The 144,179-nt window shown below is 44.7% G+C and overlaps 1 protein-coding gene across 4 annotated transcripts; it reads right to left on the reverse strand.

Moving 5' to 3' along the window:
* Positions 1–10,101: 10,101 nt before the first annotated feature.
* CCDC57 (coiled-coil domain containing 57) lies at positions 10,102–95,839 on the reverse strand. Of its 4 annotated transcripts, XM_077458877.1 has the most exons (20): positions 95,499–95,817; positions 89,450–89,873; positions 87,140–87,248; positions 78,532–78,633; positions 76,784–76,941; positions 74,577–74,651; positions 66,158–66,358; positions 60,655–60,813; positions 57,358–57,520; positions 54,814–54,948; positions 43,773–43,956; positions 41,471–41,653; positions 41,235–41,335; positions 39,028–39,228; positions 36,378–36,434; positions 34,859–35,069; positions 31,393–31,505; positions 28,355–28,459; positions 23,808–24,000; positions 10,102–10,375 (listed from the first exon to the last, which is right to left on the reverse strand). In XM_077458877.1, exons 2-20 carry the CDS (start codon positions 89,860–89,862, stop codon positions 10,200–10,202), a joined length of 3,039 nt encoding a protein of 1,012 aa, XP_077315003.1. In that variant the 5' UTR covers positions 89,863–89,873; positions 95,499–95,817; the 3' UTR covers positions 10,102–10,199. The 4 variants fall into 4 exon arrangements, with proteins under 4 accessions (XP_077315003.1, XP_077315007.1, XP_077315004.1 ...); XM_077458881.1 differs by lacking the exon at positions 54,814–54,948 and having other exon boundaries at positions 95,499–95,839; XM_077458878.1 differs by lacking the exon at positions 28,355–28,459 and having other exon boundaries at positions 95,499–95,837.
* Between the last annotated feature and the right edge of the window lie 48,340 nt (positions 95,840–144,179).

Here is a 144,179-nt window from a genome sequence, read left to right on the forward strand (position 1 = left end):
TTGCCTCAACAATCAGCACCATGGCTTCTTCTAAGTAGTTGTCTAAAAAACTGAAACTGAAAATAGTTGACGCTCACAAAGCTGGAGAAGGCTATAAGAAGATAGCAAAGCGTTTTCAGATGTCAATATCCTCTGTTCGGAATGTAATTAAGAAATGGCAGTCATCAGGAACAGTGGAAGTTAAAGCAAGATCTGGAAGACCAAGAAAAATATCAGACAGAACAGCTCGCAGGATTGTGAGAAAAGCAATTCAAAACCCACGTTTGACTGCACGATCCCTCCAGAAAGATCTGGCAGACACTGGAGTTGTGGTACACTATTCCACTATAAAGAGATACTTGTACAAATATGGTCTTCATGGAGTCATCAGAAGAAAACCTCTTCTATGTCCTCACCAGAAAAAATCTGCGTTTGAACTTTGCAAATGAACATATAGACAAGCCTGAGGCATTTTGGAAACAAGTTCTGTGGACCGATGAGGTTAAAATAGAACTTTTTGGCTGGAATGAGAAAAGGTATGTTTGGAGAAGAAAGGGCACAGAATTCAATGGAAAGAACCTCTGTCCAACTGTTAAGCATGGGGGTGGATCAATCATGCTTTGGGGTTGTATTGCAGCCAGTGGCACAGGGAACATTTCACGAGTAGAAGGGAAAATGGATTCAATAAAATTTCAGCAAATTTTGGATGGTAACTTGATGCCATCTGTGAAAAAGCTGAAGTTAAAGAGAGGATGGCTTCTACAAATGGATAATGATCCTAAACACACCTCAAAATCCACTGGGGATTACATCAAGAGGCGTAAACTGAAGGTTTTGCCATGGCCTTCACAATCTCCTGACCTCAACATTATTGAAAATCTATGGATAGACCTTAAAAGAGCAGTGCGTGACAGACAGCCCAGAAATCTCAAAGAACTGGAACACTTTTGTAAGGAAGAATGGGCAAAGATACCTCAAACAAGAATTGAAAGACTCTTGGCTGGCTACAAAAAGCGTTTACAAGCTGTGATACTTGCCAAAGGGGGCAGTACAAGATATTAACTCTGCAGGGTGCCCAAACTTTTGCAGATGCCATTTTTTTGTTTTCTGTAATTTGGAAGTTTAAATGATGGAAATAAAATCTAACTTTTTTTTGGCATATTATAAGAATGTCTAATCTGTAATTTGATGCCATTTGGAGATTTTTCCATCTTTCCTTGGCTTCGTTATGCACATTAATATACATTTTTACTTGGGGTGCCCAAACTTTCGATCCCCACTGTAAGTAAGTAGTGCTAGTAGTGTAAGGATAACCCCTTACACTACTAGGCATGCCTCAGTGTGTAGCAACCAACTCCCAAGAGCATGACATAAAGAGAGGGGTGGGACTTCAATGGACCCTCAATGGACTCCAAAAAGATGATTTTTTGGCGAGCACAAAAAAAAACAATTTTCTTTCTCAGGGACACGGGTGGTCTGAAACCTTTGGAACGTCCATAAATAGTGCAACAGAAGGATGGGCAACACAGCAAACAATGGCTAAAAGGCCCAAGAAAAAAAAAGAAGAAAAACCATGGACTGTCTGCAGCTTAAAGAGTCACCTGCAGGACCTCATGCTCGAAGCTGACATCAGAAGATGCTGAGATCTCCACCTGAAGAATGTGCGAATAGATGACAGCATTGTAAAAGTTGCTTGATGCTAAAAAGCCCAAGAAGCACACAGAGATCTAGTGGCGTGTGCCTTGACAGGAAAGGGTGGAACCCAATGCTTGACCATAAGCTTGGATGAGCCACTTACAGATGGTGGAACAGGAAGCGGTGGTGCATCCTTACAGGGTCCATATGCGATGACAAAAAGGAATCAGTCTTCCTGAAAGAAGTAGTGGTGGAGAAATAGACTTGCATAGCCGAGCTTCAGCCAATGGAGATGATTTCTCCTTTTGTTGAACTAGAGCTGGAAAGAGGGACAGCAGGAAAATATCCTGGTTGGAGTGAAAAGCAGAAACGACTTTAGACATGAAGGAAGTCCTCAGCCTTAACATCACCTTGTCTTATGCAGAACCTGAAAAGGTTCCTTGCAGGATAAAGTCAGCAGTTCAGACAGGCAGGGGCGGACTGACCATTGGGCTACTCGGGCACTGCCCGAGGGCCCCATGCCACTAGGGGGCCCCATCAGGGTTGCCAGCCTCAGTAAAACCAGGGACAGTATGTAAAAAAAATTGTGTTTTTTTTACATCTGTCTTTGAAATGTCCCTTACCGACATCCTTTTGGTCTAAAAATCCCGAGATTATAGCTGCCCCACCTCTCCAGTACCTTCTCAGCCAATAGAAACATGTCTGTGTGTACTGTGTGATTGTATACTGTGTATGTGTGTTTGTGTATACTGTGTGGCCCCATAATCTCTGATTGCCTGGGGGCCCCATAATCTCCTATTGCCCGGGGGCAGTCCGCCCCTGCAGACAGGTAATACCACCCTGTGGATGAGAATAGAGAGAGGAGTATCTCTACTGAATTCAAATAACAGATTCTGAAGTGCAAAGAGAACCAAGATTTAGATCCCACGGTCATAGCATGAAAAATACGACTTGAATTCATAATTTTTACTGTAGTATATGCTAAAAGAATATAAGGGTTAAATCCTCACAGCACCGAGGCCCTCTTATTCAGCAGCCATTTAATGCAGTCAATCCAAGGCGCCATAACCCCGTCTAAGCAGTGAAACAGGGGAGCTTCCTTTGAATTGGGTTATAGTCAATGGGAACATAGAGCCTCCTGGCAGGATTCCCAGAACTCCATTGAACAGAAGAGCTGCTCTGATAATGTCTACATTCTGAGAGAAGAAAATAAATTTTTCCAGCCTTTAGCACCTAAACAAAGCTGTGATTTCCTTCACAAGTTTAACGACCCCCCCCCCCATGTTCCATATTACCCTTGGGGGGGTTGGAGAGGAATCTGGACTTGGTACTTTCTTCTGTACTGTAATGAATGTTCTTATAAAGTAGCTGAATGCATAATGATCTGTATGTACAATAAGTTGAGCAGACCCAAAATGTTGAAATCATTTAGGCCTGCATTGGGTGGGAAAAAGGGGAAGGAGATAGGAAAAGGAAATGAAACAGATAGGAAGAATAGCGAAAGGGGGGGGGGGGGAGGTAAAAATGACAAAGAGAGGGAAGGCATAAAAAGTTGGAGAGCGAGTAAAAGGAGAGGAAGCATTTGGAGCTGAGAAAGTGGGGAAATTGAGACAGCGAGAGGGAGAAACAGGAAGAGAAGGAGATAGGAAAAGTAAGTGGAAGGAAGAATAAGGAAAAGGAAATAGAGAGAAGGAAAAGAGAGGGGGGAAGAATGAGAATGTAGGGAATACGACAGGTAGAAGAATCTCCAAATGGAGTCTATTAAACTAATGGAGAGGATACATCATACTCTTATGGACTCCATACAAATTTTTGACTGCAAATGGTACTCTTGGTCAGCCTATTAGGTATCCACCATGGTCAAGACTCCTCCCTATCTAGCTCTGCCAACTATGTTAGAACCGCTCATGAGAATTGAGATTCCAGTCAGTATTCCCACCCTCTAAACCAGCCTTTCTCAACCTTTTCAACACAGAGGAACCCTTGAAATAGTTCTCCAGTCTTGGGGAACCCCTGCTAAGAATTTGAAATCTACAACTCATGATACATTAGCGTGATGGTCAGTGGGAAGAATGGTCCTTACACTTGTGGTCATTGGGAAGACTTACCTCCTTACAGATAGCTAAAAAGATCAATGGTGTCAGTGGGAACTTATCTGAGAGGCAGAAATGGCCCAATGCTGAAGGAACCCCTAGCAACCTCTGGAGGAACCCTAGGGTTCCACGGAATCCTGGTTGAGAATCACTGCTCTAAACAAATCTGATAGCATAGTTTTCGGTAAGATGCCAAACCATCCTATATGCAGATGTAATATTGTCTTGCTCGTTCCACACTTTGTTATTCTTGGTCTTTTTTCTGTTAATGTTATAAATTTCTTATTTAAATACTATGTAGAGAGATGCTTACCAAAAAAACCCGTATCTTGCCTGTTTTGTGGATTTTATATATAGTAATCTTTACGCTCATTACATTTTTGTAATTGCTCAAATATCACAATAAAAACGTTGTAAACAAAAGAAAGGGAGAAGAAAAAAAAAAGGACTAGTAAAAAATTTTGGAAAAAGACAAGGGTAAAATGGAAAGAAGACTAGAAAAAGTTACATTAGTTAGTAAGGTTGAATAACCCTTCAGACTGGACCATTTTGCTGGTAAATGACCAGAGGTCTTTTTACAATTTGGCACTGCGCTGCTTTAACTGGTAATTGCGCGGTCATGCAATGTTGTACCCAAACAAAATTTGCGTCCTTTTCTTCCCACAAATAGAGCTTTCTTTTGATGGTATTTGATTGCCTCTGCGATTTTTATTTTTTGCGATATAAATGTAAAAAGACAGCAAATTTTGAAAAAAAATGATATTTTCTACTTTTTGTTATTAGAAAAATCCAATAAACTCAATTTTAGTCATACATTTAGGCCAAAATGTATTCAGCCACATGTCTTTGGTAAAAAAAAGTCAATAACTGTATATTTATTGGTTTGCGCAAAAGTTGTCACATCTACAAACTAAGGTACGTTTTCTGGAATTTACGCAGCTTTTAGTTTACGACTGCCTATCTCATTTCTTGAGGTGCTAAAATGGCAGGGCAGTACAAAACCCCCCCAAATGACCCCATTTTGGAAAGTAGACACCCTAAGGAAATTGATAAGTGGCATGTTGAGCCCATTGAATATTTTATTTTTTTGCCTCAAGCGATTGAATAATGACAAAAAATAATTTTTTTTTTTTTTTTTTTTTTTACACAAAGTTGTCACTAAATGATATATTGCTCACACATGCTATGGGCATATGTGAAATGACACCCCAAATTAAATTCTGCTGCTTCTGCTGAGTACGGGGATACCACATATGTGGGACTTTTTGGGAGCCTAGCCACGTACGGGGCCCCGAAAACCAAGAACCGCCTTCAGGTTTTCTAAGGGCGTAAATATTTGACTTCACTCCTCACTACCTATTACAGTTTTGAAGGCCATAAAATGCCAAGATGGCACAAAACCCCCACAAATGACCCCATTTTAGAAAGTAGACACCCCAAGCTAGTTGCTGAGAGGCATGTTAAGTCCATGGAATATTTTATATTTTGCCACAAGTTGCGGGAAAATTACAAACTTTTTTTTTTTTTCACAAAGTTGTCACTAAATGATATATTGCTCACGCATGCCATGGGCATATGTGAAATGACACCCCAAAATAAATTCTGCTGCTTCTCCTGAGTACGGGGATACCACATATGTGGGACTTTTTGGGAGCCTAGCCGCGTACGGGGCCCCGAAAACCAAGCACCGCCTTCAGGCTTTCTAAGGGCGTTACAGTTTTGAAGGCCATAAAATGCCAAGATGGCACAAACCCCCCCCAAATGACCCCATTTTGGAAAGTAGACACCCCTAAATTTAGTGGTACACTAGTGAGACTAGGTAATAAATGGCGGGTGCCCTGAAACTATAAAAAAAATAACTAACCAACCAGCGTCACCTGTAACAGTTATATGGTGATCACTGGTGAAAGGGTTAACTAGGGGGCAATCAGGGGGCTTTATGCGGTAGTATATGGGGGTCCCTGGCGCTATAAAAAGCTGCGGCGAACCTAAATACCTACCTGCCTAACTAGCGTCACCTGTGACACTAATACAGTGATCAGAAAAACGATCGCTTATTAGGCTGGGTTCACACTGGAGCGATGTGGGAACGCCACGAATGCGCGGCGGGTTCCCGCATCACATGCCTCCCGGCGGCAGTTCACACTGCCCTATGCGAACTGCTGGGAGTGTCAGTGAAATGTTAATGACACCCCCAAATCAGTTCGCATATCGCAGTGCGATCTGCAAACTTGGATCGCATGGTGTGAACACCCATGCGATCCGATTCTGCTGCGGACCAAAAAAAGGGTCCCGTGCGAGTTTGCGGCGGGTGCGGCGGGTGCGACACGAATTCAGCCATACTATCTGTATGGCTGAACTCGAATCGCACAGAGATCGGATGTGATTTGCACTGCAGTGCGGTGAGAATCACATCCGTTCTCATAAACCGCTGCAATGTGAACCCAGCCTTAGTGACACTGGCGACGGGGGGTGATCACGGGGTTAAACCTTTATTGGGGGGGTTAGGGGGGTACCTTAGAACTAAAGGGGGCTAACCCTAACTGCCCTAACAGTTATTACAGTCACAAATGACACCCGCCGGGTGATCAGGGGGTTAAACCTTTATTAGGTAATAAATGGCGGGTGCCCTGAAACTATAAAAAAATAACTAACCAACCAGCGTCACCTGTAACAGTTATATGGTGATCACTGGTGAAAGGGTTAACTAGGGGGAAATCAGGGGGCTTTATGCGGTAGTATATGGGGGTCCCTGGCGCTATAAAAAGCTGCGGCGAACCTAAATACCTACCTGCCTAACTAGCGTCACCTGTGACACTAATACAGCGATCAGAAAAACGATCGCTTATTAGGCTGGGTTCACACTGGAGCGATGCGGGAACGCCATGAATCCGCGGCGGGTTCCCGCATCGCATGCCTCCCGGCGGCAGTTCACACTGCCCTATGCGAACTGCTGGGAGTGTCAGTGAAATGTTAATGACACCCCCAGATCAGTTCGCATATCGCAGTGCGATCTGCAAACTCGGATCGCATGGTGTGAACACCCATGCGATCCGATTCTGCTGCGGGCCAAAAAAAGGGTCCCGTGCGAATTTGCGGCGGGTGCGACACGAATTCAGCCATACTATCTGTATGGCTGAACTCGAATCGCACAGAGATCGGATGTGATTTGCACTGCAGTGCGGTGCGAATCACATTCGTTCTCATAAACCGCTGCAATGTGAACCCAGCCTTAGTGACACTGGCGAGGGGGGGTGATCACGGGGTTAAACCTTTATTGGGGGGGTTAGGGGGGCACATTAGAACTAAAGGGGGCTAACCCTAACTGCCCTAACAGTTATTACAGTCACAAATGACACCAATGCAAAAAAAAAAAAAAAAAAAAAAAAAGCAATTGGTGTCACTGTGACTGGGGGGGGCAGGGGTAATTGGGGGGTGATCGGGGGGGCAGGGGTAATTGGGGGGTGATCGGGGGGTAAAGGGGGGGTGTGAGTGTGCCTGGCATGTTCTACTGTGTAGTGTAGTGCTTGTGCAACTCACCGATGCTCTCTCCTCGGTGCCGGAACGAAAAATACCGACACGGAGGAGAGAATACATCACTTCCTCTCCTGTGTTTACATTACAGGAGAGGAAGTGATGTCACGGGACATTTTCATTCGTCGGGAGCGATCACGAAGGGGTGGCCATGAATGAATGGCCGTCCCCTCGTCCGGGATCGCTCCCGAACGAATACCGACTGCCGCAGGCACCGGGCGGGGGCCCGATCGGGCCCCCGACCCGCGGGCAGGCAAGGACGTACATGTAAGCCCTTATGCCTGCCCGTGCCATTCTGTCGACGTACATCGTCGTGCGGCGTCGGCAAGTGGATAAAGACACCAGTCCATCCAGTTCAACCTGAGTGAGGGTCTACAATTGTCCCTATCCCTGTACATTGCACACTCACATCCATCCCTACCCTCAAGGAGCCCACAATCCAAGGTTCCCATTCATATACTAGGGCCAATTTGGGACAGAAGCCAATTAACCTACCTGCATGTCTTTGGAGTGTGGGAGGAAACCGGAGTACCCGGAGGAAACCCACGCAGGCAAACATGCAAACTCCAGGCAGGTAGTATCATGGTTGGGATGCGAACCAGCAACCCTTCTTAGGCCGCGTACACACGGGCGGATTGTCTGCCCAACTAAGTTCGTCAGACAATCCGACAGACAGTCTGTTCAAAATTTGCATGAACGGACTTGACCACACACGATGAGCAGACAGTCTGCTGAAAGCGTGCGCGATGACGTGTACAGCACGTACGACGGGACTAGAAAAACGACGTCCTATACACTGCAATGCAACCTTCGGCCGTGTAAATCCTTTCTGAGCATGCGCCATACTTAGTCCGTCCAACTTGCCTACACACGAGCGGACTGTCCGCTGAAACCAAGTTTGGACGGACAAAACCAAGTTTGAACGGACAAAATTTCGGAAATTCCGTAAGACTTTGTTCGTCAGACAGTCCGCTGAAAAAGTCCGCTGAAGCCCACACACGAGCGGATTGTCCGCTGAAACACGGTTCAGCGGACTAAGTTGGACAGACAATCCGCCCGTGTGTACGCGGCCTTACTGCTAGGTGAGAGTGCTAACCACTATACCACTGTGCCGCCTCAAAGTGAAAGAAAAAGAGACATGCCCCGTACACACGATCGGACATTCTGACGGATGTTGGCTCAAACTTGTCTTGCATACACACGGTCACACAAAGTTGGTCAGAAATTGCGATCGTCAAGAACGCGGTATGTACAACACGCACGACGAGCTGAGAAAAATTAAGTTCAAGAGCCAGTGCGGCTCTTCTGCTTGATTCTGAGCGTGCTGCCACTTTGTGCGTCAGAATTGTGTATGCACGATCGGAATTTCCGACAACGGATATTGTTGTCGGAAAATTTGAGATCCAGATCTCAAATTTTGTGTGACAGAAATTCCTATGGAAAATGTCAGATGGAGCCTAAACACAGTTGGAATTTCCGGCAAAAAGCTCCCATGGAACATTTTCCATCTGAGAATCCGACCGTGTGTACGGGGCAAAAGAAAGAATATGGAGGGAAAGAGAAATAAAGGTGAACAAATGTCAAATGTAAATACTATAGTTTAAAGCGGAGGTCCACCCTAAAGTGGACCTTCCGCTCATCGGAACCCTCCCCCCCTCCGGCGCCACAATTGGCACCTTTCAGGGGGGAGGGGGGTGCAGATACCTGTACAGTACAGGTATCTGCACCCACTTCCGGGATAGCTCTCTGCGGAAAGGGGCGTAGATTATGCCCCTTTCCGCAAGTGCCCGCCCCTTTCCGCAAGTGCCCCGCTGCCTGCTGGGAAACACACAGATCCCAGAGGCAGCGGGGACCGTCCTTATTGCGCAGCGCGACTCGCGCATGCGCAGTAGGGAACCGGGAAATGAAGCCGAAAGGCTCCACTTCCTGATTCCCATACCCAAGATGGCGGCGGCAGCACCCGAGAGACGATCTAGAGATCGGCTTCGGGTGCTGACATCGCGGGCGCGCTGGACAGGTAAGTGTCACTATTTTAAATGTCAGCAGCTGCAGTATTTGTAGCTGCTGGCTTTAAAAAAAAAAAAAAAAAACGCGGAGTCCCGGCGGACTCCCGCTTTAAAGCTTCCATTGGTGACTTGCTCTGAAAGGACAAGTTCACCTTTAAAAAAATAAATAAATGCATATTTTTTGCTGGTAAATAAAATGTGCATTTATAATTTTTTTTCTTAGGTGCCTGCAGAGCATTGCACTCTTGGTGAGCAGATCATGGGTACAATGCCAAGCTCCTGCAGACTGTCAGTCTGTCTACCTGTACCTCCTGTATAGGCAGGCAGTTACAGAAGTCCAAGAAGATCAACAGACTACAAGAACTATGAGATCGCTCACCAGCACCCTCGCACTTTATTGAGAACTACAAGCCGTCTGCCATGGTGGAAGAGGGCACTTGTAGTTCATTTATTCACAGAAGTCTGATGCGCTGTTTTTTAAGTGTCCCATTGTCACAATGGGGGATCACGTCAGGGTGCGGGCAGGTACTTTAGTAACATGGTCCATGTCATACCCTGAATATGAGTGTAATAAGTTACTAAAGGCAAACTTATCCTTTAAATATGAAGGTTCTAGGACTCGCCATCTAAAGTGTCATCAACATGGAAAGAGCATACAGCCAATGTAGTGGGAAAAGTCTGTCCCCATCCTACATACTGTGCTTGTTAGGCTGTGAAATTAGAAATAGTATGGCAACCCCAGAGCCTGCATTTGTAATAACAAATCAGCAAAGACAGCTTCCACATTTCTAACCCTTTAAGGGAACTAATATATGACTGTAAAAAGTGTATTTCAATCCATACAGAAGCTGATAATGGTTTTAACAAAATAAAATTTAATGACACATAACAGCCATAAAAAACTATCCATTGGATAGACACAGAGTAAGTGCCGTTCTCTGGGAGGATCGGCTCAGTCTCTTATATTGTAGTTGCGGATTTTGGAGGTGCTGTGTGTCCCTCTGCCCCTTGTATGCTTTGCCGTCACTGGTCGTCCCATCTTGTCTGGACTTTTCCTAATTGCAGACGGTGGTGTCACAGTAGTAGGGCCTTTTTTGTGATTACCCGTCTGAGTCTTACCAGGGAGTGCTGTGAGTTAAAAACAAAAAAAATTAGCACACAGCATTACCAAACAGATAAAAGGACTTCTGCTCTAATTAGTATAAAAGCAGCTTCATTAATTTTTTATAGATTTTTTTTAGGCCTTCATAAGTTAAAAAAACAGGTTTCATTGCAATACTCTCCTTATCCCTGGGGCTGTCCTCAGCTCACTGTTCTGCAATCCAGGGACGGTCACCCAGCATCATTTAAAGGAGTTGTAAAGGCACAAGGTTTATCTTCATGCATTCTATGCCTGAAGATAATAAAAACCCTCGTGTGTAGCAGCTTCCCCAGCACCCTCTAATTATTTACCTGAGCCCCATCTCTCTCCAGCGATGTTCATGAATGTTTAAGCCGTCCGGGACACTCCTCCCGATTGGCTGAGACACAGCACGGTGCCATTGGCTCATGCGGCTGTCAATTAAAGTCAGCCAGACAATCGGGGGAGAGAGGGGGTGGGGTGGGGCTCTGTGTTGTAATGAGAGAGAGAAGAAGAAGAGGAGGAGGGAGGAGAGAGAGGAGGAGGAGGAGGAGGAGGGAGGGATGGGAGAAAGAGAGGGGGGAGAGAGAGAGAGAGAGAGAGAGAGAGAGAGAGAGGGGGGGAGAGAGAAGAGGGGGGAGGAGAGAGAGAATAACAGGGGGGAAAGAGGGAGGGAGACTTTTTTCATGTACAGGTAATGCTGGATATTTTGTGATAGGTTCTCTTTACCCCTTGAAGACTAATGCCCTGGTACACACGGTCGGAAATTCCATCAGAAAAGGTCCGATCGGATTATATTGTTGGAAAATCCGATCGTGTGTGGGCTCTATCTGACTTTTTCCATTGGAAATTCCGACGGAAAAAATTTGAGAGCAGGATCTAAAATTTTCCGACAAAAAAATCAGATCGGACTTCTTTTGTAAAGAATTCCGACGGACAAAGTGCTACGGATTTTGTGGTTGGAATGTCCGACCGTGTGTACAAGTCATTAGCCTTTTACAGACACTTGTTGCTTACAAGTTAAAATCAGTATTTTTTGCTAGAAAATTACTTGGAACCCCCAAACATTATATATGTATATATATATTTTTTTTAGCAGAGACCCTAGAGAATAAAATGGTGGTTGTTGCAATATTTTATGTTATACTGTATTTGCGCAGCAGTTTTGCAAACGCAATTGTTTTGGGAAAAAATACACTTTCATGAATTAGCCCAATTTTCTTCTATAATGTGAAAGATTGTTACGCCGAGTAAATAGATACCTAACATGTCATGCTTTAAAATTGTGCACACTTGTGGAATGGTGACACACGTGTCAGGTATTTTTTTGGAGGGATCTGAGATCTATAAGACCCCAAATCCCTCCTTTGCACTTAAAAGCATTAAAAACACCAAGTTTGGCTGCTTTGAATACTGTCATTTTTTTTTATTTTTTAAATCTGGTGCCTTTAAGGCTCCAGTAAACCAGAAGTGATGTGATTACATCGCTTCTGAGTTACTAGATCCGAGACCCGATCAAAGCCAATTCTGGCTTTGTTCGGGTCTCCGGCCAGCTGGCGGACATGCCCGCTGGGCGCTCGGGCCTCCAAGTGGGACGAGAGAGCCCAGGCCAGCAGCGGAAGGCGGAGGGGGGGGGGTTTACGTACCCTCCTGCTGCTTGTAATATCAGCCGAGTGGCTGATTAGCTGCATCGGTTGTTATTACAAGAAAGTCAGCTCTAAAAAACGGTACCGGGGTCACCCCGGTACAACCACAAAAAAGAAAAAGGCTGCATATATGCATTACGTTGGCATGGAGGGGTTAATGATACGCACTACCTATCTCACCACCATGAAAAAGTCAGTTGGTACACAGCAGCTGCTGAGTAATGAGTGCAAGTAGATGGATGATTTACCAGCACTCAGCAATGTGTAGCATTTCACCCAGACAGATAACTCGTAATAGCCCAATAGGCTGATGTGAACACTGTTGACATTGTGTCTGATGGGGAAGTGCACAGATAACCCAGTGACAGCTCCATGCTAAGTTAGGCAATAACATAGCAAATAGATGGCCCTCTCAGGCGTCTGCAATGCTATTTCACTCTTTCAACATACAGGTGTGCAGGGCCAAAGCTGAAATATCAGAGCAGCAAGTACAGTGCGTATAGAAAAGAATCACCCCCTTTTAAAATAATCACATTTTGTTGCTTTGCGGCCTGAAATGAAGACACAGTTTTCGTTTTTATTTTTTTTATCCAGCTGTATTTATTCTTTATAACATCCATGTGAAAAATATAAACACCAAAATGTCAGAAAAAATAAAAATAAAATTCAATGTAGGGTTGCAGGGGATGCCGTGTATACCTATTTGCATAAAGGCCGTGGTGGCACAGAGAATGCAGGCATGCCAGGGGTGCCGTTTTTGAAATCACTGAGTTTGAAAAAGGATCACCCCCTTGTGTCAGTATTTTGTTGAACCACCTTTTGCTTTAATTCCAGCCTTTAGTCTGTTGGAATAAGTCTCTACTAATTTTGCACATCTAGACTTTGCAAGATTTGCACGCTCTTCTTTGCAGAACTGCTAAAGTTCAGTTAAATTTGATGGTGACTGTTTTTGGACTGCATTCTTCAAGTGATTCCACAGATTTTCAATGAGGTTTAAGTCTGGGATCTGACTTGGCCAAGCAAGGACATTCACCTTTAATGCCGCGTACACACGGTCGGAGAATCCGTCGGAATGCGTCTTATCGGACCGTGTCGTCAGATAATCCGACTGTGTGTGGTATGCATCGGACTGATTCCGTCCGAATATCCGTCGGACCCAATTTTCCAATATGTTGGAAATATTTCCCGACCAACTGGGCCGGTCGGACGTAATCCGATCATGTGTAGAGAATTTTGATCGGACAAAGTGCCACGCATGCTCAGATCAAATTCCTACACCAAAGCTATTGGCTACTAGCCTGAATCTAGTCCCATCGTAACGAAATTACGTCATCACGTTCTGAAAGATCAGATTTTTCGACAACTTAGTCCGACCGTGTGTATGCAACAGTTTCGGACACAATCCGTCAGACTAAATCTGATGGACAAAATCGGACGGATTTGGTTGGCAGAATCTCCGACCGTGTGTACAGGGGCTTACTCCTTCAATCACTCTGTGTTCATTTTTTCTGTGTGCTTTGGGTCATGTTGGAAGGTGAATCTTCTTCCCATTGACAACGTTCTGGCAGAGGGCAGCAGATTTTCCTCAAGAATTTGTTGGTATTTTGCCTAAGGCCGCATACACACGGGCAGATTGTCTGCCCAACTTAGTCCGCTGAACCGTGTTTCAGCGGACAATCCGCTCGTGTGTGGGCTTCAGCGGACTTTTTCAGCGGACAGTCTGACAGACTTTGTCTTTCGGAATTTCCGTAATTTTGTCCGTCCAAACTTGGTTTTGTCCGTCTAAACTTGGTTTCAGCGGACAGTCCGCTCGTGTGTAGGCAAGTTGGACGGACTAAGTATGGCGCATGCTCAGAAAGGATTTACACGGCCGAAGGTTGCATTGCAGTGTATTGGACGTCGTTTTTCTAGTTCCGTCATACGTGCTGTACACGTCATCGCGCAAGTTTTCAGCGGACTGTCTGTTCATCGTGTGTGGTCAAGTCCGTTCATTCAAAAGTTGAACGGACTGTCTGTCGGATTGTCTGACGAACTTAGTTGGGCAGACAATCCGCCCGTGTGTACGCGGCCTAATCCATTTTTCCTTCTATCCCGACACTTGCTCCAGTCCCTGCTGCAGAGAAATACCCCCATAAGCCCTTGTACACACGGTCGGACATTCCGACGGAAAATGTCTGATCGGACTGTGTTGTCGGATAATCCGACCGTGTGTGGGCTCCATCTGAGTTTTTCCGTCGGAATGTCCGACCAACAAAGTTTGAGAGCTGGATATAAAATTTTCCAACAACATGATCCGATCGGACTTTGTCCGATTGTTTGTAGAGAATTCTGATCGCACAAAGTGCTACGCATGCTCAGATCAAATTACGAGACCAAAGCTATTGGCTACTAGCCGCAACGTAGTCCTGTCGCAAGAAACGAACGTCATCACGTTATGAACAATTGGATTTTCTGACAACTTTGTCCGACCGTGTGTATGCAACACCAGTTTTGGAAAAAATCAGACGGATTTTGTTGTCGGAATGTCCGACCGTGTGTACAAGGGCTTACAGGATATTACCACCTCCATGCTTTACTGTAGGAATGGTGTTATTTGGATGGTGAGCTGTATTGGATTTGTGCCAGACATATCATTTAGTGTTAGTAATTCAATTTTAGTCTCATCTGACCAGAACACCTTTTTTCCATGAGGCCTCAGAATCTTCAATGTGCTTTTTGGCAAAGCTCAGCTGTGACTGCATGTGGCCTTTCTTTTCTTTTTTCGTGTCTTTTTTTTGCAACCCTCACATACAAGCCACATTTGTGGAGAATGTGTTATATTGTTGTCACATGCACACAATGACCACTCTGTCATAAATTCCTGCAACTGCTTCAGAGTTGCTGTAGGCCTCTTGGTAGCCTCTCTGACCAGTTTCCTCCTGGCTTTTTCATACAGTTTGGAGCGACGTCCTGATCCAGGGAGGGGTGTGTAAAAGTGGGTTGCGCCCCTCCAGATCTAAGTTGCTCCCCCCAAAGCCCCCTGTCCACGACCTCCCTTCTACCTCTCCACAAAGTACCAGGGTTGCTAACAGCCATTAAATTCAAGGACAGTTTAAAAAATCCGTGATTTTTACATCTGTGTCTATGAATGCCTGTTATGGACATGCAGTCTGCATGTCTATAACGGATATTCACAGACAGATGTAAAAATCATGGATTTTACAAACTGTCTGTGAATTTCGGTTAGGTTCACAGTACTGCGGGTGGTTGCGGGAATCGCAGCTGTTTCTGCACCCTCAACCAATCGCAGCCAAAACACACTGCTCTTTACAGACGTGCGGGGCTGCCAGTCATTCTTAAAGGCACCCTAATGCATCTAAAAATACAGCATGTTTTCAGGTGTGGGAACTGCACCATGCAATTTCCCGGCTGCTGCGGTTCAATAATGGTGCAGGAACCTTTTTCCTGCATTTAATGCAGGCACAGCAGGCCATTCAAATGAAAGGGCTGCTGTGCCCAATTAAATGGGGCTCAAGATAATTCCTCTTCTTCTTCTCTGAGCCAAAGCTAATTTAAAATGGTCTGGAAAACAGTTCTGTGATCAGACTAATCAAAATTTGACATTCTTTTTGGGCGCTGTGTCCTCCAAACTAATAAGGAAAGGGACCTTTGTAGCTTGTCATCGGCGCTCAGTTCAAAGGTCGGAATCTCCGACGGTATGGGGGTGAATTAATGCATATGGTAATGGGCAGCTTGCACATCTGGAAAGGTACTATCAATGCTGAAAGATATATCTGCAAATTAGAGCAGCATAAGCTTCTACCCAGATATCTTTTTTTTCAGGGAAGGTCTTGCATATTTCAGCAGAACAATGCTAAACTGCAAAATACTGCATCTATGGCAACAGCATGGATTCATAGAGTCTGGGTGCTTAACTGGCCTGCCTGCAGTCAAGACCTTTCACTATTTGAAAATATTTGGTGCATCTTGAAAAGAAAAAATACAACAAAGATGACCCAGGACTGTTGAGAAGTTTGAATCCTATATCAGGCAAGGATGCAGGCTGAACAGTTCTTTTCTAAAGAATCATTTGGTTGGTCATCATGGTGCAAATTTTTGTCTGTATTTGGATTTCCATTAAGTCTATTTTCTAAAACTACTGTTAATTGTTAACCCTTGAATATACTGTAAAAGTAAAGGCGGAAATTATTCTTTACTTTATTGCTTATTGACTCTACTAAAGTATATCTACCCTGGGTAAACACTACTGAGCCGTATGGCCTTTTTTATGCACCTCTGTATTACAAATGAGGAGACTTTCTGTTTAAAGCAGAACTTTACCCGTAACAACTTGATAAAAACGTATGCTCTTTCCACAATAATAATTATGCTACCAAAATGAGTGTGTGCTGTAAATTGCCTCCAGCATTGTTCCTGTTTTTTTTTTCTTGCTGGAGGCGGCTATTTTGCTAAAGCCCAGAACTCCCAAGCAGCAGTAAATCTTTAGGCTGTCAGTACACCGGCCTCTAGCGTTCATATGCAGAGCAAGGTGAGACACAGAGGTTGATTTACTAAAGGCAAATAGACTGTGCACTTTGCAAAGTGCAGTTGCATCCGCAAGGGAATTTGCTCCAGAGCTTAGTGAATTACCGTATATACTCGAGTATAAGCCGAGATTTTCAGCCTCTTTTTTGAGGCTGAAAGTGCCCCCCTCGGCTTATACTCGAGTCATCGCTGTCTGCCCGCTCGATCAGCGTGTCGAGCAGACAGACAGCGGCCATTCTATAGTTCAAAAGCCGCGCCTCCGGCTCCGCCTGTGATAGGCGGAACACTGAATTTCCCAGCAGCCTGTGTTCCGCCTATCACGGACATCGTATCATCCTCGTACTACGGACGAGGATGATACGATGTACGTGATAGGCGGAACACAGGCTGCTGGGAAATTCAGTGTTCCGCCTATCACAGGCGAAGGCGGCGGCGCAGCTTTTGAATTTTACAATGGCCGCCGAGGCGCCGACGAACGAAGAGGGCACGGGACGGAGGCAAGGCAAGGCACGGCACGGGACGGGACGGGACGGGACGGAACGGAGGCAAGGCACGGCGGCGAGGCACGGAGGCAAGGAGGCTCGGCACGGGACGGAGGCTCGGGACAAAGGCTCGGGACACAGGTAGGCTGGACACACACACACACACACACACACACACACACACACACACGGATGGATACACACACACACAGGGATGGATGGATGGATGGAGACACACACACACAGGGATGGATGGATGGATGGATGGAGACACACACACACAGGGATGGATGGATGGATGGACACACACACACACAGGGATGGATGGATGGATGGAGACACACACACACAGGGATGGATGGATGGATGGATGGAGACACACACACACAGGGATGGATGGATGGATGGACACACACACACACAGGGATGGATGGACGGACACACAGGGATGGACGGACACACAGGGATGGACGGACACACAGGGATGGACGGACACACACACAGGGATGGACAGGCATGTCTTACCCTCGGCTTATACACGAGTCAATAAGTTTGCCAGTTTTTTTGGGGGTAAATTGGGGGCCTCGGCTTATATTCGGGTCGGCCTATACTCGAGTATATACGGTAAGTAAAGCTGCACTTTGCAAAGAGTACCCAACCACGGGCAAGGAAAATGTTAAAAAACAGCATTTTTCCTTGCACATGATTGAATGATGGAAGTTTACTAAGCTCTGGAGCAATCACACCTGCAGAGAGCAACTACACTTTGCAAACTGCACAGTCTATATGCTTTTAGTAAATCAAACCCAGTGTGTTACTGGATTTTAAAGTGGTTGTAAACCCTTACAACCAACTTTGACCTACAGGTAAGCCTAGATTAAGGCTTACCTGTAGGTCCAAGAAATATCTCCTAAACCTACACGGTTTAGGAGATATTTGCCGAAAGACAGGCACCGCTGTCTACGGCGCATGCGCCATAGACAGCGGCGCGCAGGGGCACTGAGCGCACCACGGTCAACGGCGCTATGCCGCGAGTGGCGGCTCCCGTGTGCATGACAGCGGTGGAGCAGCGGGACACACTGAGAAGATGGATGCGCTGGACTACAGGGGACAGCGGTGACTTTGCTGGCTCCTGTGTCAGGTAAGTGACACATAATGGGCTACTATGCGATGCATAGTAGTCCATTATGCTTTACCTTTGCAGGGAATGAAAGAGGAAGTAAACTCATCAGGGTTTACTTCCTCTTTAAAACGTATTGGGCTCTTAGTTTTAATATTTGACATAACTATACCTGTTAAAAGGGACCAGCCTAAAGTGATCTAGCAGGACTTCACTTCCTGACTAAAGTTCTACTTTAAATACTCCTTTTTTTTTTTGTACAACTCAACCAATAGACTCAATTCAATTTATGTAATATACTTTACTACATATCTACTGTTTTCTACTTCATTGTCTGTATTTTGTATTAAAACATTAAAGCGGTAGTAAACCGCTGTTTTTTTGTTTTTTTTAAGTCTGCAAGGTAAAGCCATAATGTGCTGGTATGCATCACATACTAGCACATTATGTGAAACTTACTTTAGAATGAAGCCCTTCCAGTGGCGAGCTTTCACCTCTGACAAGGTTACTGTATTCACCCGTCTTCCTTCCGGGTTCCAGAACTCTGGCTATGTCACCGTTTACGGCACAGAACTCTGAAGGAACGGCCCGGATTGCCGTTCCTTTAGAGCGCCGGTGCCGTTAACGTGGCTGGCAGCATGTACAGTAAATATCTCCTAGATGGCGCACGGTAAGGAGGTATTTACAGTACCTATAGGTAAGCCTTATTATAGGCTTATCTATAGGCACAAATTATGCATAGGAGTTTGCGCCCACATTAATAAAAACTTAAATTACACCTTTGCTTTGCAGGGTGTATTTATTTTTATTTTTTTTGCCTTTACTTCCTCTTTAATTCTAACTTAAAACATAAGTTACTATTGATTAGTCCATTAACGTTAATATACCAAACAGTTCAATCTAATGAACAATCAGTCCTCCAAACTTTTATTTGAACAATAAATCCCATGCTGCCTGTATATGTTTTGCATCATGCGTCTCCAGCGACAATAATTAGGACATAGATTTTGGCAGAAAGCCAAATGGGGAGGAAGGGATTGCAGCTCGCACAGCTCTTGTACACAGATAACGCAAGTTATTTGTGCAATACAGTCCACATAAACCTTAAAATAAACATGGCTCGTGAACTGTAGGTAATGACCTGCAGTAACACCTCTGGTCTGATCATCTGGACATGCTCGGCAGCAAATAGAAGCAATTATAAAGCGCGTAATAAACCAAAAAAAAAAAAAAAGCCTGAAAAGAGGAGTATGTCTGGACAAACAATTTGAAGCTGATTGGTTGTCCAGACATACTCCTCTTTTCAGGCAATTTTACACTTTTTTTTTTATCACTAGAGAAATGACAAAACAGAATCAGAATGAAAACATTTTTGATTTCACGTTTTAAAAAGTGGTTGCAGGTAGATAGTTAAAGAGGGAGTCCGCCGGGACTCCGCGTTTTTTTTTTTTTTTTAAAAGCCAGCAGCTACAAATACTGCAGCTGCTGACTTTTAAAATAGTGACACTTACCCGCCCAGCGCGCGCCCGCGATGTCGGCACCCGAAGCCGATCTCTCGATCGTCTCTCGGGTGCTGCCGCCGCCATCTTGGGTATGGGAATCAGGAAGTGGAGCCTTTCGGCTTCATTTCCCGGTTCCCTATTGCGCATTGCGCGAGTCGCGCTGCGCAATAAGGATGGACCCGCTGCCTCTGGGATCTGTGTGTTTCCCAGCAGGCAGCGGGGGACTTTTGGAAAGGGGCGTAATCTACGCCCCTTTCCGCAGAGAGCTATCCCGGAAGTGGGTGCAGATACCTGTACTGTACAGGTACCTGCACCCCCCTCCCCCCTGAAAGGTGCCAATTGTGGCGCCGGAGGGGGGGGAGGGTTCCGATGAGCGGAAGCTCCACTTTAGGGTGGACCTCCGCTTTAAGGTAAAATTCCAGATATGGATATATTATACATAGTTAGATTGGTCCAGCTTAGACCAACATAACTATGCCATACCTGGCCGATGCGCCCCTTGAAGCTGGAAATCACAGACACTGCTACTCCAGTGATCTCCACTTGCTTTTGGGTCCCGTGCCGAGCTGTCTCCCCTTGACAGTTACTAAACAGAGGAGGTCAGCTGCTTAGCATGTGCACCATTCAGAGAATGCTTTACATTTTCTGAATGAATTTAAAGGTGGAGGATTGGATGAGGTGGAGACCGTTACGTCGCCACCCCAGCTCTCTAATTTGTCCAATCAGAGTATTGGTGTGGTATTGGTGTGGTGTATCACTAAGTGTACAGCAGCTGTGCAGTCACATATATCAGTGATTTTACACATTTAACCTGTTATAGAAGGAAGTACTGTATTTATCGGGGTATAACACACATTTTTTTCGACTTAAAATCAGGGGGAAAATCGTGGGTGCGTGTTATACGCCGATCCCCGCTGTCTCTGAGGGCAAGAGGAGCGCCGCTAAAATTGACCGAGCCGAGTGTACTGTGTACTCGGGTATGCTCGGCTCCACTTGCAGTCACGTCCAGTCCCACCTCTTAGCCTTTACATCCCACCATTGGACCGATGCTGTGTCCATCATAGCAGCCGGGTCAAGGGGCGGGACGGGGCGTGACTGCGAGCGGAGCTGAGTAGCCAAGTGCACAATAAGTGAAGAATAAGTGAAGAATGAACAAACTCTGGACAGCCGCACTCCGGATCGAATGAAAAGTAAAAAGTGCCTTTATTTCTTCAAATGAAAAAACTCCACATCACACGAATCACAGCAAAGGGAAAAATATAGAACAAAATTACTGACGCGTTTCACGCTAAGACCAGCGCTTACTCATAGCTCATAGCCAAGTACACAGTACTCTCGGCTCGGCCTAGTCTATGTTGGCGGCGCTCCTCTTGCCCTCAGAGACAGCGGTGAGGAGCCGAGAGGAGCCGAATACACACGACATCTGTGTATCTCTGCGGCGCTAGGTGGACCAATGTAACTATGTATAAAATATGAGGATACCTGGTGTCTGAAACTCCCTAGGCACCGCATCCTCAAAACCATTCAAAGTAGGTAGAAGAAGTAAAAGACGGATTTTAAAGGTGCCATAGTATGGCGAAACATGTAGATATTAATACATTGCATCAGTACTGTATAGATTTTTCATGAAAATTATGTTTAAAAAAAATAATATTTTAATGTTTATAATAATAAACAAAATTATATTGTTATACATTGTTTGTGTGCGACACCTTTAAAATCCCATCCTTTGCTTTTTCTACCTACATATGAAATACTCATGCCTGGAATTCACCTTTAAATACCAGATTCCAAGGGCCTCTAGCCAAGAGAGGACCTCCTGGCTAACAGGGGCCTAAAATTGAGGCCCCTGACATCACCACAGGGCCGCACATACTGTTTGATTTATGTAATGTTTGAGAGGACTGTCAGACTGCAGACCTAACAGAGGAAATGAGGGTCAGAGAAGGTGGGCATGCTACATTTTGACTAGGGATATGCTGCAGAAGACAGTATGAAACTGGGAACGTTACATGAGGCTAATACAGATCAATGCTAGTACCCTAATCAATGTTCCCAATACAAACTGCTGAGATCCAGGTGCTGCATATAATATACCAAAGGGCCACAGGTTAGGCACCAGAGTTAATTTGAAGCATAAAAAAATTCATGTACCACAAGCTGGCTGTAGTTTAAGAGTGCTGTTCAGATATTGTTTTTGTTTTTATCTGGCAGGTCCTTCTACAAAATCTCAGACTAGGTCAGACGGAATCAGTCCGTCGGACAATCCGATCGTGTGTGGGTTAATCCGATTGTTTTTCATAAGAAAAAAAAATCAGACGGACCTAGAAATAAGTCCATCGGACAGATTTGAAACATGTTCTAATTCCTATCGGGAAAACCGTTCATCTGTATGCTGGTCCAACGGACGCAAGGAAAGCTATTGGCTACTGGCTATTGAACTTCCTTTTTTAGTCCCATCTTACCTCATCACGTTCAAAATGAATGGACTTTCAAAACGGACTTGGTCCGTTCGTGTGTGGCCAAGTCAGTTCGTTCAGAAAATCCGACGGAACTCCGCCGAAACTCAGTCGGGAAGACCGTTGGACCTAGTCTGCTGGAAAGTTTGGTCGTGTGTACCCGGCATTATGGTTTAAAACAAAGATATTCAAATTCTGTTGCAATTAACATTTGGTAGAGCAAATTCAAGGCCATTCCAGAGTCAGCTCATGTTCTGTGAAGAAGAATTAAAGCGGATGTTTTGCCACACTGCAGATCCCAGACTGCTAGGATTGACAGCATCACGTGGATAGCAGCAGACACAGAGTTGCAATGACAGGCTGTCAGCAGCTGCAGCTATTTTGTACCTGCGGTCAATCCCAACAGCAGGGATCAGTAGATTATCGCCACTGGGATTTGCACCTTGGGGTTGATTTAGAGCCGGTGTTGGCGACTTATCCGCCTGACAAGTCACGCTTCATGCAGTGTAATGGAACCGTTCTAATAGGAGCGACTCAAGTCGCTCCAACTTAGAAAAAGGTTCCTGCACTACTTTGGGGCGACTTCAGAGTGGCTTGCATTGACCTCTATTAAAGAAGTCATTGGCAAGCCGTGCTGAGGTTGAGCTATGTGGGGCGCCTTCAGAGTCGGATGATTTTGAAGCCGGCCCTGTGTGAACCAGCACTTACTAAAACTGAAGAGTGCAAAGTATGGTACAGCTGTGCATAGAAACCAATCTGCTTCCAGGTTTTATAGTCAAAGCTTAATTAAACAAGCTGATGTTAGAAGCGGATTGGCTACCATGCACAACTGCAGCAGATTCTCGGTGCTCCAGTTTTAGGACATGCCCCACCATGGCTAAATACCTGCACACATGCAGCCTATTTGAATACATTCAGGACAGTAATGTACAAGGATCAATATGTAGAAAAGCCAGTACGCTGCAGTTCTCTGTGGACAGCACAATAACCGGGACCAGGACCCAGAAGAGGAAGTGCATGTCAGCGTGGGATGCAAGCTACACCGACCGGAAGTGACGTATTCCGGTGGCCAATCAGATGACGCGTTTCACAGTTTCCAGTGGAGACTGTGAAACGCGTCATCTGATTAGCCACCGGAATACATCACGTCCGGTCTGTGTAGCTTGCGTTCCACGCTGACACACACTTCCGCTTCCGTTTTTTGTGCTTTCCACAGAGAACTGCAGCATACTTGCTTTAATACATCCCAGGCACCTACAGAGGCTTAACTGGCATTTCATCCTTCAGCGGCATACCATCCATGTGCATTGTGACAAAGCCAGCTTGTTACCACACGGACAGCAGCCCAGACCCAAGAGTGACCCGGATCTTTTACTTATATGCCTGAAATCATTCCCCTCTTGTGAGTAGCCATTTAGTTTGTGTTGTTCTATTAAATGATTATCTTAATACTGCACTGAGTCTGGCGCGCCTTGTCTTTGTCCCATTGAAATGAACGGCCAACGTTGCAACACGGGCGCTAAAAACCCCTTCTTTGGCTGCTAGCGTGGGTTAAAAGCGCTCCTCTAGCAGCTGAAAACCATCACTTAAACAGCGGTAAAGCGCTGCTAAAACGAGCAGCACTTTACTGCTAACGTTCGGGCAGGCTCAGTGTGAAAGGGGTCTTAGTGTCTTTTAATTTATTTAGGACAGTATCTGGATTCTCACCTTGCTCAGTTGCTTCCTGGGAGCTGAGGAGAGACAGACTTGACCCCATGTCCAATATCTTCCAAACTTCCTGCAAAGATGTATCGCCCTCTGTCAGTGAGGCTGCTGAACGCAAGGAACGGGCGCTGCTCACATGATTCACATGGGGGGATTGTAACTGGTTCTCTTTATGTGTTGGTTTTGCTTCAGCAATCTGTGAGAAATTAACATGTTCAATAAACAAGACACATCATTTTGCTTATTGACAATTTTTTTTTTTAACATTTTAAAAGATACTTGTCAATGAAAGTCCTGTGTAAGGCTGGATTCGCACCTATGGCATTTTTATTGCTTTTTGCATTTTGCAGATTTGCAGTACAGAACGTGTTCCATAGGAAACCATGTTAAATTTAAATTCATTTTTAAATTCATTTAACCATAGTGCCCATCAGATTTTTTAAGCTCCATTATGCTTAAAGTGGTTCTAAAGCCCACTTTTTGCCTTAAAAAGGAGCTCCAGGCTGCCCCCCCCCCAAAAAAAATAAAAAATAAATAGAAGTCAGCAGCTACAAACACTGTAGCTGCTGACCTTAAATATTTGGGAACTTACCTGTCCAGGGATCCAGCGGTGTCTGCACTCAGCCAATTCTTCAATCAGCTATAGGGTGCTGGCGCCATCCTAAGGGAACCAGCTGTGAAGCCAAAAGGCTTCACAGCCGGTTTCCATTAGTCATGATGGCGTCAGCACTCTATAGCCGGTTTCCTACTGCACATGCGCAAAGTGTGCTGTGCTTTGTGAATGGGCCACAGTCTTCTGGGACCTGCACCCATCAAATGCAGCCTCACCGGCACCCATCAAATTCAGCCTCACCAGCGCCCATCAAGGAATGTTTGCTTACTTCCATTCATTCGGGAGTCGGGATACAGGCACAGTCCTCTGCCGCCGCTGCGCCTCTGATACTATGTACGAAAGGAACGGTGGCTGCCTGCGGATGCTGAGAATTAGTTGCTTGCTGCAGACAGAAGAGGGTAGGAACACCAGTGGCCGGGAGCCCTAGGCAGCAGTGTGCCCCAGGCGGCTGCCTAGTTTACCTAGTGGTAGCGCCGGCCCTGACTGTACTTAGAACTTTATTGCCTATGGAATGCCCCCAATTGTAAGTGTAATATTTTAAAGGGGCCCAGGGTATCAGTCAGAAATAGTTTTGAAACTCCAACATTGTATTTCCTAGTAAACCTTGCAATGAATGTCAAGTCTATCAATCTGGAGATGACACCCAATCTGGAGGAGACCCTCCAGATTGGGGGTCTCTACAAGGTTATAAGCTTAGAGCCTAAACATATTATAAGACTGATTGTAACACAGACAACAGCGTGGCAGTATTATAAGGACAGCACAGACTGTGCTAACTGCCTGGATGGACACCACAGAACATGGAAATTTGTAGGACAAAGTTTAAGGCAACATAGAGATGCAGAGTTGCAATCAGAATATCTTAGTACAGAGGAAGTATACGGGGTACTCTTGGCACAGTAGTGATAGTCGGCCCTGTCACACTTGCAGTCTGTGCCAATAGGAACAGAGACGGGACTGTAAGCTCTGAATGAACAATCATACAATTAGCTTTTGGCACCTCTATAGAAGAGGGAGACTGACACCGAAGACATGGTGAGATGCTTGCAGAATACTTAAAGTAGATATAAACCCACAATTTTTTTTTTCATTATGGTTGCCTCAGTTTTCCTAAGTAATTAATTTGTTTGAATGCGTTCCTTACCTGGAGATCCTGAAAGTAAAAGCACTTCCTGTTGCAGGATGACAGCACTAAATCGCTGCCTCACAACTAGCAGCAGTGTTGTCAGCTTGCCATGCTCCTTCAGTTTTTCCCTGGGATGCCTATCAGGTCTATCGTTTAGGCAGCTCAATGGTTCACATGGCAGGCTGATAACATTGTTAGCAGGATCTCCAGGTAAGAAACTTTACAACAAATAACCCCAAAAAATGTGTTTAGGAAAACGATTGTAGTTGCACTGTAAAGCCCCATACACACGATCAGAAATTCTGCCAGCAAAAAAGTCGGATGCGAGTTTTGGTCAGAAACCGTGTGTATGCTCCATCGGACCTTTGCTGGCAGCATTCCAGCCAGCAAAAGATTGAGAGCAGGTTCTCTATTTTGTGGTTGGAAAAAGTTCCGATTGGAAATTTCGATCATCTGTACAAATTCCAACCCACAAAATTCCTACGCATGCTCGGAAACAATTCGATGCATGCTCGGAAGCATTGAGCTTCATTTTCTCGGCTCATCGTAGTGTTGTACAGCAGCTACAAATACAGCAGCTGCAGCAGCTACAAATACTGCAGCTGCTGACTTTTAAAATAAGGACACTCACCTGTCACAGAGTCCAGCGATGTCGGCACCCGAGACCGAACCGTCCCTCTGATGCTGCCGCCGCCATCTTCGCTATGGGAATCAGGAAATGAAGCCTTGCGGCTTCACTTCCCGGTTCCCTACTGCGCATGCGCAAGTCGTGCAGGGCAATCTAAATGGTCCGTGCCGCCTCTGGGACCCGTGTATGTCCCAGCAGACAGCGCGGCAGGACGGGAAGAGGTGTAAAAAGGTGTGAAAAGCGGAGGTTCAATTTTTGTGTGAACCTCTGCTTTAACCACTTCAATACCGGGCACTTAAACACCTTCCTGCCCAGACCAATTTTAAGCTTTCAGCGCTGTCGCACTTTGAATGACAATTGCGCGGTCATGCTATACTGTACCCAAATGAAATTGTTATCATTTTTTTCCCACAAATAGAGCTTTCTTTTGGTGGTATTTGATCACCTCTGCGGTTTTTATTTTTTGCCAAACAAATAAAAAAATACCGAAAATTTTGAAAAAAAAAATGTTTTTTTTTTGGTTCAGTTTCAAAACTTTGTAAATAAGTACATTTTCTCCTTCACTGATGGGGATACACTGATGGGCAATGATAAGGCGGCACTGATGGGCACCGATGAGGTGGCACCAATGAAGTGGCACTGATGAGGTGGCATTGATGAACACTGATATGTGGCACTGATAGGCGGCACTGATGGGCACTGACAGGCGGCACTGATGGGTGGCACTGATGGGCGACACGGATGGGCAGTGATAGGTGGCACAAATTGGCACTGATAGCTGGCATGGATGGGCGGCATGGATAGGCAGCACAGGTGGGCATGGGTAGGCGGCACAGGTGGGCATGGGTAGGCGGCACAGGTGGGCATGGATGGGCACTGATAGGTGGCACGGATGGGAACTGATAGGCGACATTGTATTATAATATACTGTACTAATAGATGTTTTTCTTAGTTTGTCAATACATTTTGTAAATAAGTAACTTTTTTCCTTCACTGATGGGCACTGATAGGCTGCACTAATGGGGTGACACTTATGGGCACTGATAAGGAGGCACTAATATTCCACACTGACTGACATCACTGATTGGCCCTGATTGGTGTCACTGATGGGCACGGATTGGCACTGAATTGTGGCACTGGGGGGGCTTTACTGATGACCAGTGCCCTGATTACCTGTCTGGGTGTCCCTTGCGAGGAGATGCTGCTGATCGGCTCTCCTCGCCACACACTCTGTCAGTCAACATGGTGCGGCCGCTATCGCCCTGCTGCGCAACCCCCTTGCGGGCACACAAGAGCGGCTGTTCTGGGGTGACTTCATATGACGTCCACCCAGAATGAGAGCTGCACTGTCCCTCTGTCATTTGACGGTGGGCAACTGGCAAGTGGTTAAAGTGCCAATCAGCACTCCCATTAGGATCCATGTTCAACATTTACAAACTGGAGCTGAATGGTACTTTCAGGGCGGCACTGATGGGCACTGACAGGCATCACTGATGGGCACTGATTGGTGTCACTGATGGGCACGGTTTGGCACTGAATTGTGGCACTGGGGGGGGCTTTACTCTAATCAGGGCACTGATGACCAGTGCCCTGATTACCTGTCTGGGTGTCCCCTGTGAGGAGATGCCGATGATCGGTTCTCCTCCCCACACACTCTGTCAGTCAACGAGGTGCGGCCACGATCGCCATGCTGCGCACCCCCATGGGCACACAAGAGCAGCTGTTCTGGGGCCACTTCATATGACATCCACCCAGAACCAGAGCTGCACTGTCCCTCAGTCATTTGACAGTAGGAGGCCGGCAAGTGGTTAAAGTGGCAATCAGCACTCCCCTCCGTGTTTAACATTTACAAACTGCAGCTGAATGGTACTTTTAAAATCTTTAACAAAGCTTGCTGAGAGCTCTGCAAATGCTTTGTCAAAGCTTGCTGTTCACAGTGCTCCTATACAAGCTGAAGCCTGCATGAAACAGGCCTAAGTCAAATGTATGTAAACTGCAAGAATGGTGGAGAGAATTGGAATTTCTCTGGCAGGAAGAACAGAAAATACTGTTTATGTGAATTTAAACTGAGCATTTAGCCATGTACCTGAAGATATGTTTTTATAACCCAGGCTCTCTATATTTCCCTTTGGCCAGAGACACAAGCGGAGTCATATCTCTGCATCAGTGTATGGATCATTTACCTGCACTGCAGAGCTGTCACCGTGCCATTGGGGTTTGGCTCTGCTAGTAGTATGATCATCTGCAGACACTCTGGGACTTTTCTGGTACTGAGCAAACTGTAACTCCTGTAAATAAATTGGACAATAATGATAATGCAAGCATATTGCTGCAAAGATGTTATATTAGTTAGTTAGTGAACTGACCTACTTAAATCGAGAAAATGTAAGAAAAAGACTTCTTAATACATTTGTATCATCATTTAAATTGCTGAATGGATTTTTAATGATTTCTTGCGGAAATGTGCATAAATGTTTTTTACTAAATGCCCATTAATTACTTGCACACCAGGAAAAAAAAAAAAGCTGAGAAAGGGAGTGTCTGTGCTGGAAGCAGGTAGCTGCGAGCTATGGCAAATGTTTGTGTAAACACCACATATCCCAGCAAACTATTTGTTGCCCCACCCAATTTTATGCACAGACTATGCTGTGGCATTATCAGCACAAAAAAAAAAAAAAAAAAAACCTCCAAAAAGAAATAAAGAAGAATAAATCAAACTATGTCAGCAAAAAAAGATTGATCAGATAGAGAATCATTTCAAGGATCAGCCCACCCAGATGTTATACTTCAGTTTTTGGCAGATGCTGTAGAGTTAAACTTCCTTAAAGTCTCCATCTCCTGGCAACTCTACTGGCAAGATCTTTGCACTGAGGGGCTCCCACCATCCCTGTTCTGAGTTCCCGGGTCTGTACACCTGCTGTTCCCATTATGAGGGGTTCCCTCCATCCCTGTGCTCAGTTCCCAGGTCTGTACACCTGCTGTGCTCATTATGAGGGGCTCCCACCATGCCTGTGCTGAGTTTCCCTGGGTCTGTACTCCTGCTGTGCTCATTATGAGGAGTTCCCACCATGCCTGTGCTGAGTTTCCCTGGGTCTGTACTCCTGCTGTGCTCATTATGAGGAGTTCCCACCATGCCTGTGCTGAGTTCCCTGGTCTGTACACCTGCTGTACTGTTTTATTTTAATTTTTTTCAAACCTTGGGCCTTTTTTCGTTTATATAATAAAAAAAATGCAGTGGTGATCAAATACCATTAAACGAAAGCTCTATTTCTTACTTCCTCTTATTCCACCTTGTTTTTGGCAAACTACTATCCCTTGCTGCGCTCCTTGACCTCTGTTCTTCGTTCTTGGCAATTCCCCTTCTTCTCTTGGATAGGCCAGATCCTTGCAGTCAAGATGACTATCTTGCCAAAAGTTCTTTATTTCTTTCAGACCCTCCCTACACACGTCCCATCCTCTTATCTCTGTCTTTAACAGAACAGAGTCCTTCAGTTTATATGGACTCATAAATGCCCCAGGGTATCCAGGTCGATGCTCTATACCCATAGGTTGCAAGGTGGCCTGGGAGCACGTAACCTAGCCAAATATTATTTGGCAGCCTAGATTTCTCAATTATCTATGTTGCATGCCACTTTTGACATCCCATTGTGAATGCTCCTGGAACTAACTAACTGCGCCCGATATCTCTACAAGCATTGTTTTGGCTTCCTCATAATTTACGACCCCCCCCCCCGGCATTAAGCCCTCTTATGCTTCATGGCTTAAAATTGTGGGACTCTGTCCAATATTTGGGAAATCTGATGTCCCCTTTCTTGACTCTTTTACCGATCATTAACAACCCTCTTTTTCTGCCGAGGCTGGAACAACCCTGTTCCTGCTCTTGGTGGAACTCCAATGGCTTTACCAGTGTGCATCTTTTTTTTATCTATGCGCTCATTCCCTTCATGGGAGACCCTCCAGGAGCCACAAGAGATCCCTGAGCAGGAACGTTTCCATTATTTACAATTGTGCAACTGGATTTTATCTCTCTGTCGCACTGCCTCCTTTCCTTTTCGTAAGACGTCCTTTGAGCATACCTGTTTACACTCCCCGGGGGCCCCTGGCCTTATTTCATTGCTTTATGTCTCCTTAATGGTAGGTCGTCTTTGCCGACCCTTTCCTATGTGCAGGGCTGGAATTACCATTGGGCTTGACTGGGCTGAAGCCCATGGGCCCTGCCCAATAGGGGGCCCCGCCAAGATACATAACCGAGTGTACTTGGCTCGGCTCCGCTCACAGTCATGCCCAGTCCTGCCCTATGATGGACATAACACAGGGACTGGGCTTGACTGTGAGCTGAACCGAGTACACTCGGCTACTCTTGGCTCCGGTCAGGACTGCGAGAGGACCCGAGAGCCACCAAGAGAACCCGAAAGCCGCTGAGAGGACCCGAGAGCCACCAAGAGGACCTGAGAGCCGCCGAGATACAGAGTCCTGTGTCCGCCATTTTTAAACTTCAAGACTACAATGACAAGGCTGCAAATGACAAGGCTACACTGGTAAGGCTGCAAATGACAAGGCTACACTGCCAAGGCTTCAAATGACACTGACAAGGCTGCAATGACACTGGACAAGTTTGCAGATGGAAGGGCAACATAGACTGAATAAAGCAGAAGTAGTACAGTGGAAGCACAGCGCCTTAGTGGTTAGTATTTCTGCTTTGCGGAACTGGGGTCCTCAATTTCAATTCCAACCAGGACACTATCTACATAGAGTTTTCAATTTCTCCCATGCATACATGGGTTTCCATTGGGTACTCCAGTTTCCTTTCACACTTAAAAAAACATGCTGGTAGCTTAATTGGCTCCTGATATTCCAAGATGGCTGTCTCACCTCTTATCCACCCCAGCTCCAATTTGATAAAAAAAAGAGTCCTCAGAGAGGAAAGCACTATATAAATATTGTAATGAATTATTAGATGCTTTTCTGCATTTCCTCAGGTATAGCTTCCTCTCTAGCAAGGAGATCAGTGAGCAACACAGTAGTGGCATCACCAAAAACTCATGAGATCAGCAGTCAGAGGGTAGCAGTGCCTTAAATGATACCCCACTGCAAATATATAGTTATGAGGCTCAAGTCACAGGATTGCCTAGGTACAGAGAGAGGAAGCGCACTGTCATTTTTCAGGTCAATTTTATCTGGCTATATAGTAGGGTTGGAGTGAGAAAAAAATGCACATTACCTGTGATGTTAGCTGGTATTGAAGACTCTCTAGTGCTGAAAGGCGGCTCTGAGGTTCTGGTGCTTGAAGCTTGGAGGGTGGCGTTACGGTAACCAAATGTTTAGAAGTCTTTACTACAAAACAAAATATCAATAAATCCATGTAAAAATGTGGTACTGTGGAGTAAAAATCAAACATCGCCTGAGCTTCAGCAACTAAACAAAAGGCCACACAGTAAGCTAGATTCTGCACTATTAACACTGCCTGACACACATCTGGCAGCCTGTTAACACTTAAAGCTGAAATCCAGGTATGGATATTTGTGCATAGTTGGCCTAGTCTAGTGTGGACCAATGTAAGTATGCATATTCTAGCTCAGGGGTCTCCAAACTTTATAAGCAAGGGGCTAGGTTACTGCTCTTCAGGCTTTAGGGGGGGCTGGACTGTGGCCAGTGGGAGTAGATAATGCCCCAACATCAAACCTTCATTATTGGTATTAATGGGAGAAATAATGCCCCATTGATGGTGTAAGTAGGGGGAATGGTGTCCTATCACTGGTGTCAGTTGGTGGAACAGTGCCCATGGATCCAGATAAATGCAAGCAAAGGGCCACATCTAGCACCTGGGCCACAGTTTGTTGACCACTGTTCTAGCTGATCCCTGCAGAAGCAGAGAATCACTGTAGTAGCTATCCCTACTACAGTGATCCTCGCTATCTTTTGGGACCTGCACCATTGCGCATTTTCCCTAAGGAATGCAAATCGTTCTTTAATTGGACAAGGTGGGGAGGCAGGAAGGTGATGTCATGACTGGCATTCTCTCCAATTTATTGAGGAAAATAAGACGTTCTCTGAATGGGTGCCAAATAGGTGCTATGCTGGTTTTTGGCATAAGACCTGGAAGACCTCGACGACAGCTTCTGCGTTTCCACAGCCAAGTATGGAATTTCCATACTTTCCTTGATCCAAGCTGGACTAATGTAACTATGCAAAAATATCCATATCACTGGCTCCTCTATTATCTAAAATCCTCTTCCATCGATTACGCTCCCCTCAATGATGTAATCTTATAGTGCGTGAGGGTTAATAGGGCTAATGAATCTGTGATAGCAGCTCGTCAAGAGAGCCCAAATATGCCTGCCTTTTCTGCCCAGCTCCTCCGTTCATAGAAGCTGTACTATGGCTTCTACAAATGAAACACAATCTACAAATGGAGGACTGGCGGATGACTGAACTGTCTGGCCCCTTTATTCTTAGAAGCTATATTACAACATCTATTAATGGAGGAGGTAGACAAAAACGGTGGGAATAGCCAGGTACTCTTGATGAGTGCCTGTCACAGCTCCTCATCTCCATTAAACCCCATTGCACCGGAAAATTACTGGATTGGAGGGGTGGATCAATGGAGGAAGACTTCAACTAAGAGTTAGCAGCACAAGGAACACATCCTACTGAGACTGTAAGTAATGTCCCTTGTGCTGATTGTTTTTTTATTTAGGACCAAACTTGGAGATTAACGATGCCAGGAAATGTAGTAGTTGTCTTTATATAATTTCAATTCCTATACTTTTATTGTATGAACATAAAGAAATGTATAGGAATGAAAATTATGTATCCCTATACCTTTATTACATTTTGAGAGCCCTGACTAAATACAACACACATAATCCATTTTAACACACCACAAAGAAGTAAAGGGGCCTTTGATGTTGGCCCCATTTAGGAAGAAAATTGCATGGCTCTGCTATGGTTGAGAACCACTAGTTTAGGCGGGTGCTTTCCTAGCATCAGAAACAGAAATAAAGTCCACAGATGCACTGCAGGCAGAACAGCTGTTAGAAAACTGGAACAAAGTTACCTGTCAGCTCAGAGAACTTTATTTATGCTGCATATTGGTACATAATTATCTCGGAACAGCACAAGACAGCAAAGTATGCAAGTAGCGCTACTGCCACCTTGTTGCCATTTATCAGAAGAGCACTGTGCAATAAACATTCAGTGCATTTCTCCACTGAGACCCAAAGCACAATGTACATGTAGTACCAGTTCAATAAGGGCCCATTTACACTATGTGTTGTGTTTACAAACAAGCATTTATGTAACATATTATCATGCGCTAGTGCAATACAAGTGTAAGAGAGAGATGGAAGGTACGTGATCTGATGCATTGATCAAGATGTTACAGTTTATTCCTAAAAAAGGGGGGATGAATCCATACAAAAAGTATCTACGTGTTCATAAAACTAGTTTACAAGTATACACATTAAATTGAGAAAATAGTCATGCCCAGAGATGTGATTCATATGTTCCTTATGGCAGTTCAATGTGTATCTGTTGGTTGTGCCTGCATTCAGGTTTACAAGAAGGATGCAGCCTGCATGCATCTGTTTGAGAACAGGAGGCAGTTGCTTCTGTAAGGGTTGTAGGTAGCTCCAAACAGAAACTGCATCCTTCTTGTAAACCTGAATGCAGGCACAACCAACAGATACGCATTGAACTGCCATAAGGAACATATGAATCACATCTCTCTAGGACATTTAGAGCGCTGGGATGTGGACAAACTTAGAGCGCAGGAGAACTCATCACTTACCATGTGACACTCCTCCCAACTTGCCACTCCCCTGTATGTTGATCCACAATATTATACAGACCTCTCTTGTCGTTCTACAAGGCTCTGATGAAGAGGGTTTTCCTCGAAACGCGTAAAATTTTAGCAGTTGCCGTTGCATGGGCAGGTCTATTTTCTTAATTTAATGTGTATACTTGTAACCTGATTTTATGAACACGTAGATACTTTTCGTATGGATTCATCCCCCCTTTTTATGAATAAACTGTAACATCTTGATCAATGCATCAGATCATGTGCCTTCCATCTCTCTCTTACACTTGGCTTACTTCAGACCTCCACTGGTCAGTTTAGGCAGTGGGACTCGCATGATCATTTTTTAATTGATCTTTTCCTTTGAAAGTACTACCATTTTATATCAACAACGCCGGAGAAAATTCTTTCTTTCTTTATATTGTCACTATGGCAACACAGTACACCTTAATGCAGTGATGGCGAACCTTGGCAGCCCAGATGTTTTGGAACTACATTTCCCATGATGCTCATGCACTCTGCAGTATAGTTGAGCATCATGGGAAATGTAGTTCCAAAACATCTGGGGTGCCAAGGTTCGCCATCACTGCCTTAATACAAACAAAAGTACACATGTAAAGCACCACACCACAATTCTTTAATTAATGTGCTTTGTGGTAAAGTGCAGCAAAATGGCAATTTTACCACACGTTACAACAACACATCAGTATGAATGGACCCTTAGATGTTTGCTCAAGTTTTGTTAAAAAGGAAGGAGGAAACAAACATTTTCCTTAGATGCCATATTCAATGAGCGTTTCTCACTAAGGCGCAGAACCACTTATAGATAATAGAAGGGGCAACATTTTGGACAATATTCTTTAACCCTTAAGGGCCCTGTGATCCTCACCTTCTGCTGAGGCCAGCTCTGCTTGTAGTCGGTTCCCTATTTCAATCAGTTGTTGTTTCTCCATGCTGAGCTGAGAAATTTTGTTCACAGCTTCTTTCAGTTTACTCTTTAGTATGTAAGGATTGGTTGGTCCGTGACCCGATGTTGTAAGAGCGACCAATTGCTGCTGGAGGGTCAGTACCTCGTCACGTAGCTGTTTCACAGTTTCACTCTATTAGGAAACAAAATAAATTCTGAATAGAGTTTAGGGTTAACAAAACAGGAATTTGGTACTCACCATTAAATTGCTTTTCTTGGAGTTCATTGAGGGACACAGGAAGTCTTTGACCTATGTGGTATACAACCGCCTACAGGAGGATTAGAAACCCCAGAAACCATTCTGTTACAAAAACTGGGGCAAAGAATCCTTGATCTAGGAGACCTGAGGGACTGAAGCAATGAATCCTTGATCCAGGAGACTTGAGAGGGCTCAATAGAGATCTGCTAATCTGTATGATGACACAGAAAGGTTGGAGGTGAGAAAGGTTGGAGGTGAGGGCAGGAACCAAAACTCTAGTTTGTAGCCCCTGGATACAAAGAAAGTGTTCCAGTGAGAGAGCAAAGAGCAGAGGGGATAAAGGGCACCTCTGTCTAGTTCCGTTGTTAATAGAAGCTTTATATTGTTGGGTTGTTCCTGTCATGACATGAGCAGACAAACTACTTTAGACAGTGTCATTCCCATCTAAGAGGTTAGTCCCCAGCTTGCCTAATAAACCCAATAGTTGAAATTATATTTAAATCCAATTGCTGAATTCTCACATAAGCTTTAACATGGATGTAATTTAAAAAAAAATTCAATCTTTGGAAATCTTCAGCTTTCAATAAAATAATACTGGGTGATCCTGCCATGAAGCTCATTGTTCAGGCACTTCCTGTTGCAGAGTGGCAACTATCATCCAGTTGTGCTCCTGCGTTGTCACCCTGTCACTTGAGCTCCAGGTGGTCATGCTGACATAGACTGCTCAGACATGGTCCACTGTTGTCACTATCAGGAAACTGGTCCTGATCAAATGTGCAACTGATGTTGGAGTGATTGCATGTAAGGAAGAAGTTTATGAAACAGGGACTTTCCCAAAGTCTATATATCTAATGGCTGGGCCTATTGATAGGATGCTCAGGCCCTGCTCACTGCATTGTGATATGAGTTCAAGCATATTATCCACCACCAGCAAGTGGAAGTTTTTCCAGGAGAAGAGGGCGGCATTCCTGGCTGTGCTTTGAGGGTCAGACTGTGCAGTAAAATCTATGAGCTGACTGCTTATGTTTTTAGGTAATATGATTTCACTATGCCTTGAAATACATGTTTGCAATACTAATGTGGACTCAAATACAAATTCACAGATAAAAAGACATTCTCCAGGGTCACCAGAGGTGTTAAATAAACCACCATCGCTGGGTAGCACTGCACAACTCCCAAAGTATGAAAGCCTGTAAGTATGTTGGTGACAATTTTCCATAAGCTCATAACATAAACACGTACCTCGCTGAGCACCACAGGGACTCGTTGACTGGCCAGTTCCAGCTTCAGTGCACACACCTATAGAAAAGTAAAAAACACAGTGGGAAAGGCAGGATTAAACTTTAAACATTATTGGTACATAAAAATGAGGCAGATAGCATAACCGATTGGAATATTATACATACTAAAATCCTTCCCATGAAAGCAAATTAACTTTTATGGTGCTTGTTATTCAGACATGCATAGCGGAGTGGGTCTGTCTAGTGGCCAAACAACCACAGCGTTAGAATTTCCAGTTCCAGACGTGCGTAGTAAAGCACCATGATGTTGGCATAACAAATATATACAGTCAGGGAAAAAATTATTTGATCCCCTGACGATTTTGTACGTTTGCCCACAGACAAAGGAATGATCAGTCCATCATTTTAATGGTAAGTTTATTTTAAGAGTGAGAGACAGAATAACAATAAAAATATACAGAAAAATGCATTTCAAAAACTATTGAAAAAAGTATTTGATCCCTTATCAATCAGCAAGATTTCTGGCTCCCAGGTGTCTTCTATACAGGTAACGAGCTGAGATTAGGAGCACTCTCTTAAAGGGAGTGCTCCTAATCTCAGCTTGTTAACGGTATAAAAGACACCTGTCCATAGAATCAATCGGATCAGATTCCGATCTCTCCACCATGGCCAAGGCCAAAGAGCTGTCCAGGGATGTCAGGGAGAAGATTGTGAACCTACATAAAGGCTGGAATGAGCTACAAGACCATCACCAAGCAGCTTGGTGAGAGGGTGACAACAGTTGCTGCAATTATTCGTATATAGCCACTCCTATGTTATCTTGGCTGAGTGCTTAGGGTCGTTGTCTTGTTGGAAGATGAACCTTCGCCCCAGTCTGAGGTCCAGAGCATTCTGGAGCAGGTTTTTTTTTATCAAGGATGTCTCTGTCAGAGTGACCATCGGGTTCTTGGTCACCTCCCTAACTAAGGCCCTTATCTCCCCATCGCTCAGTTTGGCTGGGCGGCCCTCTCTAGGAAGAGTCCTGGTGGTTCCAAACTTCTTATATTTATGGATGATGGAGGCCACTGTACTCATTGGGACCTTCAATGCTTTCAGAAATTTTTCTGTACCCTTCCCCAGATCTGTGCCTCCATACATTCCTGTCTCGGAGGTCTACAGACAATTCCTTGGACTTCGTGGCTTGGTTTGTGCTCTGACATGCACTACTAACTGTGGGACCTTATATAGACAGGTGTGTGTCTTTCCAAATCATGTCCAATCGACTGAATTTACCACAGGTGGGCTCCAATCAAGTTGTAGAAACATCTCAAGAATGATCAGTGGAAACGGGAGGCACCTGAGCTCAATTTTGAGTGTCATGGCAAAGGCTGTGAATACTTACTATACGTTCATGTGATTTTTTTTCGTTTTTTATTTTTAATACATTTGCAAAGATTTCAAACAAACTTCTTTCATGTTGTTATTATGGGGTATTGTTTGTACAATTTTGAGGAAAATAATTAATTAAATCCATTTTGGAATAAGGCTATAACATAACAAAATGTGCAAAAAGTGAAGATCTGTGAATAGTTATCGGATGCACTGTATATCTGTATATTTACTTATCTCTTCCTAAAGCTCTGAACGCTGTGTGTTTCTGCAGCTCCATTCTCCTGTTATCAGCAGAGTCACTTCTGACAAGTTCTCCGACACAAGAGATAACAGCGGCTAGAAATTTGTCAGGGAGGGAGCGTACAGCTCTGCAAGTGCCTTCTTTCCTCTGCCTATGTGGAGGTGGGGGGTGTATGCATTCATAGTGCTCAATCCACAAAGCATGGTAGGCATACAGTATGAAAAGGATGCCCCACACCGCGTTAGCTCAGAGTGTTATGTGAAGGAAAACTGCCTCAGGCTCCTCCTGAGCCATGCCCCTGAAGTGTTTCACAGTGCCCCCAGGGCTTAATCATACAGCTCTACGATTAAGCCCTCTGGGTGGGTGGGGCAAAATGCATCAGCGGCGTGGCCTCAGAAGAGCGGCCTCAGAGGAGCTTGAGGCTGAGGCTGTTTTATTCCACACCGATGGCTACCGGAAAGACTTTTTAAGATCACTTAAAAAGGACAAATTCATTAAAAAACTAACTAAAAAGAAAAAAGAAAAAGTGAGGGCCATGCTCATCCTCCCAAGCTCCCAAGCAAATCCAACCCAAAACCCTACCCCTGAGATGTTTGGTTACCTCTCCAACACACTGATAGCTGTCTCCAGTGTTTACAACCTCAGACCCTCGCCTATGCAGTACCTCTACATGGATCTGAATAGGTCTATACTACAAAACTAGAAATGCTATGGCTGTGCCCTAATTCAAGTCACTATTCTGTGCTTGTACTTATTTTACCTTTGTTTCCAGTCATTCTGATCTTCAATATCTCGCTGGAACTTCCATGTATGAAATAATATGAAACATGTTACATGTAACCCCACAATGCAGCAACTAGTTCTAATTGGCAAATCAACAAGCCCCAGAAATGTCATATGGGGGAGGCAGGAGACGACATGCCACCAAGTTTTAAACTGTTTAAATTGCCAGTTATTAATGGTCACTTTAAAGGGGGATTCTTGACATTTTTGTCATGCTGGCAAACTACTGAGCACAATATTAAGGAGAAATACTGACCTCATTTCCTAGTCCGACTGTCTCCAGATTTTGCTTCAGGTTGCCTTTAAAATATTCTTCAGCCTCTTTCCGGGCTTCATTGAGCTGCAGTTCCAGTTCAGACTGTCTCTGTTGGAGGCTGGAGACGGTGGCCTGGCTGTGACGAGCGTCATTGCTCACCTGAAACTGAAGTTGATTGATTTCTGCCTGTTTCTGCTGGACCTAAACAAACAATTTACAAAAATATGTTTAGATGCATATAAACTTTTAACTACGATGATAATAAAATAAAATAAATAGTGAAGACAAAAACGCACTGCTATCCTAATTCCCTATGTATGTTTTTCAGCTATGACTTTTGTTAAAAACAAGGATGGCTCATCTGAAAGGGCAGGAGCACTGTGAGGAAGCGAAGATGTATGAAGAGCCCTAAAGACCCTTAAACATATCAGAGGGGGCTTTTGGGTTGTAAAACATGATGCTTAATCTGTTAGTGTCCCCTGATGTGGCCACCAAGCTTCTTACCTACAGGACTTTACAAACATTTTTATTAAACCACACTTCAAAATTTTCCCTTAAAATAATTAAAGGCGTTCCTATCTCATTTATCAGTCAGTCAAAGAAATGATTGGCTAAATGTATAAAGGGAACTGGTCTACAGCTACAGCTACACCCAAGCTCCCATCTAGCTATCCCCTGACTCTCATTAGTGGTGTTAGTCCCGCTATAGACCTATCACTGTGCACAATGCTGCAGAGGTGTGCTCTGTCCTGGAACCAGCATCTCTTCAAAATTTGGGAATAGGCACCCCAAGTGATTGCTGGTGTTCACAGCTGTAACATGTAACAGCCATTCTGGACAGGTCTTAATGTAAATGTGTAAAATCACTCACTATAATTTACTCCCCTTCTTAGCCCACGTACACACGGTCGGAGATTTTGCCAACCAAATCCGTCGGATTTAGTCCGACGGATTGTGAAACTGTTGCATACACACGGTCGGGCCAAGTTGGCGAAAAATCCGATCTTTCAGAACGTGATGACGTAATTTCGTTACGATGGGGCTACATTCAGGCTAGTAGCCAATAGCTTTGATGTAGGAATTTGATCTGAGCATGCGTGGCACTTGGTCCGATGAAAATGCTCTACACATGATCGGATTAGGTCCGTCCGGCCCAGTTGGTCGGGAAATATTTATAACATGTTGGAAAATTGGGTCGGACGGAGATTGGGACGGAATCAGTCCGATGCATACCACACACAGTCGGATTATCTGACGACACGGTCCGATAAGACTCATTCTGACAGATTCTCCGACCGTGTGTACAAGGGCTTAGTAATTCTGTCTTTCCTGTATCTTGAACAGCGGGCAGCTAATACAGAACAGTGTTGCTGCTGCCATGTTACAAGAGTGTTTAAGCTGCAGAACCCTCCACTGATCATAAGTTATGGGCTTGACCCTGAACTTGACCCAGGCTTAATACCAGAGCACATGCACCCCACCACTCTGCAGAGGATTGTATAGAAATAATCCCCTAAATTCCCCTCCTGTGAGGCAACACGCCAATTGAGAAAGTACTATACTTCATTAATAGATAATCTGTCACTAAATAAAAGCAGGAGCTCATGGTATGGTATGAGTATGAGTTAGGGGCAGGAGTCTTATGTTATTGGTGGAGTGTAGTCTGTTCAAATAGACGGTACCAAGAAAAAAATGAGTATGAAGTGCCAGGGACCTGTTTAGCAGTTCAATGAAGAGCAGATCAGTTCACTTGTTGCTAATTCGTGACCCGCAGAAAACTCCCTGCAGCAGGTTTCGTAGACCATTACAAATTCATTTCACTTATGGCTGGTAATGACATTATCTATAAACACCTATTTTCAAACCTGTGAGTGACTTTTATATGATCAGCACATCATGCTACACAGATAAATGAGGTCAGGATCATGACTCCATATAGAAATAAATGGGGCTCTGCTAAGTAACTCATCTCTTTTCAGAAAACTTTTGCCTAACAAAAATATATTACAGAGTCCTGGTTTAGCACATTTATGCTACTTGAGAACAGCATAGCATACGTTAAAATTTCCTTTTACAACATGCGGGGAAATTGGTCATATAAAACACATTGTAGAACATTTAAATACTGGAAGAGTAGGATGGGTCCATTACAGAGATGGGAAACTTGTGTTAGTTCTGCTGCAATAATTATGAAGGCCCAGGGTTACCTTCTGGTTAAGTTCAGCAACCATTGAGTCCAGATGGGCTGTTCTTGCTTCCAGTCTCTTAGCAGCTGCTGCAGATGCCACTTTATCTGCTCGTAAAGCACCTAAAAACACAAAACAGAATATTGCAGGGATATACTGTACATATCTTCCTATTTTACACCATATTTGATATTGCAGAAACAATAAAACACAAAGCTATATGGAAATTACTCTTTCACCAACACATCTTTAGCTACCTATGGTCTCATTTAAGCTCCTGATGTGAGTTTGGATGTAGACGTTGTCAGGTAGCACCGGTTTTGCACTTGTCGGTGGATCAGGAGAGTCTTTAGTTGACGGAGCCAACTGAAGCTGCTCTTCCATCTCCCTATTCCTTTGTTTTAGATCCTTGATCTCCTCCTCCAGAGACTTCACATAATCTAAAAACAAACAAAATCATAAAGATATTGCTAGACAACAATGACACGGCTTTTGAAAGGTTTTCCATAGTAAGGATGAAAGCAATTTATAAAAATAAAAAAAATAGCAAGCAATCATGTTTGTTTCTAATTTTCCAACATAGGAAATAAATGATGAACCATTTCAGCTGCAGGATTTAAAGTGGAACATTAGGCATAGATAAAAAAAACACCTTAAAGTGATACTAAAGTCTTGGAATTTTTGGATTAAAAATTACAAACATGTCATACTTACCTGCTCTGTGCAGTGGTTTTGCACCGAGCAGCCCAGATCCTCCTTTTCTTGGGTCCCTCACTGGTGCTCCTGGCTCCTCCCTCCCCCGAGTGCCCCCACAACAAACAGCTTGCTAGGAGGGCACCCTAGTCGAGCCTCTGCTCTTGGTGTCCATTCAGACACAGAGTCATGGCTCAGCCTCGCCCCCTCTCTCTCATCATTGGCTCCCGCTGCTGTCTCAGCCAATGAGGAGGGAGAGTCCCAGGCAGCCAAGTCTCTCGTGCAACATTGCTGGATTGAGATGCGGCTCAGGTAAGTTTTAAAGGGTATGAGGGGGCTGCGGCACACAGAAGGGTTTTTTTTTAGAATAGAAAGAATGCATTAAGATAAAATACCTTCTGACTTTACAACCACTTTAACATGCCGTTCTGTATACCATTAGAATAATTAAATGTATTCTTAAAGTATAACTAAAGGCAAGGTTTTTTTTTTCTGGTTTTGGATAGAGTGGGATGGATTAGAACGCTTGTCAGTTTTATTGCTGTCTGTGCCCTCTGCTAAGGAGATTCACCCTCTCCATTTGTCCTGTTTACCATTATCACTGAAAGTGAAGGTAAACAAAAATCACAAATTCTGGGTTGTCCCCAGAAAAGTAATTGAGGAGAAATCTTCCAATGGGAACACCAGAACTGGTGGCCTGGGGGTGCCCAAGGAATTCCCTTAACTTGCAGGGAATTCTTCTCACTTCCCGTTTGGCTATGGGACAGGAAGTGAAGGAAAGTCTCTGCAATGGGACACAGATGGTAAAAAAATAATCTGTCAGGAGTTATAACCCTCCCTTGCTCTATCCAAAATAACTAAATAAATAAATAAAATAAAAAAAGTTTCTACTTTAAAGTGGAACTTCAGTAATTTTGTTCATCTATTAAATCTTCTGCCCTTGTTGTTTTAACTTTGTAAAAGATTTTTTTTCTGCCAGCAAATACCTTATACAGCCCACTTCCTGTTTCTTGCATGGTAAAAAGCCTAGACTTATGACATCATGCACAGCTCTCTATCTCACTCTAGTGAGAGTTTGCCAGGAAGGGAGGGAAGGGGTATGAGTCATAAGAGGGCCAATGACAGCTGGAGGTGTGTCTCTGTAAATCCAGGAAGTGAACAGGCAGCAGCTTCAGCTGCCCACAGTTAAAATGGCTGCAGCCAGACTTAGTGGAGGGAGATTTCTGCAGCATATTTGGCAAGTACAGAATCACAGTATATATAAAATAATATGCACAGTGGTTGGAGAGAAGCTTCAGAATGGCAAAGATGTTTTTATAACAAATTATGTGAGCAGACTGCAGTTCCTCTTTAAACAACAAACATAAATGACTGAATCTGTATTGATAGTAGCCTCTGCCATGCCATACCAAGCAGCACACAGACTAGAAAACACAGGGCCAGCAAAATGAGCCATTCAAGTTCTTTTGCACGCACATGTGTTGATAGTGAACATGCTATCAGGAGTGAGCAAACCGAGCAGAGTTAATGAGTTATCAGCTTGTTGCTGCTCCTTAGTTGTCCAATCAGCAGGCTGTAGACAGGAAGGTGGCACCACTCTATTCATTAAATCTAAACTAGAAAGTGAGGTCACTTCCTGCCAGGGATGAATTACAAGAGTGGCTGGACAGATTTACAAATCCGTTGAAAGACAAGACAGTTCACGTGCATTTTAACTTGGATTAGGCAATTTGCAATCTGTTCAGGGTTCTAGGGAATAGATCTAAAAAATAAAATCTAAGTTCTGGTACCTTCACACTAATATGTCAATATTGATTATTATTTTTTTTTTGGAGCAGGTAGTCCCCCCTTTCCTCTATATCTCACCAGCAGAGGGCACAGTTCCATAGGTGTTGCCAGATTTAGGCTCTGTCCGTTCAGCAGCTACAGGTGACATCTGCTCGCACAACATCTCCATCTCCTTCCTCATCTGGCCGATCACTTGACGCAGTTCTGAATTTTGCTCCTGCAATTTCTGAATCTCACTTGATGCAAAGTCTGGCATGGCTGTCTGTGTAAAAATAAATTGTCATTTATCATTAGCTGGGGCTGTGTATATGGAATGACAAGCAACAGCTTATATACATGAACAAGAGTACGGGCAAATGAAGGATTCGGATTTTGGCAGCCAGATTCCAGCAATCCTTTTGCAGACAGGCTGCATAATAACTAAAGAAGAATGGAGTGGTCCGGATCTCCAGAGGTCAGATGTGTCCCCTTTACAATTCTTCAGTCAACAACGCTCACATTCCTTGTACAGTGATATTGATTGGAGCAATAAGCAGGAGGAGTGTCAGATCGCTTGAGATCTGGACTTCTGCATTTGCCTGGATTAGTCCAGATCTTTACTTCAACCTGAATACATAACAAAACTAAAAAGGTAGGTTTTCAATGGGGCACAAATGACAACATTCATATTTTTCCTTGTTTTTCACAATGGAGATCCTGTCATCTTAGTGCACACTGAGCAAGTTTATAGTCAAAGTAACCCACATCATAAAAAAAAAACCTATCAATAAATGGTGTATTACATGCTGTTCATACTCACTCACTGAGATTTGTTTTCTGTATTCTGCAAAAAAACCTGGTTGATCCTGCTGATCTCTATCGCCCCCTTCTGTCTGAATCCCCAATTCAGCTAGGGATTTTGCAAAGCACCGTTGGCAGTTCTGCACATGCTCAGTTTTTAGTGAATTCCTATGCTGAGCATTACCTCCCTATCCCATCTGAGCAGCCTATGTGATTACAGAGTCACACATGTGGGAGTATGCAGAGTGATAAATGGCAGCCCACTCCCTCCCTCCTTTCCCATGCCCACTAACCTGCTAAACACAATGGGGGCGGGGTATGTAGATTGATGGAGGCTTCACCTCCCTCCTATTCTAGGACACAGGCTGGAAGGGCGTGACACAGCCCGTGATTGGCAGAAATCTGCCCACACCATGTTTTTTTCCCCACAAAATAATAAAGATTCGATTTCAAATATATATTTGTATGCCAATTTAAAACAGTTTATTGATATTAATTATTTATTTTTGTATTCTAAAGCCTGTTTTTTTTATTTCGAACATGAGACCAGCAGCAGAGGACTAGAAGCTCCTCCTGCTTATGTTTTCCTGGGTGGAAAAGATCTGGGCCATGTGACAGCTGAATGAGCCCAGCTGAAGTAAGTGGGCTCATTAAGACCTCTACAAAAAACCCCAGCATGCTTAGGGAGATGCTCCATCCTGGAACCAGTTTTGTGTTGTATAGACTGGGGAGTGTGACACCTGTTCTGTGCGGTGAGTTAACGCCTGTGTGGCAAACCTCTACAACAGGGACAGGGACTGGGGCAGCACAAGGCTGCTCTCAGTTGTTAGACAGGGAATCTAAGTGTGTAGTTAGAGGTCAAGCTGACCAGGATTTATTTTCATGTTTTATTTTTGTTTGGCTGTTATATGTATCACTGCATGTAGCATAAATAAACCGCATCTTTTGCTTTTTTGCACCTACAACGCTGTCTGCTGTGCCTGATTTTGTGTTGTGAACCCATCCAGGGGGTCACACACACCCGCTGCCGAGCTAACCCCTCACAGTTGGTGGAGAATTTTGGCAGTTTTTTTTTCAATTTTTTTTAAAGGCCAGCATGGAGGAGATACTGAGACAGCTGGCTCTAGCAAATGCAAACCAGCAGCAAGCAAATGCAAATCAGCAGCAAACAAATGCAGCTTTACAAAAGAGCCTTGCAGCTCAACAACAGAGCCTTGCAGCCCAGCAGAAAGCTCACCAGCAGAGCCTGGAAGCTCAGCAACAAGCACAGCAGCAACCTGAAGCCCGCTTTATAGACCTATTGCAGAAACAAGAGCATAATTTTCAACAGAAAATAGAGACATTAATACAGCAACGTCCGCAGACCAATGAAGCAAGTGGTTACAATAATACCGCATCCTTTGGTGTGAGCCTTTTTTTGACAAAAATGACTGGAGAGGATGATCCGGAGGAGGTGTTTTTGACCACATTTGAAAGGACTGCTGAAAGGGAAAAGTGGCCTAAGGAGCAATGGGCTGGACTGGTGGCCCCTCTGTTAACTGGGGAATCGCAGAAAGCTTATTATGACCTAGAGCCTGACCAAGCAAAAGACTATGTGGTGCTAAAAACAGAAATATTGGCACGGCTGGGTGTCACCCTGGCCGTCCGGGCTCAGCGTGTGCATAATTGGACTTTTCAGGTTGGAAAACCCCCCAGGTCTCAAATGTATGATCTCATTCACCTGAGCAGGAAGTGGCTGCAGCCAGAGACTTTGACCGCACCAAACATTGTGGAACGTGTTGTTATGGATCGTTTCCTGAGAGCTCTTCCTACTGCCATCCAAAAATGGGTAAGCCATGGAGACCCAGAAAATGCAGATAAACTTGTGGATCTGGTTGAGAGGTACTTGGCTACAGAGAACCTGACCACCTCTTCCAGGGACTCACGGACTTTCCCCCCTAAGACCAGATCATCCCCAGTGGCGGGTAAGATGACTCCAAGGGGTGAGGGTGGAGAGAGTGAGAGGGTGGGAGTTCTACCTAAGGTCTGGTGGGAGCAGCCCAGGAAGCCCATGCTGCAAGAGACAGCGAAAAAGATTATTTGCTACCGCTGCCGGCAAGAGGGACATATTGCAGCCAATTGCCCCGTTGTGGATGAGCCTATGCAATGTGACTTTATAAGGGAGAGACGTCAGTCGCTGTTTGCGACAGTTGCATGCACTGCCATTCGGGGACCTGAGAAACATTTATGTAAAATGTGTATTAATGGTAGAAATGTTGATGTGTTGCTGGATTCAGGTAGCCTGGTAACATTGATAAAAGCTGAATTAGTTACTACAGAGGTCTCTGAGAGGAACAGGGTGGCTGTTATTTGTGTGCATGGGGACACCCGAGAGTATCCTGTAACTTCAGTGTTTTTTGAGACCCCCAAAGGTAACCTCTCTCATCAGGTGGGGTTAGTGTCTCACTTACCACATGATGCTATTGTGGGAAGGGATTTTCCAAAATTCTGGGAACTCTGGGATTGTCCTGAGCCCCCCACTGGTGCCCCTATAAACCAGGAAGATGACCAGAATTCCTCTGGGAGTGGTGAGGACTCTCCTGAATTTCCCTTGTCGGTATTGGCGGGGGAAACTCGAGAAACTGGGGAGGAGCCAACATCCTCAGATGAAAACATGCCGTCTGTGGAGTTTTCGGATCTTGAGGTTCACAGGGAAAATTTTGCCACAGAACAGTTAAAAGACCCCACCCTAATAAAGGCACGGGGAAAATGTGGTGAAAATAGATGGCGAGTTAGTGAACCCAGATAAGACTTGCCCTTATCCTTACTTCACTATGGAAAGGGACCTGCTGTATCGAGTGGCTCAAAGGGCAGAAGAAACCATTGAGCAACTTGTAGTGCCCAAACCTTACAGGAAGTTGGTGTTAGAATTGGCTCATGGGCACATTCTGGGAGGTCATCTGGGGACAGAGAAAACCAGAGAGAGGGTATTGCAGAGATTCTATTGGCCTGGGGTCATGAAGGAAATAGAAAATTATTGTTCCTCCTGCCCTGTGTGTCAGAAGTCGGCACCTATGCCACATTTCCGTAACCCGCTGGTACCTCTTCCTATCATTGAGGTCCCCTTTGAAAGGATCGCAATGGATTTGGTAGGTCCGATAATGAAGTCCGCTAGGGGCCATCAGTACATTTTGGTTATATTGGACTATGCCACCCGTTATCCGGAAGCAATTCCTCTCCGAAATACCTCGGCCAAAACCATAGCCAAAGAGCTATCCCTTGTTTTTAGCCGCGTGGGTATTTGTAAGGAACTGCTTACGGACCAAGGTACACCCTTTATGTCCCGGGTTATGAAAGAATTATGCAAGTTGTACAAAGTGACGCAATTGCGTACATCTGTGTATCACCCCTAAACAGATGGGTTGGTTGAAAGATTCAACAAAACCCTTAAACAAATGTTAAAGAAGGTGGTGGATAGAGATGGAAAGAATTGGGACTGTCTAATACCTTATCTAATGTTTGCCATTAGGGAGGTACCCCAATCCTCTACGGGTTTCTCACCCTTCGAGTTGCTCTATGGGAGACACCCAAGAGGGCTGCTGGATATCGCCAAGGAAACTTGGGAAAATGAGAGTTCTCCTCACAGGAGCGTGATTGAGCATGTCGCCCTGATGCAAGATAGAATTGCACAGGTAATGCCAATCGTAAAGGAAAATTTAACCCAAGCGCAGTTAGCACAGCAGAGAGTGTACAACCATGGGGCCAAGACCCGTACTTTTTCCCCGGGGGATAGGGTCTTGGTGCTAGTCCCTACGGTTGAAAGCAAATTTCTGGCCAAATGGCAAGGTCCATATGAAGTAATTGAAAAAATTAGTGAGGTGAACTACAGGGTTAGACAGCCAGGAAGGCGAAAGCCGGAGCAGATCTATCACGTCAATTTGCTGAAAGCCTGGAGGGATAGGGAATCCCTAGTCGCAGAGACTTTGTCACAAGTACAGCCTGATTGCTTAGTTCCTGAGGTTGGAATAGCAGACACCTTATCGAAACCCCAACAACAGGAGGTTAAAGAGTTTGTACTTCGTAACAAAGAGATTTTCTCTGAGCTTCCGGGACAAACATCTGGCGTAGAGCATGACATTATCACCCCGCCAGGAGAAAGGGTAAAACTAAAACCTTATAGAATACCAGAGGCCCGACGGGAGGCAATACGTGGGGAGGTTCAAAGGATGCTGGAATTGGGTGTGATAGAGGAGTCCCAGAGTGACTGGTCCAGTCCTATCGTACTAGTGCCCAAACCTGATGGGAGCTGGCGGTTTTGTAACGATTTTCGACAATTAAATAAAGTTACAAAATTTGACACCTACCCCATGCCGCGTATAGATGAGTTGATTGACCGGCTGGGAACAGCCCGATATATGACAACTCTTGATCTCACCAAAGGCTATTGGCAAATTCCCCTGGCCGAGTCGGCCAAGGAGAAAACTGCGTTTGTAACCCCAGATGGGGCATTCCAATATAAGAGAATGCCGTTTGGGTTACAGAATGCACCGGCAACATTCCAGCGGAAAATGGATAAGATTCTGAGGCCCCATCAGAAATATGCTGCAGCTTACCTGGATGATGTGATTATCCATAGCACAGACTGGGTCTCACATTTGCCAAAAGTACAAGCAGTTCTAGACTCTATCCGGGAAGCTGGGTTTACGGCCAATCCAAAGAAGTGTACCATTGGACAGGAGGAGGCCAAATATCTTGGGTACACTATTGGGAGGGGGGTGATAAAACCCCAAGTCAATAAAGTCGAGGCCATACAGAGTTGGCCACGTCCCAACAGCAAGAAACAGGTACGAGCCTTTCTGGGAATCGCTGGCTATTATCGACGATTCATTCCCCATTTTGCTTCTCAGGCTGTGCCCCTCACCAACCTGACAAAAGGGAAAGAGTCGGTTATGGTTAAATGGTCCCCAGAGGCTGAAGAAGCATTTCAGTCCTTAAAAACAGCCTTATGTAGCCAGCCAGTGTTGTACTCACCAGACTTCTCTAAGGACTTCGTGGTACAAACTGATGCATCAGACGTTGGGTTAGGAGCAGTGTTATCCCAGGTCTGGAACGGGGAAGAGCACCCAGTCATTTACCTCAGCAGGAAGTTGAAGTCCCATGAGGTAAATTACGCCACGATTGAGAAGGAATGTTTAGCAGTGAAGTGGGCTCTAGATTCCCTTCGGTACTATCTGCTAGGTAGGCACTTTGACCTGGTGACTGATCACGCTCCTTTAAAGTGGATGGCTCAAAACAAGGAGACCAATAGAAGGGTAAATAGGTGGTTCCTGGCCCTACAAGAATTTAACTTTACAGTTAAGCATCACCCTGGTGTTAAAATGGGGAATGTGGATGCTTTGTCTCGGATACATGCGTGTCTGACTGCTTGTGTTACAACCCCAAGGTTGAAACAAGAGGGGGGGGTATGTGGCAGCACGCAGGTAAAGTCACCTGGTTGTATCCAGGATGGGAAATATGTGTGCCCTAGATTCAGGCTTTATGCAGACCTTTACAATTAGAGGGGAAGAGTTAATGAGCCCAGCTGAAGTAAGTGGGCTCATTAAGACCTCTACAAAAAACCCCAGCATGCTTAGGGAGATGCTCCATCCTGGAACCAGTTTTTGTGTTGTATAGACTGGGGAGTGTGACACCTGTTCTGTGCGGTGAGTTAACGCCTGTGTGGCAAACCTCTACAACAGGGACAGGGACTGGGGCAGCACAAGGCTGCACTCAGTTGTTAGACAGGGAATCTAAGTGTGTAGTTAGAGGTCAAGCTGACAAGGATTTATTTTCATGTTTTATTTTTGTTTGGCTGTTATATGTATCACTGCATGTAGCATAAATAAACCGCATCTTTTGTTTTTTTGCACCTACAACGCTGTCTGCTGTGCCTGATTTTGTGTTGTGAACCCATCCAGGGGGTCACACACACCCGCTGCCGAGCTAACCCCTCACAGTGGGGTACAAAAACAGTCACAGTTGACAGGAAATAAAAAAGAAAAATCCCACAATTTTTTTTATTTCAATTTAAAATATTTTTATACAAAATTGAATGCATAATGAATTGGGAGGATTTGCCAGTGGTCTTCTGTTTATAGCTAACTGTTCGGAATGCAGCACAGCACAAGCACAGTTAGCAGCAATGAGCATCTTATCAGGTTGAAATAAATCTGTAGCAGAGATAACAGATAAATAAAAATACAATTTTGTTTCCTTGAAACTGATAAGACACAGCTTTAATGAAAAAAAAGATAGGATAGATTAGATAAAGGGAACAGCCATATGTTTTAATTATGTTTATCGGATAACAGCTATGAAATACCAGCAATTTACAGAAACTGTATAACAAGACTGAACTGTTTCGCAGCAACTGCCACACCTTGTAGAAGAAGATAGGATTTATGTACTCACTGTCAAATCCTTTCCCTTCCTCCATTGAAGGTCACAGAAAGTCTTCAACCTTTGGGATAAGTTGCCACATACAGGAATGCAAGCAACTTAAAAAAAAAAATAAAAAAACGTAGGTCATCCGAGGATAACTCCTCCTCCTATCAGTCTCAGTTTTTAAGAAAAAGCCATACTGAGAACATGAAGCACAGAAGGGTCGAACCTGAAATAATGATGCATGGAAAAATAGGGACAGGTACGTACACATCCTTGATGTCTATAACAACCAGAAAGTCTTCCTGTGTAAGGAGGTGATGACAGACCTGGTGGATTCCATGTCGAATTGCTGAGCTCAAATAAGGCCCGTACACACGGTCGGACTTTTTGACAACAAACATGCAAATTAGCTGTTTTGGAGCAACATCCGACTGTGTGTACGCTCCATCGGACAAACTTTTTCTGTTTTCATCGGACTTTTGTTGGCTGTGCGAACGGACAAACTTTCTGGTAACAAAAGTCCGATGGAGCAAAGTCCGACCGTGTGTACGCAAAAGCATCGGACTTTTGTACAAGGTACAAACACGCATGCTCAGAACCAATGCAAAAGATCAGACTACAATACAGAAGTTGACCAAAGGTGGCGCTGGAGTCATTGAACGTCCTCTTTTGAAGTGGCGTCAGTACGTTGTGACGTCACTACGTTCGTGTTTGTTGTCAAAAAGTCCGACCGTGTGTATGCAATACAAACTTGTGGACCACGCCCTTTGTACAAAAGTCCACGGAAAAGTTTGTACAAAGTCCGACCGTGTGTATGAGGCTTTAAAGACATTCAAAGCTTTAAGATCCTAGATGGGGTGGATGCTCCCTTTGGGTTTGAAACTGTGTATTTTTTTAGATCAGGGATCTCAAACTGGCGGCCCTCCAGCTGTTGTGAAACTACAAGTCCCATGATGCATTGCAAGGTTGACAGTTACAATCATAAATCCCACAGGAAGAGGCATTATGGGACTCTTAGTTTCGCAACAGCTGGAAGGCCACCAGTTTGAGACCCCTGTGTTAGGACCGGGTTGTTGGATAATCCGACAGTGTGTGGGCTCCATCGGATTGTTTCCGTTGGAGTATCCAATGGACCAAGTTTTCCAGCTGGGCTATAACATTTTCCAACAACATGATCCGATCGGACTTTGTCCGATCATCTGTAGAGAATTCCGATCGGACAAAGTGCCACGCATGCTCAGATCAAATTCCTAGACCAAAGCTATTGGCTACTAGCCTGAACGTAGTCCCGTCCTAATGAAATAACGTCATCACGTAAGTACTGTGTGTATGCAACAGTTTCGGACAAAATCCGAAGGATTTGGTTGTCGGAATGTCCGACCGTGTGTATAAGGGCTTAGAGTAAAACCTGTCTGGCACAGGAAGAGGGGCAAAGACACATAAATCCACAAGACCTGAGAGGACTTGAAGGAGATCTGTTAATCTGTGCTGAGACACAGGGAAGTTGGTGGTGAGAAAGAGGTGGGGGCAGGGAACAAATCTCCAGTTTGTAGCCCATCGATACCATCTCCTGCACCCAAGCATCGGAGATGAAAGCTGTCAAAGTGTTATTAAAGGTTAACAAATGTTTCCACACCTTGGAAAGAGAGGGCAAACCTTCATACAGAGGAAGGCTTGTCTGAGGATCTGGCAAACATTGAGCTTGCGCATGGCTTAAGAGATAAACGTCAAGGGTCTCAACAGGGAGGGTCCCGGAGTGGAGAAATTAAAGATTTTTCTTAGTAGATAAATGGGAGAAGGCATTGCAGTCTTTTTCTTAGGGTTTTTATTCTGTGGAAGATTGTTTCTCTTACAACCAGTAGCACCCTTGATAATGGTATCAGCAGTAGATCCCAAGAGACATCGTCCCTCAAAGGCCATGAGGACCAGACTCCATTAGATGTGGGTTCTGCAGTCCAGCACTTTAAACAAGTTGTCCAATGAATGTGTACTGACATGAGACCCATGGTAAGATAAACTATCACAACTGAATGTTAATGCTATACGCATTTTCTCTACACATTCTATAAGTAAGTGATCAACTGCAGCAGTGATAAAATTATGACTAGTCAGACATGGTCGGGAAAAGTAAAATCATAGCTAATATTGGGTGACAAGCAATACAGTACAGGTGTTTTAGAAATGGCTTCTAACCTTTATCAGTTGGCGCCTTAACAGATGCACCCTCCACCAGTATGGCGGTCGCTTTGATAAGGCAGGATACGGCCAGATTCATAGTGGGGATAGCCCACTTTTGTACAAAATCCTCCCCAAACAGGTATAAGGCTAATAAGCTTTAAGTAACGAGCAAACAGCTTGTCATGGTGTTTCCAATACTCATAGAGAAAGAGTTGGAACAGTGAGTGCAATGGGAAGGTATTTAAAACCTTAGGGGCTCTAAAACACCCAAGCATGCAAACAGTGCAATAGTCCAAGCACCAGGCTGATTCTCCAGTGTCAGAATGGTATGCAACTCATTGATAAGAGCTGAAATGGTCACTTATAAAATGACCACACAGACTCTGCGGGGAAAGGCACAGGAGCATGCTTGTGGCATCTGCGGTCACTTGTCAAATAACTGTATTATACAACTGTAATGAAAACCTCAGCTGAAAGGGCAGAGGAACCAGCTGCACCTGCTGGAGATAAAGAGGACTCGGATGATGGAAAAACTCTAGGAGCAGAGGGCAACATGATTCTAGGCTGCTAACATCAGCATCTTTAGTAGGGGTACTTCAAGCAGCCTTGCAGCTGTTAGTAGCGTGTGAGCTGGGGGAACCTGTTACAGTGTGAGCTGAGCGAATCTCTTTTTCTACAGTCAGATATGTTATGACCCTGTGGCTATGAGGCAAGGGTCTTCTGGTACTCACAAAACCCAAACAGTTGGTAGCCGGTGAGGGTCGGATGGCTGGAGGTGACCAAAGTCTACTGTGGTTGGGCAGCAAGGATGAACCGAAGGTTGGCGTACCTTGAGGCTTTTTTGCAAGTAGGAGTATCAGTGGGGAGATGGTTCCTTGATGCTGTATAGTGGGAAATAAAAAGGACATACAACACTCCACCCTGCAGATTTCGTCAGAGCTCTGTCTCACAGCGTTAACCCCTTCCAGCTTGTTGGGAAGCTGGGAATTTAAAAGGCACCCAAACGTAAAATGCTTCATTTGGCCAGCCCACTCACACAGTAAGGCCTCATGTACACGGCTGCTGGTAAACGGAGGTTTAGGAGCAGTTGGGCAGTTTTTTTCAGCTGCCTCTGAACTCTATCCTCTATGTTATCTTATCAGTACATATACACAGGGCCGTTTATAGTGGTTTCTAGGACACTGAGTTTAGAAGCCTTTTTTGGAATGCAAAAAAATGTGTTCAGACAGATGTTCAGAGGTATTTGAAACACCAAATGCTTGTAACAGCTTGTAAACGCTGCTAAACGCGGTACCTCTTGGTTAGCAGCATTTCATTTACAGTTGTTTTTAATTTTAAATGCGGCATGAAAATGTGGCTAAACTGATGTTTTGAGAGCTGCGGTTTCTAGCTGTCAAGTTAAATCGTTCAGGAGATGTTAAACAATGTCCCGTGTACATGAAACCTAAGTCTTCAGAGACTTTGATAGGGCAAGTACCAAGGCGATGCTGGCAACTCTGGATTTGAAAAACAAGCCACTGCATAATTTGTTGCCAAAATGAAGTCTGGAAAACACTTCTGGCCTACAAATTTTTCCTTGCCAGTGTCCAATTATTATGTAGGTGACAGTATAACTCAAATGTTGAAGACTTCCTGTGTTCCTCAACGGTTATTAAGTTAGTAACTCTGTACATAAGCTCACTGTAAATACAACATCATTTATATTTATATGTATCCTAATGCCCCTATGTAAGCATAAAAAAGTGACTGGTTCCCTTACCTGTTCTCCTATGTGAGTCAATGTTCCCTGCTTCCCGATAGTGGTCACAGCCCTGTCCCTTTCCCAGGTCACAGTGGAATTTACAAGCTGCAGCTCATTCAGTAGTCTATCCTTTTCCTTTAGTTCAGCTTCCAGCTACAACAAAAATATTTCAATATTACCACGCCAAGTAACTGAGGCTAAATGTTCCAGGGTTAAAGAATGATTCCATCCAAAACATTCTCCCTGGAAATTCTAGAACTTTCATATACTGTATTCCCCTTTCTCAAACCTTCCGCACTTTTCTGTTTCCTGCTAAAATGGTATTAGTTCACATGGCAGATTAGCACATCAGTAATAAAATGACCACTGGAGTCACCTTTGTTTAATAGTAAATACCAGTCATGTGTGGTACACCGCTAAGCAGGATCAGGAGAGAAGTACTGCATATAAAGAACTTATTTAAGAGTTTAAAGGAAAGTGTAATGCCGCATGCACACGATCAGATTTTCTGATGGGAAATGTTGGATGTGAGCTTGTTGGTGGAAAGTCTGACCATGTGTATGCTCCATCGGACTTTCCACCAACAAATGTTGGCTAGCATGTTCTCAAATTTTCTGCTAACAAATGTGTTGTCGGACTTTCTGATCCTGTGTACACAAGTCAGTCAGACAAAAGTCTAAAGTACAAACACGCATGCTCGGAATCAAGGACGAGCCGGAAGCGCTCGATCTTGTAAAACTAGTGTTCATAATGGTGATATCACATGACTATTGAACTTCCTTTTTACCGGCTCGCCCTACATCTTTTACATCACTACGTTCGTAATTGTTGGCCAACATTTATGTGACCATGTGCATGCAAGATAGGTTGGAGCCAACACCCTTCGAAAAAAATTCCGCACTTTTGTTGTCGGAAAGTCCGATCGTGTGTACGGGGCAAAAGAGTTTTGGATAAAAATTTTATTTACATATACATAACACATATCATATGGCCAAAAGTTTGTGGACAACGGACCACCACATCCATTATATGGCCAAAAGTCCATATGTACTGTCAATACTACAGGGTTCTGTTAATGACATAAAAAGTTTTTAGATAAGTATGCACTACCTTTTGAAACCGGCTTCTGTTCCAGTACAACTGTGTTCCTGTGTACAAAGACAGCTTCAGAACAAAATGAAAAAAAAAAAAAGAGTTTAATATGTCTGGTATAGAGGAACTCCAGTGGTCTGCACAGAACCCTTAACTCTACCCTGGTAACACTTTATTATTTGGGACTCCAGGTCTTCTAGTCCAACACCAGAACCTCAATGAACTGAGAAATGCATTTTTGGCTGAATGAATTTCCACAGACACACTCCAAAAACTTGTGGAAAGCCTTCTCAGAAGAATGGAGGCTGGACATTAACTCCGTATTAATGCCCATGCTTTTGGAATAGGAAGCCCAAGAAGCTCATAAATATGTGACGGTAAGGTGTCCACAAACTTTTAGACAAAAGATTCCTGGAGCATTATGGGTTAGCTTGGAGATAGCACAGCATTGGCTGTCTGCTTTTTGTTTGACCGTCTGAAATTTCAAATTAAGCTGTCCGATAACGGAAGAGTCAAAGAAAAAAAAAAAGACTCTAATGCCTTGTACACGCGGTCGTATTTTCCAATGGAAAATGTGCGATTGGGTCTTGTTGTCAGAAAATCCGATCGTGTGTGGGCTCCATCAGACTTTTTCAGTCGGAATTTCCAACACACAATGTTTGAGAGCTGGATCTAAAATTTTCTGACAACAAAATCCGATTGTTTAAATTCCAATCATGTGTAGACAAATCTGATGGACAAAGTGGCACACATGCTCAGAATAAATTACGAGACGAAAGCTATTGGTTACTGCCCTCTTTATAGTCCCGTCGTACATGTTCTACGTCACCGCGTTCTAAACGATCGGATTTTCCGACAACTTTGTGTGACCGTGTGTATGCAAGACAAGTTTGGGCCAAAATCCGTCTGGAAAACATCAGACGGATTTTGTTGTCGGATTGTCCGACCGTGTTTATGGGGTATAAAATATGTAATTCTGTTAGTTCTGACCATAATAACTAAAATAAAAGATTTACAAAGCCACTCAATGTCTGTGACCAGTGTTCTTTACCAATCTTTATATTATTGAACTTGCAAATGTAGACTAATGACTCAAACTAAGCATTACTATGTCTATGTTGTCGCTATAAATAATTTACAAAAAAAAAAAAAAAAAAATATTTGCAAAGCCTCTTCTCACTTATTTCAAGGGTTGAGAAGATCCAAGACCACAGATTTTATTAGGTGGATTCCCCCCACTGTCTGGTGGCAGCTGACAATGTAGGGATTTTACCCTCACTCTGTCCTGGTAATAACTGTCACCGAAATATAAACTGAAAGCAATAGCTCTCTGCAATAGGGAGCAGAGTGCAATACAAATGTAATGGAAGTTCTAACCCTTCCCTATTCTATCACAAAAAATAAAAATAAAAATTTTACTGATACCTGCAGAATCAGACAACAAGCATGAACATCTAATTCCAGTTGTACCTGATCCTTGGCTTTGCCGAGACCCTCAATCAACTGCTCTGATTTCTGATACTGGGTTTTCTCTATTTCTTCACAGCGCTTCTGCCAGTCCAACTCCACCTGCACCCTGGCCTGTTCTAACAGACGCTCCCGTTCCACCGAACCCGCCAACTGCTGCTGGTACCTAGTATTAGAAGGGTCAGATCTGTAAACTTGACAATACAGGAACTCCTTAGAAAGACGTTTAAAGGAGTTAAAGTGGTTGTAAACTTCAGAGATGAAATATGAACAAAGCATACCCCTCTATAGTGTGTACTTGTTTCAGTCAAGAACACTAAGTGTAATTTCTGTCCACTGCTTCGTTCCTCTGCCATCAGTCACTTCTCGCAAGTTTTACTGACACCTTAAAAAAGGGTGACAGGGGAGGGAGCTCCAGCACACAGCCTGTGATTGACAGCATCACCTCTGCTCATTTGTGCTGTGTGAAAGGGGGGTGTGTCCCTTACCTCCAATCAGCTCTCAGAGCACCCTGCACTGAGCTCTGCAGGATGAAATTCAGCTCTCCGCCCTCCTAATTTCAGACAGCTCAAACAAGCTTTTTAAGTTCTGGACTTTGACCAAATGTAGAGAAGAGAAACTACAGATAAACAGGTAAAACGCATGATCTGTTTAATTTCTGTGTATCGCCTGAGGTCAGTCACTGCACTGGGTATATGTAAGGGTTTACAACCAATTTAAACAGAACTGGAGCTCTTCCTTTTAAGAAAAGAGACATTTAAAGCATTTTGAAAACATACACCAGTTGCATTTTCTGTACATTTTACACACAGAAACCTATAGATGAACTTTAGTTTAGTTTATTTATTTTTTTTATAAAAGTTAGCAGCTACAAATACTGTAGCTGCTAACTTTTAAAAATTAGCTACTTACCAATACCTGGATTCCAGCACTGTCCTCCTGCAGCCAGTTGTTCTTTGCTTCAGGTCCTCGGCGCTGTGATCCTGGCAATGGGAGGCAACTGTGATTTCAGCTGGTTTCCCACTGAGCATGAACGAGAATGCGCAATATTGTGGCACTGATCCTGCAGCTTCCAGGGATGTGTGATATGCCCCAGGAGGCTGTGGGCAGGGGGTGTGCCTAAGTGCACATCACTTCCACCATAACCGCAGGAAAAATACAGGCTGCTCTCCAAATAAGCGGTGTGGTTGTTTTTAAGGAGCACAATTCAACGATACTTGAACAAAAAAAAGCTGCATGGTCAAGTTGCCATAAAGAAGCCTTTACTGTACGAGTTCCACAAAAAAAGCCTGGTTACAATATGCCCAACAACACCTTGACTTGGCGCAGTAAAAGGCTTCCTTCTGGCAGCTCAACCATGCAGCTCTTTTTTGTTCAAGTATCGTTGAATTGTGCTCCTTAAAAACAACCACGCTGCCTTTTTGGAGAGCAGCCTGTATTTCTCCTGTGATTACCTGTGGGTTTTTCTTTGTATTCTGAGCAACTCTTCCGCCGGTTGTGGCTGCAATCTTTCTTGGTCTACCTGACCGTGGCTTGGTATGAAAAAAGCCCCTAATTTTCCACTTCTTAATAAGTGATTAAACAGTACTGACTGGCATATTCAAGGCTTTGAATATCTTTTTACATCCTTTTCCATCTTTATAAATTTCCATTACCTTGTTACGCAGGTCTTTTGACTGTTCTTTTCTACCTCCTCATGGCTCAGTGTCTAGCCTGCTTAGTGCATCCATGTGAGAGCTAACAAACTTAATGACTATTTATACACAGACACCAATTGTGATTTAAAAAGCCACAAATGTGGGAAATGAATTCCATTTTAACCCGTGTGTGCCACCTTGTGTGTTTGTAACAAGGCCAAACATTCCAGGGTATGTAAACTTTTTATCAGGGCCATTTGGGCGATTTCTGTTATCATTATGATTTAAAAGGGATCCAAAAAAACAATGTGATCATAAATGGCTTCATGTGATTGCTATCTCTCTAAAAAAAGACAGTTTTTTTGGCATGATCCATCATATTTTCAATATTAAAGCCAATATTTCACACTTTCTGCCAGGGTATGCAAACTTTTGGGCATGACAGTATAAAACCAACCTCTCTTTAAAGGCAGCCTGGGCTAAAAGAAATGGAAGAAGGGTTAGTGTTGGGGGAGGGGTCTATAAGGTAGGGCTCTACAATGAGAGTTCTACCAGCACCGACAAATAATGTATTGATGACAATAGTAGTTCAATTCTGAGTTGATGCCATACATTGCACACTAGGACCCCTCTAAATTTTAAAGGAAACAAGGACTGCCAGTGATATAATGGCTGCATTGCTGACCTCCTACTAGTAATTCTAGTTCCCTGCTTGTCAGCCAGTCAGCTAGCATTTTCAGATGGGGAAGTCAGCTTTACACATGTCACAGAATTCCTTTGAAACTGCTTTTATCGCCTGCTTGTATCATAATTGGTGCAACTGTGTGGGGGAAAAAAAAAATATTGCCAAAGCTAAGATCTCTTCTTCACCATTCTCCAGAACTCTTACTGCATTATAAAACATTATAGGCGTTAAAGGCTTTCCGTTATCCTGTTTCAAGGCCCACCAAAGTACAGCTACACTCTATGGGGTTGATTTCTTAAAGACAAATACACTGTGTAATTTTGCATGTGCAATTGCACTCAATTTCCTGGGTAAATATGAATATGATAAAGCTTCACTTTGTAAAGAATATTTAATCATGTGCAAGGAAAATACAAAAAACATCCGTTTAGCTTGCACATGATTGGATGATGGAAATCAGCAGAGCTTTACCACATTTACTGAGCTCTGGGGAACATGAGTGCAACTGCACTTGCAAAGTGTATAGTCTATTTGCCTTTAGTAAATCAACCCCAATAAGACCTCTTTTACACCGGATAGTTTTGCAGGCGCTATCGCGTTAAAAATAGCGCCTGCAAAACGCTCTTAAACAGCTGCTCCATTCACTGCAGTGTGAAAGCCCGAGGGCTTTCACACTGGAGCGGTGCGCTGTCAGAAAAAGTCCTGTCAGCAGCTTCTTTGGAGCGGTGAACTCACCGCTCCTCCACCGCTCCTTCCCATTGAAATCAATGGGGCAGCGCTGCAATACTGCTGGCAAAACACCGCTCCGGCGGTGTTTTGTGGGCGGATTTAACCCCTTTTCGGCGAATTTTTAACCCCTTTTCGCCCAATAGCCGAATAAAAATAGCGCCGCTTTACCGCTGACGGCTTAGTGTGCAAGGGGTCTAAGTGAATCTTTCTTACAGCAACAGGTACACTTCTATGTGTAATCCCACTTACCGTTCTATGTCCTTCTGGTATTTGGCTATCTGAGCTTTCAGCTTTTCTTCCTCCTCCTGCAGGGACTGAATCCGAAGATCTTTGCTTACAGTGTCTTGAGATACTTGGGTGATGTATGAATCCCAACCAGTCTTCAATGTGTCTACATCATCCTTAAGCCTTTAAATAGTGACAAAAATTTGTTTTACATTTTTCTTTTGATGCTCTTATAAACCTGTGATATTATGCTTGGCCTGCTGGTGGCAGTGTTACCCAGCATTTACATTTATAACTACCAGTGGCCTCTGCTCAGTAGGTTTGTCTTGAGGCTTTTGTTGCTCTCACCAACAACTTGAGCAGAGATTTATTATACTTTTCAGTTTATGACAAAAAAACAAAACAAAACACAGTAGATACAGAGCCATCATCAGGGTGTCTTGCATCCCATAACCTGAACAGTCTGCTCTATAAACTGAGGTGAGCACTGTTCATTGTGGGATTAGCACCATGGGAAAGAGAAAGGGGTCTAGCACAGCTCTTGACTTGTATGCCAAGTTGATTGCATTAAAAAAAAATATGTAAAATCTGTTTTTAGGGTTGCAGAAAACGGGCCACTTTGCTCCACATCTGGTGGACTTGCCCTAGACTGCAGATTTTGTAAGTTCGCCCATTTACAAAGAAATGAAGGGTCTATAATTGTTATCATAGGTGTATTTTAAATGATAGACAGAATATCAAACAAAAATCCAGAAAAAAAAACACATGATACAAATGTTATAAATTGAGTTGCAGTTCAGTGAGTAAAATAAGTATTTGATGCCCAAGCAAAACATGACTTAGTACTTGGTGGAGAAAGCCTTGTTGGTGAGCACAGAGATGAGACGTTTCTTGTAGTTGGTGACCAGGTTTGCACACATCTCAGGAGGGATTTTGGTCCACTCTTCTTTACAGATCTTCTCTAAATCCTTAAAGTTTCTTGGCTGTCTCTTGGCAACTCAAAGTTTCAGCTTCTTCCATAAATTTTCTATAGACGAATTTCAAAAAGAGCAAAAACACTGCGCTATTCAAATGTGTAACCAGTATACAAACAGCAGCTAACACAACATCTAGGTGTGCAAATGTGACATAATAAATTTTGTGAAAAACAGTGTAGCGCTTATTTGTTTTTACCACATTACAATGTGACCAATGTAGTCAATACATGTATTAGACTATGCAAAGAAATAAAAAAACACATTTAAACATTCATTGCTGCATGTGCAAAGCTAGAATGTCCAGACAAATATATGAAAAAATGTGTCCAAAGAAAAAATGGAAAAAACAGCATGGAAACGAGTGAAGAGTTCTCCGAATTTTCCAAAGTATCTGTGTGTGATACGATGAAGTGAAGACAGTCCTACACCTTCTCCAAGGAATAATCACATAATCACCGCGTGAACCCTCCACCGCATAAAATGGGGGCTTACCAGATTTAATAGATCCTACTCAAAATTATATTTGGAGGATCATATATGCTTGTAGATATACATAGGCTGTTTTTGGGGTGTTGTCCTTTTCTGGAAGACTTTCAAGTGTGGCTATTTCCTCTGCGGTATGTCTCCATCCACATAAATCATCATAGGTAGTGGGATAGATATAAAGGAAGAAAGCAGGGACCACAATAGTGTAACTCCGTTTTTCGTTTCAAGTAATTTAATAAAAAATTATCAAACTCACGTGTACAAAGAACATAAGCGCTTTTTCAATAAAATCTCAGGCTGCAGTGGGACTTCACTGCAGCCTGAGATTTTATTGAAAAAGCGCTTATGTTCTTTGTACACGTGAGTTTGATAATTTTTTATTAAATTACTTGAAACGAAAAACGGAGTTACACTATTGTGGTCCCTGCTTTCTTCCTTTATATCTATCCCACTACCTATGATGATTTATGTGGATGGAGACATACCGCAGAGGAAATAGCCACACTTGAAAGTCTTCCAGAAAAGGACAACACCCCAAAAACAGCCTATGTATATCTACAAGCATATATGATCCTCCAAATATAATTTTGAGTAGGATCTATTAAATCTGGTAAGCCCCCATTTTATGCGGTGGAGGGTTCACGCGGTGATTGTGTGATTATTCCTTGGAGAAGGTGTAGGACTGTCTTCACTTCATCGTATCACACACAGATACTTTGGAAAATTCGGAGAACTCTTCACTCGTTTCCATGCTGTTTTTTCCATTTTTTCTTTGGACACATTTTTTCATATATTTGTCTGGACATTCTAGCTTTGCACATGCAGCAATGAATGTTTAAATGTGTTTTTTTATTTCTTTGCATAGTCTAATACATGTATTGACTACATTGGTCACATTGTAATGTGGTAAAAACAAATAAGCGCTACACTGTTTTTCACAAAATTCATAAATTTTCTATAGGATTAAGGTCTGGAGACTGGCTAGGCCACTCCATGACCTTAATGTGCTTCTTCTTGAGCAACTCTTTTGTTGCCTTGGCATTATGTTTTGGGTCATTGTCATGCTGGAAGACCCATCCATGACCTATCTTCAGTGTTCTGGCTGAGGGAAGAAGGTTCTCATCCAAGATTTTACAATACGTGGCCTCGTCCATTGGCCCCTCAATGTGGCAAAGTCAGTCTGCACCTTTAGCAGAGAAATAGCCCCAAAGCATAATGTTTACACTTCTGTGCTGGACTGTAGGGATGGTGATCTTAGGGTCATAGTCAGCATTTTTCTGTCTCCAAACACGGAGAGTGAAGTTAATGCCAAAGAGCTCAACTTTGGTCTCATCTGACCACAGCACTTTCTCCCAATCCTTCTCTGAATCATTTAGATGTTCATTGGTAGACTTCAGACGGGCCTGTACGTGTCATTCTTGAGGCGGGGGACCTTGCGGGTGCTGCAGAATTTCAATCCATGGCGGTGTATTGTGTTACCAATGGTTTATTTGGTGATTGTGGTCCTAACTGCCTTAAGATCATTCACAAGCTCGTCCCGTGTAGTTCAGGGCTGATCCCTCACTTTTCTCATGATCATCCTTACGGCATGAGAAGAAATCTTGCATGGAGCTCCAGACTGAAGGTGATTGATGGTCATTTTGTATTTCTTCCATTTGGGAATAATCGCTCCAACAGCTGTCTCCTTCTCACTAAGATTCTTGCTGATGGTCTTTGTAGCCAATTTCAGCCTTGTGCAGGTCTACAATCTTGTCCCTGGCGCCCTTGGACAGCGCTTTGGTTCTGTGGACAGGTGTCTTTATACACGTAACGAATTGTCGTTAGGAGCAGTTTCTTACATTGACAGGACTAATCTGTGTACCACATAATGTAGCCAGTCTGTAGGAGTCAGAATTGTTGATGGTTGGTAGGGGATCAAATGCTTATTTTACTCACTGAACTGCAGCTCAGTTCATAAAATATAATCTGACTGTACAATCTGTTCACAGTTACCAACTTTGCAGTGTGAGGGCTATCTAAACAATCCATGACAATCTGTCAAAACACGTAGGTCCTTCGCTGCATTATTATAATAACATTAATACATTGGGAGAGAATTGTAAAGTCAGAGTTAGGGATGCACCAATAGCACTTTTTTTAACACAGAGTACAAGTACTGATACTTTTTTGCAAGTACTCGCCGATACCAATTACAGATACCTATCGCCTAGAAAGAGTAGCGAGGGCAGGGTAGTTGAGGGTGGGGTGAAAAAGCTGTGATCCCTGGGGGGAAAAGAGGATGGGGATGGGGGGGGGGGCATTGGGAGACATGGGGGCAGAGGTGACAGCTGGTGGAGGGAGGAGGACACAATACAGGGGAGGGCACAGTACAGGGCTGGCCGGATGGCACAGTATGGAGAGCAATAGGGCATAGTACAGGGGGTTAAGTGGACAAAGTATAGGTGTCACTGGGCAGAGGTCTGTCTCCCATCCCTGCATTGTACACAGCCTGAACACAGGCAGAGTTCCTGCACACACTGGAGCATAAATCCCATTTCCTTACATTTACAATGTGCACAGTGTATAGCTATAGCTGGTTGCCATTCCTACCTGTGAAATTCCATGGTAGGAACGGCAGTTAGTGGCACTGGCAGTAGCTAGGTTATATACTGTGCCCATGGTAGCTGAAAGAGAATGGTATGGGGAGGAGGAGCGCTCAGTGCTGCGCTCAAGATGGGAGACTGCTGGCAAGGGTCAGAGGTGGTGGAGGGCATGGAAGGGGGGAGCCCACCCCTCTTCAGTACCACCGCCAGACCCCCCCTCCCTCTAGATCGGGGCATATTCTTACCACTGCTGTGCTGAAGGGATGGGTTTCTGGATGTAGGGCGCTCTGAGTAGCAAGACTAGCCAGAGACATGTTTGCAGTGTATATTCCGGTCTGGCCAGCACAGGGAGGCCACAGAGAGAGACACCCAGAGGACAGACGCGCTGCTGGGACCAGCCTGGTATGGAGGGCCTGGAAGTGACCTCAGCGGGAAAAGACCCTGCGACTGCTCTGATTCCCGCTGCCAGAGGGAAGGAGGAGGCTTTCGGCTTCTGATATCAGAAACCAAAACCCACAATGCCTAGTATCAGTATCGGTGCAACCCTAATTTGTATCACGTGTTTTTTTTTCCTGGATTTTTGGATAGATATACCGTATATATATATATATATATATATACATATATATACATATACACACACACACACACACACACACACTATTATATTTTCCCTCAGTATTGCTGCCATTTAGATTTGTGTAGGAAATGGCAGACTCAGCCTCCACGTACATTTATAATTTATAATTTGGCACCTCCAAATGAAGACCTAGCCAAGTGTCATCCCTCTGATGTGGCCGCGTCTCTGCTCGCATTACCAGTGATGTCTTGAGAATGCTTCAGTTGACAGATATTCAGGGATACAGCATACAGACATCAGGAGACATTTATTGACATTTACGGAGGGGCCCTCATGATGCTGTATATTCAAATTATGCTGCGCTGTCAAATACCTGTTAACGCACAACGTACACCTATCGCAATCCACCCAAAGTGTTCCTTTAGTTCTGATGGGGTGTTTTCAGGTAAATAGCATTGAAATGCTGATCTTAAAGCCATTCTGTCATCAGAATAAAAACGTTTAAAAGCAAGCCTCCTTGCAAAAGAAGAAGGTACAATATGCATTACACAAGTAGACAGGCATGGAGGGGAGGGGGGAGGAGAACACATGAGCACAGAGGAGACAAATAGCAGGCTGCAGATGACGGAGGCACGTACTCTGACCACGGTGTCAGGGCTCAGCAGCCCTGATATATCGTGGTCAGCATACAGAGGGGAGGGCAGAAACTGTCAGGATCAGCTAGATATTTCAGATGATCCAGGGGGCAGAGGACAAGCACTGTGCTTTATAACATGCTTTAAAGAAACAAGATCTCTTTTTTGTTTTTTTGGGTTAACAAACGCTTTAATTCAGCTGCCAGTGCAGACACTCTCTTTGCAAGTCAGAATTGAAATTCAGCTGATGAGCAGAAAATTACTCACGTTGTGATGGTGCTGTCCTTCTCTTCCAGTACAGCCTGATGATTGCATGTGGTCCTGTGTTGCTCCATCTGCAGAGTTTCTACACACCTCTGCAGCTCCTTCTTCTGATTCTCCAGCTGCTGGATCTGTTCACTGTGAGCTTCCTTCATCAAAGTCAGTGATGATTCTTTCTCCCGTACACATCTGTCTAGCTTCTCGTGTCTATAAATGGCCAGTGCAAAATTCTCAAATGAATGTTACTAAATGCAAAAATTAAAGTGTAATATAAAGCCCAATTAACCAAAATTAAAGTGTAATATAAAGCCCAATTAACCAAACACCACACTTTGAGTGCAACACCATTATGTCCGCTATGCTCTCTATTCAATGGTTCCCTATGCTCTGGCGATGTCCAAAGCTACATCATTATTGGGAAAAAGTATTTATAACCTTAAACTTAGTATGCTCAACTGAGATAATAAGGACGCCCAAACTGGCACTACTGAGTATAATACCTGATGGAGCATTACCAGTAGAAATGCATATTATGTGGTTAAGATCCCTATATAAAGCACGTAAATTTATTCTACAAAATGGACATCCACTGATTCTTCAACCCATAAACAATGGGTTGAGAAACTTAATTATATACTTAAAAGAGAAAAATTGACATACAAAACATAGAGGCACACCCCAAAGATTTAATAAAATATGGTTACATTGGATAGAACCTACTAATGAATTATACGATGGTTTGTCTAGTAGAGAGGAGTGAAGGTAGAGGAGATAGACGGGAGTAAGGGGTAGTGGCAGAAGAGAGAGGCATAGAGGGTGTAAAAGAAAGATAACGTGTTGCTGCTCGGAGGAAATGGCTACAACTTGATGATTGACACTGGGGGAATTCAAGCTGATGTGCAGAGAGTACTTTTAGTAATTTTAGTATGTCCTATTCATTATAAGCTGTCACACCGAGAGGTACAAAGTATGCTTGGTTTATGTCTTTGTTTTCTATTTGCCTTATTACTTTATGATATGAAATGAAATAATTTGTTATATTTGTTTATATTTACTTTAGAAATGGAACATGCTTCAAATTTTTCCTTAAGAACTCTGCCGGACCCAGTTCCTACCAAGAAATTCGCTCGTGTGTATGCTATTCCGACGGACTAAAACTGAGGCTAGGGCAACTATTGGCTACTGGCTATGAACTTCCTTATTCGAGTCCAGTCATACGTCATCACGTTCGAATCCATCGGAGTTTGGTGTGATTGTGTGTGGCCAAGTCCGCTCATTCGGGAAGTCCGTCAGAACTCTGCCGGAACTCCGTCAGAACTCCTTCGAAAGTCTGTCGGACATAAGTCTGGTCGTGTGTACGCGGCATAAGAGAGCACACAAGCAGCACTCCAAGCAGTAGAAGCAAGTTCTGACATAAGGAATACAAGAAGAGAAGGCGCTTCTAAGTACAATACAGCAGAGATTTATTAGCGCAAATGGTTAAAAACAATTACACAGGTAAGTACATAGCAGCCATGTAAAGGATGATGTATCTGGCAGGGCTTCTGTAACTGCAATTACCAGGCATGCATAGTCGACCAGCAGCTGTGAAGGGACTGGAGAGCAAATGGCTGCCGCACTTCCACAGGCCCTGCTATCTACTTACCCGTGTACGCATTTTTAACCATTTGTGCTAATACATCTCTGGTGTATTGCACTTAGAAGTGCATTCTCTTTTTGTATACAATGCTTTAGGTCAGCTGCTCAGTACAGGACTCCAAAGTGGAGGTCACTGGAGTAGCGGTGTCTATCCAGGGCTGGCGCTACCTATAAGCAAGGTAGGCGCCGGCCTAGAGCACATATCAGTTGGGGGCACAGGAGGTGCTTCCTCCTCATTGGCCAGCTGTGCGGGTTAGGGACAGCCTGGACTTCCGACTGCAAGAAGCTCCGTGTCTCCTCCCGTCCAGGTGGACAGATGGTGGATCTTGGCATCCCGGGTAATGGTAGCTGAATGAGTGGTGTCGGTGACAGCTGATGATCTCCAGCAGAGGATCTCCAGTGATACGTGTACAGGTACCAGCCTCCCCTCCCCACACACACACACACACCTGAGCCCAAACTCCGCACCAGCTGCATGGGGCGCGCTACAGCTGGGAGTGTTTGCATGAAACCCTCCCGGGGAGCTGGCACTCCTCACTGCCCCATGACTGACACACATGCATAGTAGGCCTCCGCCTGCACTGCACCCTGCTGCCTGGGACTTGTCTCTAGCCTGTCCATATACTACCCTAGCCTGTCTATTTACTACTCTATCCATATACCTGCAGACCACAGCTGGCATGAGAAAGCAAGTCGGCGCTGCCACCATTTGTCTTCAGGCCTTGTCCAGAGGCGCCACAAAAATCTCCACCCCCCCCCCCACCAACTCCAACGTATACTTAGACAGGGCAAAAGGGGGGGGGGGGGGAGACAGGGGCGGAACCAGGGGGTGGAAAAGGGGGGGGAGAAGGCCGGAGCCAGGGGGTGGCGAAAAGAGTTTTAGCCTGGGGTTTCAAAAATGCACCAGCTCTGTGTCTATCACAGCAAATTTCAGCTTCCAGGGGCATCAGCTAAGTAAGGTATATACTGTACATAGTGAAACGATAATACATTTTGGGGCGCTCTTATTACATTAATATCCTAATAAATTTCTCAATTTACATAAGAAACTCATTAATCAAAAATTGATAACCAATAAATGTGACATCAAAAATAAATTCACAACACAAATAATTGATCAATATATGTGACAACAATAATACGTTCCCACTCGTGATCCAGTGACAATAAAGATATTCTTCACATATTATAGTTCAATCATAAAAAGTCTCATAGATAAACCACTCCAGCTTCTTTGAAAAATAATCCCAAGTCCACTACGTGCAGAAAATCATGTAGACTGATAAAGTAAATCCAGAGAACTTGCATATACCTCCACCAAAGGACACCGACACCCAATCGTGATATGCAATTATAATCTGCTTACCAGATTTGTTTGACCACTTTAATTAAAAAGTAAGTCAAACAACGCCTGTACAGGTATGTGCCTGTTCACATAGATGTTGACATGGATACATAGGATAGTACGTCCCTCTTCAGACTCTCAGGCGGTATGTAGAAAAAGAGGATAGAAAATCCAGAGCATAATACTGATTTTATTTAAAAAAATGTAAAAACATACAGCCAAATGGCTCCTTGCATTCTTATGTGCCCAACCCGGCACTGGGGCTGCTCGCCTTTAACCAGTTCCCGACCAGCGCACGCCGATGTACGTCGGCAGAATGGCACGGGCAGGCATATTGGCGTACAGGTACGTCCAATCTTCAATGCCGCACTGCCATCGCGAGCGCGCCGCCGGCGGCGCGCTCGCGTGCTGGTCGGGACCCCAGTGAGTCCGGTCGCGGGTCCCGGGGACTCGATCGCCGCGGGCATACCCGCGATCGTCTCATGGGGCGGCTGAATGGAGGAAATGCCGCGTAAACAGCATTTCCCCATTCTGCCTAGCAACTAGTGACGTGATCCATGTGATTGGAGCAGAGATCAGTGTTCACTAAATGAAAGCCCAGCCCCCCCACAGTTAGTAACACACCCGTAGGAACACTTAACCCCTACAATGCCACCCACTGGTTAACCTCTTCACTGCCAGTGTCATTTACACAGGAATCACTGCATTTACATAGCAGTGATTGCTGTATAAATGACAATGGTCCCAAAAATGTGTCAAAAATGACCGATGTGCCCGCCGCAATGTCGCAGTCACAATAAAAATCGCTGATCGCCGCCATTACTAGTAAAAAAAAAAAATAATAAAAAATTATTAATAAAAATGCCATAAAACTATCCCTATTTTGTAAACGCTATAACTTTTGCGCAAACCAATCAATAATCGCTTATTGTGATTTTTTTTACCAAAAATATGTAGAAGAATACGTATCGGCCTAAACTGAGGGAAAAAAATGTTTTTATATATTTTTGGGGGATATTTATTATAACAAAAAGTAAAAAATAATGTGTTTTTTTCAAAATTGTCGCTCCATTTTTGTTTATAGCGCAAAAAATAAAAACCGCAGGGGTGATCAAATACCACCAAAAGAAAGCTCTATTTGTGGAAAAAAAAGGACGTCAATTTTGTTTGGGAGCCACGTCGCAAGACCACGCAATTGTCAGTTAAAGTGACTCAGTGCCGAATCGCAAAAATTGGTCTGGTCTTTGACCAGCAAAATGGTCCGGTCTGTAAGTGGTTAAAACAGAACAATCCGATAGGTACAATGTGTCCCCTCCATACTGCCAATACGGCGTGCGTTCCAAGCCATCAAGCCGACAACCAGGTAACCGGATATAGCATCAAGAGCGTGACCAGGCATCCTACCTGGCCCCCACCATTATCAGTAAGTTGCGATAATAAGCGCTAGCTTACACCGGCTTTGTCTTCTGAAGGTGATCCACTGAGGAACGCTCTTCAGATGGCATTTGAAAGGCAGCGAAGAGATGTTATATCACCTCCTCATCACCAATTTAAACCCTGTGCCACAACCATGTGCACTTCAGTTGAAAGGGTCGCTTTTGGTGGGTGACATTGCCTGTAAAAGATCTTTTACACTTGAGAAAGGAGCGCGCTGGCTCTGTACGATTCCCGCGCATGCTCAGAAACGCGTTGTTTTCCCCTTGCATCTCTGACGCCACACGCTGTCTCCTCGAGCCACTCTGAAGTCCACCAGACGTGAGACCCAGCCGGGCTCTCCCACAGCGTCCTGCAGTCATATTCACGGGCTCTATTGGCACTCCTGGATATGCCGATGACTACAGTATTTACTCCTGTGTGTGCCCAGCTTTCTGCATGTCAGATGTAAGTGACAGATATATGTTTTATTATGGATTAAAGCACCTTTTATTGAGTGGCGCTTTTCTATTTGTTTTTTTTTTTTCTTTATATGACTTGAGCTGGCTTCACTCCAGAGAAAAGCAGCCTTCTGTGGATGTGCATACATTATCCCTTGTCCATCCAGCAAGACCCAGCATTTTGGACTGATTGTGAGCACCTTGTATGTGACTTTAAAAAATTTTTTTGCTGGACAGTTGTCTTATGAAGATCTATTAATGAGATTTATTATATCTTATTCAATATATTCAGTTTAAATAAGCATGCGATTCGCATCGATTGACTGAGCACCATTGTTCCTTTTTTCTTTTATATACCTTCATATTGGGGTTCTTCTCCCTGCAACTTTCTATCTGCACTTGACTTCAGTGTGGCTCCAACCCCACAGATTTGTCACCCATGGACAAATCCACACAGAGATCTGTGAAGGCAAAGGCTACCCATCTCTCACAGCACCAAGGAGAGCCTCCTAGATCTCATTAGAGCACAAGTGTGGTCACCACACTTGTCATCCATGGTTTACTTCCTGCAGTCCAGTAACTTTAGATCCGTACCTCTATATGGGGCTGGGGGAAAAGTCTGCAGGAGCCTGTACTTTACACACAGGACGCACTGATTGTGGCTGCAATGCTCTGTAGGCCTATATGCCAAAAATGGTAAATGCAAAACATTTTTAGCAACATGTGTGTATTTAATGAGACTGAATCAGGGGTGTTCAACCTGTGGCCCTTGGAGCCCTCTGATGTGGCCCTCGACCTGAAACCAGGGAAGCGCACGTCTGTTATATGCTGCAGGTTTGATGCGCTTTCTGAAAGCGCACCAAAACTGCTGAATGCAGTTTTGGTGTGCTTTCAGAGAGTGCCCCACACTTGCAAGATATAATAGAAGTCTATAGCAAAGTGGAGCTAACCCGCAGGAAAGCCAAAAGGTGCACTGCGCTGCACCGTGGTGCCAGTAAACTGCAGCGCAGTGTAAAATGGGGCTCAAGACAGTAAGAGCTCATCTACATTTGTCATTTGGAGGATTAGCAATGGTGGCCCCAAATCATGCTCCAGGGGTCCGTGCAGCCTCCCTGTCACATTCTGTTTTATACTTGCCTAGGTGGGGCGGCAGATACAGAAACTGGTCCTCTCCATTTTCCTCCTGCAACCACTGAAGGCTGGCTTCTCCTCCTCTTCCTCTCCACGACAGTTTACCAAATCACTTAAAGAGGAAGTAAACCCCTTCAAACCACTTTGACCTACAGGTAAGCCTAGATTAAGGCTTACCTGTAGGTCCAAGCAATATCTCCTAAACCTATATGGTTTAGGAGATATTTGCCCGAAAATGGGCACCGCTGTCTACGGCGCATGCGCCGTAGACAGCGGCGCGCAGGCGCACTAAATGCGGCAAATCCAAGAATGGATTTGCCTAATTTGTCGAATCCCGTGCGCATGCGCGGGAGTGACGTCATCGCGGCTTCGCCGAATGGCAGAGGCGGAGCTGCGAGACGCGACTCCCGTGCGCATGCGCGGGAGTGACGTCATCGCGGCTTCGCCGCTGTCATTGGTCGGAGCTGCGAGACGCCACCAGCAAGATGGATGCGGCGGACTACAGGGATCAGCGGCGACTTCGCTGGCTCCTGTGTCAGGTAAGTGACACATAATAGCGATGCATAGTAGTCCATTATGCTTTACCTTTGCAGGGAAAAAAAGAGGAAGTAAACCCATCAGGGTTTACTTCCTCTTTAAATGGCCCTCACTTTTTAAAAGGCTCAGCACCCCTGGGCTTAAGAGTGAATCTTATCTCATCAGTAAACTCATTAAAGTAGAATTCCAGCCAAATAATAAATAAACACCCTTTTAAAAGGGAACCTGTGTTTTCCCCATGCAGGGCAACCCAACAGGTTCACTTGAATAAGTATGCATAGCAAGCGTTTCTTTTTCGTTTTAGACAGAATAAGAAAGAATGAAAGTGGTTATAAATGTAAAACATTTTACCTTAATGCATTCCCTGTATTAGGCCCCTTTCACACTGGGGTAGTGAGGGCGCCAGCGGTAACACGACTCTATTTTTAGCGTCGCTTTACCGTCGTTTTAGCGGCAGTATTCAGCCGCTAGCGGGGCAGCTGAGAAAGGGTTAAAACCACCGCAAAGCGCTGCTGCAGCGGCGAATTTTCCGGCGGCATAGCCATGCTGCCCCATTCATTTCAATGGGGAAGAGTGGTGAAGGAGTGGTATACACACTGCTCATTCACTGCTCCAAAGATGCTGCTAGCAGGACTTTTTTTTACCGTCCTGCCAGTGCACTGCTCCAGTGTGAAAGGGGTCTTAAGGTACAGGAGACCGGAGTGTGAAGAGCGGCTCTTTCAGGGTGCTTTGCAGGCGTTATTTTTAGCGCTGTAGCTCCTGCAAAGCGCCCCAGTGTGAAAGGAGTCTTAAGGTACAGGAGATCCCCAGGTTACAAACAAGAGAGTGTCTGTAGGTTTGTTCTTAAAGTGGGGTACCCCCTAAAAAAAAAAAAATTAAAAGTCAGCAGCTACAAATACTGCAGCTGCTGGCTTTTAATAATCGGACACTTACCTGTCCCGGGTTCCAGCGATGCGGGGGAACGAAGCCCCCCCCTCGCTCCCCGCTCCGCTCGCGGCGCCGTCATGCATACTGTGGGCACCCGGCTGTGGCTGCACAGTAACGGTAACGGTAATAACGGTAAAGATACGATGGGGAAAAGTACAAAGTTACAATGTGGAAAAAACATTGCACAGGGACTTACCCAAACACCCGTGCCCCCGAAACAGCTCAGGTAACCAGGGGGAGTCTCCGTACTGTCAAATGTTTTTTTACTTAAATAAATTGATATTTTTTATGTCTGTTTTTTTCAATGTTTTATACCTTGTGAATCACACCGAAATAGTCCCCTAGCTCTTTCTTTTTGGTTGACATTTCTGGTTGGGGACCAGATCTTTTCAACAATTTATCTCTTCTCTTCTTGCATCACTGCCATTGGCTCCCGCTGCTGTCAATCAACTCCTGTGAGGAGGGGACGAGTCACACTGTGTGCGTCTATGGATGGCGGAACACACCTGCACGAGTCTGCAACTGTCTGTTTTTAGCAGACAGGATTGGATGCCAGCAAGTGTCAATCACTGACATCCGCCGCTCCATAGAGAACTATGGATGGTCCGATCAGATCCGCCTGAAAACTGACAAGTGAACCTGATCGATTAGTCTTGGGGGCCTTAGAATCACTGTCAATCTATCTCTTGCTGTTCATGTCTTGTTGTTTTTTGTCTCAGAGACTCAACAGGAAGTGAGATGAAATCTCTGCAAAGTGAAGGGAATTCCCCTGTTGGACAATTCTCCATCTGAAGATTTACCTTTACCTCTTTCTGGTGGCAACTCTAAAATTGAGCTTTTTTCCTCATGCTATGAACTCATGGACAATAGATAGTACAGCAATAAGAGAAAGTGAATCAACCTAGGTGGATGTACAGACAGAAATGAAAAGAAAATACCTTCTGCATTCCAGCAATGCCTGACATGAACTTACTTCAGTTGAAAAGTTTTCTCCTGTCTCTCCAGCTGATGCTGCAATTTTTGCACGTCACTCTCCAGCTCTTTTATTCTACAACACAAGATACAGTACAAGTTACTTCTTATCACAATGGTCTAAAGGGTGGAAGTACAAAAAATGGCTCCATTCATTCAACAGAAAACAGAATCTATTCCAAGATAAGCAGATAGCGTCACAACCGTCAGGGGAAAAAGGCAACTACAATGTACAGAATGTTTGAGTGTAGGTTTTACTGTTTACATAGGCTACAAAAAGGCCAGTCTATGAAAAGGTCTAAAGTCTCTGTTGCCCAGTTAGGAGTTAGGAGCCTTGACTGTGGCTCTTGATGTCACCAAGGGTTGCATATAATATTTAGTATATGTAATGCTACAGAAGATTGTCAGAGAATGCAGACTCGTTAGAGGAGATTGTCACACAGTGGACATGCTACAGGTGTAGTTATAGACAAATCATAGGATAGAGTCGAGGACTGGAGACACGAGACACCTAAAGAGATCACTGCGATTACAGCTGGGCTCACTACAGGGCCTACAGTACTATTTATATGTCAAGCATGCACAGTGCAACAGGACTCACGATTATTCCAGCTAAGAAGGTCCTTACCACAGTGTGGTGTTGAATCTTCCACCCGCAATTTAAAAAAATAAATAAATAAATAAAAAACATACTGGTTTGTTACTTGTCTTCTAACTAAATTGGAGTGTTTACCTGCTTCCTGTGGTAGGAACATAAAACTGTACAGTCATCTGGAGTCAGGACATAGCAGAATAATATTCTTGTGCTAGGTAAATGCTAGCAATGAAATATTAGACTGGAGTTCTGTCTAGCCTGTTTCACACGGCTTCAGCTTCTTGAAAAATCTTGGTTGGTTTTTCCGATGGAATTCTGCTCAAGCTTGGCTTGCATTCACACGGTCACACAAAAGTTCTCGGAACATTCGACCGTCAAGAACGCGGTGATGTACAACACTACGAGGAGCCAAGAAAATGAAGTTCAATGCTTCTGAGCATGCGTCAAATTGTTTCCGAGCACGCGTAGGAATTTTGCATGTCGGAGTTGCTACAGGCGATCTGAATTTCCGATCGGAACTTTTTCCGTCGGGAAAATAGAGAACCTGCTCTCAATCTTTTGCTGGCGGGAATTCCGCCAGCAAAAGTCCGATGGAGCATACACACGGTCGCAATTTCCAACCAAAACCTCACATCGGACTTTTGCTGGCAGAATTTCCAATCATGTGTAGGGGGCATAAGGCTCAGTTCACATATATGCAAATTGAATGTTGATTTAAACCGCATCCAATTTGCATTACGTGTGAACCGGTAGCCTTTTATATGAAACTGGTTCACATATCTGTGGGCCGGCTGCAGTCCTTTTTTAAAAAACAGTCCTGTGCATTTTTCAGTCCGGTTTCGGTGAGATTTTAAGTTCACACCTGAACAAAACTGCACCAGACTCCTTTTAAAAGACGTGGTTTTAGTGCGGTTTTTAAAAGGAGTCCAGTGCAGTTTTGTGAACAGCAAGCTTTTACAAAACATTAGCAGAGCTTTCAGCAAGCTTTGTTGAGGCTGGGTTCACACTTAATGCGAATTGGATGTGGGTTTTTTCTCCGCATCCAATTTGCATGGCAGGAGAATGTGACCAGCTCTCAATGGATCTGGTTCACACATCTCCAGGGCGGCTGCAGAGCGGATTACACAGGGGTCCTGTGCGTCTTTAGCTCCGTTTTAGGTCAGAATTCAGGCAAAAATCCAGGCCTGATTCTTCTCAGAAATGGAGAACAGGGACGTACCCGACCCCCTGCTGTGAGCTGCATCCTAAGTAATTGTGAAACCAGCCTGAAGCTTTAAAAGTACCTTTCAGCTCCAGTTTGTAAATGTTATAAGCAGATCCTAACGGGATTATTAATGGCCACTTTAAGCAAGCTGCTAGCAGGCTTCAATAGGCTTTGAACAAGTTCTGAAGCCTGCTAGCAGAATGTTTTAAAGTGGCAATCAACACTGTCATTAGGTTCTGTGTTCAACATTTACAAACTGGAGCTGAATGGTACTTTAACAGCTTCAACAAAGCTTGCTGAAAGCTCTGCAAATGCTTTGTCAAAGCTTGCCATTCACACTGCCCTTATACCGTCTGAGTGTCTACTCCATATAAACGGTTACATAGGCCCCACTACCGGCAGTACATACCGTGCCTTTTTAACCGCCAAAAAATCTTTCATTTCAAAGTCTTTTTGTCTCAGGGCCTCATTCAGTCTCTGGTTGGCTGATTCCGCTTGCTGGAGAGACTCCGCGCCTTTCAGTTCCATTTGCCTCAAAATATCCAATTCTTTAGTCAGCAACTTTACCTTATAACACAAGCCAGGCAGAGAAGGTTTCATGTCAGTCTAAATAAGCTATAAGTGCAAGAAGGGCATCACAGACAGCAACTGACTGTCATGGAAAATTATTTTGCTAATATACAGTAGGCAGTGCATATAAATAGTGTAATATGTCATAATAAACAAAGGCCAATTCTTTCTCTAAGACTGGATTGCTATTATCATTCCGAGCAGGCGAGTAGAAGATAGTGTTCATGTATGTAGGGTAAAAATAGCGTAAAAAAGCTGCGTTTTATTTCCAGTCCTAATAACACCCCTGACTGGGGCAATTTATATTCAATTCCTGTCCCATTAACACCTTGAGTGTCAACGTGTGACACACAAGGTGTTATTGGGACAGGAATTGAAAGCAAATTGCCCCAGGAAACAGCAAAAAATAAAATAAATAGAAGACAGAAACAGGCAAGCATGCTGAACATAAAGTGGTTCTAAAGCCTAAAGGTTCTTTAACTTAAAAGAAAAGTGTGGGAATCCCCCCCCCCCCCCAAAAAAAAAAGAAAAAAAAAAAGTATACTAACCTAGATGGCTGCAGCACCGATCCCAGCTACAGCTGTCCCCCCACCAGCTCTTCCCTGAGAACTGAGCAATAAAACACTGCTGATCGCTCAGTTCTCCCCTTCTGCTCTAAGCAGAGAGTGGTGACTGTCAGCCACCAGCACACTGCTCTGCCCCTGGGCTGTGAAGAGGGTGGGAAGGGCTGGATCAGGCTCCCAGCGGCATGCTAAAAGGCTGATCCAACTGCCAGTGCAGGCATCTGGGTGGCATCTGCAAACTGCATTCCTGTAATCCATAGTAGAAGTATAGACAAAATAGCTGTACTTCTCCTTTCATGCATTCTGTGCATTAAGGTAAAAAAACATTCTCTGCTGCAGGATCCCCGGAGCCTCCCCTTTTACTTACCTGAGCCCAATTTCGATCCAGAACTGTCTGTGTCTATAGCACTGTGCATGGGAGCATGGACTCTCTTAGCACTCTCCCTCCTCACTGGGCAGACTGATAGCAGCTGGAGCCATTGGTTTAATCAAATTGTGTGATGAGGGATTTGGGGGGGCTGAGCCACCATGTCTGTGTCTATAGCACTGTGCACAGGAGCACTGACTCTCTTAGCACTCTCCTTCCTCACTCGGCAGATTGATAGCAACGGGACCCAGAGGCTCAATAAAATCGTGTGACGAGGGATAGATACAGACAGGGCAGCTCGGGAGCGAGCCTACATGCGTGCCCCCATAGGTGTTTAACCCCCAAAAGAGATGCCTACCTTGAGCTCGTGAGACAGAACAGTGGTGCTCATCTCATGAAGATGTACACGAAACTCATGTTCATGTCTGTGTCTATAGCACTGTGCACAGGAGCACGGACTCTCTTAGCACTCTCCCTCCTCACTGGGCAGATTGATAGCAACGGGACCCATTGTCTCAATAAAATTGCGTGACGAGGGATTGGGGACGGGGCAGAGCCGCCCTGTTTGTGCCTGTAGATACAGACAGGGCAGCTCGGGAGCGAGCCTGCATGCGTGCCCCCATAGGGGCATGCGTGCCCCCCAAAAGAGATGCCTACCTTGAGCTCGTGAGACAGAACCGTGGTGCTCATCTCATCAAGATGTACACGAAACTCATGTTCACGTTTCTTCATTTCGCAATCAAACTCCAAAGACAGTTCCTGCAATTATTTTAATGAAGAAACAAAACATTGTACATATGAATAAATATAACTCATTGTCAGAAACATATACTAGTCAAAAAGAAATAACACAATTTGGCGACAGTTTCAAAATCTCAGCAAATAAATAGTAACAAGACCAGGAAAAAAACAAAACATAAATTTCATTTTTAGCCAATTGGCATCAGCTGAATATAAGTATTTATTCCACCGAACAACGCTAGTGGCCATTGCGATCCCCAGCACAATTGAGGAAAATATGAACATGTAGTAATCAACAGTAACCAATAACCTGTCAATAAAAAAAAACAATGTTTATTCATAGAATATAAAGCTAAATCACAATTGAAACCAAAAGGATGTAAAGTGTTTCGTTTGTAAATCCAGAAATCCTTGAATCCTTGGATGAGGATTAAATGAGGAGGCGACAGAGTTATTGTCGAAGGAAAAGGAAACAGTCTGAATTTAGCAGCTGGTGTGCAATGTGAAGGCAGCAGTTAGTCAATCACACTGTAACCTTTTTTTTTTTGTTAGAACTTTATTGAAATGTTCTTTACCAGTCTTTGGGTCCCCGGTGTTCCCCACTGTGCATCATGAGACTTGCTGTGCTATCTTAATGGACTTGAAGTCTCCTGGGACATGTAACGTCCCAAGAGGTTGTGGGCAGGGAAGGGGGGGGGCAAACTTTTGCTCAGTTTGCCTAGGAGAGCCAAGCGGAAGTAGGTGCAGGTACTTGTCGGGGGGGGGGGGGGGGGGGGAGAACAATAACGGGTGGAACTCCACTTTAATACTTGGCACAAAATACGTTGTTAGTAATGACAGCTTTAAAACCATGCAATGGAGTCTTGCGTGGTGACCGTGCATACAGGCCTTGGTGGGTGAGTGCATTACTCATTGTTTTCTTTAAAACAATTGAACCTGCTAATTCCTGGTCTTTCTGAAGCTCTCCACAAGTGGTCCTTGGCGCTTGGACAACTCTTCTGACAATCCTTTTCACTCCTCTGTCAGAAACGTTGCGAGGAGCACCTGGTGATGGCCGGTCTATGGTGAAATTCTGTTTTTTCCACTTCTGGATTATGGCCGCAACAGTGCTCACTGGAACATTCAGTAGTTTAGAAATCCTTCTGTAACCAATGCCATTAGTATGTTTTGCAACAATAAGGTTGCAAAGGTCTTGAAAGAGCTCTTTGCTTTTACCCATCATGAGATGTTTCTTGTGCAACACCTTGGTAATGAGACACCCTTTTATAGGCCATTAGTTGAGAATGATATCAATTTGCAGTGACAAGGGGCAGGATTGCTTTCTAATTACTAAGTTACTAAAATCTGACAGGGGTTATAACCCTCCCTGTCTCTATCCAAAATGGGGGAAAAAAGTTTTGCCTATAGTTCTACTAAGGTAGAAAAAAAAACCTTCTGCCTTTAGGGCAACTTTAAACCATCTGACATTTTCTGATACCTCTCAGGGTCTCGGTTGGTGAGATCTCTGCACTGAATTCCCAGGTTTTCACACCGGCTGTGCCCATTGTGAGGGCCTCCCACCATCCCTGTTCTATTTTTCTTATTTTATATTGTAGGGAATGTAAGAGGAGGAGCAGGAGCACACAAAAGTGGACAGGGACACCAGAAACACCCCGACAGACAGAAACAGTCCAGAATTACAGCAGGGACATCTTACTGTTGGGGGATTCAAAACATAAAAAGCCAGGGACTGACTCAGCCCACTGGCCCCCACTTATAAAGAAAATGATCAATTTTAGGTGGGCTGACCTTCTAATAATTGTGTAAATGGATGAGAAGTGCGGTCTGAGAAAGTTTCAACTTTCTGGACATCTTCTTTACAAGTTAATGTGCTGAAACAGAGCCAGCAGTGGTAAGAAGTGATGGACACAGTGATCGGTGACATTAGGACAGGTTGGGTGTGATGGAACGTCTCACACTCCACTTGAGTGATTCCGTCAGTATATCGCTTCCTAAGTCCGGGAACACAAGACCAATGGATCTGGCTATGGTAACCCCCAAGAAACAGACAACACCAGTCTTGGAATACATCAGGAATAGCCTGCTTTATTTGAGATCTCATACAAATATATACACCAAGATGACCATACAAACTGTAACCAGAAACCTAATTAACATGAGCTAATTAACTAATCCTTTAACCAGACAGGTGACTCAGAGATATGATCTTTTAGGGCAGCCTTGACGTCTCCTAGCTCATCGACTATACAATACACATTATCATAAATATCAACAGAGAACTTCTTCATACAATTGCAGGGTTAGTTAGCACAAACAACAATGGGTGAAAGACTCTTAGAAGCCATACTAGACTTATTTACATCATAGCAGACAACAGACGGCCAGGTGGCTGGAGTTGATGACATCAGCATCTTCTAACTGTCAGGGCTGGGCTCAGCCCTTCCTTCTCTGAGATGACTGCTCAGCTGTCAGCTAATTGCCAGCTCCTATCTCTCCACAGTTACTCAACTGTTGATGATATCCTGCTCATCAGTCCTGCCTACTTAAGCCGTCCAGTCCAGAGAAGCTCTGCCTTCGCTTTGGTCAACATCACAGAAACAGAGACGCTCTCTTGCGATCCTGTTCAAGACTTGCTTTGCTGACACCCCTTCTGGCTCCAGATCCTGCTTGCTGTTCCACTACATTTATCCCTGACTTCTGGCTTGGCTGACTATCTGTTCCAGTTACTGAACTTTGGCTATAGTTTTACTATGATTGTTCTTTTTACTTTTATTAATAAATCACACTTGTTTAACTGTACTTCTGTCTCGGCCTGATTTCATGGTTTCTGACACCAACTGCATTGCAGTGTATTGGACGTCGTATTTCTAGTCCCGTCGTACGTGCTGTACACATCATCGCGCAAGCTTTCAGCGGACTGTCTGTTCGTCGTGTGTGGTCAAGTCCGTTCATTCAAAAGTTGGACGGACTGTCTGTCGGATTGTCTGACGAACTTAGTTGGGCAGACAATTCGCCCGTGTGTACGCGGCCTTAGAAATAGTAACTGATTCATACTGTTGGGACTTTTGAATGAACGGACTTGACCACACACGACGAACAGACAGTCCGCTGAAAGCTTGCGCGATGACGTGTACAGCACGTACGACGGGACTAGAAATACGACGTCCAATACACTGCAATGCAACCTTCGGCCGTGTAAATCCTTTCTGAGCATGCGCCATACTTAGTCCGTCCAACTAGCCTACTCACGAGCGGACTGTCCGCTGAAACCAAGTTTGGACGGACAAAATTACGGAAATTCCGAAAGACTTAGTCCGTCAGACTGTCCGCTGAAAAAGTCCGCTGAAGCCCACACACGAGCGGATTGTCCGCTGAAACGCGTTTCAGCGGACTAAGTTGGACGGACAATCCTCTCGTGTGTACGCGGCCTAATATGGAAAATACAGGTTTCCCAGAGTCTGTATGTCTTGGGGAGACATGGACCTGAATCCAAAGTAACACCACCTCAAGGGTCCCCAAGCATACAGCTCACAAAGAGCACCATTCTCCCAATAATCAGTAGAAAGAGACCAGCATTCAGTCCCCTCCGAAAGCCCCTGTCCTGGGTGAGTCCATCACAGTGGGTATTGGATTCCAATTAACTGAGCGCTGTACACCAGGAGATTCTGTGAATGCACAGTATGCCAGGACAGGGTGGGTATTGGATTCCAATTAACTGAGCGCTGTACGCCAGGAGATTCTGCGAATGCATGGCATGCCAGAGAAAGTCTAGAATCACACAGCAGTCAGGAAAAGGGATTTTCTGCTTGTTAAAGTATATGTAAACCAGTTCATCAAAATCTCTATCTTTTGGCGTAATGTTTAAAGTAATTTTACTTTTTTTAAGCAGATCTCCAGCCAAAAACAATAAGAAAAAGTGCGCAAAGTCTCTAACATCCACCAGCTCCACTATGTCATCATGGAGGAGGGAAGAGGATGCCCAAGAGGGTTACGGCAGTGCTGGAAAATAATGGTGGCCACACAAAATATTGACACTTTGGGCCCAATGCTGACATTTTCCCTTAGGGGTGTACTCACTTTTGTTGCCAGCTGTTTACACATTAAAGTGGTTGTAAACCCTTACAAACCACTTTGACCTACAGGTAAGCCTAGATTAAGGCTTACCTGTAGGTCCAAGAAATATCTCCTAAACCTACATGGTTTAGGAGATATTTACAAAAAGACAGGCACCGCTGTCTACGGCGCATGCGCCGTAGACAGCGGCGCACAGGCGCACTGAGCACTCCGCAGATCACTGCGATATGCCGCTTGTGTCGGCTCCCATGCGCATGCGCGGGAGTGACGTCATTGTGCCTCCGGCGAATCACAGCGCCGGAGCAGCGAGACCCGGAAGTCACTCCGGAATACATGGCAGCAGTGAAGATAAAGGAGGAGGACCGTTTAGGGGGCTTCGCTCTCAGGTAAGTTATTTATAATGAGCTAGTATGCTATGCATACTAGCTCATTATGCCTTTGCCTTGCAGGTTGCATTTTTTTTTTTTAAGTGCCTTTACTTTCTCTTTAATGGCTGTGTTGAGTTATTTTGAGAGGACAGCAAATTTACACCGTTATACAAGCTGTACACTCACTACTTTACATTGTCATCTCTTTAGTGTTGTCACATGAAAAGATATAATAAAATATTTACAAAAATGTGAGGGGTGTACACACGTTCGTGAGATACTGTATGTATATATACACACAATTTATCACTTAGCACTATATTAGGTACACCTGTTCAATTGCTTGGTAACACAAACTGCTAATCAGCCAATCACATGGCAGCAACTCAATGCATTTAGGCATCTAGACGTGGTGAAGAGGACTTGCTGAAGTTCAAAGCACCAGAATGGGGAAGAAAAGGGGATTTAAGTGACTTTGAACGTGGCATGGTTGTTGGTTCCAGACGGCTGGTCTGAGTATTTCAAAAATTGCTGATCTACTGAAATTTTCACACACAACCATCTCTCAGGTTTACAGAGAATGGTCTGAAAAAGAGAAAATATCCAGTGGATGGCAGGTATATGGAAGAAAATTCCTTGTTGATGTCAGAGGTCGGAGGAGAATGGGCAGACTGGTTCCAGATGATAGAAAGGCAACAGTAACTGAAATAACCAACTCGTTACATCCAAGGTATGCAGAATACCATCTCTGAATGCACAACACATTGAACCTTGAAGCAGATGGGCTACAGCAGCAGAAGACCACACCGGGTGCCACTCCCGTCAGCTAAGAACAGGAAACTGAGGCTACAATTCACACAGGCTCACCAAAAATGTTGCCTGGTCTAATGAGTCTCAATTTCCGCTGCGACATTCAGATGGTCGGGTCAGAATTTGGTGTAAACATGAAAGCATGGATCCATCCTGCCTTGTATCACCGGTTCAGGCAGGTGGTGTAATGGTGTGGGGGATATTTTCTTGGCACACTTTGGGCCCCTTAGTACCAATTGAGCATCATTTAAACGCCACGGCCTACCTGAGTATTGTTGCTGACCATGTCCATCCCTTTAGGACTACAGTGTCCCCATCTTCTGATGGCTCCTTCCAGCAGGATAATGCACCATGTCACAAAGCTCCAATCATCTCACCACTGGTTTTTTGAACATGACAAATGCTCAAATGCTCCCTCATTTCTGGTAACACTGGAATTGTACTTGGATTTCTGCCACTTGAGGCAGCAGAAGGAGCAATGGCAAGCTTGACTACCATGGGTCAGGTGGGTCAGACACTATCACTGTGCCCTGCATAGACAAAGTGACAGTGTCTCTTTAAAGATCTTCCCAATAGTTAATTATCTCAGTATGAAAGTTGAGACTTTCATTGCAATTTGCAGATGAGGTCTAATTATGGCACCATCACAGTTTAGCCAGTGCCTGCTGACCTTTACCAGCTCTGTGTTGAGCTGACATTTGTACCTTTGACAGAGCTATAAATGCCATGACAACACACAGGTCACGAGAAAGGTCTGTCCTGTACTAATATACCTCTATTAAATGTGCCCTTCCAAGGTGCCAGAGATTAGAAATCTTGGAACAGCTTCTCCCAGTCTGAATTCTAGTCTATTTACACTCACCACATACGCCGTCACCCAGCAGTCTATTTAGTGCACTTGCCAGAATGGCTGCCCTGAGTGCTAATCCAGACAAGGTGATTGATTGAACAGCCAACCAGCTAAAAAAATGAGGGGGGGGGGGGGGGGTGTGCTGTATGAAGCAAAGGAGGATCAATAAATCCTGACATGCAATTAATAGCATACCACACTGCTGTCCGCGTCTGATCAGACATTAAACCCACGGCCTGCCACATCTCAGCCTTCAGTAAGGATTTTTACCCTCCCATTGCTGGCAGACAATGTATAATTAATGTGCTAAAACTGACAGAGCTAAACGCCGAGCTGAAACAACCCTGGCAGTGGGGTGGTTTCCGCACTGCAAGGGTAAATGTCCAGGGTTCCAGAATAGGGAGAAATGCTTACCTTATTCCCCACCCCAGCAGGCTCCATCTACTTGCAAGACCAGTCCAGTGCTGCCTCCTCTCTATGCCACTCACACCCGCGGGCACACACTCAACCCATCCACATACAATGCAGGGTTACTAGCCATGCATTGTATGTGATGATGCCAAGGAACTGCCCACAGACAGCCCAAAGCTTTAGGGAGAAGAGGACAGCTCTGGAACCTGCTGGAATGGAGAATATTATTATTATTATTATTATTATAATACAGGATTTATATAGCGCCAACAGTTTATGCAGCTCTTTACAATGTAAAGGGGGGGGGCAGTACAATTACAATACAGAAGGAATAAGAGGGCCCTGCTCATGAAGCTTACAATCTAAGGGGAGGCAGAGAATAGTCAAAATACTGCCTGTTCCTCTACCCCCAGTAATAAGGAGCATTCAACTCTTGCAGTGCGGGAGGGACTACGCTACAAGGGTTTCTGCAGGCCCGAAGTTCAGCATTAAAGTGGTTGTAAACCCTTACATATACCCAGTGAAGTGACTGGCCTCAGGTGATACACAAAGTTGAAACAAATCCTCCTACAGTAAGGTAAGTTGTACCTATTTATCTGCAATTTTTCTATTCTATAGATGTTCAAAATACATAATTTATACAGCTTGTCTGAGCTTTCAGAAAGCAGGGGTGGGGAGCTAAAGCTACAATCTGAAGAGCTCAGTGAGAGCTGACTGGAGGGAAGGGACACACACCCCCCTTCTCACAGAACACACTGACTAAGTGGGGATCTTGTAGCACTGGGGCTCCTTTTGCTCAGGAGACCTTGTAGCCCTGGAGACCTTGTAGCACTGCAGTTCCTTTAGCTCTGGGGACCTTGTAACCCTGGGAACTAGGGGTGCACGAATGGGTTTTTTGGGGCCGAAACCGATAACGAAAATGAAAAATACACTAGGCCGAAAATTACTGTTTTTAAAAAATATTTTTATACAGGAGATGGTCAGAGACTGGGGACATGGTACAGGAGATGGTCAGAGACTGGGGACATGGTACAGGAGATGGTCAGAGACTGTGGACATGGTACAGGAGATGGTCAGAGACTGGGGACATGGTACAGGAGATGGTCAGAGACTGGCGAAATGGTGTAGGAGATGGTCAGAGACTGGCGACATGGTACAGGAGATGGTCAGAGACTGGCGACATGGTACAGGAGATGGTCAGAGACTGGCGACATGGTACAGGAGATGGTCAGAGACTGGCGACATGGTACAGGAGATGGTCAGAGACTGGCGACATGGTACAGGAGATGGTCAGAGACTGGCGACATGATAAAAGAGATAAGTGCAGCCAGTGTTGTCCCCAGTGCAGCCAGTGTGGTCACCAGTGCAGCCAGTGTGGTCACCAGTGCAGCCAGTGTGGTCACCAGTGCAGCCAGTGTGGTCACCAGTGTATGGGGGAGAGAGGAGAGCTGCCTCTGCCACCTGGTTGACTAGAGCGCCGGGAACATCCCAGCTTTAATTTCAATAGCTGTGTGTTCCCCGTCGCGCGCCATCACATACAGCCCCTCCCCCTTGTCCGGGCACTTTGATAGACAGATCACCCGTCCAATCCTGGGACGGGTGACCTGACTATCAAAGTTCCCCGGACAAGGGGGAGGGGCTGTATGTGACGGCGCGTAACGGGGAACACACAGCTATTGAAATTAAAGCGGAGATGTTCCCGGCACTCTATTCAACCAGGCGGCGGAAGCGGCTCTCCTGCGCTATACACCCCCATGATGAGGGGCACCAGGGGTGGGGGTGGTGCTCCGCCCCCACCCAGGCCCCACCCCATTTTCGGCTCAATTATTGGCCGTTTTTCCGCGGCCAAAATTTCGGAGCATTCCTACTGGAAACCTTGTAGCCCTGGGGACCTTGTAGCCCTGGGGAACTTGTAGCCCTGGAGACCCAGTAGCCCTAGGGATCTTGTAGCCCTGGGGATCATCAGAAAATACCAAAAATAAACCCATCAGTGACATGACTTGACTCTCACCTGTCTCTGTAGGGTCAGATCTCCTTGGACCTCTTCAATTTTCCTCTCGAGCTGGCGCTTTACTTTCTCATACTCCTCCAGAAGCCGATCGAGATTGCTATTTTTAGAGCTTAAACAGTAAAGATACACTTTAGGTGCCTGGAGTGGAAGGTCAATGATTCTATACCATTCGGTACATATTATATGCATAGCAGTTACAGATTAGCTTTCTTCTGCCGCAGTGGAAGAGTCAGCAAATACAACCCAGGAATGTAAATTGAATATATTGCAGCTTATCAGTCCTTAGATGTGGTAGCTGCATTTGTTTTCTATTCTTTCAGGCTTTTCCCCCCCCCCCCTCTTTATTTTCATCTGGTGATCCTACCAGTAACACACTTTCTGTATGAGCATGACAAAGCTCACAGTACTATGAAGGAGTAGCTTTATTATCATAGGCAGCTTGCTTCTGATTTGGACTAGAAAACACCTCTGCATTCCTTAACCTCATAACATAATGTGTGTGTGGGGGGGGGGGGGGGTCTGTTTGTCATAGAAGGAAACTGGGCTAAGCTAATAACACTGATTGGGATTTCAGGGCAAGAAGGCAGTATTGTCATCTAATTTCAGGAATTCAGGAGCTCACTGGATTACCAACAGGATCAACAGCATTTTTGGTGCTTATTGGACAGATACACAAAATGCTTCCAACTGTATATTTACCAGGGCAAATAGAGGATATTTATTGCTAGGGCTTACATACACTTTTAAGCTGAAATCCCGACAGACAACTAAATACACAAATGTGAAATACATATATTAATGTCGTTTTATCTGCCAAAATAATTGTACTTTTGCTATCCAGCCCTTAGATGTACACTGCTCTCCCACATAAAGTCCTATCTGGCAGATACTAAGATCGGCATTGGTGGTTCCTAGACTCTTCTGTTCCTCCAGGGCCAAAGTAAAATGCCCTAAACTGTTGTTCGGGCATCCGTTGCCCGATCTCCTCTACAATGAATGAATCCAGGAGTAGCGTGTAATACGCCACTTCCAGGTTCACAGCTGTCATTCCCCAGTTACTGCAGCCCAAGAAGCAGGTGTGAATAATCTGTGCTTTATTAGCTGCAGTGGACCATCCCCTCTGTTCTCAGCCACATAAGAGTTGGGGGAGGAGAAGCAGCAGCACACTGGGCTTGCTAATAAATGGCTGTGCAAGGGGGGGGGGGGGCATTTCAGTATAAGTCTGATCATTGCAGGGGAGTACACTGAGTTCCCAGCATAGCTAGAGAACTGACAGAGTGCTCTCCTGCCTAGTGTGGTCAGTTTTTAATAGGAAAGCAGGGGGACTAACAGGAACACCAGGGATTTTACATAAAGGAAGCAAAGCAAACAGAGAAAGAGACTTTTTCATACAAGTACATAGTACAGCAGGTACATATCAGGAATATGAAGTGTTGGGTTAAAAAACGCTTTAAAGCGGACCTCCACCCTGAAGTGGAAGTTCCGGTCATCTGATCCCTCTCCCCTCCGGTGCCACAATCGGCACCTTTCAGGGGGGAGGGGGGTACAGGTACCTGGATAATCCAGGTATCTGCACCCACTTCTGGGACAAGACGACCGCAGACCGCCGCAGATGCGCCCCCCCCCCCCCCCCCGTTGTGTTCTGGAAAACACACAGTTCCCAGGACACAGCGGGGACCAGCAGTGACGCGCAGCGCGATTCGCGCATGCGAAGTAGGGAACCGGGCAGTGAAGCCGCAATGCTTCACTTCCTGATTCCCTGACAGAGGATGGCGGCGGGGGCAGCAGAGAGACGAACGATGGCTCGTCATCTGCCGCCGACATCGCTGGACCCTGGGACAGGCAAGTGTCAATTTATTAAAAGTCAGCAGCTGCAATAATTGTAGCTGCTGGCTTTTAATATTTTTTTTTTAAAGGTGCAGAATCACTTTAAAACAGATTTAGTGTCCACCCAGGGGCTGTTTTTACATCAATCACCCTGCAGATGGACAGTCAGAAAGGGAAAGTGCAGCTCCGCCAAAACCAGGATGCTGGAATGAGACCAGCAGCTGCCAAATAACAGGAACATTACACGTTCCTCACAATGTATTGCAATTATTTACTACAACCTACCGCCAGAACAGCAAGTCACTAAGGTGAGGCAGAGTTGTGTCATTTACATTATCTGCATTCTGGCCAAGGAAAGAGGTGGAAACAAACTCAAAGTGGTGCTGTCACGCAGGATGAATGGAGTCGGGGGTTTGAAATAAATGAAATTTATACTTATATTATTATTATTTAACAAGATTTTAAATAAATGTAACGCTCTACCTGATTACACGATCGAGTTCTATCTGGTGCTCTTTGATTTTCCGCTGATAATGACTCTGTAAATCACTGAAACTCTTCCTTTCTCTCTGCATCTCTTGCTGAAGCTTTTCAATCTGCACTCTTAAGTCGCTTATCTCGGACTGCTTTGAATTCTCCACCACCTTCAGCTGGGTGAACATGGCTTCATACCGCTCCAGCTCACGTTCTCGCTCAGCCAGCACCTTGAAGTTATGGGTGAAATCCTTCTTCAGCCTGTCAAATTTATCTCTTTGCTCCTGCAGGTTCTTTTGCGTGTCCTTGAGGTTCTGTTGAAGGCAAAGAATCTGACGTTGCTGCAGCTCTTTCCATTCTTGCTCTTTTCTGGCCAAAAGGTCTGTTAGGTCTTGCTCTTCGTCCATCATCTTGTATTTCATGTAGTGCTATCCTATTCAAGAAAAACAAAATAAAAAAAATCATGTTGATAATGTGAGCAGTCCCCCAAGGATCTGCCCTGGGACCAATTCTGTTTAATTTATTCATAAACAATATAAAGCAGGGACATGCAATTAGCGGACCTCCAGCTGTTGCAGAACTACAAGTCCCATGAGGCACAGCAAGACAGACAGCCACAAGCATGACACCCAGAAGCATGATGGGATTTGTAGTTTTGCAACAGCTGGAGGTCCGCTAATTGCATATCCCTGATATAGAGAATGAGATAAAAAGCTCAATCTCAGACAGTATTTGCGAATGATACAAAGCTAAGCAGGGCAATAACTTCTGCGCTGAATGTGGAAACCTTACAGGAAGGCCTAAATAAAATAACGAGTTGGGCAACTACATGGCAAATGAGGTTTAACCACTTCAATACCGGGCACTTAAACACCTTCCTGCCCAGACCAATTTTAAGCTTTCAGAGCTGTCGCACTTTGAATGACAATTGCGCGGTCATGCTACACTGTACCCAAATGAAATTTTTATCATTTTTTTCCCACAAATAGAGCTTTCTTTTGGTGGTATTTGATCACTTCTGTGGTTTTTATTTTTTGCTAAACAAATAAAAGAATACCGAAAATTTTGAAAAAAAAAATGTTTTTTTGTTTCAGTTTCAAAACTTTGTAAATAAGTAAATTTTCTCCTTTACTGATGGGCACTGATGGGGATACACTGATGGGCAATGATAAGGTGGCACTGATGGGCACCGATGAGGTGGCACCAATGAAGTGGCACTGATGAGGTGGCATTGATGGACACTGATATGTGGCACTGATAGGCGGCACTGATGGGCACTGATAGGTGGCACAAATTGGCACTGATAGCTGGCATGGATGGGCATGGATTGGCGGCATGGATAGGCGGCACAGGTGGGCATGGGTAGTCGGCACAGGTGGGCATGGATGGGCACTGATAGGCGGCACGGATGGGCACTGATAGGCGGCACAGATGGGCACTGATAGGCGGCACAGATGGGCACTGATAGGCGGCATTGTATTATAATATACTGTACTAATGGATGCCAATCAGTGCCAAACAATAATGCATGCCAATCAGTGATGCCCATTGTGGGCACTGATTGGCATCCATTGTGGCACTGACTGGAATCCCTGGTGGTCTAGGGTGGCATACCTTATCCTGGGCATCCCTGGTGGTCTGGTGGCGTCCCTGGTGGTCCAGTGTGGGCATCCTCGGGGGGGGGGGGGCTGTGCTGATAATCGATCAGCACAGGCCCCCCGCTGTCAGAGGAGCAGCCGATCGGCTCTCCTCTACTCGCGTCTGACAGACGCGAGTGAGGAAAAGCCGATCACCGGCTCTTCCTATTTACACTGTGATCAGCCGTGATTGGACAGTAGGCTCTTTACCGAGATCGTAGTTGCATGGTGTCAGACTGACACCCCGCAACAACGATCGCCACGATGCACGCCCCCGGGGGCGCGCAGCGGCTCATAATCCTGAGGACGTCATATGACGTTCGATCAGGATTATGAAACCACTTTGCCACCGTCAATTTGTAATAGGGCGGGCGGCAAGTGGTTAAAGAGGAAGTAAACCCTGATGGGTTTACTTCCTCTTTGATTCCCTGCAAAGGTAAAGCATAATGGACTACTATGCATCGCATAGTAGTCCATTATGTGTCACTTACCTGACACAGGAGCCAGCGAAGTCACCGCTGTCCCCTGTAGTTCCCAGCGTCCATCTTCTTGGTGGGTCTCGCTGCTCCGGCGCTGTGATTCGCCGGAGCAGCGATGACGTCACTCCCACGCATGCGCACGGGAGCCGACACTCGCGGCATATCGCCGCGATCTGCGGCTTACCCAGTGCGCCGCTGTCTACGGCGCATGCACCGTAGACAGCGGTGGCTGTCTTCAGGTAAATATTTCCTAAACCGTGTAGGTTTAGGAGATATTCCTTGGACCTACAGGTAAGCCTTAATCTAGGCTTACCTGTAGGATAAGGTGGTTTGTAAGGGTTTACAACCACTTTAAATGTTGAAAAATGTAAACTAATGCACATGCACTTGGGTGCTAAAAATACGAACTAAAGTTACTCGCTAGGGGGTGAACCTCTGAGGGAATCTAGGATGGAAAAGGACCTGGGGGTCCTAGTAGATGATAGGCTCAGCAACGGCATGCAATGCCAAGCTGCTGCAAGCAAAGCCAACAGAATATTGGCATGCATTAAAAAGGTGATCAACTCCAGAGATAAAACGATAATTCTCCCGCTCTACAAGATTCTGGTCTGGTCGCACCCGGAGTGTACTATCCAGTTCTGGGCACCAGTCCTCAGGAAGGATGTACTGGAACTGAAGAGAGTGCAGAGAAGGACAACAAAGCTAATAAAAAGGGACTGGAGGATCTCAGCTATGATGAAAGATACAAGCATTGAACGTATTCTTTCTGAAGAGGAAACGCTTTAAAGGGGAAACGATAACGATCCAAAAATATCGTACTGGTGACCCCAGGGAAAAAAACTTTTCAGTGAAAGAGAATTTAAAAAGACACGCGGCCATTCACTGAAATTGGAAGAGAATCGGTTTAACCTTAACCGCTTCAGCCCCGGAAGATTTTTACCCCCTTCCTGACCAGAGCACTTTTTGCGATCCGGCCCTTCGTCGCTTTAACTGACAATTGCGCGGTCGTGCGACGTGGCTCCCAAACAAAATTGACGTCCTGTTTATTCCACAAATAGAGCTTTCTTTTGGTGCTATTTGATCACCTCTGCAGTTTTTATTTTTGTTCTACAAACCAAAAGAGACCGACAATTTTGAAAAAACAAACAATATTTCTTACTATTTGCTATAATAAAATATCCCCCCTCTCCCATCCCCCAACCCCCCCCCCCCCCCCCCCAGATATATAAAAAAAAAAAAATTTTCCCCTCAGTTTAGGCCGATATGTATTGTATTCTTCTACAGATTTTTGGTAAAAAATTAATCGCAATAAGCGTATATTGATTGGTTTGCGCAAAAGTTATAGCATCTACAAAATAGGGGATAGTTTTATGGCATTTTTATTATAAATTTTTTTTTTTTTTACTAGTAATGGCGACGATCTGCAAATTTTTTTTTTGTATCGGGACTGCGACATTATGGCAGACACATTGGACAATTTCGACACATTTTTGGGACCATTGGTATTTATACAGTGATCAGTGCTATAAAAATGCACTGATTACTGTAAAAATGTCACTGACAGGGAAGGGGTTAACAAATTCATTCGCAAAAAATAATATTTAATTCTCAACTCTATGCAAAGCAGAGATCTGGTGGTTTATCCATTTGCTCGGTGGATGGCTGACTTGGGTACTGAGGCTGATAACGCAGCCTAGAAGGAAGCACAGCAGGATATGACATCTGTAAAAAAATTATATTACTAGATTATGTAAGAACGCATTTCACCATTAACCATCTGTATTGAAAAGTCTTAGGCCGCGTACACACGCGGGGACTGTTCGCTCAACTTTGTCCGTCAAACAGTTTCAGCGGACAGTCCGCTCAAAATTAGCATGGATGGACTTGCCCACACACGACGAACGAACAGTCCGCTGAAACCGTGCGCGATGACGTGAACGGCACGTACGACGGGACGAAAAATACGACGTCCTATACACTGCAATGCAAACTTCGGCGTGTAAATCCTTTCTGAGCATGCGCGGAACTTAGTTTGACGAACAAGCCTACACACGAGGGGACTGTTCGCTGAAACAGAGTTTCAGCGGACAGTTTTTCGGAATTTCCGAAAAACTTTGTTCAGCAGACTGTCCGCTGAAACTGTCCGCTGAAAGCCCACACACGAGCGGACTGTCCGCCGAAACACTGTTCAGCGGACAAAGTTGAGCGAACAGTCCCCGCGTGTGTACGCGGCCTTAAAGTTAAACTTTGGGCTATGTTTTTTTCTTAATTTGGTTCCCCAGCAGAAAAAAAAGTAATGACCCCGCCACCCTTCCTATCCGCCTCCTGCTGTAAATTGGGCTCCTTTGCTCTCCCCTGGCTCCTCCCACAGCATTGCTGGGATCTGTCCGGATGGAGACCGGGGAAGGGCACGGTAAATGTGTAATTTACCAGCCCCTTCCTCATCTTAAAGTGGTTGTAAAGCCACTTTGTTATCTTCATACAATCTCCTGTGTTAGATAAAAGTTATGTGCCCCAGTGTATGTTCTTTATAAAAAAAAATATACCGATTTATACCTTATTTCAGAGCGCCGCTCTGCGCTCACGTGACCGCCCGCTGCTCTCCTCTAACGATCTGACAACTACAGCTGGAGGGGCTGAGAATCCACTGCTGATGTCAGCCACGAGGAGGAGAGGAGGAGAGTGGCAGGCGGTTACGTGAGCGCCGCTCTGAAATAAGGTATAAAGCGGCATATTTTTCATAAAGAACATACACTGGGGAACATAACTTTATCTAACACAGGAGATTGTATGAAAATAACAAAGTTATGGGTGCCCAGGGTCAAAGGTTGAAGCGGTGGTGCCCAGAGTCAAATGTGGAAGCGGTGGTGCCCAGGGTCAAATGTGGAAGCGGTGGTGCCCAGGGTCAAATGTGGAAGTGGTGGGTGCCCAGGGTCAGAGGTTAAAGCGGTGAGTGCTCAGGGTCAGAGGTTAAGGTGGCGAGTGCTCAGGGTCAGAGGTTGAAGCAGTGGGTGCCCAGGATCAAAGGTTGAAGCGGTAGGTGCTCAGGGTCAGAGGTTAAGGCGGTGAGTGCCCAGGGTCAGAGGTTGAAGCGGTGGGTGTCCAGGATCAAAGGTTGAAGCGGTAGGTGCTCAGGGTCAGAGGTTAAGGCGGTGAGTGCCCAGGGTCAGAGGTTGAAGAGGTGGGTGCCCAGGGTAAAAGACTGAAGCGGTGAGTGCCCAGGGTCAAAGGTTGAAGCGGTGAGTGCCCAGGGTCAAAGGTGGAAACGGTGGGTGCTCAGGGTCAAAGGTGGAAGCGGTGGGTGCCCAGGGTCAAAGGTGGAAGCGGTGGGTGCACAGGGTCAAAGGTGGAAGCGGTGGGTGCACAGGGTCAAAGGTGGAAGCGGTGGGTGCTCAGGGTCAAAGGCTGAAGTGGTGGGTGCTCAGGGTTAAAGGTTAAAGCGGTGGGTGCTTAGGGTCAAAGGTTGAAGCAGTGGGTGCTCAGGGTCAAAGGCTGAAGTGGTGGGTGCTCAGGGTCAAAGGTTGAAACGGTGGGTGCTCAGGGTCAAAGGTTGAAGCAGTGGGTGCTCAGGGTCAAAGGCTGAAGCGGTGGGTGCTTAGGGTCAAAGGCTGAAGTGATTGGTGCTCAGGGTCAAAGGCTGAAATGGTGGGTGCTCAGGGTCAAAGGTTGAAGCGGTGGGTGCCCAGGGTCAGAGGTTAAGGTGGTGGGTACACAGAGCCCTGCTGTAAAAGAATACAAAGTATGAATGCCCAACCCTAACCATATACTGCCAGCCAAGGGGCCCCACACACAGCTGGCAGCACGTGTGTTTCCTTTCACAGCAACCTGTCCTCCAGGAAGCTTCCATTACTCTCCCTCCCCTTCTCCCACAGAGCTGACAGGAACGATCAACGCTATATTGGACAAATAGAGTAAAAGCAGAGAATTCTCGGGGTTTCTCACCTCCCCGGGTCAGCTACGGCTGTACATAAGAAGAAAGACAACTCTCTGTATCCATTTGCTTCCTTTATTCCAGGCCGCAGCTCCACACGGAAGGCTCGTCTCTATGGCAACCGCAACGCCGAGCCAGGCTTCGTCACTGCTGCTAGGCCTCGTCTCCACGGCGGCCGCGCTTCCCGCCACAGCAGCTTGAGTCCCTGACGTATTCCAGTGCCTGAAGCCTCCAGTCAGCAATGAATGCGGGCGGGTGTTCCCCTCACACTAGTAACGGGACAATATCGGTCCTGTCAGCTACTGCTTATTATTGCGGTGACTTTTCTAGTATAGAAACATAAAAGAGTGCCAGAGAAAGAAGTCTCAGACCACACTCACTTGTATTTGTCGATGAAGGGTACCGCAAAGTGCAGTAGTGCGTTGCCAGGCGTGATGGTGCGCGGCAACGCCTTTGCATTAGAGCTGCGTTGCCATAGTATCACGATGAAACGCACCATTAACCGCTTCAGATTTGGCCAGGCCATTTTTTGCGATTCGGCACTGCGTCGATTTAACTGACAATTGCGCGGTCGTGCAATGTACCCAAACAAAATTTACGTCCTTTTTTCCCCACAAATAAAGCTTTCTTTTGGTGATATTTGATCACCTCTGCGGTTTTTATTTTTTGCGCTATAAACAAAAAAAGAGTGACAATTTTGAAAAAAACGCATTATTTTATACTTTTTTTCTATAATAAATATCACCATATTTTTTTTTTTTTTTAAAGCAAATTTTTCCTCAGTTTAGACCGGTATGTATTCTTCTACATATTTTTCGGTTAAAAAAAAAATGGCAATAAGCATATATTCATTGGTTTGCGCAAAAGTTATAGCGTCTACAAAATAGGGGGTAGATTTATAGCATTTTTATTATTATTATCTTTTTTTTTACCAGTTATAGGGGCGATCTGCAACATTATGGCGAACACATCGGACACTTTTGACACATTTTTGGGACTATTGGCATTTATACAGCGATCAGTGCTATAAAAATACACTGATTACTGTCACTGGCAAGAAGGGGTTAACACTAGGGGGCGAGCAAGGGGTTAACTGTGTTCCCTAGTGTGTGCTCTAACTGAAGGGGGGAGGGGAGATGACAGATCGCTGTTTATACTTTGCATGAACACACGATCTGTCTCTTCTCCTCTCAGAAAACCGGGATCTGTGTGTTTACACACACAGATCGCGGTTCTTGGTGTGTCACGCTCGCCAGCCACTGGCATTGGCTCCGGGGGCGAGCAGCGTGCGTGCGTGCGCCTCTAGTGGCCACAGGCCAGAGCGACGTAACATAACGTCGTTTCGCCTAGCCGCGCCATTCTGCCGCAGTAAAACTGCGGCGGCTGGTCGGCAAGTGGTTAAAGACCGCAGTTTTGCAGTCTGAAATAATGCATTTATATACGTGCATTAACACTTTTGTTCACATATTAACATCAGGGTTGACAACCGCCGGTAAATTTACTGACAGTTTGTAAAAATCTGTGATTTTTTTTTTTACAACTGCCAGTAAATATCAGGGGCTGATCATTTCATGCTGTGTTTACTTTTCATGTGTAAATCAAGCCAATGACTTTGTTATAGCATTTCCATATTATTATGTTTATACTGTTCAAATATTCACCGTGTTAGTTTTCAATAGGAGTTCTGTAATTTCTCAGGTTGCCAGTAAAAAATTTGCCCCGCCAGTAAATGTTCCATGTTTTGTCAGTAAAAAAATGCTGCAGGAGGTTGGCAACCCTGATTAACATGCTCTATGTTAAGGCATCATGCATAAGGCAGACATCCCAACCTGCAAAAACTCAGCGCCCGCAAAACCACCTCCCGCGGCGAAAAACAATTAAAATCATTATTTCAATATTTTTTCACAGTGCCTCTGGGGATGTGGGGGGTATGCGGCAGTGGACGGTGTCAGTCGTTTTTTATTTTGACGTATTGATTTTTTTTTTACAATTAATTTGTTCTTCAATTTTTTTCCACAATGCTTTTTTGGGTGGAGGGGGTTGGGGCAGTGGACAGTGTTGGTAGGGCAGGGGAGAGTGGTGTCAGTAGTTTTTTATTTAATTTTTTTATACTTACATTTTTTTTCTATTTTTTTTTTTGAAAAAATGTAAATCATTATTTCAATATTTTTCACAGTGCCTCTGGGCATGTGGGGAAGGGGTGGGGGGTATGTGGCAGTGGACAGTCTCAGTTGTTTTTTATTTTGACGTATTGATTGTTTTTTTTTTTTACAATTAATTTGTTTTTCATTTTTTTTCACTGCTTTTTTGGGTGTAGGAGGTTTTGGCAGTGGACAGTGTTGGTAGGGCAGGGGAGAGTGCTGTCAGTAGTTTTTTATTTTATTTTTTTACACTTACATTTTTTTTTTCAATTTAAAAAAAAAAAATGTAAATCATTATTTCAATATTTTTTCACAGTGCCTCTGGGGATGTGGAGAAGGGGGTGGGGGTTATGTGGCGGGGGTTATGTGGCGGGGGTGGGGGGATGTGGAGAAGGGGGTGGGGAGTATGTGGCAGTGGACGGTGTGAGTCGTTTTTTTATTTTGACCTATTGATTTTTTTTTTACAATTAATTTGTTCTTCAATTTTTTTCACAATGCTTTTTTGGGTGGAGGAGGTTGGGGCAGTGGACAGTGTTGGTAGGGCAGGGGAGAGTGGTGTCAGTAGTTTTTTATTTTATTTTTTATACTTACATTTTTTTTCTATTTTTTTTTTTTTTAAATGTAAATCATTATTTCAATATTTTTCACAGTGCCTCTGGGCATGTGGGGAAGGGGTGGGTGGGGGGTTTGTGGCAGTGGACAGTCTCAGTTGTTTTTTATTTTGACGTATTGATTTTTTTTTTTTTACAATTTGTTTTTCATTTTTTTTCACTGCTTTTTTGGGTGGAGGAGGTTTTGGCAGTGGACAGTGTTGGTAGGGCAGGGGAGAGTGCTGTCAGTAGTTTTTTATTTTATTTTTTTACACTTACATTTTTTTTTCAATTAAAAAAAAAAAAATGTAAATCATTATTTCAATATTTTTTCACAGTGCCTCTGGGGATGTGGAGAAAGGGGTGGGGGGTATGTGGCAGTGGATGGTGTCAGTCGTTTTTTATTTGGACGTATTGATTATTTTTACAATTAATATGTTTTTCATTTTTTTCACAATGCTTTTTTGGGTGGAGGGGGTTGGGACAGTGTTGGTAGGGCAGGGGAGAGTGGTGTCAGTAGTTTTTTATTTTATTTTTTTACACTTACATTTTTTTTCAATTTCTTAAAAAAAAAAAAATGTAAATCATTATTTCAATATTTTTTCATAGTGCCTCTGGGGATGTGGAGAAGGGGGGGGGGTATGTGGGGAAGGGGAAGGGGGGTATGTGACAGTGGACCTTGTGAGTCGTTTTTTTATTTTGACGTATTGATTTTTTTTTTTTTACAATTAAATTGTTTTTCATTTTTTTCACTGCTTTTTTGGGTGGAGGAGGTTTTGGCAGTGGACAGTGTTGGTAGGGCAGGGGAGAGTGCTGTCAGTAGTTTTTTATTTTATTTTTTTACACTTACATTTTTTTTTCAATTAAAAAAAAAAAAATGTAAATCATTATTTCAATATTTTTTCACAGTGCCTCTGGGGATGTGGAGAAAGGGGTGGGGGGTATGTGGCAGTGGATGGTGTCAGTCGTTTTTTATTTGGACGTATTGATTATTTTTACAATTAATATGTTTTTCATTTTTTTCACAATGCTTTTTTGGGTGGAGGGGGTTGGGACAGTGTTGGTAGGGCAGGGGAGAGTGGTGTCAGTAGTTTTTTATTTTATTTTTTTACACTTACATTTTTTTTCAATTTCTTAAAAAAAAAAAATGTAAATCATTATTTCAATATTTTTTCATAGTGCCTCTGGGGATGTGGAGAAGGGGGGGGGGGGGTATGTGGGGAAGGGGAAGGGGGGTATGTGACAGTGGACCTTGTGAGTCGTTTTTTTATTTTGACGTATTGATTTTTTTTTTTTTACAATTAATTTGTTTTTCATTTTTTTCACAGCTTTTTTGGGTGGAGGAGGTTTTGGCAGTGGACAGTGTTGGTAGGGCAGGGGAGAGTGCTGTCAGTAGTTTTTTTTTTTTTTTTTTTTTTTACACTTACATTTTTTTTCAATAAAGAAAGAAAAAAATGTAAATCATTATTTCAATATTTTTTCACAGTGCCTCTGGGGATGTGGAGAAGGGGGTGGGGGTTATGTGGCGGGGGTGGGGGGATGTGGAGAAGGGGGTGGGGAGTATGTGGCAGTGGACGGTGTGAGTCGTTTTTTTATTTTGACCTATTGATTTTTTTTTTACAATTAATTTGTTCTTCAATTTTTTTCACAATGCTTTTTTGGGTGGAGGGGGTTGGGGCAGTGGACAGTGTTGGTAGGGCAGGGGAGAATGGTGTCAGTAGTTTTTTATTTTATTTTTTATACTTACATTTTTTTTCTATTTTTTTTTTTTTTAAATGTAAATCATTATTTCAATATTTTTCACAGTGCCTCTGGGCATGTGGGGAAGGGGTGGGGGGTATGTGGCAGTGGACAGTCTCAGTTGTTTTTTATTTTGACGTATTGATTTTTTTTTTTTACAATTAATTTGTTTTTCATTTTTTTTCACTGCTTTTTTGGGTGGAGGAGGTTTTGGCAGTGGACAGTGTTGGTAGGGCAGGGGAGAGTGCTGTCAGTAGTTTTTTATTTTATTTTTTTACACTTACATTTTTTTTCAATAAAAAAAAAAAAAAAAATGTAAATCATTATTTCAATATTTTTTCACAGTGCCTCTGGGGATGTGGAGAAGGGGGTGGGGGTTATGTGGCGGGGGTTATGTGGCGGGGGTTATGTGGCGGGGGTGGGGGGATGTGGAGAAGGGGGTGGGGAGTATGTGGCAGTGGACGGTGTGAGTCGTTTTTTTATTTTAACCTATTGATTTTTTTTTTACAATTAATTTGTTCTTCAATTTTTTTCACAATGCTTTTTTGGGTGGAGGAGGTTGGGGCAGTGGACAGTGTTGGTAGGGCAGGGGAGAGTGGTGTCAGTAGTTTTTTATTTTATTTTTTATACTTACATTTTTTTTCTATTTTTTTTTTTTTTTTAAATGTAAATCATTATTTCAATATTTTTCACAGTGCCTCTGGGCATGTGGGGAAGGGGTGGGGGGTTTGTGGCAGTGGACAGTCTCAGTTGTTTTTTATTTTGACGTATTGATTTTTTTTTTTTTACAATTTGTTTTTCATTTTTTTTCACTGCTTTTTTGGGTGGAGGAGGTTTTGGCAGTGGACAGTGTTGGTAGGGCAGGGGAGAGTGCTGTCAGTAGTTTTTTATTTTATTTTTTTACACTTACATTTTTTTTTCAATTTAAAAAAAAAAAATGTAAATCATTATTTCAATATTTTTTCACAGTGCCTCTGGGGATGTGGAGAAAGGGGTGGGGGGTATGTGGCAGTGGATGGTGTCAGTCGTTTTTTATTTGGACGTATTGATTATTTTTACAATTAATATGTTTTTCATTTTTTTCACAATGCTTTTTTGGGTGGAGGGGGTTGGGACAGTGTTGGTAGGGCAGGGGAGAGTGGTGTCAGTAGTTTTTTATTTTATTTTTTTACACTTACATTTTTTTTCAATTTCTTAAAAAAAAAAAATGTAAATCATTATTTCAATATTTTTTCATAGTGCCTCTGGGGATGTGGAGAAGGGGGGGGGGGGGGGTATGTGGGGAAGGGGAAGGGGGGTATGTGGCAGTGGACCTTGTGAGTCGTTTTTTTATTTTGACGTATTGATTTTTTTTTTTTTACAATTAATTTGTTTTTCATTTTTTTCACTGCTTTTTTGGGTGGAGGAGGTTTTGGCAGTGGACAGTGTTGGTAGGGCAGGGGAGAGTGCTGTCAGTAGTTTTTTTTTTTTTTTTTTTTTTACACTTACATTTTTTTTCAATAAAGAAAGAAAAAAATGTAAATCATTATTTCAATATTTTTTCACAGTGCCTCTGGGGATGTGGAGAAGGGGGTGGGGGTTATGTGGCGGGGGTGGGGGGATGTGGAGAAGGGGGTGGGGAGTATGTGGCAGTGGACGGTGTGAGTCGTTTTTTTATTTTGACCTATTGATTTTTTTTTTACAATTAATTTGTTCTTCAATTTTTTTCACAATGCTTTTTTGGGTGGAGGGGGTTGGGGCAGTGGACAGTGTTGGTAGGGCAGGGGAGAATGGTGTCAGTAGTTTTTTATTTTATTTTTTATACTTACATTTTTTTTCTATTTTTTTTTTTTTTTTAAATGTAAATCATTATTTCAATATTTTTCACAGTGCCTCTGGGCATGTGGGGAAGGGGTGGGGGGTATGTGGCAGTGGACAGTCTCAGTTGTTTTTTATTTTGACGTATTGATTTTTTTTTTTTACAATTAATTTGTTTTTCATTTTTTTTCACTGCTTTTTTGGGTGGAGGAGGTTTTGGCAGTGGACAGTGTTGGTAGGGCAGGGGAGAGTGCTGTCAGTAGTTTTTTATTTTATTTTTTTACACTTACATTTTTTTTTCAATAAAAAAAAAAAATGTAAATCATTATTTCAATATTTTTTCACAGTGCCTCTGGGGATGTGGAGAAAGGGGTGGGGGGTATGCGGCAGTGGATGGTGTCAGTCGTTTTTTATTTTGACGTATTGATTTTTTTTTACAATTAATATGTTTTTCATTTTTTTTTCACAATGCTTTTTTGGGTGGAGGGGGTTGGGGCAGTGGACAGTGTTGGTAGGGCACGGGAGAGTGGTGTCAGTAGTTTTTTTTTTTTTTTTTTTTACACTTACATTTTTTTTCAATTTCTTAAAAAAAAAATGTAAATCATTATTTCAATATTTTTTCATAGTGCCTCTGGGGATGTGGGGAAGGGGAAGGGGGGTATGTGACAGTGGACCTTGTGAGTCGTTTTTTTATTTTGACGTATTGATTTTTTTCTTTTTACAATTAATTTGTTTTTAATTTTTTCACTGCTTTTTTGGGTGGAGGAGGTTTTGGCAGTGGACAGTGTTGGTAGGGCAGGGGAGAGTGCTGTCAGTAGTTTTATTTTTATTTTTTTTACACTTACATTTTTTTTCAATAAAGAAAGAAAAAAATGTAAATCATTATTTCAATATTTTTTCACAGTGCCTCTGGGGATGTGGAGAAGGGGGTGGGGGTATGTGAGGAAGGGGGTGGGGGTATGTGAGGAAGGGGGTGGGGGGATGTGGAGAAGGGGGTGGGGGTTATGTGGCGGGGGTGGGGGGATGTGGAGAAGGGGGTGGGGAGTATGTGGCAGTGGACGGTGTGAGTCGTTTTTTTATTTTGACCTATTGATTTTTTTTTACAATAAATTTGTTCTTCAATTTTTTTCACAATGCTTTTTTGGGTGGAGGGGGTTGGGGCAGTGGACAGTGTTGGTAGGGCAGGGGAGAGTGATGTCAGTAGTTTTTTATTTTATTTTTTATACTTACATTTTTTTTCTATTTTTTTTTTTTTTAAATGTAAATCATTATTTCAATATTTTTCACAGTGCCTCTGGGCATGTGGGGAAGGGGTGGGGGGTTTGTGGCAGTGGACAGTCTCAGTTGTTTTTTATTTTGACGTATTGATTTTTTTTTTTTACAATTAATTTGTTTTTCATTTTTTTTCACTGCTTTTTTGGGTGGAGGAGGTTTTGGCAGTGGACAGTGTTGGTAGGGCAGGGGAGAGTGCTGTCAGTAGTTTTTTATTTTATTTTTTTACACTTACATTTTTTTTCAATAAAAGAAAAAAAAAATGTAAATCATTATTTCAATATTTTTTCACAGTGCCTCTGGGAATGTGGAGAAGGGGGTGGGGGTTATGTGGCGGGGGTGGGGGGATGTGGAGAAGGGGGTGGGGAGTATGTGGCAGTGGACGGTGTGAGTCGTTTTTTTTATTTTGACATATTGATTTTTTTTTTACAATTAATTTGTTCTTCAATTTTTTTCACAATGCTTTTTTGGGTGGAGGGGGTTGGGGCAGTGGACAGTGTTGGTAGGGCAGGGGAGAGTGGTGTCAGTAGTTTTTTATTTTATTTTTTTACACTTACATTTTTTAAATTTTTTTTTTTTTTTTACAATAATCTTTTTTAAAAAAATTTGTGAGCTATCAGGGGTCTAAACAGACCCCTGACATCTCCCCTTTGAGACAGAGAAAGGTACTGAGGACACAGATTCCTCAGTCCCTTTCCCAACATTGAAGATGAATGAAGAGGAGACAGCAGCTCGTCTCCATTCATAAACTGAGCAGTGTTACTCTGCTCGTTTATCACAGGACACAGGAGCGATCTCACTCACTGTGTCCAATTCCTGTCTGCCCCCGCCGCGGGTCGGGAGAGGAAGGGAGCACGTTACAGGGGACGGGGAGTGGAGGAGAACACGGGGGCTGGAGGAGAATGGGGGGGGGGAGGGGAAGTACATGAAGGAGGACGGGGGAGGAGCACACAGGGAACAGCGGTGAATGGTTGGTGCAGCGGGAGGGAGAGCTGTGAACACGGATCTCCCTGTATAGCTTTTTAGCTGACAGCCACGGGAGGAAGAGAAGCGGCGGTCAGCTAAAAATCTGTGTTCACAGCTGTCCCTCCCGCTGCACCATTCATTCCCGGGAGATCGCAAGGCACTTGTGGGTGTGCGGAACCCACCGCAGATATGCCAGAGACTCCCGCACCTCGCGTCTGATAAGGAGAGATTTAGATGTGCGTCTAAATCCACCTTGCCTCAAGCTTGATCCGCATCCAGATCGCACTGCAGAGACCACTGACTGGTGGTGAGGAACGAATGCCATGCCTCCTCACTGCCTGTTTTAACCCCATTTTTAGTGGCAATCATGCACGCGGTTGCGTCACTTTCCCACTGACTTGCTTGTGTAGTGTTCGGCTGGTTGTTGCCCGCCGATCCTTACATGTCTGGGCATGTAAACATCCCCTTTCGCTGCCTGTTGCAACTTAAAGGGGGTTTATGGCAGGTGGCATTTTTGCCGACCCGCTCCCTTAAACGAGGCCTGATTCTGACTGTGATCGCACAGCGCACCCCACGTGTTCGAGTGGCACTCATTTTCAACGGCACCTGAACAGGAGCAGGAGCTCTTTGGACAGGCTTCAATGTGGTTTGCCGTGATTGCAGCACAATTTAGCACAGCAGAGCCACACCATGTTTAGGTGCCGTTGAAAATGAATGGTGGTGCGTTGTGCCACCATTACAGTGCGATTTGGGATTTGGGCAGAATTGCAACGATCCAGCCAGAGATTCCAAAACACCAGATGTGAACGGGGCCTTAGAGAACTACAATGTCTTTTTTTTTTTTTTTTGCTTGAGGGCCCCGTTCACATCTGGCGTTTTGGTATCTTCGACAGAATCGCCTTGATTCTGACTGTGATCTCAAACCGTACTGCGATAGTGGCACAACGCACCCCACGTGTTCGAGTGGCATTCATTTTCAATGTTTCTGCCACGACTGTCGCAGCAAACTGCATCACGCAAAGCTTGTCCCCTAAAAAGGAGCAGGAGCTTCTTCTGAGAGACCTGAGGGCCACCGACAGCCTCCTCGGTACTCCTTCTTCCACCCGACTGCTCCCCCTGGCATTACTTATGCCTATTTCTGAGGTGGCCTGCACCCTGCCAGCCCTTTACTGGGGATTGGCTGAGGCCCTCATAAATATTCCAAGCAGCTCATCCTCCTAACCTCCACCCACTATGTCTAGAACATTCTCCAATGTCGCAGAAAACACCATAGGGGCTGCTAGGATGAGTCACCCAAGCCTGAGTCACTAAACGCTGACCCAGATTCATAGCTCAGGCTTAGCCCATAACCACTAAATTTACCTACTCTAACATCTAGCACACAGACTGGAGGGTGCTACACCAATAAACTGTGAAAATGTATATATCTAGATTTTTGTTTTTGTCTCTAGATGCTCCCTTTGCAAGAAATTTTGGAAAAGAAAAAAAAAAAAAGACCTGGTTTGGATTGAGTACACCAGTTCGCCATTATAAATGACGAAGGTCTATCCAACAGCATACGCTCCTGTGAATAAAATGTCCTCCTTAGATGCTTGGATTTGGATCCCAATGTATCTCACAAACCAAAAGGGTCAACACAGAGATCGTGACCTATGTAAGTAGACTTGCTTCAGCTGAATGGAATCCTGTATGTAATGTGTTGTTACTTTGAACTAATTTTTGTAAGGAGGAAACCGGCAATGATAACGTCCCCGACCGAGAGGCTCATTTGAAGGCAGACTGCTTCTCTCATCGTATATGATGTAATTGGTCTTCAGCCCAAGACCGTCCCTGCCGCATGCTGATAAACCGGAGGGATGATGTCGGAGTAATGATTTACTGGCAGTGTCCTTGCTGTTTTTCTCTTTTGTGTTTGAGGTCATGTTTGAAAATAGGACTGAGGTCTACTTTAATGCTTCCTTGGTTTAGACATCACATTAAAATGTTTTCTGTATTCTTCCCAAGTCCTGAATATATATAAAAGATCAGAGGTCCAAAGACTGTGATGCATTAAAGCTGAATTCCAGGTATGGAAACTTTTACAATAGGTACCTTGGACCAGCTATACCAGTATGTATGTGCCGTGCCTGTGGGCAGAGTTGGCACTTTTTCTTCAAGCCAAACCCGAACACTTTAGCGGTGCACATAAAAAGCAAAAAAATGTTTGCATACACTTTAGGATTGTAAAAGACCTGAGACACCTTTGGGCGCTGCAAAGACAATAGTAATCTGGCGTGCATAGTGCCCCCTCACCCTCCTATCAGGCCCTGTTCTGAGCTACATTGCTGTCTGAATATTGTGTCCAGGTTTCAGGTGGACTGAATCCCGGACACACGATTCAAAACCCGAACTGTCCAGGTGAATCCCGGACAGGTGGCAACCCTACCTGTGGGATCCCCATGGGAGCTGGAAATCAGTGTAGTAGGAGATTAGCTGTGGGTGGAAGCCCCATTGAAAGCAATAGGAAGATGACAGTTCTCGTATGTAATCATGGCCCCTCGCATGTAATCTCTCAGGCAGCGATTACCTGCGACTGATCAGCTCTGTGTTTGACTAGGGCCAATCATTTGCAGGTAAACGCTCCATGAGCATTTACATGCGATTAGCTGAGGAAGCTGTCAGCCTCCCATTTCTTCCAATGGGGCCACTTCCTTCAGCTAATCGTCCGGAACCACCGCTGGGTCTCCTGCATGTAATTCCTAATTAGTCCATTGGCAAATGGTTAGGATTGAATGTGGTCACTGACACTGCCGATCTCAGCAACCAACTGCAGTGGAGGAACCACAGGTAAGGTGAGAAGAAGGATTAGATATCTTGTGAGAAACACTAAAAATAAGGTTAGATATCTTGTGAGAAACACTAAAAATAAGGTTAGATATCTTGTGAGAAACACTAAAAATAAGGTTAGCTATCTTGTGAGAAACCTAAAAATAAGGTTAGCTATCTTGTGAGAAACACTAAAAATAAGGTTAGATATCTTGTGGGAAACACTTAAAATTTCCCAGGATTGTATTTCTGTCTTTGACCCAACTGGGTCGATCCAAATGCATCGGGGGCATATGGGGTAGTGACGTCACAAGGGGTGGGGCCTGCGGATGACATCAGCGGGTGGCCTGCCCCATTTCAATATAAGTATTGGCACACGGCGGCCCCAGCACTAGAGCGGAAGAGTGTTGAGTCAACATTGGAGGAAGAACAGTGGGAGAAGACAGCGGAGAGAAGAGGCTCGGCAGAGGCAGAAGAACCGAAGAGGGCTAGAAGACATCGCCAGAACAGGGAGAAGAAATCGGAAGAGACGCCGGAGCTGCCTTAATAAAATACTGTGAAAACCTGTGTACTGTGTTTATTTTTTTCTATTTTTTTTTAGGTGAATGGGTAGGGGTACAGTGGACCCCATACTCATTCACATAGGGTGGGGGGTCAGGATCTGGGGGCCCCCTTTTTAAAGACCTCGACAATCCAGGCCGGGGGTTGTCGGGAAGAGGCCCTTGTCCTCATCACCATGGAAATAAGGTGCTTTGGGGGGGCTCAGGACCCCGCCTCAAAGCACCCACCCCCCCATGATGAGGGCATGTGGCCTGGTATAGTTCGGGGGGGGGGGGCCTTGCTCGTCCCCACCTCCTTTCCTGTACTGCCGGGCTGCGTGCTCGGATAAGGGTCTGGTATGAATTTTAGGTGGGACCGCACGCCGTTGTTTTGGTGTGGGGGTTCCCCATGAAATCCGTACAAGACCAAAAGGCCTGGTATGCTCTTGGAGGGGAAACCCCATGCCGTTTTGTTTTAAAAATTGGCATGCAGTTCTCCTTCAAGATCACAAGCATGCCAAAGTGGGATCAGTTAAGACGATGATCCGACTTTGATCCGACTTCAATGATATTCAGTGGGCTGAAGTCGGACCAAAGTAGTGCAGGAACTTTTTTCAAAGTCGGACCAGTTAACCGCTTGCCGACCAGGCCATAGCCAAAAGACGGCTACAGCGTGGTCGGCTTATTCTGGGAGGGGCATAATTCCTGTTGCTGACACCAACAGTGGGGCACTATCAAAAGGGCACAATACCTGGCACTGATGATGGGCCACTATTCCTCCCACTGGCACTGATGATGGCCACTATTCCTCCCACTGACACCGATGATGGGCCACTATTCCTCCCACTGACACCAATGATGGGCCACTATTCCTCCCAATGACACCAATGATGGGCCACTATTCCTCCCAATGACACCAATGATGGGCCACTATTCCTCCCAATGACACCAATGATGGGCCACTATTCCTCCCAATGACACCAATGATGGGCCACTATTCCTCCCACTGACACCAATGATGGGCCACTATTCCTCCCACTGACACCAATGATGGGCCACTATTCCTCCCACTGACACCAGTGATGGGCCACTATTCCTCCCAATGACACCAGTGATGGGCCACTATTCCTCCCACTGACACCAATGATGGGCCACTATTCCTCCCACTGACACCAATGATGGGCCACTACTCCTCCCACTGATACCGATGATGGGACACTATTCCTCCCACTGACACCAATGATGGGGCAGAATTCTATTGCGGGGGGGGGGGGGAGATTTTTGGATTGATATGAATATGAATAATGCAGAAAAATTTGTTATTTTATCTTTTTAATGGTCTGTTTATTTTGAGCTTGTGATTGTTGGATGGAGTTCTGCTCTAAGCTAGTGTTGTCACACATGTCCCTCTTTTCTCCCCTCCCAACAGAAACTTCAGAAGGGCTGCAATTATCCCAAAGTGTTATGGGGCTTGAAAAGGAGTCACACCCGCAGCTTCCTGCTCCCCCACCCAGACAAGGGGATAACAGGAGAGGGACAGGGGCTGCTTCAAGGTAATGACCCTGCCACATGGCGCTTAGTAATTATTTTATTGTTTTCAGTTTTTTTTATCACTTCGGTTCAGAGTAGAATGCGGTGCAGGAAATGTGCATGGAACGCATTTAAATCGCTCTGTCGTTGTGATCTGCCGCAGGTGTCAGTGCAATCATGACACCCCAAATGCAGGTCACAAACGCAACACGTTTGCCTGCACAGGATCACATGGTACAAAACAGCCATGTGATCTGGTTGCAGTTCCCAAAATTGCTACATGCATGACTTTAGTGCGGATACGGTGCGTTTTGATTCTATTCAAAATTAATGGTCTCAAATCACGGGAATGTGGTGCGATTCATATTTTATTCATAGTGTGAACTAAATTTGCACCACTATCTGTATCGGTGCTGATACTAAGCATTCGCACGAAGACTCAAATGCTCTGATCCCTGAAACCAATACCTTTGCGTTGCGATTTGAGCCCTGTGCAGTTTCCCACACTGCTCCTGTGTGAACCCAGACTGGTCAGCCTGGCTTCACACGGGAGCGAGTCCATTCATTTTGTATCGGCTTAAATCGTATCGCCAATCGAATACGCATGCTTAGTATCGTCACTAGTAACGGCATCGGTGCAGCCTTAGTTCACACTATGAATCTAATATGAACCGCACAGGAATCACACCTCATTCTTATACAATTCACATGCGATTCAGTGTGGTGCGATTTGAGCACATTCATTTTGTATGGGCTCAAATCGCATAGGTGACCAAAAGCACTTGTACTCTCCGGTAAAAAAAAACCTGTGCAACCCTAGTGTGAATAATTTGAGGAAAATATGCTTATACAATAGTTTACCATTTGCCAATAAAAAAAATAAAATATGTCCCCGGATTTCATTTTAAAAACTTACTTTAACAACTACTGCTGCCGGCTGGAAATTTCAAATGTTTACTAGTACACAGGGTGGGATCATGGCTACGACTCCTTCAGTAATCAGGATGACATTTCTTGGTATTTTATCTTGTGGTGGATACACAAATGAATTGTTCCTTATTGGTTGCTCTAGATCTGCTTCCAGTATTAAGTATCATTGCCTAATGTGCCTTCTGTTGAGTCTCATAGAAGTCTAGGGGCAGATGGTGGATTATGTAGATAACATTGAAGAGAAAACCAATACTCACTTGCTTCTTGTGCATGTTATTGTTGAGACAGATGTACTGATAGGCTGTTCCTTTATTGTTGGTGGCAAACAATCGCCCATTATGTGCCTTTCATTTAAATTCTTGGAGAGCTGGAGATATTGCTTTTTCAGCCAGGAAAGGTATACAGATAAAAAATAGTAAATAGTCTGGAAAGATAGCCTGTAAGGCCACTTGATGGTACAGGAGTATTACATGGTGGAGGTATCTGATGTGGATGTGATAGCGTTGGACTGATAGAAATGAAAATTGGTTGTGATGAAATATACCGTTAAGTGCATTTTCATTCAAAGAAGCAATCCGTGATTGTAATATACCCTGAGTGGACTCTATTCTGATCATCGGCTACTTAAGGGCGGCACAGTGGTGTAGTGGTTAGCACTCTCGCCTAGCAGTAAAAAGGGTCGCTGGTTCGTATCCCAACCACGACACTACCTGCCTGGAGTTTGCATGTTCTCCCTGTGCCTACGTGGGTTTCCTCCGGGTACCCCAGTTTCCTCCCACACTCCAAAGACATGCAGGTAGGTTAAATGGCTTCTGTCCAAAAATTGGCCCTAGTTTATGAATGGGGACCTTGGATTGTGGGCTCCTTGAGGGTAGGGACCAATGTGAGTGTGCAATGTACAGGGATAGGGACAATTGTAGACACACACTCAGGTTGAACTGGATGGACTGGTGTCTTTATTCAACCTTACTAACTATGCAACTATACTTCTATGAAAGCCACAAAGGAAGTGCTCGCCACATGGTAAATTCTTCCATGTATACTGAGGAGAACCTGGTACAGTTCAATCTCGCTTGAAGAACTTTTTAAAACGGTGAATGGTTAAAAGCATCAAATAATACAGCCAACGTGTTTCAGGGAAAAAAGCCTCCCCCCTTCTTCAAGTCTTGAGCAGTTGATATTAATAAAATCACAACAGAATGCACTAAGGGACCTGCGTTGAGGCTTGATGAAAACCAGCATCTCCCGGTGGCACTAAAGGTGGTCAGAAAGATGCCAGTTTTCATCAAGCCTTAAGCCCCGTACACGCGATCAGAAATTCTGCCAGCAAAAGTCGGATGTGAGCTTTTGGTCAGAAATTCTGACCATGTGTACGCTTCATCTGACTTTTGCTGGCAGAATTCCAGCAAACAAAAGATTGAGAGCAGGTTCTCTATTTTTCGGTCGGAAAAAGTTCAGATCGTAAATTCCGATCGTCTGTATAAATTCCGACAAGCAAAATTCCTACACATGCTCGGAAACAATTCGACGAATGCTCGGAAGCATTGAACTTCATTTTCTCGGCTCGTCGTAGTGTTGTACGTCACCACGTTCTTGACGGTCGAAAGTTCAGAGAACTTTTGTGTGACCGTGTGCATGCAAGCCAAGCTTGAGCGGAATTCCATCGGAAAAACCATCCAAGTTTTTTCCCCACGGAAAATCCGCGCGTGTGTACGGGGCATTAAAGTGTAACTAAACTCAAACACAAAAAACGTAAAAAAAAAACTCATCAAAACTCATCATGCCTCTGTAGTGTCATATTTTGCTCCCCTTCATAGAATGCTCCGGAAGTGACGTTGCGGCCAGAAATGTAGCACTGGGCATGCGCGATGCGTTCCAAATGCTTGCGCCATGCGTTCCAGAGGATTTCCGACAATGTAGTTCAGTGAAACCGTCAGATAATGTCACGGGAGTGAGGGGAGGTAATCGTGACATTAACTTTAGACAGAGCAGAGAGCGGCGGACAGAGAGCGGGTAACTGTGGCTCAGGGAGGGGATTACCCTCACTTCTCTGACATTATCTGACGGTTTCACTAGTCTGCATTGTCGCAAATCATTTAGAACGCATGGCGCAAGTGTTTGGAACGCATCGCGCATGCGCAGTGCTAAATTTCTGGCCGCAACGTCACTTCCAGAGCATTCTATGATGGGGAGCAAAATATGACACTATACCTCTAAATACCTCAGACTGTCTACTTTTCAAAAAGGGGTCATGTGGGGATATTTGTACTGTCCTGACATTTTAGGGGCCTCAAGAAATTAGGCTATCGGTACATCAGGATTGATCAATTTTCAAATAGTTTGTAGAAGCTATAACATTCACGCAAACCAATTAATATTCACTTATTGGAATTTGTTTTACCAAAGACATGAAGCAGAATACATTATGGCCTAAATTTATAAACAACATTTTTTAAATATATTTTATAACAGAAATGAGAAAATATTGTTTTTTAATAATAATTTTGGTCTTTTTTCGTTTTGTTTTTTTATAATATAAACAGTGGTTATCAAATACCACCAAAAGAAATCTCTGTTTGTGTGGGAAAAAAAATGATATAAATTAACCACTTGCTTACTGGGCACTTAAACACCTTCCTGCCCAGGCCAATTTTCAGCTTTCGGTGCTCTCACAGTTTGAATGACAATTACTCAGTCATGCAACACTGTACCCAAATGAATTTTTTGTCCTTTTTTTCCCACAAATAGAGCTTTCTTTTGGTGGTATTTGATCACCTCTAGGGTTTTTATTTTTTGCGCTATAAATGAAAAAAGACCGAAAATTTTGAAAAAAAACGCATATTTCTTTGTTTCTGTGACAGAATTATGCAAATTATTAATTTTTCTTCATAAATTTTGGCCACAATTTATACTGCTATATATCTTTGGTAAAAATAACCCAAATTAGTGGATATTATTTGGTCTTTGTGAAAGTTAGAGAGTCTACAAGGTGTGGTGCGAATCGCACAAAATTGATCACATCTGATGTACTGGTGGCCTATCTCATTTCTTGTGACCCGAACAAGTCAGGAAAGTACAAATACCCCCCAAATGACCCCTTTTTGGAAAGTAGACATTCCAAGGTATTTAGTAAGAGGCATGGTGAGCTTTTTGATGTTGTCATTTTTTTCCCACAATTCTTTGCAAAATTAAGATTTTTCATTTTTTTTTCTCCACAAAATTGTTATTGTAATAGGTTATTTCTCTCACATGGCATGTGTATACCACAAATGACATCCCCAAAATACATTCTGCTACTCCTCCTGAGTATTACAATACCACATGTGTGGGACTTGTTCACAGCCTGGCCACATAGAGAGGCCCAACATGCAGGGAGCGCCATCACGTGTTCTAGGAACATAAATTACACATCTAACTTGTTGACTATTTATTACACTTTTGAAGCACCAGGACAATGACACGTGACACTGATGACAGATGACACTGATACGTGGCAATGATGACACTTATATGTGGCACTGATGACACGTGGCACTGATGACAGATGGCACTAATATGTGGCACTTATACGTGGCACTGATGACATGTGGCACTAATACGTGGCACTGATGACAGATGGCACTAATACGTGGCACTAATACTGATAAGTGGCATTGATGACACGTGACACTGACAACAGATGGCACGTGACACTGACAGGTGGCACTGATGACAAATGGCACTGATACGTGGCACTGATGACAGATGGCACTAATACGTGGCACTGATGACAGATGGCACTATGTGGCACTGATGACACGTGGCACTGATGACAGATGGCACTTATACGTGGCACTGGGGACAAATGGCACTGGGGGCAGGTGGCACTGGGGACAGGTGGCACTGGGGGCAGGTAGCACTGGGGGCAGGTAGCACTGGGGTGGATGGATGGCACTGGGGGCAGGTAGCACTGGGGTGGATGGCACTGGGGCGGATGACACTGCTGGGGGAGGATGGCACTTTTTATTTTTATTTTTTTTATTTTTTTTACTCTAGGCAGAATGGCTGCCGCTGCAGCCGTTCATCTCTCCCCTCTCACACTGTCTGTGTGAGGAGGGAGAGCGGCGCTGAGAGATGATCTCATATGTTTACATATGAGATCATCTCCCATTGGACACGCCGATCACGCTGTAAACGGCCGCTGTGATTGGCCGTTTACAGCGATCTGTGTTTGCCTGTCCCCGGGGGACACGGCGAACACAGAACTTCCGCGGTGCGCGCCCGCGGCGGCGCGCATTGCGGAAGTAAACATCAGGACGTCCAGGGACGGCCACCCGGACGAACGCGCCTGCTCTACGGCCGTCATTCGGCTATAGGGCGGGCACGAGGTGGTTAAAGGGCTTGTAAACCCTTTGCGTTTTTCACCTTAGTGCATACAATGCATTAAGGTGAAAAACCTACTTTAGTGCAGTGCCCCCCCCCCCCCAGAGCCCCTGTTTTACTTACCTGAACCCTGTTATTCCAGCACGCTCGCTCTCCCCAGTGTCTCAGGTCCTGATTAGATAGATTGATAGCAGCACAGCCATTGGCGGGGCCGAGTCTTGCTATCTGTGTCAATGAATGCAGCAGCAGGATTCGGGAGCGCGCCCACATGGGTGTCCCCAGGGAAGTGCTTACCCAGGGGGGCACTCGATGCTGGGAGGAGATAGGAACACTGCTGAGGGACCCCAGAAGAGGAGGATTGGGGTCACTCTGTACAAAACCCTTGCACAGAGAAGGTAAGTATGACATGTTTGTTATTTAAAAAAACAAAAACAAAAAAAAAACCTTTAGTGTACATTTAACCCTCTTGGGCATGGAGTTCACCAGAGCACTTGAAGAACTTTTTAAAACGGTGAATGGTTAAAAGCATCAAATAATACAGCCAACATGTTTTAGGGAAAAAAGCCTCCCCCTTCTTCTGCTGCAGCTCAGTTTCAGGGTCTTGGCAAACTTTGTATAGCCTAGGCCAGTGATGGCAAACCTTGGCACCCCAGATGTTTTGGAACTACATTTCCCATGATGCTCATGCACTCTGCAGTGTAGTTGAGCATCATGGGAAATGTAGTCCCAAAACATCTGGAGTGCCAAGGTTCGTCATCACTGGCCTAGGCCGTCTTTATGTAGAGCAACAATTTTTTTTTTCAGCTTCAGAGAGTTTTTTGCCATGAGTTGCCATGTTGAACTTCCAGTGACCAGTATGAGAGAGTGAGAGCATATTTAACACACCTGCTCCCCATTCACACCTGAGACCTTGTAACACTAATGAGTCACATGACATCGGGAGGGAAAATGGCTAATTGGGCCCAATTTTGACATTTTCACTTAGGGGTGTACTCACTGCCAGACAGCAGTTTAGACATTAATGGCTGTGTGTTGAGTTATTTTGAGGGGACAGCAAATTTACACTGTTATACAAGCTGTACACTCACTACTTTACATTGTAGACAAGTGTCATTTCTTCAGTGTTGTCACATGAAAAGGTAGAATAAAATATTTACAAAAATATGAGGGGTGTACTTACTTTTGTGAGTTACTGTATAAATTGATTTGCACTTTACGCTGTACATGTGCATTTGTGTGTATGCATAGGGGGACAGCATGCTTCTATTTATTTATTTATTTTATTAAAAAGGTACATCTGTTATTTATTTATTTTTTATTTACCGTCATAGCCATCACAAACCCCCTTGTGATAGATTTGAGCAGGTGACGGGTACTCTTTATGGAGACATCATGGGTTTTTTAGACCCCCAATGTCTCCCCTCCAGAGCGACTAACCAAACACAGATTATGCTTGGTTAAATGCGTCCCTGGCTGGAAAAGCTAGGAAATGATGGCTTTGAAAATGGAAGTGATGGATTTTCCTCTATCTCCGTGGGCAACTGTCCCAACCACTTAACATGATCCTGGGCTTCCCAGGGGAACGGGGGACCTTCAGATCGCTGTAAAACTTGACAGCCATCCATACCACAAAAACAAAACAGTACACAATGATCCTGGTATTAACCACGTCCCATTAGGATGATTATATATGTATGTCAGATGGGAAGTAATTAAAGGGGAACTTTAGTCAGAAAATTAAAGCGGGAGTTTGGCCGTTTTAAAAGTCAGCGGCTACAAATACTGCAGCTGCTGACTTTTAAAATAAGGACACTTACCCGCCCAGCGCACCCGCGATGTCGGCACCCAAAGCCGATCTCTCGATCGTCTCTCGGGTGCTGCCGCCGCAATCTTGGGTATGGGAATCAGGAAGTGGAGCCTTGCGGCTTCACTTCCCGGTTCCCTACTGCGCATACGCGAATCGCGCTGTGCAATAAGGATGGTCCCCGCTGTCACTGGGATCCGTGTGTTTCCCAGCGGACAGCGGGGGACCCACAGGAAGTGGCGTAAATATCCGCAGATTCTGCGGATATTTATGCCGGAAGTGGGTGCAAATACCTGTACTGTACAGGTATCTGCACCCCCCTCCCCCCTGAAAGGTGCCAATTGTGGCGCCGGAGGGGGGGAGGGTTCCAATGAGCGGAAGTTCCACTTTAGGGTGGAGCCCCGCTTTAAGTCCTGCTATATAACTTCAGGCTGGTCCCTTTTGCAGGTATACAGTGGGGGGAATAGTTATTTGATCCCCTGCAGATTTCAGATTGTGTAAATTTTCCCACTTACAAAGAAATGAAGGGTCTATAATTGTTATCATAGGTGTATTTTAAATGATGGAGACAGAATGTCAACTAAAAATCCAGAAAAAAAAACACATGATACAAATCTTAGAAATTGAGTTGCAGTTCAGTGAGTAAAATAAGTATTTGATCCCCAAGCAAAACATGACTTGGTACTTGGTGGGGAAACCCTTATTGGCAAGCACAGAGGTGAGACATTTCTTGTGGTTGGTGACCAGGTTTGCACACATCTCAGGAGGGATTTTGGTCCACTTTTCTTTACAGATTTTCTCTAAATCCTTAAGGTTTCTTGGTTGTCACTTGGCAACTCAAAGTTTTAGCTCCCTCCATACATTTTCTATAGGATTAAGGTCTGGAGACTGGCTAGGCCACTCCATGATCTTAATGTGCTTCTTCCTGAGCCACTCCTTTGTTGCTGGAAGACCCAACCATCATTGTTCTGGCTGAGGGAAGAAAGTTCTCATCCAAGATTTTACAATACATGGTCCCATTCATGGGCCCACCAATACGGCAAAGTCGGCTTGCACCTTTAGCAGAGAAACAGCCCCAAAGCATAATGTTTCCACCTCTGTGCTTGACTGTAGGGATGGTGTTCTTAGGGTCATAGTCAGCATTTTTCTTCCTCCAAACACAGCGAGTTGAGTTAATGTCATCTATCATTTAAAATACACCTAAGACCCTTAATTTTTTTTGTAAGTGGGCAAACGTACAAAATCTGCAGGGGAATAAATAATTATTTCCCCCACTGCAGCTATGTAAAACATTAAAAATAAGTGTCTATACTGATTTAAATCCAGTAATACGCTGTCCCACTCTGCTCTGCACATGATCAGTTACTCTCTATTTTAAAGTAGATGTAAACCCAATGTCATCCTTTCTAAACTACTGGCATAGGGGTTATCTATAAGGATATACATGCCTCCTGCATGTATCCCTATGTGTCACATGTCTCCCCTCTTTCTGCAATGAGACCCAAAAAAATGCAGATTCTGTGGGTGGGTCTGTTATCTGGAGCTCGGTGGGTGGAGTCGTGATGTCAGGAGACTCCCCGCCCACCTCTACACTCCCCTTGTCAACATGCATGTTCTCCTGTGTATTTCTTACACTGAACTTCTGCTATGATCTCTAACATCCAGTGAAAGGACAGGAAAGTAACCACATGACTTCAGCATGCCAAATCATGCTGAGGTGGGGAACATCCAATCCTGGCAGAGCAGAAGAAGAAAGGAGTGGGAGGGAATGAAAAAATAATGCATGTCTCTTAGGCTAGTGCATGAGATATGTAAATCACCCGTCACTCACAGCGAGGGGGAGGATTTGTCAACGTTTTTCTCTGTTTGTCAAGATTTATCTCACTGAACAATAAAAGAGGATTGCTCAGAGATGGAATAACTCTTTGTGGCAAGACTGGGCTCAAATGGTAGGAAATCCTATACTCTATATCAGTGTTTCTCAACTCCAATCCTCAAGGCGCCCCAACAGGTCATGTTTTCAGGCTCACCATTATTTCTGCACAGGTGATTTGACCAGTTTCACTGCCTTAGTAATTACCACAGCCATTTCACCTGAAGGAAATCCTGAAAACATGACCTGTTGGGGCGCCTTGAGGACTGGAGTTGAGAAACAGTGCTCTATATTATGACATCAAAAAACATTAAGGCGCTGTGCTGAATTTCTAGAGGCCAAACTGCAGCCTAAAGATTTACTGTTGTTCAGGGGCTCTGGGCTTCAGCAAAATGGGAGCTTCCAGCAAGAACAATCAGCACATGCTAATTTTGGTAGCATAATTATTAACTGCTTTCTGACCATTTAACCTATATAAACAAGGCAGAGCCTTGTCCTGTCAGTGGGGAGTAATATATTTTCTTTCCTCACAAAGCAGGGAATTATTTTTTTTACGTTCCCTAGTGAAAGCACCACACAAAGTACACATAAACACTGGCTAGGCAGTAGGCACTCATTTAGTCCGTTATAATAAGTCATTATCAGACTATAGCCACTGTAATCCAGCCCAAATCGCATATTACTTACTGTTTAAAGAAACTTTAAAAAACTTGTTCCCAGGGGTTAGGCAGCTCCATCTTAAGTATTGTTTTCTGAGTTCACAGTGGAGTGTATTTCCGCCCTTACATTGAGCACTTCCTGTACTGTTAACCAAGCCTCCTTCTCAATCCAACGTTTCTGTGGCAACACTGCTTCCCTGTTCATAGCTGACTTTTTATTTCATAGTATTTACTTGTGCCAATGTCTAATGTTTCCCTTTGTCAGTCTTATCAGCTTCAGCTGATAAGACTGCAGTAATGGCCAGGTTTACACTGCATGTCATGTCACATGGTGTGTAGGAGGAAGCTCTGAAAGATTCTGAAGTCTCCTGGGAGTTCAGAGCTGTGCAGTAGGAAGTCCTGATAACAGATAGATAAGCACATAGAGAGTGTGGGAGATCTGGGCATGCTCAGTGATAGTGATGGACGAACTTCCGACGGGACGTTTCGCGAACGCGAAACGCGAACGGACACAAACGTTCGCGAAAACGACCGTTCGCCGCGGGCTCCATTGACTTCAATGGGAGGCGAATTTCGCAAACCTTTAGGTCGAATTTGCGGCCACGGGGTAATTATTAGGGGGTAGCACGTAGTCCCACCACCTGGACAATAGCATAATACATGTATGAGGTGAATTTGGGATCGATAACTACAAGCATTTTTTTTTTATTTGGGAAATTGTTCTGACAATTCAGGACTATGGAGCTAATGAAGGCAATGGAGGAGAGGGAAGGTCAGGGACCAGGGTAGGCAAACAAGAGGGTGCAGGAGATACAGAGCACTGACAGCAGCACCGTAATACAGAGCACTGACATCAGCACCGTGACATACAGCGCTGACAGCAGCTCCGTGACATACAGCGCTGACAGCAGCTCCGTGACATACAGCGCTGACAGCAGCTCCGTGACATACAGCGCTGACAGCAGCTCCGTGACATACAGCGCTGACAGCAGCTCCGTGACATACAGCGCTGACAGCAGCACCGTGACATACAGCGCTGACAGCAGCTCCGTGACATACAGCGCTGACAGCAGCTCCGTGACATACAGCGCTGACAGCAGCTCCGTGACATACAGCACTGACAGCAGCTCCGTGACATACAGCGCTGACAGCAGCTCCGTGACATACAGCGCTGACAGCAGCACCGTGACATACAGCGCTGACAGCAGCTCCGTGACATACAGCGCTGACAGCAGCTCCGTGACATACAGCGCTGACAGCAGCTCCGTGACATACAGCGCTGACAGCAGCTCCGTGACATACAGCGCTGACAGCAGCTCCGTGACATACAGCGCTGACAGCAGCACCGTGACATACAGCGCTGACAGCAGCTCCGTGACATACAGCGCTGACAGCAGCTCCGTGACATACAGCGCTGACAGCAGCTCCGTGACATACAGCACTGACAGCAGCTCCGTGACATACAGCGCTGACAGCAGCTCCGTGACATACAGCGCTGACAGCAGCACCGTGACATACAGCGCTGACAGCAGCTCCGTGACATACAGCGCTGACAGCAGCTCCGTGACATACAGCGCTGACAGCAGCTCCGTGACATACAGCGCTGACAGCAGCTCCGTGACATACAGCGCTGACAGCAGCTCCGTGACATACAGCGCTGACAGCAGCTCCGTGACATACAGCGCTGACAGCAGCTCCGTGACATACAGCGCTGACAGCAGCTCCGTGACATACAGCGCTGACAGCAGCTCCGTGACATACAGCGCTGACAGCAGCTCCGTGACATACAGCGCTGACAGCAGCTCCGTGACATACAGCGCTGACAGCAGCTCCGTGACATACAGCGCTGACAGCAGCACCGTAAGCAGCCCCAGGAGGAAGTCAGCACAGCACAGGGATGGTGTGATCCCCTCATAATAAGAACCCCCAGGAGGAAGTCAGCACAGCACAGGGATGGTGGGAGCCCCTCATAATAAGAACACCCAGGAGGAAGTCAGCACAGCACAGGGATGGTGGGAACCCCTCATAATAAGCAGCCCCAGTAGAAATATGACACCGCTCAACCTCTTCAAAGAGGAGGGTAGGGGCATATAGTACGGTGTGCTTTTTTGGGTCAGGGAAGTGAGCCAAATGAATTAAGAAGGTCTGTGTGCTTGATTCCAAAAATTGTTTATAGACATATACATGGTCTACTGATCACATGTGTTGAATTCCTCCGAGATCCATGCCTCATTCATTTTTAGAAATGTGAGGTAGTTAACACTGTGGTGAGCTAGGCGAGTACGCTTATCGGTCACAATCCCCCCTGCTGCGCTGAACGTCCTTTCGGACAGGACACTGGATGAGGGGCAAGCCAACAGTTCGATTGCAAATTGGGCAAGCTCTGGCCAGAGGTCAAGCCTGCCCACCCAGTAGTCTAGGGGTTCATCACTCCTCAGAGCGTCCACATCGGCCGTTAACCCAATGTAGTCGGACACCTGACGGTCTAGGCGTTCCCTGATGCTGGATCCGGATGACACCTGTCGATGGGTCGGCTGAAAGAATGACCTCATATCCGAAGTCACCAACACATCTTCAAACCGGCCTCTTCTTGCAGGCGCTGTTGGATTGGTACCCGCAAATCCTTCTCTGGGAGTGGGAATTGCTCCTCTGCCAGCGCACGCAAAAGCAGAATGCAGCATTTCTCGAAGCAAGGCCTGGAAGTGCTGCATTCTGACAGCCCTCTGCGACGGCGGTAACATTTCCGCCATTTTGTGTTTGTACCGGGGGTCTAAGTACGTTGCCACCCAGTACTGGTCCTTGACCCTCATGCTTTTTATACGGGGGTCCCTATTAAAACACTGGAGCATGAAGGCCCCCATTTGCACTAAAGTGGAAGCGGTGTGGTGGCCTGGCTCCTGCTCATCATCCAGGATAATGTCGTCCTCTTCATTCTCCTCTCCCCATCCTCGCACAACAGGGATCCCAGAAAGGTTTAAAGCATGCTCTTCTTGCTCCTGCTCATCCGCCCCGGCACCATCCTCCTCTGACTCCTCATCAGACTCCTGTTGTTGACTTGTCTCAGATAGAGTAGCCCCCCCTGGGAATTCATCCAGCATTGCGACTTCCTCATCTTCCCGCTCCTGCTCCTCCACAGCCTGATCAATGACACGACGCAATGCACGCTCCAGAAAGAAGGCATAAGGTACCATGTCACTGATGGCGCCATGGCTGCGACTGACCAGTTTGGTGATCTCCTCAAATGGCCGCAGAAGTCTGCATGTGTCGCGCATGAGCAGCCACTGGCGCGGTGAAAAAAAACCCAGCTCCCCAGAACCGTTTCTTTCGCAGAGTTCATACAGGTAGACGTTAACTGCACGTTTCTGCTGGAGCAGCCTATCAAGCATATAGAAGGTTGAGTTCCATCGCGTCGGGCAATCGCAAATAAGACGTCTGACCGGCAGATGGTGTCGCCGCTGAATGTCAGCAAGGCGAGCCATGGCCGTGTAAGATCTTCTGAAATGGGCCGAGATTTTCCTTGCCTGCCGCAAGATGTCCTGGACCCCAGGGTATTTGACAAGGAATCGCTGCACGACCAAGTTTAAGACGTGTGCCATGCACGGCACGTGCGTGATTTTGCCCTGTTTCAATGCGCTAAGCAGATTGGCACCGTTGTCACACACCACTTTACCAACTGTCAAATTGAGCGGTGTTAGCCACTCATCTGCCTGTGAACGCAAAGCTGAAAGGAGTGCCGGGCCAGTGTGGCTCTTTGCTTCCAGGCACAACAGACGCAGCACGGCATGGCAACGTCTCACCTGGCATGTGGAATAGGTTCTGGGGAGCTTGGGCGGTGCAGTGGAAGAGACGCTAGCAGCGGAAAAGGAGGAGGCAGCTGAGGAGGAGAGGGAGGAGGATGGAGTAGGAGGAGGAGAAGAAGAGTCAGGCCTGCATGCAATCCGTGGCGGTAAAACCAAATCTACACGGGTGCCACGGGTTACATGCTTGACGGCCGTCAGAAGGTTCACCCAGTGGGCAGTAAAACTGATATACCTTCCCTGCCCGTGTTTGCTAGACCACGTGTCTGTGGTCAGATGTATCTTGGCACCGACACTGTGTGCCAGAGATACATTCACTTGCCGCTGAACATGGCCATATAGCTCTGGGATGCCCTTCTCTGAGAAATACTTCCTTCCTGGGACCTTCCATTGTGGTGTTCCAATGGCCACAAATTTGCGAAAGGCCTCCGAGTCCACCAGTTTATATGGCAGTAGTTGGCGGGCTATGAGTTCTGACAAGCCAGCCGCCAACCGTTGGGCAAGAGGGTTATCCGGCGTCATCATTTTTTTACGCTCAAACATTAGGCCCACGGAAGCCTGCCTTTTTGCAGAAAAATGTGAGCTTGGCGTGATGGAAGGTGGAGTGGAGGACAATTGTGAGGAGAGAGGAGAAGGAGAAGTAGAAGACGAGGCTGGACGGTGAGAGCCTGCAGTGTGGCTTTGTGTGTTCCGTTGCTCCCACTGGGCTCGGTGATGGCTGCTCATGTGCCTTCTTAAGGCGGTCGTCCCTAGGTGAGTATTGGGCTTACCGCGACTAACGCGTTGACTGCAAAGATTGCAGATGGCAACGCTATTGTCAGCAGCGGACACGTTAAAAAAAGCCCACACTGCGGAGCCATGTGCCGGTGTCCTGGGAGCGCCAGATGTGACCGTACATGGTCGATGACTCGCTCCTGATACATTTGCAGTCTGCTTTGTCCCTGCTGTGCAATGTAAGTCATTGCTGCTTCTCCTCCCTATCTGCTGGTCCATATCTCCCTCTGAACTCCCCTCCTCTTCCTCTCTTGTGGGCACCCACGTGACATCACTAGACACGTCATCATCAACGTCACCTTCCCCACCGCTATAAGTAGAGTAGGCAGCAACACCGGGGACCAACCTCCTCCTTGGGCTGATCTGGGTACTGGCGTCAGACTGCTGAGTAGCGCTTGTTGCTACCTCCTCTTCCTGATCCAATACCAAGAGTGGCTGCGCATCAGAAATGTCCTCTTGATATGGATCGGAAAATAATTCCAGTGACTCAAGCGGAAGGTATGTGGTGGTGGTGGTGGTGGTCGTGTTGTTGGTGGTAGTGTCTTTGGGGGTGCACATAGCAGAGAGTGAAGAAGAGGGTGCAGATCGAGAGGATGAGGAGGGTGCAGAAGAGTAAGGCTGAGCGAGCCACTCAACCAAGTCTGGTGCATCCTTTAAAGTAATTGAACGCACCTTCTGCAACTTCCCACTTTGGCTCAAGCCTGTTGCTCCTGCCCTACCCCTACCACCCCTGCGGAAGGGCCTGCCTCTTCCTCTGCATGTCATTTTTTAAATGACCCTGTGACAAAACTCTTAGTCCCTATACCGCTGAAGGACTGCTGCAGTATAGGTGAGCGGTCAGCAGTGGTGCACGTCAACCCTATCTATTGTGGACCTATAGCGGTCCTTACAGAACAGCAGACTGTACCGCACTCAAGCCTATGTACCGTAGCACCCTATACCAAGTTACCAGTCCTTATAAGAACTTTTGTGGACCAAGCAGGTTGTGTATTAGTGTTTAGCAGACTGTACGTCAGTCCCTATACCGCTGAAGGACTGCTGCAGTATAGGGCAGCGGTCAGCAGTGGTGCACGTCAACCCTATCTATTGTGGACCGATAGCGGTCCTTACAGAACAGCAGACTGTACCGCACTCAAGCCTATGTACCGTAGCACCCTATACCAAGTTACCAGTCCTTATAAGAACTTTTGTGGACCAAGCAGGTTGTGTATTAGTGTTTAGCAGACTGTACGTCAGTCCCTATACCGCTGAAGGACTGCTGCAGTATAGGGCAGCGGTCAGCAGTGGTGCACGTCAACCCTATCTATTGTGGACCGATAGCGGTCCTTACAGAACAGCAGACTGTACCGCACTCAAGCCTATGTACCGTAGCACCCTATACCAAGTTACCAGTCCTTATAAGAACTTTTGTGGAACAAGCAGGTTGTGTGTTAGTGATTAGCAGACTGTACGTCAGTCCCTATACCAATGAAGGACTGCTGCAGTATAGGGCAGCGGTCAGCAGTAGTGCACGGCAACCCTATGTATTGTGGACCGATAGCGGTCCTTACAGAACAGCAGACTGTACCGCACTCAAGCCTATGTACCGTAGCACCCTATACCAAGTTACCAGTCCTTATAAGAACTTTTGTGGACCAAGCAGGTTGTGTATTAGTGTTTAGCAGACTGTACGTCAGTCCCTATACCGCTGAAGGACTGCTGCAGTATAGGGCAGCGGTCAGCAGTGGTGCACGTCAACCCTATCTATTGTGGACCGATAGCGGTCCTTACAGAACAGCAGACTGTACCGCACTCAAGCCTATGTACCGTAGCACCCTATACCAAGTTACCAGTCCTTATAAGAACTTTTGTGGACCAAGCAGGTTGTGTATTAGTGTTTAGCAGACTGTACGTCAGTCCCTATACCGCTGAAGGACTGCTGCAGTATAGGGCAGCGGTCAGCAGTGGTGCACGTCAACCCTATCTATTGTGGACCGATAGCGGTCCTTACAGAACAGCAGACTGTACCGCACTCAAGCCTATGTACCGTAGCACCCTATACCAAGTTACCAGTCCTTATAAGAACTTTTGTGGAACAAGCAGGTTGTGTGTTAGTGATTAGCAGACTGTACGTCAGTCCCTATACCAATGAAGGACTGCTGCAGTATAGGGCAGCGGTCAGCAGTAGTGCACGGCAACCCTATGTATTGTGGACCGATAGCGGTCCTTACAGAACAGCAGACTGTACCGCACTCAAGCCTATGTACCGTAGCACCCTATACCAAGTTACCAGTCCTTATAAGAACTTTTGTGGACCAAGCAGGTTGTGTATTAGTGTTTAGCAGACTGTACGTCAGTCCCTATACCGCTGAAGGACTGCTGCAGTATAGGGCAGCGGTCAGCAGTGGTGCACGTCAACCCTATGTATTGTGGACCGATAGCGGTCCTTACAGAACAGCAGACTGTAACGCACTCAGGCCTATGTACCGTAGCACCCTATACCAAGTTACCAGTCCTTATAAGAACTTTTGTGGACCAAGCAGGTTGTGTGTTAGTGATTAGCAGACTGTACGTCAGTCCCTATACCAATGAAGGACTGCTGCAGTATAGGGCAGCGGTCAGCAGTAGTGCACGGCAACCCTATGTATTGTGGACCGATAGCGGTCCTTACAGAACAGCAGACTGTAACGCACTCAGGCCTATGTACCGTAGCACCCTATACCAAGTTACCAGTCCTTATAAAAACTTTTGTGGACCAAGCAGGTTGTGTGTTAGTGTTTAGCAGACTGTGCGTCAGTCCCTATACCGCTGAAGGACTGCTGCAGTATAGGGCAGCGGTCAGCAGTGGTGCACGTCAACCCTATCTATTGTGGACCGATAGCGGTCCTTACAGAACAGCAGACTGTACCGCACTCAAGCCTATGTACCGTAGCACCCTATACCAAGTTACCAGTCCTTATAAGAACTTTTGTGGACCAAGCAGGTTGTGTATTAGTGTTTAGCAGACTGTACGTCAGTCCCTATACCGCTGAAGGACTGCTGCAGTATAGGGCAGCGGTCAGCAGTGGTGCACGTCAACCCTATGTATTGTGGACCGATAGCGGTCCTTACAGAACAGCAGACTGTAACGCACTCAGGCCTATGTACCGTAGCACCCTATACCAAGTTACCAGTCCTTATAAGAACTTTTGTGGACCAAGCAGGTTGTGTGTTAGTGATTAGCAGACTGTACGTCAGTCCCTATACCAATGAAGGACTGCTGCAGTATAGGGCAGCGGTCAGCAGTAGTGCACGGCAACCCTATGTATTGTGGACCGATAGCGGTCCTTACAGAACAGCAGACTGTACTGCACTCAGGCCTATGTACCGTAGCACCCTATACCAAGTTACCAGTCCTTATAAAAACTTTTGTGGACCAAGCAGGTTGTGTGTTAGTGTTTAGCAGACTGTGCGTCAGTCCCTATACCGCTGAAGGACTGCTGCAGTATAGGGCAGCGGTCAGCAGTAGTGCACGGCAACCCTATGTATTGTGGACCGATAGCGGTCCTTACAGAACAGCAGACTGTAACGCACTCAGGCCTATGTACCGTAGCACCCTATACCAAGTTACCAGTCCTTATAAGAACTTTTGTGGACCAAGCAGGTTGTGTGTTAGTGATTAGCAGACTGTACGTCAGTCCCTATACCAATGAAGGACTGCTGCAGTATAGGGCAGCGGTCAGCAGTAGTGCACGGCAACCCTATGTATTGTGGACCGATAGCGGTCCTTACAGAACAGCAGACTGTACCGCACCCAAGCCTATGTACCGTAGCACCCTAGACAGACCAAGTTACCAGTCCTGATAAAGAGCTTTGTGGAACAAGTGAGTTGTGAATGATTAGCAGACTGCAGCAGAAGGGCAGCAGTCAAGTATAATATTCTTTCTATATTTGGAAGAAAGAATATTATACGTGTACAAGCCTATTACCGTACCACTGATACCAGTCCTGAAAAGAACCTTTGTGGAACTAATAGTAACAGCAAGTCTTTAAAATTATCCTCACTGCCTGACACACTGCTTCCTGCCTGTCCCTATACAAATTGGCAAAAAAGAGTAGGCTGGAACGATTAGCTGGAACAGCTCTTTTGTGGACCTGATAGTAACAGCTAATGATGATGATGATGATGATGATGAAGAAAGACTAATCTGGCTGAGCTGTCCCTAAAATAGCAGCATACAGCGCTCTGTCCCTTTATCTAAACTGACAAAAGAAACTCAGGCTGCTGACCTAACACCTATACCAGTCCTGAAAAGAACTTTTGTGTACCAAATAGCTAGCGTTTTCTCTGTCCCTACTCCACACAGGATCCTTTCCCTACAGTGACAGAAGAAAGAATGTAAAATGGCCACCGGATCGGGTGTATTTATAGGTTAGGGGGAATGTCCAAGTGTCCATGAGCTGTCATGTCTCAATTGGTTGTCCTGTAACACATGATAAACGTGTCACGAAAGGTTAAAGTTCTTGTATACATTAAACACGTAAGTCCGCCGGGGCGAACGACGGAAAAAGGCGTTCGAACCCGCGGACGGCGAAAGTCGGAAATTCGCCGCGAAACGACCGCCGGGCGAACCGTTCGGCCATCACTACTCAGTGACTTCATTCTAAAGAACAAAAAGGATTACAACAATACTAAGCAAGTAAGGAGATATCTACAAGCAGTGTTCATTAGGGTATTTTATGCTGATTTACATGGGACAAAGTTGTGGGGGAGGGTTTACAACCACTTTAACATTAACTTTGATTGCCCTAAATGTTTAACCCCTTCCCTGCCAGTGTCATTAGTATAGTGATAGTGCATATTTTTTAGCACTGATCACTGTATTGGTGTCACTGGTTCACACAAAGTGTCAGTTAATGTCAGAATGTCTGCCGCAATATCGCAGTCGCTGCTTGCCGCCATTACTAGTAAAAAAAAAAAAAAAAAACTCCAGTATATATCCCATAGTTTGACGCTATAACTTTTGTGCAAATCAATCAATATACGCTTATTGGGATTTTTTAACCAAAAATATGTAGCAGAATACATATTGGCCTAAATTTATCAAGAAATTAGATTTTTTTTATTGGATATGTTTAAAACAGAAAGTAAAAAAATATTATTTATTTTTATTTTTTTCACGATTGTCTGTCTGTATTTTTTTGTTTATAGCACAAAAAAAAAAAAAACACAGAGGTGATCGAATACCACCAAAAGAAAGCTCTATATGTGGGGGAAAAAAGGGACATACATTTTATTTGGTTACAATGTCGCACGACCGCGCAATTTTCAGTTAAAATAATGCAGTGCCGTTTAGCAAAAATTCACGTCAAGTGGTTAAAGAGGGGGGCCGTATAAAAAAAATAAAATAATTAAAAGTCAGCAGCTGCAAACACTGCAGCTGCTGACTTAATAAGCACACTTACCTGTCCAGGGCGCCCGCGATGTCGGCCGCCCGAGGCCGACCCGTCCCTCGGCTCTCGGGTCCCGGCGCCGCCATTCCTTCTAAGGGAAACAGGCAGTGGAGCCTTACGGCTTCACTGCCCGTTTCCTACTGCGCATGCGCGAGTAGCGCAGCGCTTTGTGAATGGGACGCTCTGTGTTCTGGAACACACAGTTCCCAGAACACAGCGCGACCCATTACCCAGAAGACAACGCGATGAGGAGAGAAGAAAGAAGATCTCCGCGGAGGAGGAAGAGGAAGATTAGGATTATGTGCCTAGCAACAGGCATTTCTGGTAAGTAAAAAATATATATTTTTTTCATTTTTTTTTTTTTTTTTAGATTTTTTTGTAATTTTTTATATTTTTTTTTTTTTCAGGGTGGCCCTCCACTTTAAAGTAGAATAAAAGCCTCAATTTTTGTCCTAGATATATTGATGCAGAGCAGCTGATCAGCAGACAATAAATTATGTGGCTACAAAAGTCCATAATTTTTTTATGATACACAGAACATTAGCAAACTAAATGACATTCACTGCTACTGTAAATGGCAAATTATTCACAAAATTTGTATAACAGTAATTCATTTGCCATGCATAGTTTTTTCCTTTTATCTTGTTCTGCAGCTGTGAGATATATTTGAATATAAATATATCATCGACTTTTCTTTTGTCGCTCAGTATACAAAGCTTCCGGTGACGCTGGCTGTTACCATATGTATATAAAAAGGACCTGAAATGGAAACTGAATCTAAACTGTGCTGTGGAATTATGGGGCATGGAATCTGTTTTATTTTTTCTATTTATTTTAAGGTACTTATATAGCGCTGTCAGTTTATGCAGTGCTTTACATATATATTGTACATTACCCTCAAGGAGCTTACAATCTAAGGTCCCTAATGCCGCGTACACACGACCGGACTTTTCGACATCAAAGGTCCGACGGAACGATTCCGGCGGACCATTCGAACGTGTGTGGGCTGCAGCGGACTTTTGATTTGCAAAAATCCGACAGACTTTAGAAATGGAACATGTTTCAAATTTTTTCCGCCGGACCCAGTTCCTACCGAGAAATCCGCCCTTGTGTATGCTAGTCCGACGGACAAAAACCGACGCAAAGGCAGCTATTGGCTACTGGCTATGAACTTCCTTATTCTAGTCCGGTCGTACGTCATCACGTTCGAATCCGTCGGACTTTGGTGTGATTGTGTGTGGCCAAGTCCGTTCAGTCGGAAAGTCCGTCAGAATTCTGTCAGAACTCTGCCGAAAGTCCGTCGGACCTAGTCCCTCAAAGTCCGGTCGTGTGTATGCGGCATTACTCATATTCATATACTGAGGCCAATTTAGACAGAAGCCAAGTAACCTACCAGCATGTCTTTGGAGTGTGGGGGAAAACCGGAGGAAACCCACGCAGGCACAGGGAGAACCATGCAAACTCCAGGCAGGTAGTGTCGTGGTTGTAATTCGAACCAGCGACCCTTTTTACTGCTAGGCGAGAGTGCAACCCACTAACACCACTGTGTGCCGCCAGGCAGCATCACTTATAAAGGCATTTCTACAAATAAATGATCCTAACTGCCAGCAAGGTTCTAAGTGTCCCCACCCCTGACCAGTCGTACAGCCACCCTAGACAAAAGACCCTGCCCAAATCATAGGAAGTAGTCAAACAACTGAGCCCCATTACAGTAATAAAACAGTTCATTAACTTTATTATGCAAATGCTTTAAGTCCTAAATGTGTTGCTTAAGGGCAGACTGTGTCTGATATATAATCCTTATTAACCAGAAAAGCTGGCCAAACAAAAGAAATGTATTTGATTATGGCCAGCTTAAAGGGGCGTTCTGGCCAAGAATTAAAAAAAAAAAAAGTCAGCAGCTACAAACACTGACTTTTAATAAGTACACTTACCTGTCCAGCGATCCCACGATGTCTGCCGCCCCGAGGCCGATCCGTCCATCGGATCGGCTGCCGGGCCGCCTCCATCTTAACGAAGGGAAACAGGCAGTGGAGCTTCACTTCACTTCACTGGCCCATTTCCTACTGCGCATGCGCGAGTCGCGAGGCCGCTTTGTGAATGGTCCCTTTGTTTTCTGGACACACACGCAGAAGGCAGCGGGGCCGCTCTTCGAAGAGGGGAAGCGCCGCGGAATATGAAGAGGCAGATTAGGAAGACTGCCTAGCAACAGCGGTTTCAGGTTTTGTTTTTTGTTTTTGTTTTTTTAAGATATATTAATGCATTTTTTTTGGGTGGCCCTCCACTTTAAGTCTTTAAAACAAGAAAATAATTACTACACTTGTTGTAATCTTTCTCATAATACCATATTATGCTAACACTGTAGTAGCATCTTTGGTTGGCAGGAGGCATTAAGATTTTTGAAGACGTGAAAATACCTTCCCTGCCCTGCAGGTCATACGGAGCAAAGTTATTGGGGTCACTTGGGCCACCTGCTAGGTGAGCTGTCACCAACCCCGGGAGCAAAGCAGTGACAGATTATCTTCACTGCCCACGCTCACATTACCTATGACGAGCTGTAATTCATTTTAGCACATGAATGGAGTGCCACAGACCCAGCATAAGTCGCTGACTGTTCTTATGAAGAGTTTTCCCCTGGAAATGTGTGTCATTGGATACATTCATGGTTATTAAAAAGCCACCTACAGTGCCTTGAAAAAGTATTCATACCCCTTGAAGTTTTCCTCATTTTTGTCATACCCCAGACGAAAGGTCCGCCGGCATTCTACAGCTGTTAGCTGTGGGACGCCGAACGGACGTGCTGGTGGCTCTGCTTTGCCTGTAATCTTCAGGTAAATTCTTGCAGTTTTCTATTCTCTGATCCTATTACTAGGCTGCTCTTTTGTTGGGTTTTTATACATTTTATTGATATCACTACATCTTCCCTTCTTAGCCCTTGTACACACGGTCGGACATTCCGACACCCAAATCCGACGGATTTTGTCCGAAACTGTTGCATACACACGGTCGGACAAAGTACTTAAGTGATGACGTTATTTCGTTAGGACGGGACTATGTTCAGGCTAGTAGCCAATAGCTTTGGTCTAGGAATTTGATCTGAGCATGCGTGGCACTTTGTCCGATCGGAATTCTCTACACATGATCGGACAAAGTCCGATCAGATCATGTTGTTGGAAATTTTATAGCCCAACTGGAAAACTTGGTCCGTCGGATACTCAGATGGAAACAGCCCGATGGAGCCCACACACTGTCAGATTATCCGACAACACGGTCCTATTGGACATTGTCCATCGGAATGTCCAACCGTGTGTACAAGGGCTTAGATCTACAAAACTACCCCATCTTTGAGACTGGGTTCTCTTAGCTGCTTATTTTTTGCATTAAGGGCTCTACCCTGCAGGTATTTATGTGTTTTTTTTTTCCAATAGGGTTCAAGCCTGGGCTCTTGCTGGGCCACTCTAGGACATCTCACATTGTGTCCCTAAGCCACTCCTGTATTGTCTTGGCTCTGTGCTCAGGATTGTTGTCATGTTGGAAGGTTGAACCTTCGGCCCAGTCTGAAGTCCTGAGCGCTGTGTAACAGGTTTTCATTGAGGATATCTCTGTACTTTGCTCCATCAGCTTTCCCTCAACCCTGACCAGTCTCCCAGTCCCCTGCTGCTGGAAAAAACACCACTACAGTATGATGCTTCCACCACCATGCTTCATTGTTGGGATGGTGTATGGGCAGGTGATGAGCAGTGCCTGGTTTCCTCCAGACATAATGTTTAGAATTCAGTGGCAGCTGGTGCTCAAAAGTCTGAGAGTCCTTCAGGTGCTTTTTTGCAAACTCCAGGCGGGCATTCATGTGTTTTTGCACACCCAGGAAGGGCTTCTGTCTAGCCACTCTGCACAAAAGTCCAGATCTGTGGAGGCCTGCAGTGATGGTTGTCCTATTGGAACTCTGCCCAATCCCCACACATAGCATCAGGTTCTTGGTCACCTCTCTTTCTTCTCCCTCAGAGTAAACCCCCCCCCCCCCCCCCCCCCCCCCAATGCTCAATTTTGCCAGGCAACCAGAGCCGTGGATGTGCCAGACTTCTTCTATTTCATAGGACACTGTGCTCTTGGGAACCTTCAATGCAGCAGACATTTTCTGTAACTTTCCACAGATCTGTGCCTTGAAATAATCCTGTCTCTGAGCTCTGCAGGCAGTTCCTTTGGCTGTATAGCTTTTGCTCTGATACAGTATGCATCGTCAGCTTGTGAGGCCTTTTATAGAGAGGCGTGTGCCTTTCCAAATCACGTGCAATCAATTTACATAATTTACCACAGTTGGACTCCAATCAAAGTGAAGAAACATCTCAAGAATGATCAAGAGAAATGGGAGGCACCTGAGCGAAATTTCAAGTGCTATTGCAAAAGGTCTAAATGCTTATGCCAATGTGATCTTTCAGTTTTTTTTTTTTTTTCTTTTTCATACATTTGCAAATATTTCTGAATTCTGGTCTCACTTTGTCATTATGGGGTGCTGAGTGTAGATTAATGAGAAAGAAATGAATTTAACCAACTGTAAGTTAGTATCGGCCTGCAACATAACAAAAGTAAAAAAAAGTGAAGGGGGGTCTGAATAATTTATGAATGCACACTGTATATTCTCCCCCTTTTTAGCTTTACTCACATAGTCTAGGCCTGATACATTAGCTGGAGTGTCAAGGGTAAGAGGTCTTTTATATCACACCATTATACAGCTTTGCTTGCCTAGTCTACGCCTGATACATAAGCTGGAGTGTCAAGGGTCTGAGGTCATTTTATACCTGGTTTAGAACTGACACTTCAGCTGGCGTGACAAGAATTGAAGGTCATTAAATGTATGGACAGTTGCTGCCAACGTCTTGACTTTGCACCTCAGAAACACTTGTGGAATCTTGCAGGTTTTTTGTGCTGCTGATCACATGGTCAGTGGCGAGATATTGCCCACATGTTTAGAAAGCTGGACATGCAACCACAGCACATGCAATCACAGGACATGCAACCACAGCATATACAACCACAATATTGCTCCCATGCCAGAAATCCCTCCACGGATACTTGATTAATTGCAGGCTGAGCAGTAAAATACAGACATTAGACAACTACACATATGCTAACTATAAAGGGATAATTCAACAGGTTAATTACATGTGCGAAATTGGAGGAATTGTTTTTGTAAGCAAAATTGGCTAGAAAAATTCAATATAATGCGGTGCTTCAAGAAATATTTCACACTAAGAATATAAGAGACATCTAAGCCCCGTACACAGGACCCGACTTTTCGACGGACTAGGGCCGACGGTCTTCCCGACGGACTTTCCGACCGAGGTCCAACGGACTTTCTGAACGAAACGGACATTGGCCACACACGTCCGGACTAAGTCTGTTCGAAAGTCCGTTCGTTTTGAACGTGATGACATAAACGGGACTAAACAAGGAAGTTCAATAGCCAGTAGCCAATAGCCGCCCTTGCGTTGTATTTGGTCCGTCAGACTAGCACACAGACGAATGGTTTTCCCGATTTTTAGTCCGTCTGACTTGAGTCCGCCGGATAGATTTGAAAAGTTTAATTTCTAGGTCCACCGGACTTTGAAAAAAAATAGTCCACTGTAGCCCAAACACGATCGAATTGTCAGACGGATTCCTGTCCGCCAGATCAAGTCGGCCGGAAAGTCCGATCATGTGTACACGGCATAAAGAATATAAGAGACTAATGTCTTGATTATGTCAATTATGTTTATAGCATCGTCTATTAGTTCTAGTAACTCTGGCACCTCCTCAGTGAGAAACCGGAGTTGATGTAAAGATCATACCCTATTATGGTGACCCTCCCACCGCCATTTTTTTCTATCCCCTCTCCACCTACTTATCCCATTACAAACCTCTACCCTAGGTCTGGTCTCCATAGTCTGCTCTTCTCCATGTTCCCTGTACCTCATATACTGCTCTTCTATGACTCCCCCATATTTTCTAAACATATTGGAGCAGTTTGGACTTTAGGCCTTGATTCACACCTTTTAGGGCTTTCTGCATTTTGCAGATTTGCACTACAGAACGTGTTCCATAGGAAACAATGTTAAATGGACTGTAGTGCAAATCTGCAAAATGCAAAAAGGCACGAAACTGCATAGGTGTGAATCCAGCCTTAGATGGAGGAGTTCCTGAAATAGGTAGAACAGTGACCCCTACCTAGCAAATCATGCATCCTTGCCCATTTTTTTCTATATATCCCAGGTTGATTTTTGTAAAACTACAGTATTGAGCTACATCACAACCTTTAGAACAGTTTTGTGTATATGCTGTTCATAATGTTACACGTATATCTTACACCAGCCTTTCCCAACACAGAGGAACCCTTGAAATAGTTCTCCGGTTCTTGAGGAACCCCTGCTAAAAATTAGAACTCTACAACTCATGATACATTAGTGTGATGGTCAGTGGGAAGAATGGTCCTTACACTTGTGGTCATTGGGAAGATTATCTCCTTACAGATAGCTAAAAAGATCAATGGTGTGAGTGGGAACTTATCTGAGAGGCAGGAAATTGCCCAATGCTTAAAGCGGGAGTCACCGGGACTCCGCGTTTTTTTTTTTTTTTTTAAAAGCCAGCAGCTACAAATACTGCAGCTGCTGACTTTTAAATAGTGACACTTACCTGTCCAGCGCGCCCGCGATGTCGGCACCCGAAGCCGATCGCTCGCTCGGCTGCCGGTTCCCGCCGCCATCTTGGGTATGGGAATCAGGAAATGGAGCCTTTTCGGCTTCATTTCCCGGTTCCTAACTGCGCATGCGCGAGCCGTGCGGCGCAATCCGGACGGTCCCCGCTGCCTCTGGGAGCTGTGTGTTTCACAGCAGGCAGCGGGGCACTTGCTGAAGGGGGCGGGCGCTTGCGGAACGGGGCGTAACCTACGCTCGTTCCGCAGAGAGCTAGCCCGGAAGTGGGTGCAGTTACCTGGATTATCCAGGTAACTGCACCCCCCTCCCCCCTGAAAGTGCCGATTGTGGCGCCGGAGGGGGGGGGGGGATTCCGATGAGCGGAGGTCCATTTTAGGGTGGACCTCCGCTTTAAGGAACCCCTAGCAACCATCTAGAGGAACCCTAGTGTTACACGGAACCCTGCTAGAGAATCACTGTCTTACACTGTACATTTCAGAACGTGGGACTCCCTGTTGTATATCTGTTATGATAAATAATTCTCTAAATGACTCTGCATGCTTTGTGTGGCTGTGTTCACAAATTAGCCAGCACCAGCCACAAACCAGTATGGACAAACATTACCATGTTCAGGATCACTGAATAATCAACTTTTGTTTAGAATATAATGCATCAAAAAATTGACTGTTGAACCTGACTAGTTTTGTGCATAAAAACAAGGCCGCGTTTAAGCACGGGGCATCCAAGGGTCATCCCTATAAGGCAGTATCTCTTCTGTGAGTTCTTGTATGACTATGGTGTCAGATCCTATTAGTGTCATATCCTATTTAATTTATTAAAGTGGGAGTCCGCCGGGAGTTCCGCCGTTTTTTTTTTTTTTTTAAAAGCCAGCAGCTATAAATGCTGCAGCTGCTGACTTTTAAAATAAGGACACTTACCCGCCCAGCGCGCCCGCGATGTCGGCACCCGAAGCCGATCTCTCGATCGTCTCTCAGGTGCTGCCACCGCCATCTTGGGTATGGGAATCAGGAAGTGGAGCCTTTCGGCTTCACTTCCCGGTTCCCTACTGCGCATGCACGAGTCGCGCTGCGCAATAAGGATGGTCCCCGCTGCCTCTGGGATCTGTGTGTTTCCCAGCAGGCAGCGGGGGACTTTTGGAAAGGGGCGTAATCTACGCCCCTTTCCACAGATAGCTATGCCGGAAGTGGGTGCAGATACCTGTACAGTACAGGTATCTGCACCCCCCTCCCCCCTGAAAGGTGCCAATTGTGGCGCCGAAGGGGGGGAGGATTCCAATGAGCGGAAGGTCCACTTTAGGGTGGACCTCCGCTTTAATAAACGACCTGGCTAATGGGTTAAACAGCTCAATCTCAGTTTTTGCAGACGATACTAAACTAAGCAGGGCAATAACTCCACAGGATGCGGAAACTTTGCAAGAAGATCTGAACAAATGAATGGGGTGGGGAACTACATGGCAAATTAGGTTTAATGTAGGAAAATTGAAAATAATGCATTTGGGTGGCAAAAATATGAATGCAATCTATACACTGGGGGGGAGAACCTCTGGGGGGGGGGGAATCTAGGATGGAAAAGGACCTGGGGGTCCTAGCAGATGATAGGCTCAGCAGCAGCATGCAATGCCAAGCTGCTGCAAGCTAAGCAAACAGAATATTTGCATGCATTAAAAAGGGGATGAATTCGAGCGATAAAACAATAATTCTCCTGCTCTACAAGACTCTGGTTTGGCTGCACCTGGAGCATGCCGTCCTGTTCTGGGCACCAGTCCTCAGAAGGGATGTGCTGGAAATGGAGAGTGTCCAGAGAAGGACAACAAAGCTAATAAAGGGAGGACCTTGTTGATGAGGTAAGGTTACGAGTACTGAACTTAGCTGAAGTCCGCTCTCTGCTGATGTCATGGATGTCAGTCCAGGCACCACCTCATCCTGACCACGGAGTCTGGATCTACCAGGCGCCTGGACTGACATCCGTCTCAGCCTCTCGGCCAGCACTGGTGATTGATTAGCTGCCTCCCTGGCTACAGTAGCTGGGAAATGACAGCAGTAACCTGGCTTCTTTCATTGCAGAGGAGATCTGGAAATGGATGTTCCTTTATCTCTAAAGCAATGGGTTTGGGCATATTGCTCCAATCCCTTGCTAACGAGAGGGACATAAGAGCCCAGAAACCAGAAGGCTAGGGAGCAGCACATTCTTTGTACTGTAAAAGTGATCAGGTGGCTCTATAACCACCCAGGTCACAATTACATGAAAGCCAAAAAATAAAAATATCAAGCTCGTGACTGCTTTAGCAGTCATGAGCTTGTTTTAACCCCTTGAATAGCAGGACACGCAGTTTTTTTAATAGATATACCCTGGTATACAAGAGGTTAATCACTACGAATTCTTAAGCCTCATACACACAATTGGATTGTTGGCCAACAAAAGCGTGGACTTTTTGTGCAAAAAGGCGTTGGCCCAAACTTGTCTTGCATAAACACGCCCACACAATTGTTGGCCAACAAATACAGATGTAGTGACGTACTACGTTGTTTTATTTAGCTCTTTAGCACCACCCGTTGGGCTCCTTCTGCTAATTTCACATAAGTAGAAGTTTGGTGAGTGTTGATTCGCTCTTTTAATTTTGCACTTTTAATTTCGCACTTTTCAGTTCACAATTTTCATTTCGCGCTTTTCAGTTCGTTTCTGAACTGACGTTCGTCAACCAGCCATGTTGCGGAATCGGAAAGGAGATAACGGGGGTTATTTACTAAATCCACTTTGCACTGCAAGTGCACCTGAAAGTGCATTTGGATGTAAAGTCGCTGTAGATCCGAGGGGGACATGCAAGGAAAATAAAAAACAGCATTTTAGCTTGCATATGATTGGATGATAAAATCAGCAGAGCTTCCCCTCATTTCCAATCTACCCCTTAGATTTAGAGCAACTGCACTTCCAAGTGCACTTTCAGTGCAAAGTAGATTTGCCTTTCGTAAATAACCCCCGTGTTATTTATTATTGGCCTTGGAGTTATTGCTTTGACGTTATTTTTTTGATTGAATAATGATTTGATTTGGTGTATTTTCTATATTTTTGGATGCATAGAATGCACTTTTTTGGTTAAGTTCTATTGGCAGATAGCGTGTCTAATTTTATTTGTTTTCTTTTTTTAATGCACAATAAAAAAATTATGTAGAATAATACTTGGCTATGTGTTTTACTTCAAATGACAGTTTGGGAGTAGGCAGTTACATTTTAACAAAAAGGATGTAAAATTGACAAGGGACACCAACATAGTTGTATCTTAGATCTTAAAAAACTACGTGATAATGGTGTTGTGGTAACTTGCCCAAATAAAAAAAAAAAAAAAATTATTCTTGATATCAATAGAAAAAAAAGCCTTTGAAAATTAGTTTGCAATAACTCCATCAGTATCACCAGCAAAGCAGCTTCATTATTATCCCATTAACCACTTTCAGACCGGACCATTTTGCTGGTCAAAGACCAGACCACTTTTTGCGATTCGGCACTGCGTCGCTTTAACTGACAATTGCGCGGTCGTGCGACGTGGCTCCCAAACAAAATTGACGTCCTTTTTTTCCCACAAATAGAGCTTTCTTTTGGTGGTATTTGATCACCCCTGCGGTTTTTATTTTTTGCGCTATAAACAAAAATAGAGCGTCAATTTTGAAAAAAACGCATTATTTTTTACTTTTTGTTATAATAAATATCCCCCAAAAATATATAAAAAAAACATTTTTTTCCCTCAGTTTAGGTCGATACGTATTCTTCTACATATTTTTGGTTAAAAAAAAACGCAATAAGCGATTATTGATTGGTTTGCGCAAAAGTTATAGCGTTTACAAAATAGGGATAGTTTTATAGCATTTTTATTAATAATTTTGTATTTTTTTTTTACTAGTAATGGCGGCGATCAGCGATTTTTATTGTGACTGCGACATTGCGGGGGACCCATCGGACATTTTTGACACATTTTTGGGACCATTGTCATTTATACAGTAATCACTGCTAAATAAATGCAGTGATTTCTGTGTAAATGACACTGGCAGTGAAGGGGTTAACCAGTGGGTGGCAGTGTAGGGGTTAAGTGTTCCTAGGGGTGTGTTACTAACTGTGGGGGGGTTGGGCTTTCATTTAGTGAACACTGATCTCTGCTCCAATCAAATGGAGCAGAGATCAGCGTCACGAGTTGCTAGGCAGAATGGAAAAATGCTGTTTACACGGCATTTCCTCCATTCGGCCGCTCCGTGAGACGATCGCGGGGATGCCCGCGGCGATCGAGTCCGCGGGTCCCGCGACCGGACTCACGGGGGTCCCGACCAGCGCGGGAGCGCGCCGCCGGCAGCGCGCTCCCGATGGCAGGGCGGCATTGAATATTGGATGTACCTGTACGCCAATATGCCTGCCCGTGCCATTCTGTCGACGTACATCGTCGTGCGCTGGTCGGGAACTGGTTAAAGAAGAAGAGAATTGTGCGCTGCATTTCGAGATTTCATAATTTGCCGCGTCACGAATGTTAATTCTCCATTACAAACGCTAGTTTTACAAGACCAACCACTTCTGGCTCGTCCTTGCTTCCGAACATGCGTGTTTGTACTTTGGACTTTTGTCTGACGGACTTGCGTACACACGCTCGGAAAATCCGACAACACACAATTGTCCGCGGAAAATGTGAAAACCTGCCATCCAACATTTTGTCTGCGGAAAATCCGACAATTATCAACAGCCTGTCATTACACATTTGCCAGTCGGAAAATCGGATTGTGTGTACGAGGCTTTAATCTTCACACTGGCTGTAATTCTTTAAGGATCTGTGGAAAACAAGAGCAACAGGTTTTTAATGTGGCAATCCTAAGAACTATCTGATTTCTGGGCAGGGCATTTTGAAGGGAACTACTGACAAAAAATGTACATAAATGCTTCGATTTCCCCAGTCTGTCCCACCATACAACATAGTTACTATACTACTATCCAACACGTTTATGCTAGATCTGTATATAACTATTTGTTTTTAGAGATCTTTTTATATGATAAATAGTTACTATACTATGTATTCCATTTGAACAAAGTCTTTTTTAGAACAATTGATAGCTCCATAGAATGAGGTTGTAAAATAACCTGTAATGTCTAGGCACCAGTCCAAAATATAAACTTTAGAAAAACCACATAGTAAACGTTGGAGAGAAATGGACCGAGCCCATTCGGGTTACCTGACTACCTGTAACAAACGTGCCGGGTTGGGCTGTAAACATGCAAGCATGCACACGGGATTCTCAGTCTGTTTACAGTACAGGGACACAGAGAAACCAAGGAACAGTCCAATCAGGTTTGTCCTGCATTTTTATTAAAGTGGTTGTAAACAATAAAACTTTTTTTTTTTTTTAACCACTTAAGCTCCGGAAGATTGTACACCCTTCATGACCAGGTCATTTTTTTTTACTATTCAGCACTGTGCTACTTTAACTGGCAGTTGCGCGGTCATGCAATGCTGTTACCAAATGAAATTTTCTATCATTTTTCACACAACTGGAGCTTTCTTTTGGTGGTATTTAATAATCACTGTTTTTTTGTTTGTTTTTTTGTGATATAAACGAAAAAAGACTGGAAATTGTTATAAAATGTATCAAATAAAATCAAATGTTGTCAGAAACTTAGGTCAAAATGTATTCTTCTACATGTCTTTGGTAAAAAAAAAAAAAAAAAATCTCATTAAGTGTATATGCTACAGTATATAGTACAGTATACAGTATATATTTGAAAATGTATCAGTTCTGATGTATTGACGACCTATCTCATTTATTGAGGCCTGAAAATGGCAGGACAGTACAAATGACCCCTTTTTGGAAAGTAGACAGTCTGAGGATTTTAATAAGTGGCATGGTGAGCTTTTTGAAGTTGTAATTTTTTGTTGAATAATTTTTTTTTTTTAAAACCTACTATTACCAGTGACATCATCATATGACTGGCGTGGCTGTGATCAGGGACATTAACTGGTGACAGTATGTTATTTTAAAAAAATATATATTTTTATTAACATTTTTTTAAATATTTTTAACATTCTTTTCCTTTTTGTTTTCTACATACTTTTATCAGAGTAGTTTGATGTCACCATAGTCACTCTGTACTACTCTGAGGGGGTGATCTGGAATTATTTTATTTTTTTTACACTTTGCTGTTACAATAAAGTTAATTGTAACAGTCAGTGGTGGAATTACCTAGTCGCAGGGCTGTGAGCTGAGAGTGTCTCTCTCATATAACTCAGAGCCGGTGTCCTATCGAAAATAATCCCCCATCGAATAGTGTCCACCCTGTAGTGTGCAGGCGCAGCACAGAGGACATAGGAGACTCCAAAAACCTCTGAACATCAACAGCTGATCATGAGCTCTACACAGCGCATGCGCACTTAATACCACATTCTGGCACACGCTCCTGCACGCTCCCGATGCTCATACAACTTTGCAAGGGGTGGTGTGCCTACAGATTGCACACAGCTGGGGCGGTGATAAGGGCGGGTACTTCAATGTTACAATATATCTTCTCACTAAACACGCCCCGCAAACATCCGCCTATTTCAGAAATCCACCCCCTTGAACATCGGGGGTGTGTGACAGAATGTAATTTTAATTGCGCAGGCGCCATGTATACCTCATGATCAGCTGTTCTTCTTAGGAGACTTTCAGTGTCTCGTTTATCCTCCGTACGGCGCAAGTGCGTGCCTGCGTAGTGCGGGGTGGACACTATCCGATGGGGGGACACTTCTAGTCAGAACACCGGCATTGACAGTTCCCCCTCCTCCCTCTTCCCTCTTATGATGGGAGAGGAGACAATCTGCTCCTTCTCCTCCTCTGTGCACCGTGGAAAGTGTGAGCTCATTAGCTTCACACTTCATGAAGTGCACAGAGGAGGAGAGAGGCGGTGGGAGACGGATCAGATCGGGAGGAGGGGGAACCGTCAGTGCAGGCTCTGAGCTATGTATGTGAGAAAACCTAGGTGATTTGACATACACAATATCCTGACATACACAGTACAATAATCCTGCCAGCCAATGCCTTACAATATCTATCTATCTATCTATCTATCTATCTATCTATCTATCTATCTATCTATCTATCTATCTATCTATCTATCTACATAGCTGCCAACAGTCCTGATTTTCACGGGGATCATGGGAAATTGGCATTGTCCTGTTATATTGTCAGAGTCATCGCTAGAGGTTCGGAGGCAGCACTGGGGACTTTGTCTCTGCCACCATTTTACAGAAGACCAGCTCTCGTGGGGAAGAAACAAGAGGCAGAGCCTGGGTGGTGATGAACGTGGCTGCCAATAAAAATGGAGCTGCTGCTGGTCCATGACCTGTTGTAGGCCAGGCCGCGGGGGTTGGCAGCATATCCATTTCTAGCGGCAGCTCTGGATATACAGCAGCTAGTATGGAGGTCTCATAATGCATCTAGTGGCAAGTGAAACAAGCTGCATCTGGTGGCAAGTGTTAAGCTGCATCTGGTGGCAAATGAGCACTGCATCTGGTGACAAGTGACGTAGCAGGTTACATGCTGCATCTGGTGGCAAGTGACACACTGCATCTGGTGGCAGGTGACATGCTACATCTAGTTGCAAGTGACGTGGCAGGTGACCAGCTGCATCTGGTGGCAGGGGACATAGCAAATTACATGCTGCATCTGATGGCAGACAACATGGCAAGTGACAAGCTGCATCTGGTGGCAGGCGACGTGGCAAGTGACAGGCTGCATCTGGTGGCAAGTGACAGGCTGCATCTGGTGGCAAGTAACGTGACAGGTGACAAGCTGCACCTGGTGGCAGGTGACGTGGCAAGTGATAGGCTGCATCTGGTGGCAGGTGATGTGGCAAGTGGCAGGCAACATGGCAAGTGACAGGCTGCATCTGGTGGCAAGTGACAGGCTGCATCTGGTGGCAGGCGACATGGCAAGTGATGGGTTGCATCTGGTGGCGGGCAACGGTGGCAAGTAAAATTTAATTTTATATTACAATGTAATTTAAGAAATAATACTCTTCAATCATCCTGACACCATACCAACCGTGGTGCCATGATGATTGAAGCGCCAACACCAGGCGTTTGGACTATATCTGCTGATTGATAAATCTTTCTGGAATACTCATATTGCTATTGTGGTGGAGGATCTGGGCCTGCTGTCCCTCCATCCCTCTTTCTTTCCTTCCTTCTCTCCTTTCTTCTCTCTCCTTCCCTCCCTATCTCTTTCTCTCTCCCTCTCTCTTTCTTTCTCCCTCCATCCCTCTTTCATCTCAGACTCTAACCATACACCCCTTTAAGCCACGCCCAACATTTAGTTGGGTGCGCTGCATTTTTCTACCCTGCTGCACCTTGCCTACAAACACATTTTTTGATAATATTGGCAACTACGTACTGGCTGTATCTATCTACCATGTCTTGACAAGTTTATAATGGTTTTCCCGTAGGTGAATGCCCAAAGCACCAGCTTGCCTCTCAAGCAGTAACTGGCACTGGAAACATTCTGTTCTCACAGTCTGGAATCTAGGATTATTTGGAGAATGTCATTGTGTGTATATCTCATTATACCGCCAGCTGACTCCTGATCCCCCGCAGCAATCCCATGGTCTATGGTTATACTCTCATATGCTGAGCTCATATTTACATACGATGGGCTCTACTAGCTTCACCAGCTCAGAAACAATGTGTCTATGTAAATATATTGTTATCAACTGCTGGTATCTGTGAGGGTGGATGTAGATCATACTTTGGGTGAATACATATCCACATGGTACAACAATCAGATCTATAAAATGTCATTTTCACAATTTGTGCCGTTGAATGGCACAGTATCTGCATCCACACAATGTGATTGTCTTTCCTCTCCTTGCTGTAATTGGATGTGACAGCAGCGGTGCTCATGGATCTGCCCCCCTTTGCCCAGAGGGGACAAGTCATATGCACCACAGGTCACGTGACCGCATTCATCACACCACTTGTATTGATTTAGATGTGTCAGCTCCTTTCTCAAGCAC

Source organism: Lithobates pipiens, unplaced genomic scaffold (assembly GCF_037356315.1).
Source record: "Lithobates pipiens isolate NorthernLeopardFrog02 unplaced genomic scaffold, aLitPip1_a1.2 Scaffold_28, whole genome shotgun sequence".
In the NCBI taxonomy this organism is placed as follows: Eukaryota; Metazoa; Chordata; class Amphibia; order Anura; family Ranidae; genus Lithobates; species Lithobates pipiens.

Bases quoted from the DNA above. Each gene is read 5' to 3' on its own strand.
- CCDC57 (XM_077458877.1), bottom strand. From the start codon at position 89,862: ATGAAATACAAGATGATGGACGAAGAGCAAGACCTAACAGACCTTTTG. The intron at 66,359-74,576 runs GTAAGTTCATGT...GGCCATTTATAG, and splicing joins GAGAAAACTTTTCAACTGAA to ACACGAGAAGCTAGACAGAT. The intron at 28,460-31,392 runs GTAATGTGCATT...ATTTATTTACAG, and splicing joins AATACCAGCTAACATCACAG to GAGTTACAGTTTGCTCAGTA.